The following is a 144,179-nucleotide window of genomic DNA, read 5'->3' on the forward strand; positions in this document are numbered from 1 at the left end:
ATTTACAGTGACACATATGCACACACTTAGAAGGTAATCTGTGTTGTATTTGAATCTCCTACCTATTGAATCACATATTCTAGAAAACAGTGTAAGAAACACACACACCGCCGGAGAAGACTGGATTTTAAAGTGTGAGAGTGCACTTTAGAAAGTATGACCTCATCAGTATGTTGCAGAGAACATGTTGTGATGGGGAGCTCATCTGCCTAACAGTTCCTCATGTGAAAGCGGATTAATTTCAATTGTTGTGGAAATTATACCTGCCTTACTCTACAGCCCCACACAGACAAGTTCAATGCTGTGAAATTCGAATATCCTTCTTATATAGTTACATAATACATAATCTGTAGGTCATTACATTAAGTGCACAATTTATAGTAGATATCTAACTACAAGTGAGAGATACAACATCTTTGAGGGGATGACAGCACCACATAATTGTATAAACACCACTATGGCTAAAAATCAATACATTGTTGTTGGATTATAGCTCTAGGCAAAATATGTCACTTATGTGGAATTTTACAAATTGCAGCTGTAATAGAAAGCATTTCAATGTATTATGAGCTCTGCACAGACATGGGAGAAGTTAAGCTTCCACATTGTTAGAGTGCAATTTGAAAAGTATGACTTCATCAGTGTGCTGTAGAGAGGATGTTGTTATGAAAGGTGGGATGAGGGGGTGGCAGAGTCATGCAGCAGTTTAAATTATTTTTCTAGAATGGAAGTTGAGTGAGCACGTCCATTGGAAGACATGCTCACCTGGCTCTTTATCCTTCCTGTAACACACAAGATTCTCACATAGAGTATTGATCCTCCTATTTAATTACACAAGCTAAAGAACACAGTATTATTCACAAGTGCCACAGGAGAAGTCTGGCTCTTGTTGGGAGAGAGTGCACTGTTGACAGGAAGATCACATCACTATGTTGCAGAGAGGATGTTCCTTTTAAAGTAGGGTAATGTGCAGAGGGAGATGAGTGCAAAGTTAAACTGTATTCTCTGCAGGGGAAGTGGATGCATTACTTTTGACACTGAAGTATTACTTATATGTCAATATCCCCCCCTGCACATACACACAAGTTTTCTCATCAAGACAATTGAACCTTCAACCTGTCTAGGTTACATAATCTAGACAGCACAACATTAGTCACAAGAGCCACAGGAGAATTCTGAATTTAATGAAGTAAAAAAAAAAAAAAAACATTTGTAATTGGTAAAAAATAAACTGTCAGAAACAGATGGTTCTGTGTATCACAGGTTTTGAGACAAATGCATATGTGTGCACAGGGTAATGTAACAGCACTGTGATTTTTCCCAAGTAATTTGATACTTTTCTACTAAGATTTATATACACTTCTTCATGTACATTGAATTACCTTGAGGGACATGTACCCATTTCAAACTATGAGATGACAAAGAAAATCACAGTTCTAAACCAGTGGATTATCGATCAAACATTCCTGCCACTTCATTCCACAATGACTGCACACTTTTCTTGTGTCATGTTTGCACAATGTGCATTGACAAGACAGACACTTCTTACATGTGACAGTGCACTGCAGAATAACAGTGACAGATTACAGTGGATATAAAAAATGTATACACCCCTGTTAAAATGCCAGGTTATTGTAATATAAAAAATGAGGCCACAATAAATCATTTCAAAACTTTTCCCACCTTTTTAAAGTGACCTATAACCTATACAATTCAATTGAAAAACAAACAAATCTGTTAGGGGAAACAATATAAAACATTTAAAAAAGTACAATACGCTGGTTGCATAAGTGTTCACACACTTAAACTAATACTTTGTTGAAGCACCTTTTGATTTAATTACAGCATTCAGTCTTCTTGGGTAGGAGTCTATCAGCATGGCACATCTTGACTTGGCAATATTTGCCCACTTTTCATTGAAAAAGTGCTCCAAATCTGTCAGATTGCGAGGGCATCTCTTGTGCACAGCCCTCTTCAGGTCACTCCACAGATTTTCTATTGGATTTAGGTCTGGGCTCTGGCTGGGCCATTCCAAAACTTTAATTTCTTCTGGTAAAGCCATTCTTTTGTTGATTTGGATGTATGCTTGGGGTCATTGTTATGATGAAAGGTGAAATTCCTCTTCATCTTCGGCTTTCTAACAGTTGCCTGAAGGTTTTGGGCCAAAAGTGACTGGTATTTGGAACTGTTCATAATTCCCTCCACCTTGACTAAAGCCCCAGTTCCAGCTGAAGAAAAGCAACCCAAAGCATAATGCTGCCACCACCATGCTTCACAATGGGGATGGTGGTCTTTTGGTGATAAGAAGTGTTGTTTTTGCACCAAACATAACTTTTGGAAATGTGGCCAAAAAGTTCAACCTTGGTCTCATTAGACCATAACACATATTCCCACATGCTTTTGGGAGACTTGATGTATTGTTTTGCAACTTTTAGCCAGGCCTGGATTTTTTTTTGTGTAAGAAAAGGCTTCCGTCTTGCAAACCTACCCCATAGTCCAGACATGTGGAGAATAAGGGAGATTGTTGTCACATGTAGTACACAACCAGTACATGCCAAAAAATCCTTCACCTCCTTCAGTGATGCTGTAGGTCTCTTGGCAGCCTCCCTGACTAGTTTTCATCTTGTCTTTTCATCAATTTTGGAGGAATGTCCAGTTCTTTGCAACATCACTGTTGTCCCATATTTTCTTCACTTTTTGATGACTGTCTTCACTGTGTTCCATGATATATCCAATGCTGTGGACATTTTTTTGTACCCTTCTCCTGACTGATACCTTTCAACAATGAGATCCCTTTAATGCTTTGTAAGTCTGTACCCACCATGGCTTTTGCTGTATCAGACAACTGAGTAAATGTCAGGAAACTCCTACTAGGACAGCTGAACTTTATTTGGGATTAACCAGAGTATCTTTAATTGATGGCAGGTGTGTACCCAAGAAGACTGAATGCTGTAATTAAATCAAAAGGTGCTTCAACAAAGTATTAGTTTAAGGGTGTGTACACACAACAAAGTATTAGTTTAAGGGTGTGCACCTTTATGAAATCAGTGTATTATATGTGTTTTTTATATATTTTTTTCTCCTAACAGTTTTGCTTTTTTTTCAATTGAATTGTACAGGTTATAAGTCAAATTAAAGGTGGGAATGGTCTCATTGTTTATATTACAAAAACCTGTCATTTTAACAGGGGTGTGTAAACTTTTTATATCCACTGTATGTGTGAAATGGTTACCCATTATACTAACACAGTTTTAAGTTAACTATTGTAGAGGAGACATCCATTAACAGACTGAATTAATCGAGACAACATCACTCTGAAATCAAGAAAATATATTGTCAAAATTTAATACAGACATACAAACTTTGTACAACCTAAACAAAGAATAATTTGTCATACATTTTTTGTACTCTTTCCCTAAACAGCAGCACTGACTAGCTCATTCATGCTGCTAATAGCAAAGTATTAGCTCATGCATAATCTTATATTGAGGTGTTGGACTTAGCATGGGAATTAGTCTATGATGGTCTTGCCGACTTTCATGCCAAAGACACATGTGTACTTGCTGGAATACAGAACAGATATAGTCTGATGACACCGAAGGGAAAGGAAACATAAACAGGAGGAGAGGTAGGAGGGACAAAGTATCTTAGGACAGAAGTAGGGTAGTGTTGGCTCATGTCAATATGTAGACTACAGCTACACTTAAAATAGTGTACTAAATACAGGCAGTAACCCTTAGCATGATGCCTGGATTAGAACCCATGAAAGTAATCGAAAACAGACCTAGTCATGTAAGCATTATCTTATCATGTCACAAAGGAATTGCTACTTTGTATTATTTAAATAACACAACTGAAGGAAAATAACAACTTAACAACTTAAAGTGGAAGGAGTGAAGAGAGAGAGAGATGGTGACAGTTGGACAGAGGAATAGAAACAATACTTTTGTGGGACATGTAGGACCATCTATATGATGTGTTACTCACTTATTATCTCATTGTTAAGTGTCATGGCCTGTACAATAAAAGTGCTTGTTATAGGGAGAAAGAATGGGTAGGAGAGTGCAGCCATTACTATCACATAAGCAGAATAAGGTTGGCTTACTAAGTCTCCTGTTCAGGCTGCAATGTTTTTGCAAATGATGTTTTGCTTCACTGTTCAAATGGTATGCTAATGAAATGTTGTAGAGAAAAATACAGGCGTTTGCAGTTAACTATATGATAGGAATGTGAAATGTCATGAAATCATAGTTTGACCTGCAGCTGTAATTGAAATGATGACACTAAGCAAAAGCATCAGTTTACAAATAGGGAAATTATCTCAGCATGATACATAGGAGTTCTTACTTCATTACATCCAGTAACATAAGAACTGCTACAGTAATTGTTTCACAGTACTGCCTTTCGTCTACCTTTACTCTGTATTCTCATAGTATAGCAGATTTAAACATATTTGTGCAAAAAGAACTGGACTACTGTGGCTGAAATTAAAATCTTCAGTTTTTGCCATGGGAAATTAAACAACACTTACCATCAGTCAGCATTGTTGTGCTATGTCAACTTCTGCTCAAATACGGAGGACAAAAAGATAAGGCTTATCCATGGGCCATTTCTGGCCAATTGTGTTGTGTATGATTCTATTTTTGACCATATTAAACATGTGAAAAAGTGCTTAAGACAGTGGTGAAAATGTGGGCAAGCAGAGAGTACAAAACGGAGAAAACAATACAGGAATTTTCAGGAGGGTGGTAGAAGTGTACCATAGATATCCACTTCATCAGAATATAAATGCAGAATTGCCCAAAGAGTTTTATTCCTTTGAAGAGTCTCCACACAAGGGATGGTTGACAACAACAGAATAATTTTGTATTGCCAACTGGACCAAATCAAGTGTGTCAAGAAGACACATAACTGAATCGGAAAGTTATTAATGGGGCATCATATTTTTGTGGGACATGTCCCGATTGCCTGTATTTTTCTATAGAGACAGGAATGTTGGGAGAGGGGCTTAGGAATGCCAGAGTTAGGTTGATATGGTAGGAGAGGAAGCAGGCACAGATATATAGGACATACAAGACAGACAGGGACGGTAATGGGCATAAAAGTTTCAGGACACTATGACTGGGGATAGTTAAGGGACATCAGAGGCACACCCATGCCCAGCTAGAGAACCGTGAAGATTTATTGCTCACCCTCAGAACTGTCATCACTGTCTGTCATGTCAGCTGCCTGTATCAGTGCCAGACTTGGCATTGTTTTTGCAGTCTGATGCATGACCTTTTCAACCCTGTCAATTCAAGAAGCAAAGACCTTATCCATTATATACTCCACCCGCCCTGTCAGGTCCTGCTGGGTGACAAAAATCACCAATTCCAGTCATACTGGTTTAGAAGGGTACCACTGCACTAGCAGCCAGGGAAGAGCTTCCTAATGCAGGTGGAGCTGGTAGGGCTAGGGTTGTGGAGGCAATACAGATTGGTTACGAGCATGAAGTGCTGGGTCTCTCTACTACAGTCTATGGAGATATGGTGAGCTGAGTTGCAGTGGTCAATCTATGTTTTCATGCTGTTGGTCATTTTGTTTTCAGCAGCAAGGTATGCAAACAGCAGAAAGTTTTGAAATTATAATCAAACAAAAAAACAGAGAGAGAGAGAGAGAGAGATAGGGTGGGGGAGATAAAAATACATTTATATACATGGCATGTCACATTATTTTATTTTTTCAATACATAGATTTCAGTACAAGAATAAATAGGATAAATTACTATTGTACACCTTTGCCAACCTCAAATAGGATAGTATAATATTGATGGGTTATAAGATAAACAGATCTTTCTGCAAAGATATAAGAAACAGCAGCCTTTATTTCCCTATGCCATATAGGACATATGCATTCACATGTATTAACTGCACTTAAAGTAATTGAATTGTTCCTGACATTCATTATTGCTGTTACTATTTTAGAAATACTATCCTGTAATAAAACGTAATTGCTGCTTTTGGATATTGAACCCAGAGAGGGTGTTGGTTGTATGGCAGATGTTAGTTCTGATCTGCCTGAATCCCAGTCAGTGACTTCAGGTTCCATATAGAGGTATTTATGGCTTAAATGCACTAAAAGGGCTTTGGATGATAATTCTAGGTTGGTTAGTGATGGCTGACCTGTCTTTTTTTTTTGTAATATAAATGGTATATTGTCTTTATCTAGGCATTTGACTGTGCATTTGTGGATTTCTTCTCTTTGTTCTGATATTATTTATTTGTTAGATGTGGACCAAATGTCTTCTGCATCATGTTTGCAGTGGGATGTTTTGTGCGGGTTGGTGGTTTGGTCTTTGGGGACTGATCTCCAGTCTGGCATTGTGGTTTTATGTCATAAGTCTGTGGCGGTGGTTAGGGATGTTGTTCATGTTTTACCTGATAGGGCATTGGTGGTGGATTTATTGTGCAGGCATTCTTTTATACATTTTGTTATTGTCGATGCCTTTATTTCTGTAGCTGAAGACCATTTATTGTTTCAGTTCTTACAGCCTTATTTTCTTATTGACTGTCCTATTCTTTTTTGGGTGGACTTTAATTGTGGTGTTATACCACAGAATTATCTAAGCAAGACTCTATAGTGTTCATTGTTGCAAGGACATTTTACGCCTGGTCCCCCTTACTGTGTGTAACCCTGATGCTTGTACTTATTTTCATGGCACTGCACACAGCCATACTGATTATTGTTTTTGTTCTTCTACCTTTGCTGTAGTTTCTTCTTCTTTGCCTTTTCTACCCTTTACTGACCACTGTGCTTCATCATATTCCATTGGTGTTTCCTCTGCTTTATCTATGGGTGAGGGTTTGCCTAGATATATTGCTCCCTGGACTTTTACTCCTGCTTGGCAGGAGGTTGTTTCTGAATTATGTTATGATGATTTCACTCTGTTGCCTTTCCTTCCTTCTCTGTCCTCATGGTGGTTGGCCTTTAAAGAGACATTTGTTGCTCATTATAATTGGTTTACTCAGTCTTATTATTTTTCAGTTTAAGCAGTTTTCTGATGCCCTGTCTGTTGATTTTCAGTCTGCTGTGCATCAGGACCCTACTAGTGCTCTTCAGCCTCTTTGTGAGTTGCATTTACACAATATTGCTCAGGTCACGGTAGTTCTTTGGAACTTGGATCACTCCTTTAAGGGTAGGGGTGCAGAATTTCTTCCTTATGTGTGCTAGCGTGTGCTTAGAACAGAGACCTTTATTGATAGTTTGTTAAATTTTTCTGGTGATTTTACTACTAAGGAAGATATTTTGCATGAAGTTAATTCATACTTGTGCTCTTTATATGATGGTAAGGTTTCTCCTAAGTCATGGCCCATTCCGGTGATGCCAGCTGCTTTTAGGGCTGCTGTTGATGCCCCTATTACCTTGTTTGAGGTTTGTTGGTTAATTCCTTCTTTTAAGGTTAATACTGCCCCAGAGTGGAATGGGCTTTCATATAATTTTTACCTCTCTTTCTGATGTTCTGTTGTCAGTACTAGTTCAGTTGTTTAATGAGCGGTTTTCTAATGTTTTTTCCCATCCTGACATTTTGTGCATTGCCCTTAAGTTTCTCTGGAAGAAGAGTGGCCACAGAATCTTATCAAATTGGCACCCTATTTCCTTGTGCAACACTGATTACAAGTTGTTTTGTAATGTTTTACAGTTGCCTTCATGCTAAGATGCATTTTCTTTTGGATCCCTGGGTCTATTGTATCTCAGGCAGGCCTATGCAGGATGTGTTGCTTTTGCTGAGGTCTGTTACTTCTTATGTTCATACTTCTCCTTCTGCTCTGCTGCTTTCTTGTGACCTTACTAAGGCATTTGATAATGTTAGCCATGGGGCCTTATTTTGAAAGTCTTTGGATTTGGTCTTCGTTTTCTCCAGTGCATTTCTTTTAATTATTCTGCTTCAGTTATGGTTCCTGTGGTGAATGGACGGCTAGGTGCAAAGGTTGCTATGAAGAATGGTGTGCATTAGGACTGCCATTTGAGCAGTTACCTCATCCCCGTGGTGGTCGGTCCAGTGTTTTTTAAGGCGTGGGCCCATTTTTCTTTGACTCCTTTTTCTTTTTCCTGCTCTGGTGTTCTGGTGCCTCATTTTCTGTCCTATCCAGATGACGTGACAATGCTTGCTGAGTCTTCTGCTGTTTTGTTGACTTACATGCACTACTTTTCTTTTTTCATTGGTGGGTCTCTCCCTTAATCTTGCCAAATCAGGTGGTTTTGGTGAAGTCTCTAGTGATGGGGGGAGGTTCTTTTTCTTTTGCCGGCCTCTCCCTTTGTGCCTTTTGGCACTGCTTATGCATTGAAGTCTTGTGAGCATCTTCTTGATAAGGCTTTCCAGTGATTAATTTTTTGGTGCTCCTTTCCATTGTCTTTTCTTAAGAACATTTGTTTGTTAAATTTTGCTTTGTTGGGTACTTTGGGGTATGTTTTTTTCCTGTTTATTTGTTTCCCTATTCTTGGTATATCCATCTTTTGTCTGAAATTTTTCATTTCCTCTGGGGGACTTCTTATACACCTGTGCTGAGGGGTATTTTGTACTCTCCTCCTGCTTCAGGTTGAGTTGGGGTGCTTCCCACTGTTCTTTTCTTGTACGCTTTATTTATTTTTCCTGTTTTGTGGCATTTGCATGCTGCTGACCATTCTTTGCTTGGTCACTTGCTCCCGTCATTCTCTGGTCGGTTTTAGCAGGCTTGCTTGGCTTTGAAGCATGCATGTAGGGTCTCGTCAGGAAGCTGCAGGAAGTCCAGTCTTTGTTGCTTGGGTGGCATGTAACCTTGAGTACCCTTCCTTCCTCCAGGCAAGAGTGGTATTATTATGTTTTGACATATTTCTATGCCGTTAATGGATATCAGGATTACTGCCCTGAGAGGTTGCAGGGGTTGAGTCAGTGTAGGTGGTGTAATGCCTTTTTGTCACATCGGGGTGATTTTGTTCCAGTGTTGCTTCCTTGATAATTTGCCAGTGAGATCTTCCTATGTTTTTTGTTCAGTGGGGGGCCCAGCCATGTCCACATGCTGGTTGTGGGAGTTTGGAAATTGCAGGACATATTTTTCTTCACTGTAATAGGTTGTCTGGATTTTGGAAGGATGTTCAACATAAATATTCAATGCTCCATTTGTTTCCCATTACACTTGATACATGTTTGCATGGGGATTATATCTGTGCCTGGACACCAGTGGTTGCTTGGGCAGATTTCCTCTTAGTGTCTGCTCTGAGACTTCTTTGGGCTGCCAGTTGTCATGAAGTTCTTGCTGGGAAGGTTCTATCTATGGCCTCTTTACTTGTTCAGTTGAGGATGTGATTGTGGCACAAGGGGCAGGGGGTTAACCTTGTCCAGTATGCTCGGTTTGCTTGCCACACCTTTTTTTGTTGTTCTTGCATTACAGGAGGTTTTTCTTTTTGTGAGAGTTTTTTGCACTGGTGTTTTTATATCAGTGCTTTTCTTGTTTTATGTGTTTATATCTCCTGTTTTGATTGACTGGAGTGCATTTTATAGCTACTGCACTCCTTTCTTTTGGACTTACCCAGCATTTATTTAACTCCTGCAACCATTTCCTTTTCTCTGTTTTGCTGTTTAAAGTATTGCAGGACTTTATGCATTTGATGAGGTCTTTTTTTTTCTTGCTTTTGTCCATTTGTTTTCTTTGGGTTTCATGTCTGGATATTAGCAAGAGTTTTTATTTGCTAGTTTTTTTTAGTCCTGTAGTACTGTTTGGGGTTCACTTTCTTTGTTAGATTGTTTCTCCTTTGTTAGGGATTTTCTTCTTAGGGTGTATTTCTGTTTCTTTTCAATTATGTAGGGTTTTGCATGGTTTCATAGTGATTGTCCTTCATCCTTTTTCTTTGGCTGAAGGTTTTGCCTTTTGTGAGGGTGTTTTAGTCCTACAGGGCTGTTGTTTCATTTCACTGTTTGCCCTTTGTTGTCTTGTGCTGTTTTCCTTTTCTTTTTTTGGTTGGTATGACTCCAAGCCCTAGGCCAACCACCATTTGCCAGACAGGTTCCAATCAGCACAATCCTCTCACTAGAGTGCAAAAAGGCCCCTTCCAATCCAAGATGACCTGGAAAACATGCTCAGAACTAACAGCAACTACAAACAGACAAAGATGCAGCAAACCTATCTGGTCTATGCTACAGCTACTAGCTACCTCGTTTTGGTGGGAACCACTAGAAAATAAGGAGACATCAGTTATTAATTTGTCCACTGCAGACCATCCGAGATTAATAATCTTAGTATCATGTTGTTAATTGCATCTTTCACTTTCTAAAACTGCTTATTATTAATTTGTGACTCACTTAATTAACAATGACATACCCAGAAAAAAATCTGAGTGCCATAAAGAAATATGGCTGTTAACTGGAAGAATACAAAAAAGGCACTCTAGGCTTGATTGGACAATAATTTCAGATTGTTTCCCATATTTACCTCAGACAAAGACAAATATTAGCATGGAGAAAAAGTACAACAGAAACAAGTTATGAAAGTTGTCCTTCCTCATTTGCCAGTAAATGTCTGGATGAGTGGGATATTGGCAACAGTACCCAGAACTAAACACTTCTCTTCACTCATCTTATGACTTTTATCCACTGTGTGCCCCTGGAATCTGATGTTTTCTCTTACTTGAGTGACATGCTACTTTTCTACCAGTGCTAAGCAATTCTTCAAAGGTGTTTGTGCATAAATTTCATTGGCAACCATCCATGTGCTGGCACTCATTGTACTATATATCTAATGGGCATAGAGTCTGTTTTTGCTGTACACTTTTGCCTTATGGCAAGCATACTCAGCTCTAATTCAGCTCTTAGCACACAATACATGTTCATCAATGACAAGGTGAGTATGTACTGAAAAGCAGATAATTCTATTAACAAAGTACCTGTGAGTTATGTGGGCAGAATCTAGCTTGCTTCTTTTGCCCAATATCTTCATTATTTATACATTTCACAGTTACTACAATCTACTTTTTTATTATTGCTATTATTTTTTGTGCAGCAGTATCTTGTACTAATCATAACCAAATCGTTAACAGACCAAACACAGGGCATGTTTACAAAAGACAACCTTTACCTAATGTACATATTTCAGCATTATAACACTGTTACAGCATTCCTTCCCAAATGACATCCTTGTTTTGTACAAATACAGTAAATAGATAACAAACATAGCTCATCAAGGGGTTTAAGATCTAAGATATTTACAATAATAAATATCTGATTGCTTAATATGGATAGTGTCATATAAATTATATCAAACATCCGGTTAGTATGCAGGACCAACAGTATGAAGCAGTGTTCCAGTTCATGTATCAGAATTTTCAAAAACTGTCTGGATGAACAATAGAACTGATGTCTTCAAATACATCAATGACATCAACTTTTCATTAAGATTAAAGGATACACTAGATACACAACAGAGGAGCCAATGCTTTCCACGTCAGCCAAAATGGTATTATCAGTAATGGGCAAAGACTTTTCAATGTCTGTCATTCCAAAGTCCATCAGATCAGATAATGTACACATTTAATGGTATCCAGTTTAATATTAGTCATTTATCACAAAAGAGTATGCTGATGTTACTGTATGACATTTCATGGTCAGCACTTATAAATAAAACAAAAATATATCCTAGAAGCAACACATTTGCAACACAGAGAAAGAGTGTGATCTTTACTACACCTAGAGTCTCCAGATCCTGACCAAACTAGATAAACTATTGACACCGTGTGTGTGTGTGTGTGTGTGTGTGTGTGTGTGTGTGTGTGTGTGTGTGTGTGTGTGTGTGTGTGTGTGTGTGTGTGTGTGAGACAGGAATACATAAGGAAGTCAACCACTTCTCCACTGTTTAACCAGCAACCAGAAAAGCACACTATTTTTGTAATCTTACTTTTGATTAATTTGTAATACATTGAGGAGATAAATTTCCATGCACTACAAAAAAGTATGAGTGGACTGACAATTGTGACCTTGTATTATGTGTTCTAAACATGGATGCCAAGATTCACTTCTTGAGCTCTGCTAAATTGCTATCTTCAGATAATAGGAAGCAGCTACCTCATGTGAAATGGTTTAACTATCAAGGGCTCTTGTTCATGAGTGAGAGTTCTGGGGGCAGGAAAACTGACCACCAGCTTTGTACCGGTCCCTGGGATTAAATAGATCACTGAATCATAGGTGGAAGCTCTCAGTTTAATGCACAGTTTATGTCCCATCCTCACCTATGATCAAGAGCTTTGGAAATTCACTGAAACGGTGAGACTATATTCTCAAACAGCAGAAATAAGGTTTTCATCACAGGTTAGCTGGAGTCATTCTCCATCATGGAATAAACAGTCTGAGAAACTGAGAGGATCTCAGAGTACTGACTCTGCTACCTTGTCGTCGGAGGTCCGTGTATAACTAGATGCATTACACAGGAGGTGTATCAAGTGCAGCTCAGTGGGAGGATGCCATGGGGGTGGCTCAAAATGCATCAGTAAGATTATATCTCTTAGGTTCCCTAGGAAGAATGGGGATCTCCTCAGAATAAGATGGAGCTATTGGTTTAGATAGTGTGGTCTTATCTAACCTGCCCAACTTGTTACTACTGCAACCCCCACCAGAAAAGACAATTTAGGAAGTGATGATGGTGACTGATGATAATGATGATGATGGATATGAAAAGGATGATGTTTATGGTAATGGAAGTAATCATTAGGGAAATAAAGGGATGAAGGAAGAGAAACACACTTATACAAGAATATAAACAATTATAGAATGAATGTACCATGCTATATAAATTTTCATGAAGGTATCCTAAATGATAACAGAAAAAAAATTGAGTACAAGTAGGGGTCGAGGCGGAATAGAACCAGATGTTTTGATATAAACTTATCAAAAGAAGAATAATGTTGGTTCTTAGGATCAAGAAATATATTAGGACATAAAACAAGACATAGTTGGAGAAATCAAGGGGCAAACAATGGAGGATGAAATGGAACAATGGAAAGCAGGAATACTATAAGAAGGAAAAGCAGGTGGAAGCAAAAAAGGAATAAGACAATAGAGAAAGGACTAGAAGAGGTATTTTGGAGAGTAGCATATGCAGAATTCTAAATAGGTAAGAAGAAAGGTATACTTTTTTTGGATTCAACAGCAATATTTACAGACACAAATGTAGAATTGCAGTGGGAGCAGCTATAGCCCCTAGCCTAGCTAATATGGTTTTAGCTAAGTGTGAGACTGAAACAGTCAATATCTGAGACTTTTGGTGCCTCATCAAATGTTACCTGAGATTTCTTGACAAAATTTTTATTGCATGGGAAAGGTCTGTAGATGTTCTTAAGAATTACTTTATACATATTGGAGAATTGATTGACCTTTTGAAATGTACTACTCATCATGTTTACCAAAGGTTAGTTTTCTGGCTTTCACTGTTTATAAGTACTCACATTCAGGAGAACTTTACAATGATTTATTTCACAAACCCATCTGGGTACATTTATTGCTTCATGCCAGTGCCACAAATGATTAAGCATAATGCAATAGTCACAGGGTATGCAGATTGCTCGTGTGTCCAGTGAAACACCTCATTTTCTAAAGAGCCTGCAAGACCTCCACAGAGATTTTCTTGAGAAAGGGTATCAAAGTGGGACTATCAGGCATATTTTTGATTCTATTAAGGCCCTCAAAACAAGGGAGGACTCTTCCTTTTATGAGCCACAAAGAAGTTTTGATGTGATTTCAGTAGTCCTTACACTTCCCAAAGGAAAGGGAAACTAAAAAGAAGTATGACCTTAACTTAAAGATACCCATGAGATTAAAAGGCTAATTTGTGACAATGGCCTATTTTGTCTCGTAATAGGCTGATGAACAGGATTCTGTATCCTGGCTCTTCTTTGCTTTCAAAAGAAGGTAGGAACATTGGGTCTTATTTAGAAGGGCTGTTCAAACAGGATGGTATGGAGAGGCCTTGGTACCTTTAAATGCAGGCCCAGTTTCTGTACCCTTTGTAAGTTCATGAGTTGCAGAGATTTTTTCATCTGTCCCAGTATGTGTAATAAATATAATAGTAAGGTGGCTGAGAAATGTAATAGTGACAAGATTGTTTACAGAACACAGTGCTCCAAATGCCATTTGTTTTACATAGGAAAGACTATTTCTGAGTTTAAAAGGAGAATAGCCCAAAACACATCTGAAATTAGAAATAGACTAAGCAAGACTCCTCTTGCAAAGCACAGCATTGAATCACCAGGTCATTCTTTTTCACTTTTCACATTTTGGGCATGATCAGTAATGGTCCACTCGAAAGGATCTGTAATGCCATTCTTGAAAAGAGGGAGCTAAAACAATGAGTGAGAAGGTCACTGAAGAAACAATCAGTAAAAATGAAATGAAAACTCCAGCAAATCTAGAACTTCCACTGCGTGATCTCCCAAACGTCTTGCATCAGAGGCACATGGGATATCTGCAAATGATCCTTATGAACATCAGGTGTTTCAGCTGATTGGACATTGTGAATTCCCATGACTCTGGCCTGAAATTGTCCATTAAAACGATGAAATCCACATCTAGTGGGGTTTGTCTTTATTGGTCTGAAATTGTCCATTAATACGACGAACCTCCCCAACTAGTGGGGTTTGGCTTTATTGGCCTGACATTGTCCATTTAAACGACAAAACAAGTCATGGGCATTCAGAATCGCCAATTAGCTGAAACACCTGATGATCATAAGGATCATTTGCATATATCCCATGTGCCTGGGGATTCAGAATCGCCAATTAGCTGAAACACCTGATGATCATAAGGATCATTTGCATATATCCCATGTGCCTCAGATACAAGAGGTTTGGGAGGTCACTCAGTGGAAATTCTAACTTTGCTTGAGTTTTCATTTTATTTTTACTGAAGAGAAGGAACTGGAATGGCAAATTCTCCTTCATGCCTGTAACCTACCTGGACTCAGTTCTGCTTGTTCAGTTAAATGAATTTTTCAGCTTAGGAAACTGGACCACAAATTATTTTATTAATGGTTTTGATATGACAGGTTTGCTCCTTTCTTAACATTTCTTGGACATTTTCCATACCTCTATTTTTGATGGTTTCTGCTTGTTTTATGTTCTGCTGCAACATATACATAGTCATTTACATTTTTCTACACATTTTATTGACTTTTTTACCTATTTTAAGTGCATGATTGCTTTTATGGTTGCTCAGTTTTAACAGTAATCTGTTGAAGCCTTGTGCATGAAAGTACATCTCTTATTGTTTGGTTTTGATACACTTATGATTACAGATGTTATTTTGCTTGTATTTTTATCTATAATGTTTCTTGATTTTGCTTCTTTTCCTAGGTTACTGTAGTGGTTGATGTTCTTCATAATCCTGTCTTGTGAAACACATGCGCACACACACCCTTCTTCACTTTAGCTGTCTGATTTTTTTTATTTCCTTTATAGTTCTTTTTTTGCATCTCTTTTTTTTAGAAGGATCTTGTTGAGAATTTGATGCTAAAGAGTCTTTAGTGAAGGGAGTTTTATAACATTTTATCCCAGTCTGGAAACAAACTAGGAGATAATTACTAGTTCTGCACTTCATTTTATTTTGCCTTTGTTTCATAAGTATGCCTTCTGTTACTTATTTAGTTTGGATTGTAAAAAATGATGTATTCTTTATTTATTTATTTATTTGCATTTTTTGACTGGGATAGTCCACTGGGTCGAGTTGGCCCATTTTCAGTGGAGGCCCGGGGAGAAAAGCTCCACAAGAACATACATTACATTACATTATATTTACATATATGTACGGTTACATAGGTTCATAGGTTCATAGGTTAGTACTAGGCTATCAGCCCTAGGGCCTATGCAAGCCTAGCCATAACAATTCCCTGGAATTAATGTACAGTATTTAAATCAATGCATTAGGTTAAACCAGGTTGACAGAGACAAAGTTCAATTAGATACTTATGTAAGAGAACAAAGAAGGGGGATAGGAAGGCAGTCGGTTGAGGAAGTAATTTAGGTAGAAGCATAGGAGGAACATTACATCAAGCTAGCTTTTGGTTGCAGGCTAGGATCATCACTGTGTATGAGGTTGTCAGTCATGATTTATGGTCCTTCATGCTTTTTATGTATACATCATTTATTTATTTATTTATTTGCAGCTTGTTACCAGGATGGTCCATTGGGCCACTAGGAGCCCATTTTCAATGGAGCCCTGGGTAGAAAAGCTCCAGTGAAATGAACAAAACAAATGGAAGTTAATTACATAGCAAGTTATAACAATGGATAGTACAGTAATACAAGTAATAAATGGCACTAGTAAACTACAAAAGCAGGCATTCTTTAAGAAGAAAATAAAAGTGTTAAACAATTGCATTTAGGTACAACAGCTATTGATTGCAATAGATGTTTATTAAAGTCTTATACAATTTTATACATATATATATATATATATATATATATATATATATATATATATATATATATATATATATATACACGTGTGTTGATTACAATAGATGCTTATCAGAATTAAGGAGTCATAGTAGGAAGTTTGCAGGTTTACTGAATCTTGGGGAGTAGCTTGAGTTGTGGGACTTTATGTAAGATGGGAACAGGAGCATTCCCATTAGGAAGTTAGATGGGAGTGGAGTAATGTTTTGAAGGAAGAGAGGTTGCTAGTGGTACGGATTAGTGGAGGGAGAGAATTCCATAGGTGAGCTAGGGAGAAGGACAGAAGATGATTACCTGGTGGACGGGAGGGTTTGTGTAGTTCAATAAGATTTTGGGAGTTAGATCTTAGAGATCTATTGGGCTGGTGCATTTTAAAAGTGGTGGCAAGGGAGGGGCAGAGGAAGGGGTTAAAGATCAATTTGTGGGCTTGGGTGAGTTGGATATAGGTGAGGTAGTTGGGTAGATCTAGCCAATTTAGTTAGTGAAGGGCAGTGCAGTAGTGTGTGAAGGATCTGTGTCCAGTTGCAAACTTTGAAATTTTATTGTAGCAGGAGGATAGTTTAGCTTTGAGGGAAGATTATAGGTTAGTAAAGAGTGGGGCTCCATATAGAAGGGATGGGATAAGGTATGTTGTAGAGAGTGTTAGTTTGGTGGGGGAAGAGACATACCAATTATGGCGATAGAGCATGCCAAGTTTCTTATGTGTTTTCTCAATATTTGCTTGTAAGTGTATGTCAAACTTGAGTTAGTCATCGATTTGGACACCTAGTAGTTTTGCATTAAATACTATTTTGAGGGGTGTATTATTCTGGCTGGTGATAATAAAAGTGTTTTTGTCAAGGATGGTAGTTTTTGAAGGAGTAAATAACATAAGTTTAGTTTTTGTGGCATTGAGTGCTAAGTGGTTGTCTTGCATCCATTGTTCAGTTAAGGAGAAGGCATTTTGGGTTAGTTTTGTTAGAATGGGAAGGGAGGTGGCAGAACAGATTATGATGGAGTCATCGACATATTGGATGAGGTGAGTGTTAGGGATGGTCTGGTAGAAGTCGTTTATGAAAATGTTGAATAGTAGGGGTCCAAGAATAGAACCCCGGGGTACTCCTGTGGGAGTATTGAGGAATGGGAAGGTAGCTTTTTTCCATCTGACTGCTTGTTGCCTATTTCATAGATAAGTGGTAAACCATCTGATAGTGGTGGGGGAAAGGTTCAGGTTAGAGAGTTTGGTGAGGGGAAGGTTGTGAGAGATGATGTTGAAGACCTTTGATAGGTCTTATAAGAGGGTGGACACAATAAGGCCGGAGTCACGTGCTTTGTTAACAGTTTCAAGGAAGGTAAGGACAGCGGTGGTGGTGCTGTGGCCAGGCCTGAATCCATTCTGTGTGGGGGTTATGAGTTGGTTGTTTATGAGAGAGGGTAACAGTTGTAGGTGGATGCATCTTTCTAGCAGGTTGGAAATGGAGGATAGGATGGCATTTGGTCAAAAATTTGGGATGTTATTGCTGCTCCCACCTTTGTGAAGTGGAATAATAAAGGCCTTTTTCCAGGGTTGAGGTACCTGACCTTCTGTAATTGACCACTTTATTAGGATACAGATGGGATAAAGGCCTTTTTCCAGGGTTGAGGTACCTGACCTTCTGTAACAGACCACTTTATTAAGATACAGATGGGATAGGCTATGGCCTCTGCGGGTATTTGTAAGAAGTAAGAGGGAATTTGGTCTGGGGCATTCAAACCTGGTTTCAGCTTTTGTAGGAGTTTTTTAATAGTAGAGATTGGGATGGGTTGCATGGAGAAGGGAGGGGGTTTGGAGGTACTTGAGAAAGAAGGGATACTAGAAGAGAAAGAGGTAGGCACCTGTAGGGATGTGGAGGTAGGATGGTTGGTGAAGGAGGTTGTTAGTTTGGCAATGGAATCAATGAAGAAAGAGTTGAACTGGGTGGCTAAGTCAATGTTGGTCGCATTTGGGTCAGGGCATGTTTTTTTTTTACCAGGAGAAAGCAGAGAGGAGATTCCATGCCAGAATTTCTTGGGGTTTGTATTGTGATTAGTTTGTAGTGTAGAAAAATCAGATTTCTGGTCTGAAGCAATACATTTTTTTTATTTTGTTACCTAACAGTTTGTATTCATTAAGGGTGGTGGTTGTTTTTTATTTCTGGTAACATTTCCAAGCTTTGTCTCGGAGTCTCATAATGCTTAAGGTGTCTTTAGTTAACCATGGGACAGATTTACTTTTAATTTGTTTTGTTTTCAGGGGGGCCAGGGAGTCTAGCAAGTGTAGGAAAGTATAATTGAAATAGGTAACAGCTTTATCTAGAGGTAAACTTTTGAGTGGATTACAATCTGTTTGTTTAAGCAAGTTTGTAAATATATTGGGGTTAAAGTTTGCTAGGGACCGGATAGAGATATAGGTATGGGATAGTTGTAAGGGGGAGTACAGACGGTGGGCAAAGGTAGGAAAGTGGTCACTGAGTGGATCAGGAAGAGTACCGCTGTCAGAGATGTAGTGAGGATGAAATACTAGAATCCAGTCAAGGATACTACCAGTAGAGAAGTCCTTGGAAGGTCTAGTTGTGGTGTTGATGAGCTGGGAGAAATTATAGAGGTTTATATTTAGGGGGTTTGAGGGAGAATGAATAGTGTCCCAGTTGATATTTACATCACCCAGGATGATGGTTTTGTACGTTACATTAGTAGAAAACCAAGAGAGAATATGTTCTAGTGTCATGATATTATCTCCTGGAGGGATGTAGAGGGAAACAATACAGTTGAATTTATGTTTGTTTATCTGAAGTAGGGTTGGAATTAGTTCTGCATTATTGGATTCTGGAATGGGTTTGGTGAAGGGAGTAACTAAGAGGAAGGATGAGTAGAGGAGAGCAACTCCCCCACCTTTTTTGTTTGTTCTATCTTTTCAAATTATGTAGTAATTTGGTGGTATTAGTACAGAGTCTTTTATGTGGGGTTTCAACCAGATTTCAGAGATGGACAGTATATCTGGTTGATTGTGAAGAAGCCAGGTATGGAGGTTGGGGATTTTATTGCATATGCTTTGGGCATTTAGAGATGTAAAGTGGAGGGATGTTCTGGTTGTGTGGGGGGAATATGAAGGGGAAGTTGTCTTTTGAGGGGAAGGGGGGGCAGGGTTTGGGTGGATATCGCCAGACAGAAGGTTAGTGATAAAATGACAAATATGTAATAAGAGGATTTGTTTTCCATGAGTTAAAGTTGTTATTGAAAAATTGCTTTGATGAAGTCTAGCTGATGTACAAAAGAGCTTATCATGAATTAAAGCTGAATTGTTATGGTGACTAAGCCTGTTAAAGTTTCTTTTTTCAGTACCTTCATAGAAGAGTAATTAACATTTGAAGTTTTGGACTGTTTATTTCTGTTACTTAATATTGTAATACTTAAGGGTTTTTATTTTTCATTTTTTTCACAAATAATAAGGAGGCAAAGTCAGTCCTCTACCTTTATGCTGGGGACAGTTGTTTCCTCACACCTCTGTTATGATGATATCAGAGAGGCTGAAACATTTCTGCTGAGCACAAGATATAAGGAACAATCAGCAAGGAGCACAACATTTGGATATTATATGAAACACATCAGGAAATAAGGAGGATAAACTATGAAAGCATCAAGAAAAATCATAAAACCTATTGGATAAATGGAGTTACAGAAACACCTTGATGAAGAGATTTAGTAAAGAAGAATGCTACTGCTGTTTAAGTTTTTATACGTTTTTTTTTTTTTTTTTTTTTTCAGAACTGATATATGAAAGGAGACCCAATGAGGCCAGCATGGGGAAAAGCATATGAGGAAAATGTATGTAAAGTGAGGAGTTATAATAGGAATGGAAAGGGGCTGAATGGAGAGGAGGGGATTTGAGGATCATGTGATTTGAAGAGTTATATGATGGACAGTCAGAGTAAAAGGAGAAGAGCAAACAGATTTAGGGAGAAGAGGCACAGAGAAGGAACGGGAAAGGTTTGAAGGAGGAGGAGAAAGAAGTGTCTGAATGAAATACAGGGTTATACAGAATTATGACAAAAGGCTAGAGGAAGACAACTCAGTAACATACATGGTTAAATCCAAAATCTTCACACAAAAGAAAATGAATTGCTGTCGTCAGTATAGTCAATTAGCAGCCAGAGCACTGAAAGACATGACCATGGGGAGTCAATAAATACCCAGTGCTGGTCCTTCCATTCTTCAAGGATGCTGGGTGCATAACTTGTGACATGACTGAAACTTGGTGAAGGCTGGCATTACAGTGCGCAGCAGTACAAAAAGAGACATGTATATCAATGAAGTTACATATTCATGTAGCACCTGCAACTAATTAACCTAGAGAGGCATGTGGTAGCCACTAACAAAGCAATGTCTGAACATATCAGGTTTCTTTATGTGATCCCCTGGACACAGAGGAAAAATCATCCACATCCCACACACATGGCTACCTAAATGATACTTTCTCTTACTCTCAACAGTGGTCACAAAGAGTATAGTCACTAGAAAGCTAATGTCTAGTCAGAATTAATAATTTCTCCCAAGAGGTAAAGAGGGAAGCAATCGTCAGTACATGTGAAATAAATAAATGACAGTTCAGAAGGTGATCGATGGTCAGTAGGCAGGGATGAAAAGCAGCAGCTAAATAAAGAGGCTAGAAAACTCAATTTCAAATGTTGATAGCATTTGTGAAAAGAATATGCTGGAGAGGGGAGTGCTTGGAGATGAGATAAAGTACAACCAGGAGGAGTAAAGTTTAAGAGAGGACGGAAGGGTTTCAGGAAGACTGACAAACTAAAATCAAAATGTGAAGGAGGTAAATTGAACTTCACTCAATAAAACTGGATTGTGACAAAATTGACTCTGTCTAGTATGGGTGGTGAAAATGTCAGCATCTCACAGATGTGGTCAGAAGGCAAGCCAAAAACGAAAAAAGACCAGTGATGGTAAAATGTGTCTAGTCAAACAGACTTACAAGTAGATGAATGTCAAAAAGGTATCATAAGAAATTTTGGATGAATCATGAACGGCATGAAAGAGCTTGCTCAAAACAAGGATAGGTAAGCTGAAGAAAAGTTAAGGATGTATTTATTATTTATTTATTTTACATTTGTTTACCAGGAAAATCTGTCTGGACACAGGTCTTTTTTCAGGTGAGGCCTGGGGAGAAAAGCTTCACTTATTACAAACCATTTGACAAATATTTGATTACAATAAGTACCACAATGAGTTATATTAAGAATCATTGTGAAATTACATAGATGTGTTAGTACAGTGAGACAGATTACATGATAACAGTGTGTATATTATATAGTGATTCAAATATATGATCCATACATGATTTTTTTAATATTAAAAAAATATATATAAACAATTTGTGCTTACATGCCTTATAGGTTAAATATCTTAAGTGCATATAGAGTATGTAGGTCTGAGAAATACTTGAAATAATCATTTTAATCGGAAGCAGTCCATGGGTATATCCATCTGTTAGTTAGGTGAGTTTTTAGCATTTTGTTAAATTGAATCAAGGCTGTGGTGGATGTTAAGTTGGGAGGAATAACATTCCAGAATTTGGCTATGTAGTTTGAGAAGAGAGATTCTCCAGCAAGATTGTTGGCTATGGATGTCTTTATGAGGGGTTTGTTGTTAGAGCGCAGAACTCGAGTGTTAGTGCATGGCTGTAGCAGATTTTGTACTGCTGGTGTTTTATCCGGCTGATGGAAGATTTTCTGGGTTAAGGTTAGTTGATTAAACAGCCAGTTGGGGAAGTTCTAGCCAGTTGAGTTGTTTGAGTATTGACCAATGATGTGTCCTAGAGGGTGAGTTTGTTGCAAACTTGGCAATTTTGTTATAGCAGGTGTCTAGTTTTGCTAATTTGAATGTTCTTAGATTAATGACTATGGGTGATGCATAGAGTAGAGTTGAGAGCAGATGCGATTGGGCAATAGTAATTCTTGTGTTTTTTGTAAGGCATTGCTTGTTCCTATACACAGCATTTATTTTTTTGTGAACTTGTTTATGGTTTGGAATATGTAAATGTCAGATCTCATATTTCTGTCTTTTTCAACTCCGAGAAGTTTAGTGTGAGGTGAGGGAGTGATGCTGGTGTAGTTTTTTGATAAAATGTTGAATGGGGGAGGGGTACCATTATTCTAGTGGGATGGAATAACATAAGTTTGTTTTTTGGGGGGTTCAGGATTAGGTGGACATTTGTTAGCTAAGTTTCTACTGATAGGAAGGACTCTTGTGTTATAGTGTACAGTTTTTGTAGGGTGTTTACAGCGCATACTACCATCGGATTGTCTGCATACTGAATGACTGAGGCATGAGGTGCTGATTTATGAAGCTTGTTTGTAAGTATTGAGAAGATCAGGGGGCTTAATATAGAGCCTTGTGGGACACCTAGGATCACAGGGAGAAGTGGTGATACATTTTGTTGCCAATGCACTGCTTGCTGACATCCAGTTAGGTAATCCTGGAACCAAGCAAGAGTAAACTGGCATAGGTTCAGCTCAGAGAGGAGATTTAAAAGTTTGTGATGTAAGACCATATCGAAGACTTTCGAGAAGTCTAGAAAAATAGAGGAAACATATTTATTATTGTTTCTGTGAAGGTTCACAGTGTTAGTAAAGGACATTAGTGCAATGGTAGTACTGTGGTATGGGAGAAGCAGTGTTGGGTATTTGTTAGTAGATTACTAGCATGCAGGTAATCCATGAATTGCTTGAGTACAATTTTTTCTAGTACCTTTCTAGTACCTTAGACAAAGGGAATAGGATTGGAATTGGTCAGTAGTTAGACAGATCTGTTAAACTGTCTCTTTTTTAAGTGAAATGATGTGGGAAGTATTCCAAATTTGTAGGAATCTGGTGTTCTGATATGGCTTTATTGATAAGAATGGATACACCTGAGATCTGGAGTTACAACAGCCAATCAATAAGTTCAACTAGCTAGTTCTAGTAGCTGATAGCAGCTATAGTAGACCATAGACCTACAACCACACTTTTTTTCTTTTTTTAGTTTTTCTTTCTTGGTTAAAAAAAGAAAAAAAAAAACAGGGCAGGCTCAGTTTTATATAGAATGGATTAGGTTAAGACTGGAGTTATACTGACTTTTGTTTGTTTGTTTGTTTGTTTGTTTGTTTGTTTGTTTGTTTGTTTGTTTGTTTGTTTGTTTGTTTGTTTGTTTGCTTGTTTGTTTGTTTGTTTGTGTAATTGAAGAAGAGACTGCTTAAGTATATAGCCTATATTTTGTTAGAAATACAGCTTTAGGGTATGGGGGTACAAGAGCAGATAGAGGAGCAGTTGCAAGTTCTGGTAATATACGAGCTCTGTATTTTTGTACAGTGGTTAAGCTAATTTAATCCATGCTGGTAGTACAATAATCAATATTGGCCATACTTTAACTTAATTTTCAGGTATGGGACTTGCAAGGATGTCCGTAGTTCAGGCAGCTGTGTCATTTGCTGCAGTTCAGAAGTGGTGGATACCTTTGTTTGGTGGCTGTAGTAAAAGTAACATGACAGACTGCAACAGCAGGTAAAAATCCTTTAACTTAATTTTCAGATATGGGACTTGCAGGGATGTCCATAGTTCAGGCAGCTGTGTTATCTGCCGCAGTTCAGAAGCAGTGGGTAACTCTGTTTGGTGATGGGAATAAAAGTAACATGACAGACTATAAAAACAGGTAGAAATCCCTTGTGTGATGTTTAAATATGGTGAACTCGTATCACCGGAACTGGGCTGCAGGCAGGTAGGGACTGAGAGACAGGAAAAAAAATATATGAAGGAATTTAAATGAAGCAGGATAACTGCTGTCTAATAAATCAAATAAATGAAGGGTAACACACAGATCGTGTATAGACCAGTCCATTAAAAAGAATATGAAAACTAGAATGGGGAGGTTTGGAAATGTGGTGATGAAGATGCAGTCATAATCAATATGTTCTGAGAATGTGCTAATCCCAGAAAATTATGAACAAAGTATTTAGGGGCAAAATAACTTTTGTTTGTTTGCAGTAATGTGAACAAGGGAGTGTGATTCATTAAAGACATGGTAAAACTTCTGAAAGTGGGACTGGGTCAAAAAGTATGCATGTGGATATGTGGAAAGGCAAAGGATAAGAAAAAAGGTTTCACCTGGAATGCAAAGATTTGCAGCTGAATACCAGGGCAAGAAGCATGGAGACTTGAGATTCAGCAGAGCCTTGCGTGACTGGGGAAAACAGATATTCTACTGCATAAATGACCACTGCAATAAAGAAGCAACAGCTAGGACTAACAGACAGAAATGATAGTCAAGTTTGGAAGAATGATTAATAGTATGCTGCATGCCTGTAGTACACTTAGTGTGCCTGTGGAAAGGAACGGAATTGTGTGCCTGCCACTATGTTTCTTTAAAATAAGTTTTTTTAGATGTCCATAGTTACTTAGCTAGGAAAGCACATACCCTTTCTGGAGTACTCTTCTGCAACTCAGGCAATGTTTGTGGCTATCACAATGAATTCTATGACTAGACAGCCACATGATGCAGAGGTAGCAGTATGATGCTAAGCCAGTGTCCTGGATCTCCCCCTAGATGGAGGCTGGGTTGATCTTGCAGGATTCTAAGGTGGGCTCACTTGGCCTAGTAAATGAGGAGATGAGCTGGTGGTCAGCTGATCGGAAGGGGAGCAGCAAAACATCTATGACCTAAAATAACGAGTCAGTTAAGGCCACTAGTACTCACACACTCTTTTTAGGTTGAACTCCTGAACCATCTTCAGGTGACTAAGTGATGTGACAACAAAGACAACAGGGAGCAGATTCAGAGTATTTAGCTAATAGGGTATAATTCATAGCTGTCCTATGAATTCTCTTAGTAAAAAATAATAATAGCTTCTCATCCTGTTAATAATGCATGCAGTACCTTTATGGAATTCAGTGTACTGTGAAATCGCTGTGCAGGAATTGTATAACTATAAGACTTTGATTTCAAGAGTGACAGTGCTAAATAATGGCAAGGATGATTTCTCATGAATTTTATTTTCATAAAACTTTTATGTAGTACATTGTCAGTCTTTCAGGCTGCATTTCTTATTATGCAGCTATTTATTTTTCCTTTCATTCTTTCTTTCTTCTTTCACTAGTTCACTGTCACAGGGGAGCCTCTGCTTACTTTGTTAGCCACTGGAAAGAATGCTGCCAGACTATTTGTGCATGTGCTCCTACATGCATGCACACAGACACACACTTGCAGAAAGTACACATACACACGTGCACACACACACACACACACACACACACACACACACACACACACACACACACACACACACACACACACACACATACTCCCAGTCACGTCTAACTAATCTGTGAGCAGTTTGCAGGGATGTCAGTCCACATTTGTTATTTCTGTAGGAGGTAGGAGTAAGATGGAGCTCCCACCAAATACCCATTCAAACACGTGGATGGTATAAGCTCCACATGAAAGAATACAGCCAAGAAATGAACTATAGAATTAAACACTGTGAAGTAGCAATGCTAATTGCAGTTCTTTGTTCTATTCAGTTGCAAAGTACTAACTCAGAGCTCAGTTCCTCTTATCTCCCAAGAAAAATGGATGTCTCAGGGGTACCAAAAAGTCAAAAAATGAATTAGATAAAGAAATACATTTATCAAAACAAAACAGAGGTGCACACTTGCTGCTTTTTTGCCTTTATGTTAGACAAAATATCTGAAAAAATACAGATATCAGCATACATTTCACAGTAAATTTCAGAAGGTGTTTGCTATTAAAACAGCAGAACAATGTAATTGCCACCATGTTGATTGTTAATGTTTAACAAATTCAAGAATTTTGCATGAGTTGCTAATACCAAGGGCTCAAAATAAAATATATTCCTAAACATTCTGCAAGTGTATTACTATTCACAAGATGAGCAAGTTATACTGAAGTTATATACATCATTCAAGCATATTGCATGAAGTGTAAAAGTTCTCATTGTTAGGGATGAACAGGTCACAAACTTTGCTTCCTCTGCACTTGGAACTAAACATTGTTTTATTTCTGAGAGCATATTCTACTGTAGGAAGAGTATCCAGTACATAAAAGTAGATGTAAGAACAGCACTACAATAAAAAAGAAAATAAGTCTTATAGTCAGCAGTTAGCTGTAGGACTTAGCATTGTCAGATAGATGCAAAAAATAATAATAATAATACTAGTAATGCTATATCATTATCACAATACTGTTATGGTACACACTTATTATTGTATATTATTTTGTCCCCAGTGGAAGACATATATGTGTAAAATGAGGAACAATGATAAACATTAATGCAACAGGCCCTGAAGACAAAAAGGAAATCAGCAGTCAGAGATGAACAGAAATAATTGACCTAACTGTGACAGCTTTGAGTGTGCTGTTTAAAATATGAAACAAAGCTGTGTTACACATCGTTAGTGCATTTTTTAATGTTAACGCCAGAGAAAACCACAAGAAAAGAAAAAGATCAATAGGATAACCTAGAACTCATGTGCGGACGTTACTCTTTTAGTGGGCACCTCAGCATATGCGGTTATTTCATCATGCTGAATTCTAAATTATGATTCACCTGCTGTGTATGCCTTTACTTGCCAGCAGCCAATGAGGCACCAGAAAAGTACAGACTTGCTCAGACATTAAGAAATTGCCTGCAGTATTTAATAAGAAGCCTTGGCTGACTGATGCAACTGGCATGCCTTGTTACACTATGCATTCTGTGAGTACTGAGAAACCTTTGTTGGCAATGAGGGGAGACCTGCTGGATTCTGTCCAGGCGGTGTGTCTCTTCAAAAAGGTTCCCATCCAATTAGAAGCAAGAATAAGCATCATACCCACTGCAGCAAATGTATGATAAGATCACATTTCCAACACCCCCACAACAAAATCATGTGAGTATAGAAAAAAACTGCTGCAGTTTGAAACCAATCAACAAATCAAATTTGTCAGCCTTCCTTTCATTATCTTTAACTACATGAACGAAATGTCTACATGTCCTCATCCCAGCTGCTTCATGTTTCATTTGCTGCATTTATTTCATTAATATGGAATAAGTGTGAGGCATGTAGGTACCAACTCGATAAGCTGATGCAAGTTTCTAATAGTGCAGAAACTACTTTTGAAACTTAAGTTTCATAAGGAAAGGAAACATCTTGTCATAGTGAGAGCTAGTGAAAACTGATATGAGAAACTGAATAAATTGCTTCTTTGTTTCTTTCATGTTTTAAATGTGGTTCTAGCTAATGTTTTTGACCATCTGTAGAGAACTGATCTGTAAATCTTTACAAGCTACCATGTAGCCAAATTATATAATCAATCATTTGTGCTAATGTCATAAGCACTCCTTAAAACATATTTTATAAGATATCATAAATACATTTAATCTACTAAAATAGTACTTTTTTAGTGTTTAGTACCACTATAACAATTTTCACTCAGCCTGAAGCCAGTGAGGCAGAGAGATGAATGGGCAGTGGTTTGCTTATTTATTTTTTCCTGGGGGGGGGGGGGGGGATGACATAAGCAAAATGAAGTCTCCCTTTTTGAAAGCTGCCTGAAAATCAAGAAGTATTGATCATGTGTGTGCACTAGCAAAAAATACAAAATGTTTAGTCTGAATGTTACTAACATAATGAGATTGCCCCAAATGCATTACATGATGGCTGTTCAACTGTGTGCCCTGTTCACCCTACCACACTTATGGTGAGCTATGGATATCCTTTGGCCAGTCCATAAGACAGCTCTAAATCACTCTGAACTGCCCTCCTGCATCCACTGCTGGGCATCAACATTTTGTTGGATAATTTATTTATTCAATTCCACCCTGGAGATGAGCAGCAGGAGCAAGTGACCACACCATGCTGGAGATGTTAGTTGAAACTAATCAGCCAGCACTATAGTATGAAAGAAAATCTCTGTGACCTCAGGCTGAAAAATTCAAGGCAGGCTTTTCGACAAGCTATTTCGCAGAGACAGAAATGTTGCTCTGGAATGCACTGGCAGAAGACTGAGTGATAGAGATCAGTGGAGATATTCAAAGCTGAGATGAGATGAATGACAACAGAGAGGTATCCTATTTAGGCAGGCTTGACAGACAAATGGTCTTCTTCCATCACCTTCTGCATATGTTCATGTATTCAGATCATACTAGCTATATGCAACAGTATATGTGGCAATACATCATAGTTTCTTTTACAGAGACTTTTCAACGGTGTCTCTGGTCAGATGGACCTTACAGCAATACCTGAGAAGGCATTATGATAGTAAGAAGACAAGCAGCTTACTTTCTGAAAAAGGCTTGATTTCTCAGCAATGCGATGAAGTACAAATTATCAAGCAACTATCAGTTGATATTTTAATACATTAACAGTGGAATACTATTTCACAAAAGAGCAAAACCATGGTGCCACTCCAGTGGATTAGAGGGATAAAGCCTCGACTAAAGCCCAGGCAACTTGGGTTCAATTATCAGCCGTGGTGTCTGACAGAGCGGCAGGGAAGGATGGTCATTACCATCAGTGGTGGGTGAGTGGTGCTATGAGTAACTCCTGTGATTATCCTTGGTAGAGGCTGAGAACTTCATATTAGGAGGTGTAAGCCAAAGTAGAAAATATGGTGGAGACAAGTCTGAACTGCTGTGGAGTTGGGATGATACTCCACATGTCCTCATTGCATGCCTGCCCCTTGGTCATACAAAAGGAATCAGGGGGGGGGTAATGAATAAGAGCATAATATAAAAAGCACGTTCCTGTAGGATGTAAATAGCCTGAACCCTATGATGTCCATATGTTCCAATAAAAGACAAGAAGAAACTGTTCCACATACAAAATTCTTTGCACGTGGAACAGCTTCTTCTTGGTTTTTATTGGATGTCCATATGTTCTTCATTGACTCTAGCCCTATCAGAGATACTCAGGGGATTAAAGTAGATGGCTAGCAGATCTGGTGTGATGTTGACATCCTACAGAAAGGCCTCACTGAGACCAATGACTGGTGTCAGAACCATGGCCTTAAGCTCAATGCCAAAAAATGTGTCATCATCCCCTTTGGGAAAAAACAGTTCCCATGAATTACCACATTGATGGTAGTCCACTGAACACAGAAGGCGTTATACGAGATCTGGGAACACAAGTTGACAGCAACCTGTCTTTTGACCACCACATTGCCACGGTGGTCAGAAGGTCCTTCAATGTAGCACATCTCATTACTAAGAGTTTTGAATCCTGGAAGAAAGACATCATTGTCTCCCTCTACTCTTCCCTCATTAGGCCAATCATCGAGTACAATGCCCCATTTGGCATGTACCTCACTAGACACCTGAAACAACTGGAGAGGCTACAAAAGTACCTCACAAAGAGGATCCTAGGTCTTAAACACTTGTCCTATATACTAGTAACCAGAAAAAATACTGCAACTTGTTTGTGAAACAGCAAAATGTAGCCGATGCCAATAAGGAGATGACTCAACATATTTATACTATATCACATGTTGAATATATCAAGAACATTTCATATCATTAAAACATTACCAATTTTAACCTATATACATATGTACTCTATAAAATTTGTATGCATGTGTGTACTATTTTAAAAACTGCTATTTAAATATACATTTAATCGACTATATTTATTCGTAAAATAAATATACTATACTTTTACATTATACATTTATTAAACCCTTTGTTTTATGTAACACATGTAATATATATGTGGTATAATACTATATGAATAATATGTATATCTCACTTATCCAACTATATCATATATATTTAATATTTAATATATGTATGGATTTTTAACAGTATACTAAGGGTATAATAATATGAAATGGTAATATAATTTAAGTATTACCATAAATACAACCAATTTGAACCAACATATTTTAATAACAATGTAGGCAAGTATAATTTTATTTACCATTATGAATGTTATGTAATACAAATATTATATTATATATTCTATGTAAAAACCACACTTTCAAATGTATCATCAATAATAGCTAAATAGTATATCTTTGTTCAATTTATATATATATATATATATATATATATATATATATATATATATTGACAATCTTATAAAAATGATAAAAAATGCAATGAATGTATGTATGTATACATGTATTCATGTGATGTTATAATTAATGTCTTATCTATTTACCATATACTCTATTCAGTTTCAATAATGGCATGATAGTCATGTATTCATTTATCCCTGGTGGAATACATGAATTCAGACTTATCTGCCATTTTAATTCCTCCATATCCAAATGGTACGTAGTTATCTTTCCTTGTGGGTCATGTTTGATTTGATTAACTACCATAAATTTAAATTTGTGGTCATTATTTTCAATAATATGTCTTGCATATGAATACATGACTATCATGCCATTATTGAAACTGAATAGAGTATATGGTAAAATAGGCATTAAATTATAACACACATCACTACATGTAATATACCATTTTTTTGCATTTTTATCATTATATATATATATATATATATATATATATATAATATCAGTATGTATTCTGGATGTATTTCGTAGAAGTGACTAAAACCTAGGTCAATAAAGAATATGTTGCTGAAAGAACGCAGTGGTCGCTTTTTTGTTGCTAGCTGTTTTACAAGAAATAAATTCACAATTTTTGTTTTTGCTTTCATCTCCTTATTGGCATCGGCTACATCTTGCTGTTTCACAAACAACTTGTCCTATATAGACAGACTCAAAAACTCCAACTATTCTCTGACTCATATCGCCTACTTAGAGGCGATCTCTGCTTGACTTACAAAGCCATGTCTGACCCAGCTCTGTTAGAAGTGCTACATCTAAAGAAATCCCAATCCCTCTGCACCACATGCTCCAGAGACCTCAACTTCATTACGGCAGTCAACAGAATAAGCTGAAGGGACAGGTTCATAACCCAGAGACTGCCCATGCTATGGAATAGACTTCCCATACATGTCAAACAGAGCACCTCATTGGCCGTCTTCAAGAGAAATCTTGATGAATGGATGGGAAATAAAAATTCACCCTGGGGATCATGCCAGTGGCTCTACTCGACAGATGCACTGGGAACTAAGGTCAGTTGGCACGATGCCAGGGTAATCCTATGGGCTAGGCTTGTAAAGGTTCCAGGGCCATTAGCCTAGTACACACCTATAAACCTATGAACCTATATTTAAGTAGTGATCCACATCAGGTTAATGATTGTCATGCCAGATACTTTGAGTGCACACTATTTTAAAAATAGTTCATGCCTATAAAAGAAAACAAGGCTGCTTCATGAATGGATAGATGGATGGATGGATGGATGGATGGATGGATGGATGGATGGATGGATGGATGGATGGATGGATGGAACTCAGAAGGTGCTGAACTCTATCCTAGCTTTTTTAAAGAACATGTTTAAAGGTTTTACTTATGTTTCTTTCACAGTTATTTTTCATTATTTCACTGCACAAGGTACTCAAAAGAAGGAATCTGTAGTCTATAGTTTATTTCTATTTTTTTAAATATTTTAAAATAAAGAGGACCACTACAGCATTGTGCAGTGCTACTCAGTTACTTACTTACTAGGATGACATTATGGTGTTCAGCATGCTGAAGGCATCAGCATGAGTCCTGTATTGATCTGAATGGTCCTTTCATTGGTTTGACAACAGTAAAATTTGGCAACACGAGCCTGAAGGTGATTCTTTTTTTGCTTCTGCTTTTAAACAGTATGTACTGTGTACTTAGTGGATTTTTGTTTACATATTCACTAAAGGGGAGGGTAACTTAGTGCTTTACTTTGCATTTCAAGGGCTCTGCATGAGAAATAATGGGACTAGGGTTTGCATTTTTATGTATGCGCCTCTTTTTTTGAAACTTGACAGTATGGTTTATAAGTGAGTTTTTTTATTAATTTAGCATGTTTAAAATAAATAAACAGAAAGGAAGAAATTCAGCATCACAAATTGTTATACATTGGTAGGAATAATTGAGTCATCAAGGTAATCATATACAATTAACACAGTAAGAGTCTTGACATTTAGTAGCAACATTTCAAAGTTATCCCAACCACCTAGTAGATTTATATATTTTATTCTGATCAGTGCTTTTCAGTTTTACACAGTATTGCTGCTAAATTTAAAAATCTTTGAAAGTAGGAACTAAGTCTGATTTTCAAATTTGTAATAATTTTTCTAGCAACTGCCAAGGGAGCCCAAATAATTTTTTGCTGTTTGGCTTTTTCAGATACAAAAAGTGGAACATTCAGTAGCATTACTGGGGTCTATATCAGAATCGCAAAAGACGGAAACTGCAAATACAAAAACGCTGACACATAATGAGCGAACTACCAGAAGAGCGAACCACCAGAACAGCGAAAGGCAAAACATCAAATGGATTTGTTCGGCCAGCAGGGCAATTCTGGGGATAAGGTATATCCCTTTTCCCACACTGTAGTGTGATCTCGGAGTTGTTATATTTAAGTAGGGGGGTGCGGGGGGTGCAGGGGGGCTTGCCTCCCTGCAAAAGTGTGTTTTTTTATTGTTTTTTGTAGTTGGTTTAGGTATATGTACATGGCGCTGTTAGTTAAGGAAATCCATTGTATGTGGTTTTCACTGATTAGGTGGTTCGCTCATCTGGTAGTTCAGTCTTTTTGTGTCGACATTTCCGTATTCGCGGTTTCCGCCTTTCGCTATTACAATATAGACCCCATTACTGATGTAGTTAAAAAAAAATTATCCGTAAACATGCATGACCAATTAGCTTTTACATCTTTACTACATCTCCAACAAACTGAAGAAATAATTTTACTAAACTTAAAGATTTTATAGGGAGTAACAAAGATTCTACGTATATATTTCTACATAAAAACTTTCCAGTATAAACTTGAAGAAATTTCACTTACAGGTTTAAGTAACAGAGCTTTATTCTTACCATTTATTGAGTCACTGAATCCATAACATCTAAAACATTCCAGAATTTTGCATCACTATTATTATTATTATTATTATTATTATTTATAATTAACGTATATAACTTGGACAAGCTTCCTTTGTAGGTTAATCTACCTTTGATGAAAGCGTTCATATATTCATATAATGGGTTGGGAGGGGGCCTAATGGTTAAGGTATTTGCCTTACAAACACAAGGTGCAGGGTTTGAGTCTCACAAGGGATAATTGGCTAAGCTTAAAATGGCGCGCCAGGGCAGTTAGCTTAGTACTAATCTATGAACCTATGAATCTATGGGGGGATAGTAACTCATTTAATTTGTTAATGATGGATAATATTAACTGGCTAGCATATTCATCCAACTTATATTCTTTCATTAAACATTTTGGTGACTTAGCTTTTCATTTTTCAAAGCAATCAGACCATAATACAAATCCATTCCTTTTTAGTAAATTAATTTTAATATTGCTCTGAGTTTCCTTAAATCTAGAGGTATCTGCAATGGGAAACTACAAAAAATCCATTTTATTATTAATGGAGTTTTAAAAACATATGTTTAACTGTTTTAGAAATTAATTTCATATGTATTTCATATATGCATAGTCTAAAGAATGACATAAATTTCCTTATAAGGCAAATTTTGTTAACCAGATGAAAGGATTGTTGCATATTTCTAATTTATCATATTTAATAAACTTATAAGATTTTTTATAATCTGGTCCTGAATGGTTTTCCATTGACTAGTGTGAATTGAATATATCTAGAGTATACTAGAGTTAAAATATGAAGTAATAAGATGCTGGGAAGCTAAACATACTCCCATAATCTTATAATGATTTCTATAAGCAATTCTTGGCCTTTTGGGCTATGATAAGAATGAAGTTAACTTTTACATATTTCCATTTTCTTTAAAAGTTTTATTTTTGTCAGTGTCAGGTGTCAAAGCTATTGAATGCAATATATATATATATATATATATATATATATATATATATATATATATATATATATATATATATATATATATATATATATATATATATATATATGGCTCTACTTTGTTTGATAGAAAAAACATTAAACTGAAACTCTTTTCGTCAAACCCTCATTTCACTGAAAATGAATTGCCTGAGCACAGGTCACTGAAAGCTCACTTCACTGAAAACTCATTTGACTGAAACTCATTTCATCTAAAAAGGTATATGCCCTGTTCCCCACTGTAATGCAATCCTGGAGTTAGTATATATAGTAAGGGGGTGGGGGCACAGCCCCCCACATTGGGGGTGTGAGGGCATAGACCCCCACCTATTTTAAATGTTGTAAACAATAGACATTAATGCTAAAAAGTCGAATGAATAACTCTTTCCAGAAGATAATATATACCCAAACTATGTGGGGGGGCTGTGCCCCCCACACCCTCCTTATTACATATACTAACTCTAGGATTGCACTACAGTGGGGAACAGGACATATACCTTTTTAGATGAAATGTGCTTCAGTCAAATGGGTTTTCAGTGATGTGAGCTTTCAGTGAATAGTGCTCAGGCAATTCATTTTCAGTGAAATGAGACTTTGACAAAATGAGTTTCAGTGAAATGTGTTTTCTATCAAACAAAGTAGACCCATATATATATATATATATATATATATATATATATATATATATATATATATATATATGAGAGATGCAACCATATAGCCAAACTGGAGGCTAAGCTGTCTCAACTCAGTACTGGCGTAACCAGTCAGGAGGAGAAGGAAACCACACTCACTACAATTCCAGTCTCACATAGACCTACCACGACAGCAAACCAAACACATAAACACACAAAAACATACTTGGAGGCTCTAAATAAAAATCTGCCTAAGCAGCAGAGACCTCCAAAGCAGACACCCAAGCAACCACTACCCCAAAACAAAACACGTGCAACACATAGCTCACAAAGCCAGTGTGCCGAACAGTCACAGCACTTAAGGCTAAACAACACACCTGATACACTTGTAATAGGTGACTCTATCATCAGGCACACTGACGTCCCACTCACCAGGCTGAACAAGAAGAAGGTCACCGTGAGCTGCCTGTCGGGTGCTAGGATCCGCCACATAACACAAGCACTCAGGTCACTCCAAGGCAAGTACAAATATGACTCAGTCATTGTCCATGCTGGTGTGAATGACCTGAGACGTACCTCCCTGGACTACATGAAAAGAGACATAGAGGAGCTCTCTGAGCATGTAGCCCAGGCCGGTATGACCCTGACCTTCAGTAGCATCTTACCCTCACCAAGAATGATGCCACAGTATGAAGACAAGATTATCAATTTCAACAATTGGCTTAAGTATTTGTGTCATTCAAAAGGGATCCAATGCCTGTCAGCCTGGGATGACATGCTCGACAAGCCACTATGCTTCGCTAGGGATGGCTTGCACCTGTCACCCCTGGGCTTTCGGACATTGCCAAAGACTCTTGCTACCCCCATAGTGCCTTTTTTAGGCAAGGCTCAAAAGACAAACCCACCTCCATAGGTATCACAAGGGATAAGAAACTAAGAGGATTGCTACTCAATGCCAGAAGTCTAAACCTCAAGATGCACGCACTCGAAACTCTCCTTAGCATGGAGAACATCGATATCTGTGCAGTAACAGAAACCTGGTTCAAGGCTCTCGAGAGCACCCCAGCACTACCAGGTTATACCTCATACCATGCTTTTCGGCCCCAAAACTTGGACCGAACCACAAAAGTAAGGGTAGTATCAATATTCGTCAAAGATACCCACACCTCCAGGTTGGTGGCACAGCACGAAGCATCAGAGACTATCCATGTGCAACTAACAGTGGGTAAAACTGCCTTCCAGTTTATAGCCTGCTACAGACCACCCTCCCAAACCCAGGAACCCCACTCGGCCTTCCTGAGAACACTGGAAAATATGAAGGTCTCTCCAAACACCATTATATTGGGTGACTTCAACTACCCAACCATAGACTGGGAGCATTACTCTAGCTCCAACACCCTAGCCTAAAGGTTCCTAGAATTTATAAACTCAAATGCTATGGAACAACTTGTTACCACTCCCACAAGAGGGAAAAACATACTGGTCCTGATCATCACCAACATGGGGACTCTATGCTCCAGACCAGAAGTGTATCCTTCACTGGTAAGATCAGACCATAAACTAATCTCACTGGATATTCACATCCCGACCCCACCCCATGCCTGCATTCTATGAACACCTTCAGGAATGCATGGATCATGCAATCCCAAATAAAACCAAGACCCAATCCTCCAAAGGCAGACGTCCTGTCTGGTGGACCACAGCCATAAACAAACTACACAATACAAGGAGAAAGAAGCTACTACATGACAGAGCAAAATCACAAAAAGGGAAGGCATCTCTGATCAGTATTAGCAAAAAACTACGGGCACTCATAAAATCGTCTAAGGCCAGCTTCGAGAGAAAAATTGCACAGGACACTTAGGATAATCACAAGGCTTTCTTTAGTTATGTTAGGAGCCTGGGTGGGAATTCCCAGATATGCTCAGAATTAGTCCAAAATGACAAAAAATACACCGAACCCACAGATATTGCCAACATCCTAGCTGACAGGTTCAGCGCAAACCCCCCTCCCCACCAAAAGGTCTAATATCTATCCCAGCAGAGTGCTGCCCCCCTGACATCTCAGTTGCTCAGGTAAGAGCTGCCCTCTCCAAAGCAAGAAACACAGCATCAATGGGACCAGACGGTGTCCCGGGCTGCATCCTACATGAACTCCAAGAAGAGCTAAACCCAAACCTAAAACTTCTGTTCAATCTCAGCCTTACTACAGGATATGTACCCAAAGAGTGGCGTACAGCAACAGTGGTCCCTCTCCACAAAGGTGGTGCCTCAACGGATCCTGGAAACTATTGCCTCATAAGTCTCACTAGCTTGGTCTGCAAAGCTATGCAAAGGATCATCATGGACCTTATAAATAAAGATATTGGGGACCTACAGACACTGGATACTACCCAGTTCGGCTTTGTTAAGGGCAGATCCTGCCTCTTAAACCTGGTCGATTTCTTTGAAACAGTCACCAAGGCCATTGACAAGGGGAAGGTGGTCCACACAGCCTAACTGGACCTTGCAAAAGCCTTCGATACAATACCCCACTTGGGCATTATAGATAAGCTCACCAGCTTAAATATAAACCCCTATGTCACTAGATGGGTTGCAAACTGGCTCAAGGACAGAACCCACATGGTCAGAATAGCTGGAGCCATATCAGACTCCAAACCAGTTACAAGTGGCATCCCACAAGGCTCAGTCTTGGGACCTCTCTTGTTCGGTATATATTTCTTGGAGGTACAGGCCAACATGGAAGGACTGTGGCTGACCAAGTTCGCAGATGACTGCAAACTGGGTGCCATAATAGACTCTCCAGCTGACACAAGCATCCTCCAAAAGGGCCTCATAGAAACAGACAACTGGTGCCAGAGCCATGGCCTCAAGCTAAACGCCAAAAAGTGTATAGTCATCCCTTTGGCAAAAACAAAGTGCCCACAAATTACCACATAGGTGGTAATCCATTAAGTACAGAAGAAGTAATTAGGGACCTGGGGACCCAAGTTGATAGCAATCTCTCATTTGACAACCACATAGCCAAAGTGGTTAGAAAAACATTTTATATAGTCCACCTAATCATGAAGGGATTCACATCTAGATCAGGGGAGGTCATCGTGCCTCTTTACTCATCCCTCATCAGGCCCATAATTGAGTACAATGCCCCTTTTGGGATGTACCTTACCAGACACCTGCAGCAACTGGAAAGACCCCAAAAGTACCTCACCGAGAGGATCAAGGGGCTCAAACAGATGCCGTATGCTGCCCGGTTAAAGAAACTCCAGCTCTACTAAGTGGCATACTGGCTGCTCAGAGGCGAACTGTGCCTGATGTATAAAGCCATGTCCAACCCGGAATTAATGGACATGCTGCACCTCAGAAAATCCAAATCCCATCAAGCTACGTGCTTGAGGGACTTAAACCTCAGCACTGAAATAAATAGGACATGCTGGAGGGACAGATTCATAACCCAGAGGCTCCCTTCACTCTGGAATAAAATCCCAATCTATGTTAGGCAGGGTCCCTCAATGACTCTCTTCAAGAGGAATCTTGATGAGTGCATGGGAGATCGTAGGTTTACCCTGGGTATCACTTCTGTGTCACTGTTAGACAGAGGCACAGTATACTAACCTCAAAAAAAGGCATAGCAAAATTAATTTAAAATGGGTGGCGAAAGCCATACACACTCTGGTAAGGCTTATAAATGCCCTAGGGCAGATAGCCTAGTATGAACCTATGAACCTATGAACCTATATATATGTATAATCAAGGGCAATATAATTATTTTGATAAGTATTAACCTATACCCAAAAGTAAAAAAAAAAACTTCATTCCATTTTTAAAAAGAAGTAACACTTCTTCAATTATTTTTTTCAGAAGTATTACTAATAATTTACTCACATCTTGATAGATTTTATTCCTACATATTATAGTTCTTTTTCTTCCCAATTATATTTATATTTATCTTTAAACTTACAATCTAATAGTCGATTTAACACTAATGTTTCAGTTTTATTATTATTAAATTTCAGTGCAGTACTTCTTGAAACTTTTCAATTTCCTCATTTATTTCTTCAATTGAATAATGTAAATCTTCAAATTGTTAGTAAATATCATCTGCAAAAAGCTGTATTTTGGAATCTCAATGTCTGTTAAATGAAAATCCATCAAGTTTTATTCATTGCTTCTTATGCTATTAGCTAAAGGTTCAATGACTAATGCAAATAATAGACGAGACAGGGGACACTTGCTTTGTGTCTTTGTTTAAAGTTAATCCTTGAAAATCTTAAGATCTAATTTTAACATATGATTTGGCGTCTCTATACAGTTTTTTTAGTATTCTGATAAACTGTTCTGAAAATGCAAACATTTCTAATTTTAAACAAGTAGTTCCAATCTATAGAATAAAAAGTTCTCTTGAGATTTAAGCTAATTGGGACCAATTTCTTGTTCATTCATTTTGTTAAATTTAAAATAATTGTTCCCCTTTCTATATTAGCATATCTTAATCTATTGACTATAAATCCTGTTTGATCTTTCTTATTTAATCTACTATATCTCTTAATCTTGTAGTGAAAATGGAAGTAAATATTTTATATTCCACATTTAATAAAGAAATAGGTCTATTTAAGGAAAGTAACTTATTATCCTTTTCTTGTTTAGGTATAAGTGAGATGACAGAAAATTACCATGAGAGAGAAAGTATTTTTATCACTTTGAATTATCCTGAAAATGTCACTCAGTAATTCTAAAATATTTAATAGATGCAGACTATATAATATCATACTTGAGCTTGCCATTTTTCCTTTTTTAAAAGTTTCTTTAACATTTAGCAGTGCAATAGGCAGAGATATTTTTGGTCCTTAAGATTATTAATAAAATTTTTCTTTAAACATCTGCCAATTATATAATCACCAGGATTATTATTTGTGTCTTTATTAAGATCCTCATGCATTTATTTTAAATAGTAAGCATTTCCTTTATGTCTGAAGCAAGTTTCAGATATTATTGATTTTTGCCTTTTTGTTTAACATTTTACCTCTATTAGCTAATCTATGTAGATTTTTTGAAATCATCTCATAACTTTGCAATTTGATTTTTTCTAAAGCTATTTCCACTTTATGCATTAAACTATTTGATATTTTTTTCATTAATTTTTATTATCTAATTACTTTATTTGCTGTTCAAACCTCACTTTGCATATTTCATCTTGTACTTCTAACAATTCTTTATCCCACTCTTTCATTTTATTACTAGCCCATCATCCTATTCTATCTTTAATATGCATTTTTAAGGAGTCTCATAGTATGACTTTACTAACCTGACCATTGTCATTTAAACATAAGACATTATTAATGTGTTCATTAAGGTAGTTCTTAAATTCTTTTAATGTCATCATATATACTAGAAGTCTATAAATAATCTGAAATTGCCTTGTCCTATCAATTCTAGTTTGCACCCCATGTGCATAAGAATAATGATTGAAGAATGATACTTATCTTCTGTTTTTATTAGTAAATCAACTAAATTATTATTACTAATCCATCTATTTAATGCTTTAGCTGATGCCAGTATTTTAGCTTTATTCTGTTCACTTGTATCTTCTATACTAGTTATGCAGTAAAACACCTCTGCTTAAATTAAACTACTATTCCAATTACTCTTTAGTGAATGTAAATGATCTTTAGTGACTCTTGCACCTATTCCAGGGATCCTGTAAGAAATAGATAGTGTATACAGTTTGCCATTATATTTAATTATTATAAATGTAAACATTCCTTTGGAATCATTAATAAATGTTATGACCTTAGGCATTGCAGTAGATTTTCTCCAAAGTATAACAGTTTTCTCCTCTTTTTTAAGAAGTGGATGATAAATTTTTTTTAACCTAACTTATTAAAAATATTGTATATCTTTATCTATCAGTGAGTCTCATGCAAAAATATGTCTCCTCTATTTAATTTTACATATCTCATTAATGATGTCCTTTTGTTGCCATTGCTTAATCCATTTACATTAATAGATAATAGATTAAAACTATCCATACTATGTATTTAAAAATATTTCTTTTAAAAAAATATGAGACATTTATCCACCATATTAATTTAACTATATAAAACACTGTAATGCATTCCTCCAATACTATCTTAACATTTTTTCCTTTCTACAAACTAAACTACTAAAACTCATAAATAGCAGAAACAAAGAAAAGTTTACAACTATAATTGTACATATTGTTTATAAAACACAACCAACCATGAATACCAAAGTTCCAGGTTTGCCTATTGAATAGGCAAACAACTATACTATCTCCGTACCTAGCAATACCTAAAAATTAATCAAAAGCTACTATGATTTATAAATAATTAATATTATATAAATCAAAAATAATAAGAGGCTATTAATTTAGTTATATATTTTTTCATTTAAAACTACTCCACTGTTAATGCATAAAAGATTAATAATCCTCTTCTATTAATCACAAATATTAAATAATCCAACAAATAATGTACTATATACCTATTTATGTAACAGCAACATAAATTATCCATTAAATATTCTTAAATAATTCGCTCATTCAACATTATAACTAACTCTCTATATAACTAAGTAGAACAGAGTGGGACCCAAAGAGATAAAGACATCTGTAAACTTATAGGAGATCGGTACTCTTATCTTACTAAACTATAATACAAAAGGGAAATCGGTGTACATACATATTTGTAATGCTAAAAGATGCATACATATTGTATAGATCTAACAAAAGCTCTGCATTCATTTTTAAAGTACAAATGTCAGTATTTCCAAATTGTGTAACACTTTTAACACGACAAATATCAAAATAGTTAAAATCCTTTAGCTTATTAAACTGCTTCATATAATTATGTTCAATACAGAAGATGAAGAGAATGTCTTGTTATTTCAATGGAGTAAAAAAATGTTTGCAGTCATTTCTGTATTCAAAAGCTGCAACGTGCTTAATTCAAATCACATTCACCCTTCGCATGTTCAAACATATTAAAAACTCTGCTTTTCTTTCTATCAAAATGGATGTACTGATATAACAATATAACACTTACATTTCTGTATTGACTTATGAAATTAGTTATTTCAGGTAGTCTTAGTGAATCTAACAACAGCACATAACATATAAAGATGACATGATCAAGCTTCAAATTTCACCTTTCAGATTATTTTTTTAATATTTTTATATGATTTGCTATGTAAATGATGTGAGATCTTGTACATTCACATTTTAGCCATATGCAGGTATATGTAATACACATCCTTCTTATAAGCAGTTTGTTGTGTAAATATGTAATTATGACTTATTTTCCAACTAATTCTCTACCTTTGTCTATATATCTTGTATTTCTAAAATCTCTCATCAAAGAGCTATTTAATCATCAGCTCTCTATTAAAGATTATAGTATCGTCTTCTTCTTTCGGCTTTACCCGGTTAGGGGTCACCACAGCGGATCACCTTGTCCGCTCATGATTGGCAGTGGAATTTTTTTACGGTGTTGAGTTGCCAGCCCAGTGCCCAACCTTCCACTGAAGGCACACACATGCACACACTCACACCTAGGGCCAATTTAGAGTGTCCAATCCACCTAAAGATTATAGTATATATATATATATATATATATATATATATATATATATATATATATATATATATATATATATATATACACACACACACACGCACACACACACACACACACATATACATATATATTTTTTTCTTAATTTACTGATACTGGTCTGTTATTAATCACACATATTAGATATTTCATTCCTTGTGCATGCACATATCATTCATAAGATGTTTACTCTTCTTATAAATTCTAGTATTGCAAGCAATCTTCACTATATATAAAATAATCCCTGCTTGTTTACTTTTAATGTGTGCTTTTAGCCATTGTGATCTCTGTTCTAATCTAAGCTTCCTTTCTTGACATCAGAATTTGATTATAGCATGTGAAGATGACACATCACAGCATACAGCAGCTGCTAATTTCCATTGCAAGTTTCTCATTCATTTTAGTTTTTAAGCTGTTCTAATCAGTAACAAACATCTAACTTTACTTCATTCCATTAATGCCTACACTGAAAGTTAATAACAGTACAACATAAGCTATTAACATTCATCAAAATGTAAGTAAATTATTTGTTAGTAACAGCTCAATATAAAACATTACTACTGCTTTTGTTTTTACATATTCTTCACATCTAGGAGAAAAAATACTATTTTGAGTAGATTTCTCACATCAATACTTGAAAAAAAGAAAGAAAAAGAAAGTTCCTTTCTGTCTTCACAGACCTTAGTGACTAACTTTGACCTAGATTTTCTTTAGAACAGCTCAAGGCAGGAAACAAGGCAAACAGGAAGCCAGCATTCTGGCACAAATGGGGCACACTTTTGTTCTCAAACTTTTTTTAAGTGTTACTCACTTCATAAATGACCTATGAAAGGAAGATGCTGGAGAGGATAAAAAAATCTCCAGCACTTTAACACTTCTAATTAGCATATTACCTAGATCTGACATACAGTTAACATAGCAATACACATACTAGGCAAAATTGGACTAATACAATAACATTCTTAACTTATATAGTCTTAAAATTACCAATTATATTGCTTATTTAATGGCATTCTGTTACAGGAAATAGTTGTTTAACATTTAGGAATACACTTGTAAGTTTAGTTAAATGAAATATATTAATTCTTTCAGTGTAAATATAGTAGAACAGTAAAACTAACCATTTATATTACTTATCATGAAAAAAGGAGTTTTAGCTTAAAATATAAATGCATACTTATATAAGTTTTGAAGCTTAAAGTCCAGTACAAACCTTTTACTTAAAGGGCAAATCTGTTGTTTCAGAAAATAAAAGTCCTACAACGAGAGAATAAAAGTCACTTGTTTTTAACCTTTTTACTTTTACAAGCAGTTTTCCAGGAATTCAGCTCACTCAGTCTTTTGAGGGATATACTGTTCCACTCCATTTCTTTAGTATTATTAAAATGTTATTGCTGTTAACAAAAGTGGATGCCTCCTCCATAATGTTAAATATTTCGGTTAATTCAGAAAGGAGTAATTTGATCTTTGAAGGAAACACCAAATTGGCTTTAATATTGTTCTTTTTAAGTTCCTTAATGAGTGGTAAACATTATTTAATTTTATTCATTACTTTACTGGAATAATCATTGTCAAATCTCACTACATGTTCACTTATTTTAATAGGTAGGATGGATCATGCTGTTTTTGATATTTGATCGTTTTCTGAACTAGACATAAACTTAACTATAATTGAGCATGTTTTCTTTCTTCAAAGGTGCTCACATGGATTGTTGTACCCTTTCAATTCCAAATGCTAACATTTAAGGTAGATTTTATTGGATCATAGGATCATAAAAAGTTACTAGGCTAATGGCTGTAGGGCCGTTAAAAGCCTAGTCAAGTTCTACCCTTATTTTCACAATCAGCACCAATTGCTCCTGTCCATGAGGGATACAGGTGGAACCCACAGGCTAAATTTATGGTTGTCCATCCAATCATCCAGCTTGTGTTTGAAGAGGACCAATGAGGTGCTCTGTTTCATAGGAAGTGGGAGCCTGTTCCAGTGGTGTGGTAACTCTGAGAGACAAATCTGTCCCTCCAGCAGGTTCTATTAATGTCACATACCAGGTTAAGGTGTTTAGAGTGAGTAAGCTGTGTACCATTTGACTTGTGAATATGCAACAGCTCCAATAATGCAGGGTCAAAGATTGCTTTATATGCAAGGCATCAATCACCTCTGAGTAGTCTGTATGAAACAGAATAAAGTGTCAGTAATTTCAGATGATCCATATAGGACAGATGCTGAAGACCTTGAATTGTCCTTGTGAGGAACTTCTGTGATCTCTCCAATTGCTCCAGGTGCCAGGAATGGTAAATACCAAAAGGGACAGTGTACTCAATTATTGCCCTCATGAGGGAAGAGTATAAAGAAGTTATAACTTCTTTTTTTCTGGAAGCAATGCCCTTACTTATGAGATGAGGAATATAGAGTGCCCTTCTTCCTAATGTGGAGACATGATGATCAATGGTAAGGTTGCTGTCAGCCTGTAATGTTACCAGTTCCCATAGATGCTGTGTTTTGGCCTTAGAGAGGGCTTTTATGGCCAGCTTTTTAGAGATACAAGGTAGAAGACAGGTGGTAGGGATGTTATGCAGTACATTTGGTGGGGACAGGGGAGTGAAGTTTATACAGAACCTGTTGGCTAACGGGTTAGCTATGTCCACAGGCTCAGTATATGTGGTATCATTAACTACCAGTTTGGCACAAATCTGAGCCTTTCCTTTTAGGTTATGGATGTCACTAAAGAATGTTTTATGGTTGTCCTTAATTGAGTAAGCTAATTTGGATTCATTGTTTGCTTTGGAGGACTTCACAAGAAGTCTTATTTGCTTGTTTAAGCTGAGGAGGGAGTGTTTCCATTTTTGGGCCCACACCCTTAGTCTTACACAACAATATCTTCCTCTTATTGCAGAGCATGTTAATGGCAGTTGTCCACCAGGTAAGTTTGCTGTTCCTTGAGGAGCTTTTTTTGTCCTAGCAAGTAAAGCTGAGTCAATGCAGTTATACAGGTATTTATATAAAGCATTGGTGTAGAATGTGACATAATTGCCAGTTCCATCTGAAGGGGGAGGTGCAATAAAGCTATTTATACCATCTTGTAAGAGGTTATAATCTTCTTTGGAGATGTTTTTTTAGTTTTGTTGCTGCTGGGGAGGGGGTCAGGTGTGATAGTTACTTCAAATGAGACTGTTTTGTGGTCAGATCTCACTAGGGAAGACATCACAGTGGGGGTGCTAGAATGGCCCCCATATTAGTAAGCACCAGATCCAGGATGTTGGCACTCCTTGTGGGGGTGTATACCAGTTGGTCAAGGGTACTGCAGTTAACAAAGTTGAGGATCCTTTGGGCAAGTGAGTTAATGCACGAGTAATTTACCCAGTCTATGGATGGGTAGTTAAAGTTGCCAAAACCATGGTGTTTTAATGTATCTTGATAGACTCAAGTAGATCCAGATAGGCAGAGTGGGTGTCCTGATTCATGGAGGGGGCCATGTGGCTGTCAATGACTTGAATATGTGTCCTACCAAGAGTTAATTGCACCTGAAGTATCTCCAGGGAATCATACTGTTTAACCAGTCTGGAGATGTATTTATCTTTAATGAATATTGATACACTGCTAATGTTTTATGTTGCCAGGCTGTTAAGAACTTTATTATATTGTGTCCTTCATACTTTTCAGGTATGCCATTAATTCAAATGTTATTTTGTCTCAGTATATTTTCTAAATCATCAACTTTTTTTTTTATGATCCAGTTATTTTGTTCTAAAAGAAAGTCAGTCTGAGACTCACCTTTAGTTTTTCTCCCTTCTTGATCATTTAAAGCTTTTTCCATATAGCTGATTTGTGTACTTTGTTGTTTCATAAGAATTTCTAAATATTTCATATTCCTTCTTGTCTCTTCTTTGAAACTCTGTAGTTTGGTATCCAGTTTGCCTATTTTAAGTAATACATCCTGCATACTAGATTTTATTGACTGGATTTTTTTTAACACAAGAATCCTGACTACGATTTCTCGAGTGACTCGTGTTGAAGTCTCTTTTCTCTTAACCCCTCAGTTGAAATTCTGAAAGTAAAATTATAGCTTTTGAAGAACTTGAAGCTATATCTCTTTTCTCTGACTATTAGTGAATACAATTAGCTAACAAGTATATTCATATTTTAATTTATTGATTATATTTTCTGTCAGAGACAAGATTTCAGTCACAAAGCTTTCACCAGTTGCTGCTATCAGATAGCTATATTGGCCATGCCCCCCATAAATGAGCTTTTCACAGCAGTGAACTAATGCAGTGATTAACATATCTGTAGTAATTTTGCATATATCTTTCTTTTCTGTAATGTCTTTATGCATTTAATGTGACATTGGAGTGAACGCAGTTTTCTGCTATATTTTGACAGAATGCTTTTGCCTTGCTGTGCTGACAGACAGCTATTACTTTTTTAATTTATTGAAAGTTTATTTCCTATGTGAAAAATATGATGTTTCTGTTCCCTTCTTTTCTTGTTGTCATGATAAGTGTAATTTTTGAGGGAAAGTGTGACTGAGAGTGCTTGTAATGTGCATGGTGTTTGATAGAAGTGATTGCTGTTCTTGTAAGGGATATTGCATTAAGTAATTATAGTTTTTTGAGCAGTGTTTTTTTCAGCTTGTGCAGTATTGTAATATTGCTTGTGAGTGGTATTGTAGGGAATTCATTAAGGTAAATATTTCAATTCTAAGTGATGCTGTGGTTTATCTGTAATTGTTTCATCCCTGCTTTTATCTCACTGATTATGAAATGTCAGAAAGATTTTTATTCTTTTTACTTATTTATGTGAGGCTTTCTATGGGTTTAGAGGGAAAGTATTGTTTTATTTTTTAATAATTTGATTGGACTAAGAACTTGTTTAATAAAATAAACTATTACAGTACATTATACTGCTTTTCTAACTATACATTTTGAAAGTGATGCTTATTTTAATTTATATAATCCTGGAATTTCTGTTTTGTACTGAGTTTGTGTTTTTGGAAAGAAAGTAGTACATCGGTTCTTTTTTGCTTGTTTATGAAATGTGTTATTCCTGAAAAGTTTGCATTAACTAGTAAACGCAGTAAGTATTTTTGACACATACACTTTTTTTGCAAGATGGCTCTGTAGAAAACACATTCCCTCAGATTTAATAAATTCCATGTAGGCATAGTGTAGAGCCCACATGGAAGTTACTATGTTCGTGTATGCGGTCCCCCCTCAGTAGCGTACCAGGCATATTAATGACGGCACATTGCTGAGGGAGAACTGTGGAGCATGTTTACTGAATCAGTGTAGGGAGTGTGCCACTAACTGTTTTGCAGATGATAAGTAACACACCCTGCACTGTGCAAGTGCATATCAATGTATTTATTTATCTATGTTTAATGTTTGAGCAGCATGGCATGCAGCAATTGAGGCAGATATCTAAAAGTAGAAACCAAATGCATTTAATGTTTAGCAGGTTTGCGCGGCATGGCATGGTGCTTAGCAGTGCTTAAATGTGGGTCCGAGGTATATGTAAAAGTATAGCAGCATTCTACATAGCCACATATCCAAGTGGATAGTTACAACCATACGTGCAGTAGGTGTGAGGTTCGAATATGTGGAAGGGAAATTAAGTGATTGCTTTTGAAATACAATCTATGCCAATTATTTTTAAATCATGATCTGCTGTATTCAGCTAATCTCTGCTAGCCTTGCTAAGCCATTATAAGCACTGCTTAAACTACCTCTGTGTAGGCACTGCTTGGCAGTGCTTGGCACCACTTGGCTGTGATTAGCTGTTTTACACAATGCTAAGCATTGCCAGTTTAAGCACTGCTCAGGTCAGCTGCACTGGCTTGCATGGTGCCAAGCGATGCAATGCATTTTTAAAAATTGCCAAATGGCATGTAAAGGCAGGAAAACAGACTATATTAAGTGCAATGGGGGGAATACAGTTTAACCAGTTGGAATTTGAACTGTGTAGGAGCTATGGAAGGCATTGGAGAGTGTGTGCACTTTTGGGTGCAGCGGTGGAGCATTCTGGATACCAGGGTCATGGTTGCACTCCTGTTGAGAGATGGTAAAGACCAGCTGCTGCAGCACCAGTTCCAGGGCACAGAGTGCAAGGTGGAGGCATGGAACTGGCTTGCACATGATCTCACCAGTGCTACATGTATCGCCCACACAGATGAGCAGGTCTGTCATCATTATGATGACCTGAAGTGCAGGCAGGGAGACCTTCTGGACACCTTTATCTGGGAAGCTTGGGCTGGGAATGCCTCACAAGTTTGTAAGTACTGTTAGCATTGTTTTATCAATATCTAATCTGAATGTTTGATAATCAGGTATGCATAATGGTGTGCTTCTCTCCCTACAGTTGCAGAGGAAAAAGCTTGAAACCTAGAGGTGCATGCAGGGCACTTGGCCAGGTTGCACCATGAGTGTGGTGAGTACAGATTAATTTGCAATCTATAGTTAAATAAGCAAGAAAGAGTAAAGCATTAACTGCCATAGGTACATACAGTAAAGATGTGTGTATTGGAATGAATGTGGATGTAGGCCTGTACTGCAATAACTGACTACTGCCAACTATAGTGCAATCAACAGGGAAGACTAAAGCATTAACCTTGATAATGTAAATGAAATAAAGTTTCTACTGCAATAATTGTGGAATTACAGCTGTATTGCAACACCTGCATTATATCAACTGTTGTGCAATAAAGACTTGAAACTATACCATTAACTGCATGAAGGTACCCCTAACAAAGCTGTGTTATGCAATATGTGTGTAAGTAGGGCTGTTTTTCATGAAATCAATTATGATATCTGCTTTGAAATAAAACACAAAAGAATACCACTACCTGCCTCAAGGAAAAGATAATTAAGAGTGATGTTATGTTGTTCCATCTCGCCTTCATTCTTGCTGGTTGGGTTCAGAACTGAGCATTGGTTCCAACTCAGCCTATTACTAAAGCCCAAGAGCTTCCATTAGCTCGAAGATATACCCTATCCCATCATGCTTAGGGAAGATTACTCAGACCTTGTTTGCTGCTAAACTAGATCGGGTGCTTCTCTCTAGGCTGAGGCTAAGTGAAAATAATTTTTCAATATTATTCTATTTTCAATATTAATCTTTGGATAAATATTGTTCTTGTAGTTAGTTACAGTGTTTTAGGTCTCACCTCATTGTGAATTACTAGATTTTTCACTTGTTTTGGTGGTTTGTAGCTGACTGTCGCTTTCGTTAGGCCTACAGCTCCACCACTATCCCGTTTTCACTAAAAACTTTCTATTATCTTTAATTAATGCATTTAAGTTAGAGGATTCGCCTTTTCTTCCTTGCCCATTTGAGTTAATGGGCTCCCCTTCTTATTACTTCCCCTTCCTAAGGAGGTTACATTGTTTAAATTAGAGACGTCTCCTCTGGCTAGAGGAGATCATCGTTTTAGTTAGATACCTCTCTTTAGCCTTTTTTCTCTTCCCTGTGTGACTGTTCAAAATTGAAGTAGAAATATGTTTACAATTATTCTTTTACTAGTGTACTGTGTTGAATAGTTTTGATAGTTTTTATCATAGTTAACCTTGTTTTGTTTATAATCTAGTTCCCTGGACAGTGTTTGTTGTTATTGTTGCTTAGCATTATGCCCAAGGAAGAAAAAGAAGTGAAGCAGTCAGGCTTCAAAAAATGTAATTCCTGTTCACAAAAAAATGTCATTAACTGATGGGCACACTAGTTGTGTCTACTGTTTGGGTGCAGTACACCTTCAAGACTCATGCTTCATTTGTCACGGTTTTAGTTCCGGGGTCCTGCAGGAACATAAAAACAAGTTTATACTCAGTGGATTGCTTAAAGTCCCATTTTCTGAGGCATACAAAGGGAACCAGACCTCCTCTAAATCCTCTCAATCTCCAAAATTGGAGAAGTCAATAAAAAGATCACCTTTTTTGGCTCCTACTTCTGAGCTGCTAAAGAAGCTAGCAAAGGATATGACTTCTGAACCGAAGGCTTTTGGGCCCAAAAAGACAATTCCTTCAGTTCCACCAGTTTCTTTAGAACCAACTAGGAGCCACAGATGGAGCCGGTCCCCAACCTTAGACCTGGTCTCTTCAGTTCCACAGTCACCTATTTTGCAGTCAGTGGCTGGAAGTGACAAATCCTTGACCCTGTCCTCTCGATTCTCCAGGAGTCTGTCAGATGGTGCCATGGAGCAGGTGGTCAGGAGGTTACTTTGGACTCCGGCACTGGCCAAGATCCTTTTGAGTCCAGCCCAGAAGGAACTGGAACTGACAGCTGCCAGTGACCCTTCTTCTATTCCTCCTCTGACCCGAGTGGTTTCGGAGTCAGAGTGCTTGGATGTGTTTGTGGTGGAATTGTCTGGTCCAAGACTTACCCCAAGTATTTTGGTCCCAACTTCCACTCCGACCTCTTCAATGCCATCTTCTGTTGAGGAGTCTAGGAGCCGATGCTCCCCCAGTGGGTCCAGGGAGGAGAGTAGGATCAGATCTTTGTCAGATCTGAATCTGCCCCTCGGGGCATCAGTGTGGGTGAGCTCGGCACCTACATTGGCTTCGGGTCCCACCTCTTGTTAGGGAAGGAATCTCCTGGCTCTTAGGAGCTGGAGAGCCCCTCGGGCCTGGGTCATGGGACCTTCGAGGTCATGAGGAGTGAGCTGTCACCCCTGATGGCTCCATTCTCAGATCCAAGCACTCTTCCCCCAAAAGTCCCGGTGTCTGCCTCTCTACCATCCCTCCCCCCCCAGATGTAGAAAACTGATGCCCCAGGACAGCCATTGGGTGAGTAACTCTCTTCTGAAACCTCCCCAGAATACCCCTCTGGAGAAGTCCTGCAGAAGATAGCATGTAAGAGGAAACATCTAGACTCCCCTGAGGAATCTGTCACTTCAGATACAGACGTAGATGATTTAAAAGGGTCCCCATGGTCACCTTCAGCAGATGTCTCCTTCTCAGACATCCTAGAGATCCTGAAGCAGAGAGGTGGCTGGAAGACCCTTAACCCTTCTGAGTATGAGTCCATATACCTGGAGGCATTTTGTTCTCGACCCTGCACCTCTTGGGTGTCTCTGCCCTTTCACCAGCTCCTCAATATTGTTAGTCAAAAAGCATGGGGTGCTCCAGAATCCATGGAACCTTTTCTGAGGAGGTGCAACAAATTCATACCCGCACCAGCTGACAAAGATTTCTTAACCAAAGGTGTCCCAGTACATGGTATGGTGGTGGCAGCAGCCACCAAAAAAAGAGTTAGCTGAGACTTCTTCATCTGTCTATCTGCCGAAAAAGGAATTTGGAATGATGGACAGGTATGGGAAGTGCACTTTTTTGTCAGTGACCTTTACAATCAGGTCGCTGAACTATTTGACCCATTTTACCAGACTTCAGAGGGATATCCTGAAGGAGCTAGGTGATACCCTCCAAGGTTCCACAGCTGCAGGGGTTCCAGACAAGCAGACTGCCCAGCTTGCTACCTTAAATTCAGTAGGAAACTCCTCTATGTGGCTCATTTCTTATGCAGCCGAAGGTGCGAGTAAGGAAGCTGGCACAGGAATTCCTCTGAGGAAGCATTCCTGGATGCACCTTTGCAAGTTTTCTGAGCCCTCCAAATCTTCCTTCACTAACACCTCTTTTGACGGATTGTCCTTGTTCAGGCCAAAAGATAAAGAGACTCTGACCAGGTGTGAACAAGAAGGCAAAACTCTGTCTACCATAGGAGTACATTTTTTGCTCCCTACCAGGCCTTATCCCAAAGGCCAGAAGGGCAGGAAAATGTCATTCTCTAAATCCCAAAGAGCTTCACCAGAAACACATGGTGAACCTTCTCCCTGGGGCAGAAGGGAAAATAATAATGAAAGACATTGACCACCTTGGAAGAGGGGGTCCACAAAATCAGGGCAAAAGAGATACATTCTCTGGCAGACTCTTCCTGAAAGGAGCCCCACTTGTCCACCTCTGGAGGCAGTCAGGGGCAGACTCTCACTGCACCCAAAAGCCTGGCTAAACATCACTCAAGATGAATGGGTATAGTCAATAATATCCAGGGGATACAACATACCCTTCTCCACCCCACCCACACAAACAAGATCAGTCCCAGACATTCCAAACTATCAAAGGGATCAAGCAATCCTAGAAATACAAAGGTTGCTAAGAAAAAGAGTCATCCAAGAAGTCCCCACAGACCAAATCAGATCAACGAGTATGGCAATGGGCAGTCTCTTCTCAACGTTTTCTGATTGCAGCACATATATCAGGGAAATCCAACATGACACTGGATAAATTGAGCAGGCAATTCTAATGTCTCACGAGTGGTCCCTAAAACAGGAAATTGCAAACCAGATTTTTTTGCAAGTGGGGCCAGCCTTGCTGTGACATTTTTGCTATGTCCATGAACACCAAATGCAGCAGCTACCTTGCCCTAATCCCCTCTCTGGGGGAGTCACCAAGAGATGCCCTCATTTACGATTGGCCACCGGGACTCCTTTACACCTTTCCTCCGTTTCCACTAATCCCCAAAGTTCTACAGAAAGCCAAATCGTTGAGTTGCAGGTTAATACTCATCGCTCCATACTGGCCTCATCAAATCTGGTTTCCTTTCCTATGGCCCCCATCTCTGAGAAGAGCCGTGGATTCTATACCCGATACCAAATCTTCTGACACATCAGTCAGGAATGCTCCATCCCTCTATCCAAACCTTCAGCTGACATCTTGGCTGCTCCACTTCCAATCTTAGCCAGGCTTCCAGACATATCCCCTGCAGTGAGACACATTCTAGTTTCATCTCATAAGACAACAACTAGAAAGCTTTATGCTAGCAAATGGTAAAGGTTTTCTTTTTGGGCTTCCAAGAATCACATAGACCCCTTCACAGCCCCCATAAGTACAATTTTATATTTCTTAACAGAAATTTTTATTGAAGGCGCAGTAGAGTAGCAGCTACCATACAAGTACAATTAGCTGCCTTATCTAACTACCACATAGGAGACATGGGTTTAAAAATAATGCCTCACAGATTATGCAAAGCTTTCCTGAGAGGTGCATTTTTAGTAAGGTCTCCAATAAGGGAACCTCCACTTCCTTGGGACCTCAATTTGGTACTGACTACTCTGATTCTCCCATCATACGAATCAGCTTCCTCTTGCCAACTAAAATTTCTAACCTGGAAAGCATCCTTTTTGGTAGGCATTACTTCAGCTAGGAGGGTTTCAGAGCTTCAGGCTCTGTTCATATGCCCTCCTTATTTAGTTTATCACAAAGACAGAGTCTCTCTTAGAACAAATCCTTCATTCCTTCCCAAAGTATGTTCTGAGATCAATTTGAATCAGTCCATTGACCTGCCTGTTTTCTTTCCAGACTATGGCAATAAAGCAGAATATAAGCTACACCAATTGGATGTTCACAGGCAGTTACACTTCTACTTGCATAGAACAAAGGAATTTAGAAAAATCTGACCAGTTATTCATCTCCTTCTCAGATAACAGGAAAGGTGCACCAATATCAAAAGTTACCGTGTTAAAATGGCTTACTGACACTATTACCTACACATATGATTCTCAGCATAAACAACTGCCAGTAAAGATTAGAGACCACTCAACAAGAGCTATGTCAACTTTGGCCACTTTCCAGGCCAGATTACCTATGGACTCAACCTGTGCTGCAGCCACATGAGCCAAACCTCATACCTTTGTCACTCATTACAAAGTAGACATGGCTTCCCAGAACAGGGTTTCCTTTGGTTCCACTGTTCTGAAGAGTTTATTCCCTTGAGCCCCCCAAGAAAGAAGGTACTAGGGATGCTGTCCCAACCAGCAAAAATGAAGGTGAGATGGGACAACATAACATTAGCAAGTTATGTAGTCACCATAACATTCCCTGTTTATTGTTCATAATCCTGCCTTCATTCTTGTGTCCCACCCTCCTTCTCCCAACCTTCAATCCTGGAAGATCGAGAGGAATTTTTTATTGGTTGTGAATTGTGTTCTCTGCTTCCCTTCTTGTCTCATGATACATAGGCTAATAACTATTACCATTGGGATTTTGTATATTATTTCAAAATGTGTTAGTAATTTGCAAACAAGATCTGGGTAATCTTCCCTAAGCATGATGGGATGGGGTATAGCTTCTAGCCAGTGGAAGCTCTCTAGCTTTATTAATGGACTGAATTGGAACCAATGCTCAGCTCCAAACCCAACCAGCAAGAAAGAAGGCGAGATTATGGACAACAAACATGGAAGTTATGGTGAGTGCATAACGTCTTATTATTCAATAACTATAGCTTTAGACCTGTAGTACAAGATATGCATTATGACACCTGTTCTGCACTAACATCTGAAACAATAGCATGAACACCCAAGGTATACGGTGTATATCAGGACTGTCTTTTGTTAACCATTGTATTTCAGCTATATGCATTCATGCTCCTAATTATTGTACTGCAGGCAACTATAACAGTGTAATAGATGTAGACTGCAAATATTCTTTCTGCAACTGTATATGGGTGAGGTAGCTAACCTAATAATCTGACATGGTTTGTAGACTTCACAGATACTTCCACCCACTAACAGAATATTGTGAATACCTGCATTCTATATAGTAATGTCTAGTTTAGCTAATAACCCTGTCATGCATGAATCTCATGCATGTGTGTTCAACTGTCACTGCAGTCTAGTATAAAACTGTAATACTATTACCAGGTCATAGTTTGTTTCCAGGTGAGCTCTAGGAAATTTCAGTCGGTTACTAGTCAGCAGTGGCTCAGTAGCTCAGTTTGTTAAATGCTCTGTTTGAAGTACATTTTTCCACACACAGACCATAGTTAGAATCCATTTCCAAATAGTAATAAATATTACTGTATCAGTTATGCATTGCTCACAGATGTTGTCTCCACAGGAAATAGAGGTAAATGGGTGAAGTAGCCCTTATTATGAGTAAATAATTTGTGTGTTCAGATGTAACAGACTGTTAACAGCATTGACCAGGGATGTGATAAGACTGCATAAAATAAAGGCAAAAAGTACAACAGTAATACAATAAAATAAAATGAAATAAACAAAATGTGCAATCTTGGTATGGCTGTATACCTGGAGTGTCTGTGAAAGTTTGCTGAAGGTCTATCCCCATGCCTGCCAAGGACAGCATGATAGTTGTTTACTCTCTGTACTGTACACATACATATCTCTCAAGTGTCATGCTGTCATGGACTGTAATTACTGTTGCATAATCCCTCTGTCACAGATGTATCATCAACATGATTATGTCAATAGTACAGTCACACTACATCAGTCCACAGTACACCTTGGTAGTTATATAGGTCCAGCTGATGTGTAAGTGTTCTCTGTAGTTGTGTACCTGTAGGTGTTACTGCCTGGCCTATGCTCTCCTATGTGGATAGCTTGAGAGGTATGTACGTGCTATAACAGCACTAGGGCACTGTTATACATAACGGAAGGGCAGACCTGTAGAGTATATAACAGTAATGTTATAAACTATGTAGCCTATACCAGTATTAATGGACTCTAGTTCTCTCTCTCCCCACCCCGTATCTTTATCTCAATGTATTATTGTCATACATCGGTTATGGTTTATTATTAACATATGCTATTCTCTAAACTTTATTTTAAGGCATGTGCTTTTACTGTCATGCTGTTAATATATCGACTGTTATCTTATTTATTGTTGTGTTCCATATACTATGCATTGATATGTTAATGGGTTATTTCCAATGTTCTGGCATGCAGTTATAACTAACAAAATGTTTTGTTCCGAACTAATTTATACACTTTGCTATACATCTATCACCACAGCATGACAGAGTAGGCTGGTTCCTGTTGATCCACCATGGCACTGGGCACCAGTATGTCTGGGACCCAGGCTGGTGGTGTCCCCTGTGCTGGCCCTGCACCACCCTTGAGTAGACCCACTTCAGGGGATGGGGCCCATCCCTCCTGGCAGTGGTGGTGGAAGGGCAGTAGTCACCCAGGATCAACTACAGGCCATGGTGCACAGGATTGTGCATAGGAGTTATGAACAATGCCTGTGCCAGATTAAGGGTAGACTTGACAACCTGGTAGGACCTGGTGGCTCTGGTGACCACCCTCCAGCACAGCCACCTTCGGGGCAGCAAAGAAGCAGTGTTGACTGCCCATGGGTGGGAAGCTCAGTCACACTGCTGCCATATTGAGGCACATGTATCTCTGATTCCACAACACCTTCCCTGTCCAACGTTTTTAACCCCTCATGTGTCACACACTGCCCCTGTATGTTGTTGTGTCTGTCTTGTCTGCCTGCAAATAAAACCTCTTCTGCCCAACGTACTTCCCCACATGTACCTACATCCCTTCTCCAACATTTCACTCTTTCCATAAAAAAATAAATAAATAAAAGTGGGCACCTGTCCCACAGAAAACATATCACCCCATACATATCTCTCTATTTCACACATGTGTCTACTGGACATAACTAATTGTATCCAATTGGCTTAACAACACATTTATGTTGTCCTCACTCCTCTGTCTGGGATTTGAAGGTCCAAATTCATGAACAAAGTCTGTAATAACTGCACAGCTGGTACTTACAAGAAATGAACAGCTATGGTCCTTTCCTACACCTTTCCTTCACAACCCTACCTGCCTTTCAGTATGATTTTCCTCTTGCTTTCCCCCATTTCTCCACTGCCCTATCACCCCTTTTTTCAATCCTTTTTTAATTTTTAGCACGGGTTTGTGTGGAGCTAAGCAGCATGCAGTGCAAATCCATGCAAACCCAATTAAATGTGCTTAATAGTGCCTTAATGATCTTACGTGTTTCTCAAAGTGTTAGGCACATCTGCAAAATAATCATCCCTACCATGGCTCAAAGCCAGGTCCCTATCACATACAGCATTGTGCATTAGCCCACTAGGCCACTCAGCTCTAAATGAACACAGGTGTTTCCAGCAACATATACTGATTGCCACTGACACACTGCAAGTACATATAATGGGAAAAATGGGAGTGTACCTGGGACTGAGATGCAAACACTACACCAATTCACAGCCAAATAAATAATAATGGATGTATGTGAGGCCTGGGATAGCAGGCATTCTTGTCAACTGTACAGATTGTTGCAGAATGTCGAGTTTTCACCCCTGTTTTTGGCCAGGTTATCATAAAGTCATAATTTTCTGGAAAAGTAATGTCAAGTCATTAAAAATTGTGGTTAGAAAATCACAGCAGACATTTCAGTTTCACACTTCATACTCTTCAGAAAACACATAAAAATGTAAAACCTGTTAATCTATCAACAGTCTAAGTTTATAAGAACAATATTTATAGCTTGTCCCTATCTATGGGCCTTTGTCCCACTTTTATTTATGGCTTTGTCCAGATTTCTTGCTCTAACAAGGTTGAGAGGTATGATATCAGGTAATTGTTACTTTTATCAACAACATTGCAGCAATGGCAAAGTACATGTGTACAACTGGGACCCTGCTGCACAACTCCCTTTAAAAGCCATGCATATGATAGATGCAATGTGTCACAGACTGTATGTATGCACATATATCTTGCAAGTATAGCTGCTGCAGCAGTAGCTCAGTCTAATGCCTTATATATAGTTTATTTTGGCACCCACAGTTCTGGGTTCAAATCCAGTGTGTTGCACATCAATTACATTCTTGTGAACACAGAAATAATGTCTAAGACATGCAGTTTTAACACACACAGGTTGCTGCTACTGCATTAAGTACTACCCATGTTTGCAAGCCAAAGGCCTGTAGGTAGGGACACACTGCACATATTTGTATAGCCAAACTATATGCCACCTCCTACTCTGTGATTGGCACTGTAACATAACAGATGTACCTTATGCACATGCCTTGATTGGACTGTACAGGGTACCCTTACCCTGGCTCTGCTGTGATGACACAGCTGATATTGCTGCCTCAGTTACATGTACAGCTTGCTAGCCTCCAAAGAGTTTACACTCCCCCTATGTACCCTAGGCTGCAGCAGCAGCTGCGGCATGGAACATATGCAGCTGTATTTTAAGCTAGCTGCTACAGACCTACCATACCTCACAACTCCCTAGAACAAGGGATCCACACACAACCGTACATAAAGGGTGGGGGCAAAGGTCCAGCAACAGGGACATGTTTCACAGTTTGCCCCTACAAATATAGTGACCTGATAGAGTAGCTGCTACTGCATCAGCATGCATAGCCTGATGGGTATGATGTCTGACATTCACATGTCTCTCTCTCTCTCTCCTTACTGACGTCAGCCCACAATGTTTACCACTGAACTGCCACATAATCACAATCTCATGGGACAATGGCCAAACATATCATGCAAAACTGTAGACATACCTCATAAATCTCAACAGTGAACAGTATTTGTACATACCCTCTGTGATGCTGTAGTCTCCCACCTCACTAATGTCCATCTGAAAGACTAAGAAAGAGGCCAAGGCCTAAATGAAGACCTTAAATATTGCACTGTGATGCCATGTCATTGGCTTATGAAAAAGCAACCCAACTGTTTTGGATGCAATTAGCAAGTCTGAACTACAAAATGGAGCACAGGCAATTACCTGTTAATGAGCATTCCCTACAAAAGTTAATCAACTGCTTATGGGGAAACTCTGCATGTTGCTTTACTCAGACACAATATGGTTTAGCAAGCTGTTTGCATAGGATCTGCTCAAAAAAGGATCACTTCACTCTACCATGTATGTAATACACGTGCCCATATAATGGTATGCAGATGGGAGGATGGAGGTATGGGGAAAAGGGATTACAACAGTATGCCAAAATACATCTATGCTGTTGACATGTTGGTGATACTCTGCTGTCCAACAGCTACAGGGATGCCTCTTAACTGTCCCTGCTTTGAATTAAATCACATTTTGCCCCAGTTACTCCCTCTTACAATGGTCGGCTCCTGTAGGAAAGCTAGTGGATTATGAGTTAGACATATTGACAGTAAGTAAGGGTGTACACAGCTGCAATATCACACAATGTACTGTAATTCACCTCCTCTCAGTCATTACTTGAGAGCTATGGCTAACATACATGTCAATCCCTTACAGCAGGAATTCAGGTCATAGCCATTATTAGTGGGGGTACACACGCCCAAACTCAGCTATAGAGTGTACATTTTGGCCATAAAAAGTAAGACTATGAATAGACTAATGGAGATTACTGTAGGGTAAATGTTTTCTGAGGGGGTCTGGGTTGGAACCGCCAGATTCTCTATATTCTGCCAAAAAAAACATCAATGATTGGCCAACTAGTTGTCAGGCATCCACATTTGTGCCAAAAGGACCACATCTATGAGGAACACATTCAAATGCTGCCAACATCTGAGTAGTGGAGAGGTATGATACCTACAGGGAAGATATACTACAGAAAGTATGCATTGCTGACTGTCATTGTGGCACACTGGTGTTGATGGACTGTCCCCATATAGTTGTTGTAATAGCACACAGCTATTTGTCTGATAGTGGCTGTATGACATAGTAGTGGGACTTTGCCCATAGGGGACACACCACAGTAGTCTGCAGTGATGGGTGAGGAGACATACAGCAGAGTCTGTTATGGCACTCAGGGACATAACCATTATTGCTACTATCTTAGTGATAGCCACAGATGTATTGCATTAATAGACTTTGGGATATGACGTGTGAGGGAGCAGTGGGTAGTGCAGCCCATTTTGTTTGTGCAGGGTCTCTACACAGTGGATGTTCATGTTTCTGGTCCTGTGATGTGTTACCATCTTGTTGTCTTTCAGGAATGATGTCTCACAGGAGACACCCAGCATTTACAGCCACAGAAAATAATCTTATCCTGGATGGCCTCAGACTGCATCACCACATTCTGCTGTCCAGGAGTCACCAAAATCATGACCAATGTGCAGCACTGTGGGCTGACCTCATCACGGCAGTGAACCAAATCACCCAACAGGACAGGAACTACGAGCAGGTCTGACACTGGGTCACAAATATGGTCAATGCTGCACAGGAAAGGGCAGCTGCTGTGCTCAGGGGCCGTGCTACCACTGGTAGAGGGCCTGCAAAAGTACAACCACTCTCAACCACAGAGGAATTCTTGTGAACCTGGGATCAGCCAATAGCTCCCAGCCACCCATCACCCCACACATCCTGGAGGTGGGTGCCACAGTGTCCACATCAGAGGAGTGTCCAGGTAAGCTTACTGTGTTCATCAGTGTATCAGTCATTGTGGCAGGCTCTGCATACATGTCAGTTCTATCTGTATTGGGGGGTGGTTTTAATGCACAGTTATGCACACATACTCAGAATGTTAGCAATGTAGGCAGTAATACATTAGCAACTGTACATGTGGATATACACACATATTATCTTGTAACAATGCAACATGTGGTATTGCTGACTATACCTCTCCCTCACATTTTCATAGGTACATCAGGTGTGGCCAGAGTCCAAGGTCCTGTCCATGGTAAGTGCAATACTGTTGTTTGACAGATCGTATATACTCTAAGAATGTTAAGGGCTGCCATGTTGCCCTAGGCACAACTGTTACGCTTAGCCAGAGTAGAATAGTTGTATGTTCCATTTCGGAGCAGTTAACTGAAGCGCATAGAATGGGTAATCATAGCTGTGTATTTGCAGGGACATTAACACATTTGCAATTATTGTTAAGAAGGACTATGCAGCCTGTTATACAAGAGGCAATCACTCCAAGATGGCTGTTCATGCACAATAGGGAGATGGTACATAACTGAGGCACTGATACCACAACTTTCATATTATGCTCAAGAAAGGTTGACTGGGTTTTAGGTGTAGGTCTGTCAGATACACTGTCCTATGGCTTATCTCACAGGTGTATTGTACTGGCAACATTAACTGATGGAGCTGAAGTGCATGTTATAAAGGGCCTGTCTTGTCTGCCTATGTTACTGTTTGTTTGTGTGTTGTGCATGGGATCAGAAATAAGATGTGAGATGTGTATTGTAGTTGTAGCTCCTCATCTGTATGTGTCTGTGTAGATTATCATACAAAATAGTGAAGGTAGTAATGCACTGATTTTGTCTTCCTCCTCACAGGTGAACTTGGGGGTTGGTATCTGTCCGCCTCACAACTTGATGTCAGTGTCTCATTGGATGTGATGATGATGATGGGCCATAGTAAATCACAGGGGGGTTGTTGAGGGCTGAATCTGTCACAGGGGTTGTCATCCCACTTCCTCCCCAATTGTCCCTGTACACAGTTAGTATACCACACATACCCAGTTCCCTGTGGCCACAGATATAGGACAGTAAGAGGGTGGCAACATTGAACAGGACAGTGTAGCAACTATGGCATCAGTGAGTGAAGACACTGGCCATAACCAGAGAGATGGCGAGGTCCCATGCAGGCAGACTGACAGGATTGCTCAAAGGAGGAGTGCTGCCCATCTACCACCTGTCACAGGTGTCACATCAAGGGTCACTCACCGCATGTTTTAGTCCATCATGGAGGAACAGGCATGTTCTGAATGCAACACTAGACAGATGCTCCAGATTATGGATGCAACACTGTCTGACATCCATAACTGCCTCCACCGCATTGGTGACACTATGGATCATTTCACTGATGTAGTGGACAGGTTGGGTCTACACTGAATTATCAAAAGCTGACAATGTTGAATCTGACATTGTCAGCATGAAAATAGCGAAACTACAGAATGTCTAAGAAGTAAATGAAAATCTACATAAGGGGAGATTTCCATTTACTTCAATGTATTGCGGCCTCGGAGTTGGTATATTTAAGTAGTGGAGGGTGTGGGGGGTGCAGTCCCCCATGTGGGGGGTGCAGGGGGCTTACCACCCTGCCTACACCATTTAGTTTTTTTTTTGTTTTAATTTTTTGGAACGTTCGATGTTTTAACAGTTTGATCACCAAGGGTCGACCTTTAGTGATTTGAACTGTTAAACATTCAATGTTCCAATATAGACCTGACAGATCATGAGCTGAGGCAGTGTTAGTCTTTCACCAGACATTGTCTATGCTGGAACATTTGGTTGGAGTAGGGCATTGGACATGTATATGTAGGTCAGCAACACCATCTGCTGAGACTCCACGTGGCAGTGCACACTCACAGTCCTGTAGTGGCAGTACCTCCAGCACTACAGAAAGAAGTGTGCTGTCCACAACACAAGATGGCAGGCCATGGGCATGTGGTCCTGGGTGGTTCCATTGTGGACACAGGCCCAGCAGACAGCAGTCGCCATCAGCTACTACCACCCCATTTGACCCTGGGCTTGGTGGTGACAGTACCCCTCCTGGCAGATACAGCTCCCGTGTTCATGGCCAGAGACAATGAACTGCCCACTTTGCCATGTGCAGTCCATAGCTGTCCAACATACACATGTGTAGGGCTAGCACTGGCCTTGACTGTGTACACCCATACCCTCAGACTTCACTGTCACATGTAGGTCACCCATCTAACCAGCACCCCTTCTGGCTAACACCCATGCTGTCAACTGTTTTGCACAGTGTAGGCCTCTGGCACCCCACACCACACCCTGTGCATGTGATGATACATGAGCCACATGCCTGCCATCCATGCCGGGATATACAAATATGTGTCTGATGCACAGGGTGACTATAGTACTTTACATGTAGTTGTGTAGTGTGGTATTGTTATGCCATGGCAGGTGTTATGGGCCATGACAGCTGCTGTATGCTAGCATGTGTCATTACTACACATCACACTTTGTGTATCTTTGTTGCAGGATGTTAGATTGGTGTAGTGTTACAGACTGACAGATGTCTCACAGACCTGTGTATCTTTCTGTTCCACGGGTCTGAATAGTTAAACTGTGGAGACTTGGTGGCAATAAAGTCATACAGGATGGCATGGCAGCACAGCAGAAATATGACATCACCATGGTACGGCTGTACATGAGCATGGTTACCTAGGTGCATACATGTCAAACAGTGTGTCAGAGACAATGGAGGCAGTCAGCATAATCATGCATTCATACCCGGTGACAAGGTCTGCTACCCTTGATATGTGTCACCTGGGTGTTCCATACATACAAATATAGGTGGTGGTGGATAGCAGTTATGCCTAGGTAGAGGTGGGTTATTTAGTGCCAGCAGCTAGTCATGGGGCAGTAAAATGCATGACCATTGCACATAAATAGCCCATATGTGTACTGCTGCAATGGAATATATTTTCACACACACACACACACAGTTGCTTGTTGAGAGATTAGAACCTCTACCTATCTAGTAGTATACACTATAACACAAAGCTCTTATCACATGTGCTGTTCTGTTAAAAAGACATCAGCAGGCCTTGTAAAGATGACAATGGGGAGGCTAGCAAGTAGTCACAGGACCTTAAAATGTAATTATAGGGCCTTAAAATGTATAACCATTGCACAGAGATAGGCCATACAGGTATATCCTCACTGCTGCAAGGGTATACATTTACACACACACACACACACACACACACACACACACACACACACACACACACACACACACACACACACAGTTGTCCGTTGTGAGATTAGAACCTCTACCTATCTAGTAGTATACACTATAACACAAAGCTCTTATCACATGTGCCATGGAGCCTATTTATTGTTAGATTGTCAGCCAGTGCTGTTCTGTTAAGATGACATCAGCAGGCCTTGTAAAGATGACAAAGGAGAGGCTGGCAAGTAGTCACAGGGCCTTAAAATGTAATTATAGGGCCATAAAATTTATAACCATTGCACAGATACATACAGGTATGTGTGTACAGTTACCAGTATTGCAATGTGTGGCTGGTTGCAGTTTGGTAGGTAGACAATTGGCCACTGACAATATGGCTTGTCCAAGTTTTGCATTGCAAACATTGCACATTACGCCTGTCTACAGGGTGACATTCCACAGGCACAGAGTTCTATGAGTGAGTGTATTCTGTCATTATGTGGACTTGGTCTGTTACCGACAGACAACTGTTGTATGTGTAGGTGCAGATAACACCAGCATTTTGGGTGTAAATGGGGACATTCATACATCCCCGCAAACACATATGCACATTTATATATATATATATATATATATATATATATATATATATATATATATATATATGGGATGTCAACCTAACTGTAGCTGTGTGTGTGCATTATGCAACTGTCTTAGGCAGATATATGTGGAGTGTCTACCTCAATCTGCACATGTATTTAGCTATATATATATATATATATATATATATATATATATATATATATACATATATGTATATCTCATTAACATATATATATATATATATATATATATATATATATATATATATATATATATAGATATATGTGTACCACATACTGACAGATAGAGTAATCATGTGTGAGTGGGATACGGAGAGATATGTATGTATACATAGCTGCCTGTATGCACAGATGTATTTCCACTTAGCAGTTCTTTGGGCAGATGATGCATCAGGCATGGGCTCAAGTTAGCTAAGTGTAGAAGCATGCCTAGTGTGAGTGTCAGTACTTACACGGTGACTTCAGGCTAGACCTATCTGTCCTCCAGTCTGGGATTTTGTGTGGTGCAGCCAAATGGTTGCTGCACCTGATTCAACAGTCCAGCACCTCCCTCATATTTTGTCCAAGGCATTCCCCGACTGTTTGCTGAACATAATATATGACACATACCTATCAACTCTATAGATTGTTACACACCAAAAACCAAAAAACAACGAAGGCACAGAACCACTATGAGCTGGATACAATTTATTTAGCGCTTTCATCAGTTGTGAACTATGACTTCTTCAGAATGATTCTGAAGAAGTTGACAACTGACGAAAGCACTAAATAAATTGTATCCAGCTCGTAGTGGTTATGTGCCTTAACTGTATAGATTGTAATAGAATGTAGAGAGTTATGGATCATATTTTTTGTATGTTTTACATAGCATTGTGATTTTCTGTATAGATTGAACATTAGGAAATGATGTCAGGCATTTGAGTTACTGACTCCATATACATCAAGATATTCATGGTAATGCACAACTTGTTCTTCTCTGAACTTTCCACATTTGTCTGGCCAATACTTAAGCCTTGTCCTCATATTTGGGTGTTTGTCCCACTATTGTTTATGGCTTTCTCCAGATTTCCCGCTCTAAGTGTGAGAGGTATGGTGTGATTGGGGTACATGATGTAACACCACACACATGCTGACAGTCTTCACACCTCTCACTGTACATGTTTTGGAGGATGTCCAGCATTCCACCCCATATGTCTGCTCTGTTCCTCATACAGTTGTGTTTATCCAGTAATATACTACTAAATGCAGTCCACTGAATTGTTGTAAGTACTGACACAGTTAAGTGATGGCCTTTACATCTTGCTGCTAATCTGACCTGTTGCAACCTACTGTTATACTAGCCACCTTCTAGGTTACTAAGAGCATGTATAATGCCTGTAGGTTTGGCCCTCTGTCCCCCCATTTTCTCTGGCTTTGTCCAGCTTTCTTGCAGTAACAGATTGTGGTCTTTTGAGAGTCTGTGGGACTCCTACCATATGGGTAACTCACATGCGAAAGTTGTATGTACAGTCAGTTTTGAACCATCAACACCATCAATAATTCTAATGTCCTTAGCCCAGTGAGCCACACCAGCATCCAGAAAATTAGGTTTAATTCTTCACACTATCAACAGCATACAGGCATACACTGTGACCCCTGCTGTGACCCCTGCATTTTGTGGAAAATAGAACATGTGGCCTTGTGCTTTGTGACAGCTCTGAAATTGTGTGGTCTGCTGCTATATCCTTGCAAACATACTGTTACTGCAATTATATGGGAACATTGATGTGTTGGTGGTAGGAGGCTCTGGTACTGACAGTCGTGCGTCTGTCATATGACCCCACTATTTGGCATTTCCCTTGCATAACGCAGTGGGGTTTTCAGCCATGTGGCCTAATACATATTATGTGGTACTCAGTATTGGACAGGATACCTGTTGTCCCAAGTAGCTGTAGTTCTCTCCAAGTAGCCCAGTAGCCCACTCTATTCCCTTGAATACATGCAGCAGGTTAATATATATGCTACCATAGTCTAGTACTCCGTACATTTGTTGTATAGTAGAGTGACTTACCTTGTGAATGCAGCGGGTGAGAAACCTGTGTTTTAGGGCTAACTCTGTCTGTTGCATGCAGTACACAGCCAGTGCATTGTTAGGTATAGGTTGTGTGGTGTGGCTGACATATTTTTTACTAGGTATATAAGTTGGAGTAAGGTGTCAGTCCCTAGGACCCTAGGGTCTCAGTGCATTTACTATACATTGCCTCTTGGCCAAGGCCAGGGCATATTTGGCATGCCTATGTCTGCCTACAGGGACAACCTCAGGGGGTTCCTCCTCCAAGTCCCCCTGTGGGTGTGGGTGTGGGTACCTAGGAACTGGTGAGGGGCTGGGTCCCCCTTCCCTGTGATGATCCTGCCGTAACTGTTTCCACAGGGTCGTATTGTATACCACAGCACATACTGTGAATATCTGTGCACATGTGGCTGAAGACTACTACAGGGCTCCACCAGATATATTGTGGCACTGGACCTGTGACTTGAAAAGCCCAAACACATGCTCTATGATGTTCCTAGTTTGTGCATGTGCCTCATTATGGCATTCTTTGGTAGGTGTGTGTGCATTTCTGATGGGTGACATCATCCACAGTTCCAGTCCATAGCCAGGATCCCCCAGTAGATGGCCATGTGGGATGTCCCCCCTGGCAAACATCTGGTACAGCTGTGATGCGTGCCAGATATGGGAGTTGTGATAACTACCAGGGCTGTCAGCACACACATTCATGATAATGCCCTGGGCATTGCACATGACCTGGCAATTGGAGTGATAGCCCTTGCGGTTGATGGAGACTCTACCCTCCTCACTGAGTGGTGCTTTGATGTGGACATGAGTGCAGTCTATGCCACTCAGTACCTCAGGGTAGTGCGCTACATTGTAGAAGAGATGCATACTACTGGCCCTCTCCTCAGGGGTGTGAGATAAATAAATGTGCTCACTGGCATGTGTTTGCATGGCATCCAGGAACTGGTGGAGTACCCTGGATGCTGATGCCTGTGAGACCCCCATTATGTCCCTAGTTTTCTCTGAAAAGTACCTGTAGCTAGTATCCTAAAGGCTACACATACCTTTGTTTCCACAGGGATGGGTTCCCCTCTGTTGGCTCTGGGTCTGAGTTTAGGGTGGCAGTGCTGGGTGAGTTCTTGTAGTATGTCCCTGTCCACCCTGTAGCACTCTATAATCTCCAGCTCTTGTAGCTCCTGGAAGGTTACACTAGGCCTAAACACTCTTCTCTTTCTCAGTCTGGGCCTATTGTCAGCAGCAGCATCAACACTGGCCTCAGCCTCTAGCACATACAGATGTGGCAGAGCAGCAGCAGCCCTATAATTCTCCCAGTTAAAATTGCAAAGTCTGTACTCCAATGGTGCTGAGTATGTGGAGAAAATCAGATTGTAGGGGATACGCATACTTTATAGTGCTCTGCTGCAAATGCAACCTGTGTGATTGGCTAACTATGATGGATTTCACATGCCAAGTACATCACTGAGAGATGGAATGGCCCATTTTAGGTGGAACAGGGGTCATCAGTAATTTATATAAGATTAGTTTCCTTAGCCAATTTGTTTTTTTTTGTCTTTTTTTGACAGACTTCCTTGCTAAGCACTGTGGTGCAGCATGCAAACCTACATTGCAGGTATACTGTTCATCAGTCTGTAGATACACCCCCATAAAGGGGCATGCTCAGTGCAGTGCACACCATGTAAACATGCTCAAATTAGCTTAAACACATGCCCTGAAGCTAAACAAAGCTAGCAGCAATGGACAAACCCTTCCCTGCTCAGCTCAGTAGCATGGAGCGCAAACAGGCCCTTCTGAGCTCCAATGTGCTTAAAGAAATAGAGACACGCCCCGTTTTGATGTCAGATACCTCTTCTGTGGACACCTACAAGGTTATGGGGCTACATGGGTTTGATCTGCGGGCACGGATACCCATTTTTGCTATTCAGTAACCCCTGCTCATTTGCATACAGATTCATTCACACAACCTGGAAACTACACTATTCCAGGACCTGCTTCCTTAGCAACCACAGACATCTACCACTGTTCATACTCCATGTAAGGCCCTATAATGCATTATTTTCACATTTTTCTTTTGTTTTTACACTTTTAAATATTTTCTTTTTGCATCACTGCATGTTTGTGCACTGCTGCTCACCATGCAAACATAATATGGGTATTAAAAAATTATTTTAAATTGTTTTTCATTAGTTTTTGAATACACAATGCATAATTTTGCATATATCTGTGTCTGGTTTGCTATTTCTGACCTTCTAACTGGTATTTTAAAGCTCCTGTTCACTTTTTAATTACACAGAATTTTTCCTTGTACCCTTCAGACACCAACATGGAATCTGCACAACTGCCTATCTGCTTGCTGCATCGCTCTACACCCTCATTTGCATGCAGTTCACCTACTTATGAGGTGATTTGCATGCCATGAAAACTTCCGTGTTGGCATGCTCATGCATGCCCCTCAGCTCTGTTTACTGGATCACACGGCTGTTTACTTCCATGTAAGCTAAGTGCCACTATGCCTACATGGAAAATTACTACATATAGCTTTATTGAATTCCCCCCATTGTCTTGTATCACATGTTGCATGGTATTGTTGTTGTCAGGGGATTTGTGGAAAGGATGAAACTACTCATTTTTTTACATTTGTTACTGGTTGATTAGGAACTGTCCTTTTTGTATTGAAGTTTTAATATGGTTTTTGTGCTATTTTGCAGTTCTTCCCATGTTGCTATGATGACATTGTAGGCAATGAATGTTTAGTATTATATGTGCAATAATGTACTTTTCTTGTATTATTTTATGAGTTATAAGTTCATGATACATGAAGCACTTCATGTGATATGGTAGTGAACATCCTCTCCCTTTCTGTTGTTAATTGTTTTGGAGGGAAAACACATGTTTAGAAATGTTTGTGTTCTATTTTTTGCTTGTAGAGTTTGTTTTTGAAGATTAAAAATTTCTAATTATGTCATGTGATATAGTAATTTTTTTTTTTAAAGTAAAGAAACATATTTGAATTTGCCTGAAGACTTTCTCCTATGTTGTTTTTGGTTGGTAGATTTTATAGGGAAAATGGTATTTGCCTCATTTCAGTAATGTACTGCTGGTTGCTTTTTCTTTTTGTGCTAGTTTGGTGTTTGGGGGGAAGGTAACTTACCTGAACAGTTTATCCTTTCTTGAATGGGATTTGGGGTTGTTCTGTTTTTTGAGGGAAATGTTTATTTATGTTAGTTCTTTGTTGTTTTGGATGAGTTTTGGAGAGAAATGACATCTGCTTCTGTCATGCAATGTCAGGCTTTAGAGGGAAAATGATATGTACTTATGCCAGGTAATGTTTGGTGGGGGGTTTGTGGGAAAAATTACATCCACTTATTTCCTGTAATGTTTATATATATATATATATATATATATATATATATATATATATATATATATATGTGTGTGTGTGTGTGTGTGTGTGTGTGTGTACAGATAGAGAGATATAGCTAGATATATAGATTGAAGAAAACTTTTGAACTGAGTTCCTGTTATTCCTGTCTCATACGGTAGTGTTTTGTGTTTTGCAATGGAAATTATTTATTTTATAACAGGTAATTCAGTATTTGATTTTTTTTCTTTTGTTGTTGTGAGGTCTTTGTAGGTGAAGATACTTCTTTGTAGGTTTTTCCCTTTTTGTGACAGAGATTGGCTATGGAGGGAAGGTCATATGTGACTATGACATGGAATGTATTACTGCATTACCTTCTCTTTTGTGGATGTTTCACTTTTAGAGGAAACTATTTGCTTTGCAGTGAATGTCATATTTTCTGTAAGGGATTGCTAGTGTTTGTATGGGAAATGATGGTTCCTTATTTTTTGTAATGTATTAATGCATATTGTCTTCTTATGTGGTTCATGAAGGTAAAAATAGCTACTTTTTAATGTTATTGTCATTTCTTGGTGGGATTGTGTTGTTTTGGAGTGAATATACTATATGCTTGCAACATGTGTATAGTAGTGGACACACACACACACACACACACACACACACACACATTCACTAGCATAGAGTCATACATATATACATAGACATACACAAATACATTCATCAGCACATACAGATAAACTCATGCACGTACACCCAGAAACATGCACACATTCAGAAACACAAACAGATTGATGCACATAAAAACACGCACACACTTTATTGTGATAACATGTTCTCAGATATATCCTTGTGAGCAAGTCATAAAAAAAAATATATGCACTGCAAAGCATTGCAACCCCTCCCCTTTACTGTATTTGGTTTTGCTATTTAGTCATGTCTATTGATTTTTTGTATAAGTTATTCAAACAACAATGCCCAATAGTGTGGAAGTGATCAGGGAATTAATGCATGCTCAGGGGTGTTTTGAGGCCCAAAGGCACTGTCAAAGGGCATTTCTACCAAAGGGTATTAACTTCCAGGTAACACTCACCCTGTCAGGCCTTATTGCACTTAGAGAATGGAGTATCTGTTAACTTGTTTTGTAAATTTTTTTTTTATTACTATTTTTTTAATGTATTTTGGATGTAAAGTAGTTCCTTTCTCTAACGTTTTAACTTGCTGTAGCATATGTAATCATTGTTGGAGGAGATATTTTACATCCAAAATATAGGTTTTACAAGAATTTAATGTCTACACAAAAATACACTCACATATACATACATATTCAGAAACACAGACTCATAAACATATATTCATTAAAAACAGATAATAGCCAACCAGCAGTTTGTTGCAACTAACCCCCACCTCTTAAACATCTCTGATTATGCTACCTTGTTCTGCTCTGCCTCCTGGTGCAATAGGTCAACAAATAATGCCACATTAGAATTTCACGCTATCAGTATTCACTATTTCACTCCATGTTTTCTTTGTCTTCTCCCTCACTCTCACACACATGCACATACCCACAGACACACCCATCACACGCCTGGATATTTCATCTCTTTTATATACATTTTCTTTCATTAATTTAACATCATTAAACATCAAAGACACATTTAGTGAGCATGAAAAAATGGCTGTAGGGTTTTTATTTTTCTTTCCAAGTTTCACAGCACCTTAATATGATGCTGAGAGGTAATGCACTTGTTTTTCAGAGGGTGTTACATTTTTTTCTCTAATCAGAGTGATGATGTACCAGTCACCCATTTTATAATGAGCAGTAAAGTCAATCAATAGTAGGAGTACTTATCGTTCATGAAATCCATGCTGATAGTGTTATACTAGACTAACAACCACGAGGGCCTTTATAAGCCTAGTCATGGAACCCACGAATCCCATGAGTTATTGTGTTTTGGTCTTTATTATAAAGGGTCTATATTAGTCAGGGGATGATGTACTGACTCCCTCTCTCTATCAGAGACATAGGTGTCTGACTCGGGGTGAATTTCAGATTTCCCATTTCCCATCAACTGGTCCAGGTTATGTTTGAAAAGGGTTTGGGATGTGTTCTGCTTTACAGTGACAGGGAGCCTTTTCCAGTGAATATGAAACATAGATTGGAGAATGAGAATAGAGATAGAGCTTTGAGGCTGCACACATAGGAGATTGCATTAATGTCCCCCTATTCTTTTTTGTGAGTAACCTTTGTGGATGTTCTATTTATTGCATGTACCAATCAGGTACATATGGAAGGGGACATTATACTAAGTGATGGGACTGATGAGGACTGAGTGCAGTGACAGTATGACTTTTCTAGACCTAGATGTCATGCCTTTAATTATAAGTTTATATGATAAGTGATAGATGATTTATATATACGACAGGACAGTGGTGCAGCGGTAGCATTGTCTCATCACAGCAAGAGGTTCTCCAGTTCGATGCTGGGCTGCCTTCTGTGTGGAGTCTGCATGTCCTCGCTGTGTTCGTGTGGGTTTCATGCGCCTGCAGCATTTCTTCACAGGCCTCCACTGAAAATTGGCTTTGTTCCAAGTCGGACTTTCCTGGTTAACAAATGTTAAATAAAAATAAGTTTAGCAACATAGATTGCTTTCCTTACCACCTTGGACATGTGTTGGTGGAAGGCCAGGTTAATATCTACATGTGCTCCAAATTCCCTGAATACAGGGTCTACTCTAAGGGTTTTTTTATCAATGACTTAGTTTCCCAGAGTGGCCAACTTCACAAAGGGAACTACTAAGCATTTTTTGGTATTGAGTTAATTTGCTAATTCTGCATTTGTTCTAATGGACAATGTTAGGTATTACAGTTTTGTTTATATTTTGAGTTATGATTTTTTTGAATTGCAGGATCTCTAGTGTAAGTATTGCATGTGACCTGTCTTTGTCAACAGCTGAATTCTGCAATTGAGTTATGTACCAGGCTTTATGTGAATCATCTGTTAAATCATTGGCTTCATTTAGTGCAACAATTTAGTACGATTACACACAGTATTTTATAGTCCAAAATATACTGAGTTTAGTTCTTAAAAAAAAAAAAACATCCTTGTCTGCCCCAAGTAATGGTATGTAATTCAAGTTTCTTAGTCTGCATTCTCGTGTGTTTTATGATGCCATTTCTCTGACAAGCACGGTTCCTTGATGATTAAATATGAAAGAAAAAGATTATTTAGGGGTCTACATTTGAATGTTGTGAGGTCTGTTCTTCTTTGACCTTTCCAATGTGCCATGGGTGCATTCTTATTTCTCTCTTGTAGGGATGCTTAATTCAAGCAATTTTTTTTACATTACTTTAATATTACTGTTAAAAAAATAAAAGTTGAAATACCACCTCTAGAAGCACATAATTCCCCTATGTGTAAGGCTAGCCCTGTCTTGAAAGGCAGTAGTGAATTACATCATAATGTGTTGAGATGCTCTTTTGTTGAGGGTTATCTTACAAAGGAGCATTCACGTTTTACATATGATGTAGGTATCTTATCTTTTGCAGACATTTTTTTACAAATATGTTGTTGAGTCAAGAAATCTAAAGGGAAATACTAATTTTACTTGGTTGTTTCTGCAGAAAATGAAACATTGTTCAGTAATGGTATGCTCAAACAGAAAGCATTTTAGAAGCAGTTGGCATGCCTTCCCAAAGAACCCTGAACATTGAAAACTGTCGATCCAAGCAGTGAGATGAGCCAGACGGTTACCCGTTAAACATAATGTTTTCTGTGAAGGGCACTTTACCAAGGAGCAGTTCATAACTTCATCAAGCGTAATGGAGTCAATTGATTTCAACTTGATGTCGGATGCCATACCAACAATAATCTCTTTCCGACCTACTCCTTTGAAAAGCGCAAGAAGTGCTATGCAGAAGTATGTAAGGCCACAGGTAAGAGTTATGATGTGTTAATTCCTAAATTTTACATAGCTATATACAGTATTGAATGGATACACTTTGCATTTTGTACATGTTTTACTCATACCTGCCATGAATGTGTTCCAAATCGTTTTTGTTTCGACCTTCATCATCTTGCTGACAATTTTAACAGTGAAATATAACTGTATAAATGTTAGCAATTTTAATTCATTATTTTTTGTGTTGTAATTCTCAGTTTTTCCCCTATTATTATTTAATGTGATATAATAAATGTTGGATTGTGCATGACATTGAGTTATTAGCTACAACAAAGGTGGCAGACAGTATTCTTACAACATGAAATGCCTTTAAAGAATATGTGGCAACATTCCAGGAAGTGGATTGGATGAGGGAGAACTTGATGATTCAGTGTGTGTTTCTTCATTTGATATAACTAGCTTTGATCCGCTATGGCTCATTTAGCCTGTTGGTCTGTAGATAATTTGTCCTGCTATTTATCTTTGTTGGATTACAGACCTTTACTACCTACCACTTTTTGGGTTTTACTTGTGTTGATCACCACTATACACAGTTACCTTAGTTTTTGATAAATAAATCAGTATGCAATGGTGGAATTCAACCAGTTGAGCAGGTATACAAGAATGCTTGTATATTTCATCAGTGTTTCAGTGCTGAATCTGATAATGTTTAATGGCATGCTTTAATTTCTTTCAGGTTTTCATGTATTTGTATTTAAGACTAAGTGATGCCTATTAATAATGTTCTTTGCTTTGCAAGTGAGGTTTTGGGGTACTCAATTTTTAATGTTATTTTTAAATATGGAAAATCTAATTATTTATCCATTCCAGTTAGGTGAGGAAATTACACATTGTCAAACTTATCCAAAATGCAGCAAAACTCTTTGTCATTGTCATAGAGCAATGCCGGCATCAATTATGCATGTTGATCATAACATACAAGTTCAAATTTCTTCTTCAGCAGAGTCAAAATGCATTTCCACACAGACTACATACAGTGAATTGTTAAGTGGAGAAACTTGCAATACAAATGATGTCACAGACTGTTCTTCTGATAGCATAAGTTCAGATGAAAAAATTGATTCAGATAATGGGCCAGAGTGGACTGCAGGAGATCAGATATCCAGAAAGAAACCTGCATCTGAATTTGATAATTCAAAGCATACTTTCATGTATTTTTTGCATATGATATCGTTATGTGTTCACATGTTTAAATTATTTATCATGGGCCATATTCAATAACAGCTATACATGCTGCTATTGTGTACACAGCATGGCACACCGCTCACATGATAGAGCACTATTTGGTATTCATTAAACAGCTCTACATGTAATGTAGAACCTCATAACAAAGGGAGATGGCAGGATATGCTAATGAAAGCATAAACAGCTATATTACATGCTAATTAACCAATCCAATATGGTGGAGCTATTCAGGAAGCTATAAAGCAATCGTTTACACTCAGTGCTCACTTTTGCCTTGAACTCCAAAAACCTTTGGTATACAGACACAATTACACTTATAAAACAATTTAGTGGTTGCTGTTGTTATCGTTATCATGTATATGCAGCAGGCATGAAATCAAGGTGCTACTGCTGCTGACAGACCTCAGGCAACAAGAAGTACAAGAGGGTGTAGACTCCATTTGACTTATCATGGACTGCTTTACACAGATATTTCTGAGCAATACAGGGTGCACAAGGTAGCACCAAAGTAACTATGCAATCTATGCTGCCCCCATCTCAGGCCCCAGGCAAATAAATCATGGAGATCCCATCCCAGCAGAGACAAAAGTATGTTTAGCATTATGTATACTAACTACTGGTACATTCGAGAGACCCACTTGGATATATTAGGAGTATCAAAGTCATCAGCCTCTAGAATACCATATCAGTTTTTTAAATGCAATGCTACAACATGCAAGGGATCACATCAGTTTCCCACACATCCCAGAGCAGACAGCAAGAATCATGCAGGAGTTTTATACAATAGTACACTTCCCAGACATTTTGGAGGCCACAGATTGCACACACGTAGAAATAAAAGCATCATCTGGTGCCCTGGAAAAACAGTACTTAACCAGCTCAGGGTACCACTCTAGAAACTGACAGGTTGTCTGTAATGCCCAATGGATCATCTAAAATGGTCATGCAGGTTACACAGGCAATTTTCTTTACTCACACATATGGCACACCTGCGAGCTGTACACAAAGTTTACTATGGGTGACTTTCCACAAGGGCATCCAGTGAGGGATGCATTGTTACACATTAGAGCCCTAGCTGAGGACACCCATGAGAAGCACACACAGGCCCATGCTCAAACTGGGAACACCATAGAACATCTGTTTGGATTGCTCAAATCAAGGTACTGGTGTCTAGACACATAAAGAGATGCCCTGCAGTATTATCCAGCCACATATGCCGAAATGCTCGCAATCTGTGTCATGTTACATAATATAATTTGCAGGAAACAGCTTCAACAAAGAAAACAAGGGGCACAACCACAATTTCGAGGACCACAGGTAGGGCCAGCAGCAGCAGAAGATACATTTGAGGAGTCTGAGGGAGAACCATCTACAGTATATGGTGCAAACAGATGAAAGCATGCACAATATGCCCTGGTTCTGGATAAGAGACAAAGGATATCACACACACCCTTACTACCGAGATCAAAGTCTAAGATCCCATCCACATACAAATATGAAAACTGATGCCTATCAAACTCCACAACCTTTACTTAATTATGTAATGACTTTGTTCTGATAGCATCAGACAGAGACAACCCCTAAGGACACAGCTTGTACCTACAGTAATGACAAAGTAACTGTCAATATGTAAGGAAAAAAAATATATAAACAAGTACTCTCATAGGAAAATATGAATCTGCCATAAGCAGAATATTTGTCTGAGGTTAACAGTTATGTCAGTATTAGCTTATATGACTGATGTTAGCAATACACAGCTATGTGTTCTACCCAGTACTGTAAATTAAGTATTGCAGCTGACCATTGTATATTAACCATGGAACAGGTCAGTGATTGATACCATCATTTGCACAAGTATAGCAACAAGCAAGATTGAAATCATACTGCATTACTTACAATACTAACTGAAATACAATGAGATTCAACAATTATATAACCGATCATTCACAACTGAGTAGGAAGAATAAATCAAAACCTTTTTTTCTGCAATATATATTTATAAAAGCAAACTTGTGAGTAAGCAAGCATCAGCTGTCCACTCTGTGCGTCAGACATATATGAAACACTAAGTCACAAAGACATGTGCAAAGGGGAGGGCACAGTCATCATCAATTCCACGGGGTAATTTGGGGATGGCAGGAGGGTAAGACTGACACCAAAAAAGTGAATGTGTTTGAGTAAGAAACACATGTATTTATTGAAGTATACAGTTTTCCGGGTCAGTGAACTGTCAACACATCTATAGCACTCAACAGTACTGTTTAGACAGTCTGCATGTGTGTGAGGTGGTATGGACATTTTTTTTCAATGTATGTGTCTGTGTGTCTATTTGTTTGTATGTGTATGAGCATAGTAAAGCATTGCACAAGCACTATGACCTGGTATCTCGAACAGCTGTGAGCTATGTATGGTATTTCAGTGCTGATGCCCCTAACCATGAGAACTACCTTTGACAGGAGCTGCACTGAAAATAACTGATGTCTGCTAGATGAGCTGTCATCATGACTACACCCAGGACCATGACCCTGTGGCCTGTCTTGTCTGGGTATGGACATAGCAATCACTGATGGAGCACTCAAAGTATTGCCAGAACAGGAGCAGTATCTGGCATGGCAATGTCAGCTAACAACAGATGATGAAGCAGCACGCTGGCCACATGGATGCCTACCCTCTCTCAGCAGACATTCCATCACAGGCACTGCCCGATCCAGTGTGTCATTCATCCTGTCCAAGCAGTCACCACCACACAGTTCAGGTAGTCACACAAATCAGAATGCACACCATTTATTTGTAACACTATCTCTTCCAAGGCACTGGTGGAATGTGCATGTGCTTCCATTACAGCCATACTATTACATCTGGCGACATATAATAACCCACCATCATCAGCAGGGGGATGGACAACAGGCCTCCTCTGTCAACCTCTACAAACCCTTCTGCATTGAACCTCACCCTCATAATGGTTATGAGGAGAATCAATCAGCTCTGTAACCAGAACAACCACAGTGCCATGATCAACTGTGTCACCCTCAACCTGTTTTGTATCAGAGGGCTCCGTAGCAATGGGTATGCATAGGCATATTGACTGTGTCTGAAATATGGGCAGGGAATGTTGAAGCCACAACCTCAGTATCAGACTGACCCCCTATTCCACTAGACAGTACCTCTTCATTACTACTATCATCATCCGACGCTACCGATACTATCACGTCCGGTAGTAGGATTTCCACACTGCCAATGTTAGGATCACCTATGATAACAAGCAATAAACACAACAAAGACAGAAATAGGGAATGCAACTGATCAATCTGTAATACAAAAGGTATGTTAAACTCTAATAAATACTAAAAGAATACAAACATTAATTTCAGTTAAACCTAAATCTACTTTATATACACTAATAACAATAAAAAGGTGTGATCATGTGCAGGTGATCGTGCAGACTGCAATCCAGATGTGCCTGTATGTAAAGAAGGAAGAGGAAACAAGGCTAAATATCATAATGTGAATGACACAAGAAACAGAGAACAATCTCCTTTACATCTGCAGGTTAAGAAACTCCCATAAAAAAATCTACTGATTGTTTGAATTCTTCCCCCACAAATATCCTTCTCTATCTCTTACCGTAGCTGACACTAGATATAGTGCACATATAAAATATAAGCATATAAAGATATCAAGAATGGCAGTGAAATTATTTTTATTTTGGGGTCTATATTAGAAGATCGAATGTTTAGGTGATCGAAAACCTAAACATCGATCTTCTAATATCGAAAGCAAAAAACATCGAAAGGCCGATTTAACGCAGGGAAAGATTTCCCTTGGCCGTTTGCCGGATTTTGACATTTCCCATACTGTAGAGCGATCTCGGAGTTGGTATATTTAGTTAGGGGGTGTGGGGACACAGCCCACCAAGTTGGGGGTGTGGGGGGTGAAGCCCCCCACTTACTTTAGATGTAAAGTTTTTTTGTTTTTTTTTGTGGCCAAAGGACGTGCTTCCCTGGGATGTACAATGTTCTGAGGTTTGATATTAGAAGGTTGATGTTTAGGTGTTTTATCACCTAAACATTCAATCTTCTAATATAGACCCTTTATTCTGTATAGCTGGAAGTTCTGCATGAGACTCTCAAGGTCTGTCATCCACATCAGTGCCAATGTCAGTGGTTCTGTGCAAACCCTCTACTGAACTGTCTGGATGTCTGAATGGACAAGAACTCCTCTGTTTCAGTCAGTGTTGATTTGGTAACAGGACCACCCCAATATCCATCTGTTCCTGGGAAACTGCAGAAGCTCTCTGGTAGGCAGAGGTGATCATATCACTTGCCCTCTTTTGTATCTGTGAGTAAGTTCTATCATGCCTTCAAACAGTATTGATGACATCAATCAACTACTGCCATGACCTGTCTCAGCAGATTTGTCACCTCTACCTCTCCCTAAGAGAAAACCTCCATTGTGTTGGTAGTCCTGGATAATGTCTTAATTTTCTGCATCAGTGAATGGCAGCTTGTGAGGGTATCGATGTCTTGGGTGCCATAGCACTGTATGAGATTAAACAGAAGATAGACATAAAAAGAAATGTATAATACACAAACAGAATGGCTGTGAATTTAATTATGTGTGAATGTAAGAAACCAACATGCACACAACAATTGAAAAGATAATGCTTCCTATGACTGCACACACTAAGTCAACCCCCCTACAAAATTAATAAAATTAACAATTATAACAGTTCTGTGAGGCAGACAACAGCTGTGCAACTGTGTAATACATGGAAACATTAACAATACTAATTCACAATGTAGGAGTAAAACTGGAGAAGACATTTATAGTGACATCTGCACAGGCATGGAGGCAAGCAAGTAGATAACACATCCTTAATACATTTTTGGCCTATATGTGCAAAAGACATATTACACTCTTTTGCAATAATTGTTCAAGTTACAGAAGAAGAAAATGTACACAATTATGTCAGGTAGCTTTCTTTACAAATAGGTTCATAGGTTCATAGGTTCATACTAAGCTATCTGCCCTAGGGCATTTATAAGCCTAGCCAGAATGTGTTTGGCTTTCGCCACCCATTTTAAATTTATTTTGCTATGCCCTTTTTCGAGGTTAGTATACTGTGCCTCTGTCTAACAGTGACACAGAAGTGATACCCGAGGTAAACCTACGATCTCCCATCCACTCATCAAGATTCCTCTTGAAGAGAGTCAATGAGGGACTATGCCTAACCTGGACTGGGATTTTATTCCAGAGTGAAGGGAGCCTCTGGGTTATGAATCTGTCCCTCCAGCATGTCCTATTTATTTCAGTGCTGAGGTTCAAGACTCTCGTGCGCCTAGCTCGATGGGATTTGAATTTTCTGAGGTGCAGCATGTCCATTAATTCCGGGTTGGACATGGCTTTATACGTCAGGCACAGATCGCCTCTGAACAGGCGGTATGCCACTGAGTAGAGCTGGAGTTTCTTTAACCGGGCAGCATATGGCATCTGTTTGAGCCCTTTGATCCTCTTGGTGAGGTACTTTTGGGGTCTTTCCAGTTGCTGCAGGTGTCTGGTAAGGTACATCCCAAAAGGGGCATTGTACTCAATTATGGGCCTGATGAGGGATGAGTAAAGAGGCACGATGACCTCCCTGATCTAGATGTGAATCCCTTCATGATTAGGTGGGCTATATAAAATGTTTTCCTAACCACTTTGGCCACGTGGTTGTCAAATGAGAGATTGCTATCAACTTGGGTCCCCAGGTCCCTAATTACTTCTTCTGTACTTAATGGATTACCACCTATGTGGTAATTTGTGGGCACTTTGTTTTTGCCAAAGGGGATGACTATACACTTTTGGCATTTAGCTTGAGGCCATGGCTCTGGCACCAGTTGTCTGTTTCTATGAGGCCCTTTTGGAAGATGCTTGTGTCGGCTGGAGAGTCGATTATGGCACCCAGTTTGCAGTCATCTGCGAACTTGGTCAGCCACAGTCCTTCCGTGTTGGCCTGTACCTCCGAGAAATATATACCGAACAAGAGAGGTCCCAAGACTGAGCCTTGTGGGACACCACTTGTAACTGGTTTGGAGTCTGACATGGCTCCAGCAATTCTAACCATGTGGGTTCTGTCCTTGAGCCAGTTTGCAATCCATCTAGTGACAAAGGGGTTTATATTTAAGCTGGTGAGCTTATCTATAATGCCCGAGTGGGGTATTGTATTGAAGGCTTTTGCGAGGTCCAGGTAGGTTGTGTGGACCACCTTCCCCTCGTCAATGGCCTTGGTGACTGTTTCAAAGAAATCAACCAGGTTTAAGAGGCAGGATCTGCCCTTAACAAAGCTGAACTGGGTAGGATCCAGTGTCTGTAGGTCCCCAATATCTTTATTTATGAGGTCCATAATGATCTTTTCCATAGATTTGCAGACCAAGCTATTCAGGCTTATGGGGCGATAGTTTCCAGGATCCGTTGAGGCACCACCTTTATGGAGAGGGACCACTGTTGCTGTACGCCACTCTTTGGGCACATAGCCTGTAGTAAGGCTGAGATTGAACAGTAGTTTTATGTTTGGGTTTAGCTCTTCTTGGAGTTCATGTAGGACGCAGCCCGGGACACTGTCTGGTCCCATTGATGCTGTGTTTTTTGCTTTGAAGAGGGTGGCTCTTACCTGAGCATCTGAGATGTCAGGGGGGCAGCACTCTGCTGGGATAGATATTTGCCCTTTTGGTGAGGAGGGGGGGGAGAAGTTTGCGCTGAACATGTCAACTAGGATGTTGGCAATGTCTGTGGGTTCAGTGTATTTTTTGTCATTTTGGACTAATTCTGAACATATCTGGGAATTACCACCCAGGTTCCTAACATAACTAAAGAAAGCCTTGTGATTATCCTTAGTGTCCTGTGCAATTTTTCTCTCGAATCTGGCCTTAGACAATTTTATGAGTGCCCATAGTTTTTTGCTAATACTGATCAGTGATGCCTTCCCTTTTTGGGATTTTGCTCTATCATTTAGTAGCTTCCTCCTTCTATTGTATAGTTTGTTTATGGCTGGGGTCCAACAGACAGGACGTCTGCCTTTGGAGGATTGGGTCTTGGTTTTATTTGGGATCGTATGATCCATGCATTCCTGAAGGTGTTCATAGAATGCGTTTATAAAGGATTCTGCGGTCTGGGCTGTATTTTCCACAGGCCCGGGGGCTTTGAAGGATTCCACCTCGGTTTTGAGGAGTGTGAAATTTGCTTTAGAGAAGTTTTTCACTGTGGTTTTCCTGGCAGGGGGTGGGGTCGGGATGTGAATATCCAGTGAGATTAGTTTATGGTCTGATATTACCAGTGAGGGATACACTTCTGGTCTGGAGCATAGAGTCCCCATGTTGGTGATGATCAGGTCCAGTATGTTTTCCCCTCTTGTGGGAGTGGTAACAAGTTGTTCCATAGCATTTGAGTTTATAAATTCAAGGAACCTTTGGGCTAGGGTGTTGGAGCTAGAGTAATGCTCCCAGTCTATGTTTGGGTAGTTGAAGTTGCCCAATATAATGGTGTTTGGAGAGACCTTCATATTTTCCAGTGTTCTCAGGAAGGCCGAGTGTGGTTCCTGGGTTTGGGAGGGTGGTCTGTAGCAGGCTATAAACTGGAAGGCAGTTTTACCCACTGTTAGTTGCACATGGATAGTCTCTGATGCTTCGTGCTTTGCCACCAACATGGAGGTGTGGGTATCTTTGATGAATATCGATACTCACCCTCCTTTTGTGGTTCGGTCCAAGTTTTGGGGCCGAAAAGCATGGTATGAGGTATAACCTGGTAGTGCTGGGGTGCTCTCGGGAGCCCTGAACCAGGTTTCTGTTACTGCACATATATCGATGTTCTCCATGCTAAGGATAGTTTCGAGTGTGTGCATCTTGAGGTTTAGACTTCTGGCATTACTCTTAGTTTCTTATCCCTTGTGATACCTATGGAGGTGGGTTTGTCTTTTTATCCTTGCCTAAAAAAGGCACTATGGGGGTAGCAAGAGCCTTTGCCAATATCCGAAAGCCCAGGGGGGACAGGTGCAAGCCATCCCTAGTGAAGCATCGTGACTTGTCGAGCATATCATCCCAAGCTGACAGGCATTGGATCCCCTTTGAATGACACCAATACTTAAGCCAATTGTTGAAATTGATCATCTTGTCTTCATATTGTGGCATCATTCTTGGTGAGGGTAAGATGCTACTCAAGGTCAGGGTCATACTGGCCTGGGCTACATACTTAGAGAGCTCCTTTATGTCTCTTTTAATGTAGTCCAGGGAGGTACATCTCAGGTCATTCACACCAGCATGGACAATGACTGAGTCATATTTGTACTTGCCTTGGAGTGACCTGAGTGCTTGTGTTATGTGGCGGATCCTAGCACCCAACAGGCTGCTCACCGTGACCCTCTCCTTGTTCAGCCAGGTGAGCCTGATGATAGAGTCACCTATTACAAGTGTATCAGGTGTGTTGTTTAGTCTTAAGGGCTGTGACTGTTCAGCACACTGGCTTTGTGAGATATGTGTTGCACATGTTTTGTTTTGGGGTAGCGGTTGCTTGGGTGTCTGCTTTGGAGGTCTCTGCTGCTTAGGCAGATCTTTATTTAGAGCCTCCGAGTATGTTTTTGTGTGATTATGTGTTTGGTTTGCTGTCGTGGTAGGTCTATGTGAGACTGGAATTGTAGTGAGTGTGGTTTCCTTCTCCTCCTGACTGGTTATGCCAGTACTGAGTTGATAGAGCTTAGCCTCCAGTTTGGCTATATGGTTGCATCTCTAACATGTGTTGGAATTTGTTGGGAGGAGGAGATGGCTGTCTGTGTACATGAGGCAGTTGTAACATTGCCTCAAGATTCCCAGATTCACCAGCTGGACCGGAGAGGAGATTGACAACTGACCTTTGGACATGCTAGAATAATATTGGGAATTCCTTAATAATTGAAAACAAGGGCAAGTGGGGAGTGAGGGTGTAGTGCTTTTAATTTTTAGTGCTGACTTATATAATTGCTTTAGTGAGCAAATGCCAGGTAACAAGTGCAATGTGTTACAGGTAACTTAAATGCAAAAACGACAAACAGTAACTTTCTTTCAAGTGAAACAAGGAAATAAGTACAGTAAGCAATGCAGATATCACTAGTGATCCACAGAAGCACTGACAAGCCGTGTATTAGGTGGAATTAGTGTTCCAGGGAAATAACAAGCAAACAAACAACAAGCATATAAATAAAGCTAGATTCAGCAGGCCTGGATCTTGTCTATGCTACAGCAAACAAGGTGTACTAATTTCAGTAAGATACAGTTCAAATATTCAGGCACTATAAACCTTTAACCAGAAATTCCCAGCTCAGAAGGGCAGAGTCCATCCTCGTCTCCCACAAGAGTGCAGACCACGAACCTTGTTAATGTAAAATAACTGGCCTGAAGCCCAAGTGCTTAAACCAGAACTAATACACTTTAAGAATAACAGACACTGGGCTCTCAATCAGCAGTTCCCAACTTAGAAGGATGAAAGCTACCTGTCCTGCCACCACAGTGCATGCCACAAACCTTCCTAATGTAAAACAACTGGTCTGAAGACCAAGTGCTTAATCCAAAAGACTTAGAATGATAGCTACACTTTAATCAAGTTACTACCAAGCAGTAATAAATACAATTGAATACTTTAGAGAATGCCTGGATTAGTGCTCAAGTTACACAAACAAAGCTAGATCCAGCAGGCCCAAATCCAGTCTATGCCACAGCAAACAAGGTGCACCAACTTCAGTAAGAAGCAGTTCAGATATGCATGTACTATAAGCCTTTAACCAGAAATTCCCAGCTCAGAAGGGCAGAGTCCAGCCTCTCCTCCCACAAGAGTGCAGACCACGAACAATCTTAATGTAAAATAACTGGCCTGAAAGCCCAAGTGCTTAAACCAGAATTAATACACTTTTAGAATAACAGACACTGAGCCCTCACTCAGCAGTTCCCAACCTAGAAGGATGTAAGCTACCTGTTCTGCCACTACAGTGCAAACCACAAACCCTCTCAGTGCAAAACAACTGGTCCGAAGCCCAAGTGTTTAAACCAAAAGGCTTAGAATGAGTTACACCAAGCAGTAATAAATACAATTGAGTACTTTTAAGATGATGCAAAAGTAAAATAAAGTAGGTAGAAACACAGGTACAGTAAAAGCAGATGACAATTTTTTTTTCTGAACAAGTGCTGAGATCAAAGAAACAGATTTGAGTGCTGAAACTAGAAAACTGGCTAGTTATAAGAAAAAAAAACTAAGCTGGAAGGCTTCCCTCCAACACAGAAGGGCTTGGGGGCTCAGAAGCCTACAAATAGTCTGTACCACTTAACAGGAAAGGCAGGAAACAAGCTTCAATTTTTTTTTCTGTTTCCCAGATGCTCTCTTTGTACACAGTAGGACTGCCTGAAATCAGAATATGATCTCACTGCACTCAGCTGAGTGAGCAAATGAGATGGGCCCAGAAGGAGTATCCAAACACAAATTTACAAGAGGGGTGGGCAGTTTCAAGGCCACTAAGATTAACACCAAAACAAAAACAGGGAGGGTGGGTGGGACTAACTGAAGAGCAGAGTCAAAACTTCCAGTTCTTTGTAATGCAGACAAATGATTGATATACATGGGCAATGCCAACAGTAAGTGATAAAGAAAATTCAGTCAGCTAAACCAGTAGCTGTATTAGGCATTACAAGCCTTCATTAATGTTACAATTAAAAGAATTCTTTAAAAAAATAGCAGTATGCCTTGTCAAGAAAGCAGTTAAGAAAGTAGATAAATCTCCTCAAAATACATACAACAATATCAAGCTTTCTGTGTGCAAACAGTCTCCTTACTATGATACAAATTCCTTATCTACATGATTACCTTCATATAGTGCAGATTCAGCCCTCTGAGCACTGTGAGTATGCAAATGAGGTATTAAAATCATTAGTATTCTACAATTCCACAATCTACACTAAGTGCAGGGAAGGTAAACACTGTGTATTGACCTACATGATTGCATGCAAATACCCTAACACTTTAAGGACAAGCACTGAGAAGTGTTACCTGCTAATGGCTTGTAAGTGTCAGTGATTAGTCTGATTGAAGGAGCAATCAATGTTTCACAATCTTACCTCTTTGCTTTACACTTATTGAGGATGTGTCAGGGTGAACACACTTGCCAAGATGTCTGAAAGTACATTGATTGAGTTCGGAGAGCATCACTATTAACATTAAGATATTGTTTTTATAGAAACAGTCCATGCCTCTTACTAAGAAATGTTGTGGATATTCAAGAGAATACATTACTCATTGATACAGATATGAAATGCAATAAAATTAGATAGCATGCTCTTAGGAAAGCATAGATTAGAAAATGAGGTACCTTAAATAAAGAGAAGAATAAATCTGTAATGCTTGCATTCTTTAATATTATGTGAGTACATGGGTTTCCCTAATGGTTGCCAATATCCCACTCATCCAGACATATACTGGCAAATGATTAAGAAAAATTTTCAGAACTTGTTTCTGTTGTACTTTCAATGTGACTTTATAAAATGTCACATTTAGAGTACAACTAATCTGTTTTTTCTTCTTGCTAACATATGTCTGTGTCTGTGACAAAAATGGGAAATAATCACAAATAAGTGCTCTTAGTACCATGGTTTCATGTTTCAAATTGATACAGGTTATTGTTGCAAGATAACAACCTTGAAGCAACATCAGAAATATACATTTAAATTACTTGTTTAGAAATGTGATCTTTTTTTCCAGTATCCTTTGCATGCCATTTGGCAGTGTCCTTAATCAATTGGCAGTGGTCAGTAGCAATGAACATCAGCTCACTTCCTAAGGTTAAAACTGAAAAACGTATCTCTTTAGTATTAGGTGTAAATGAAATGAGCTTAGAGAAGCAGTACAGGTGATACTGGGTTTGAATCCTGTTTATTGCTCATTTTACTGAGGGAAGTCATAATAAATATTGACACACATTTTGGCATATAAATCTGTTTTGGTGAAGAGCTCAAGTAATCTCAGTATTACAAAGGACATGTGATACTGAGCAGGGGAAATCTGAAACTCTGTAAGTTGTGATAATGCAAAAGACGTAACATGACATGTGAAGAACCACCTTACCTATGATGGCTTACATCAATATATCTCCCAGGTGGTAATCCTTACAGACATATATGTCATTTGAAAAGATGTAACTATTAATTGTGTGTGCTGTGTCAAACATTACACCTGTTCCCTGTCCCCTTTGCCAGTACCATGGCATTACCTAAAATCCTAGTACTGTGAGAGAGAAATGATAGCTATGATATGAGAAGGAGATGTGAGAAGGCTGAATGTGCCTATGTAATGCATTACTTGCTATGCTCATTGTTGGCTATACACTTTGAGTCATTTCATGTTCCTTTCAATTAGTATCAATTAGTATCAAAAACAATTTCTGTAATTTTTTATTATTGTCTTCTGCATTTTCTTGCCACTTGGTTGCATGCAATCAAGTTTCATGGTTTAAGGAAAAAAGTGAAAAAATGAATTTGGCTTGCCTTCAGTAGCACAAATAATCCTTGTGTCGGTGCATGGTCGTCAGCACCCTGGATAGTAATGAATGCAGAGAATACACCTGATATATGTACAACCCTGTGGCATGAGGTGTAAATGAAGAGAGTTTAAAGTAAAAGAACAGGTGATGCAGGTTTCAAATCCTGATTGCAGATCATTTTACTGAGGGGAGGTCATAATAAATGTTGACACACATTTTGGTCTATGAATGCACTGCTGTTGGAAAATCAAAGATTGACAGTTGTAAGAAAAGGTGGTATGCATGGTTTTAAATATGAAATTTAAAGCCCTAATATTCTGTCATAGAAATGAATTTATTGGTGGGGCAAGGTCATGTGAAGAGGAAGGATGTGTCATTGTAAGGCACTTGTCATTGTAAGGCACTTGCTACAAATACTGTTTTATTTTTTAAACTTTCTTTTCAATTATTCTCAATACATATTCCTTTTTACTTTATTTTTTTATATTTTTTTACTTTGCTTGCCATCTGCATTTCAATTGGGGATCTTTACCTAAGGAAAAAAATTGAAAATTTTAATTTAGATTGCTGACATTATCGCAAATGAGCCTGGTGTCGGTGCATGGCTGTCAGTACTCCATATCATAATCACTGCATTAAATGCACCTGCTGTCTACCTGTCACTGTAGTACAAGCTGTAAATGCAGTGACTTTGGATAAAACACAGAGTTGCCAGATGGCTCAAGTTGGTAGTAAGAATAATTTTAATAATGGTGTCAGCTGCAAGGATAAGCACACATTTTGGAATAGAGATTATACACCCTAAGTTGTTGCGTCTTTCGGCTTTTCCCGGTTAGGGGTTGCCACAGCGGAACTCTGGTCCGCTAATGATTGGCAGTAGATTTTTACGTGCTGAGTTGCCGGCCCTGATGCACAACCTTCAACGAAGGTACGCCCATTCACACATGTCTCCACACAGAAGACGCTCTAGCTGAGAATCGAACAGGCAATGTCTTACTGTGAGCTGACAACGCTATTGCAGCACCACCACCAGATTATACACCCTAAATGCAGAGGATAAATGCTGAATGTGTTGCCTATAGGCTTTGTGACTTGTTACCATTGTGCTGCAGCAGTAAACTCATCTATACTTCTTGCTAATAACATTTGCTTTTAATGATGTCAGAAATAGTTTCAAAAGTGTGAGAACAGATGAATACTAAGATATGTATAATACATTACAGATTACTTGTCAACATAGCCAAAGTATCATTCATTACAGTAAGGCAGTCCTCTTTCAAAGTATGTCAGTATGACTTTGTAGCTGGTGCATCACAAATTAGATTATGTTAATTTCTGTGTGACTATATCCCATTACATGAACCAGTAATGAGGTGTAACACAAGTTATAAGATCACAAGCCAATGCTGAAAGTATTATTCCTGTTTCGTTTTTACTTTCATTTAAATTTCATATAATTTGTTCCTTTGTTGAGTATTGCACTTGAGCTCTGCTGAGTGGCATGCAAATATATTTCACTGCTGAACGAAAAATGTGAAGAATTTAGTTTGGTTTGATCTGTACTGTAAACAAGCCTAGCAAAAGTGCATGGACGTCAGCGCTCTGGCTAGTACATAGTGAATAAATTCCACCTCACAGATAACTATCTTTGTGGTACAAGGTATAAGTGAAGAGCACTGAGTGAAGTAAGAGAGGTAATGCATGATTCAAATCCAGTTAATTATTAATTTGACAGAGGGGCGTCTGAATGCATATTTGCACACATTTATTAGATCACTGTGTTGTGTAAAACTTTAATATTTTCAGTATTGCTAACAGCATAGGAGCTGCAGTCTGCCCACTTTTGCAATAAAATAAATAAATAAATTTGTCATTAACTACAAGTTCGATAATGAGTTCTACAGAGTGCATTTTTGGTATTTGTAAAGAGATATGAAAAGGATTAATGTGTCACTTGAATGAACTTCTTGCTGTAGTCATTGCTAGATATAGCCACTGAGTGACTTCATTTTACTGTCAGCTTTTTTCTCACTCATATTTATTTAATATCCTTTGCATTCGCATCACACTCAGAAATGTGGAAAAATGGTTCATGCCTAAGGAATAAATGTGAAAATTTTAATTTAGGCTGTCTCTGTAGTGCAAACACACCTAGCAACAATGTGCTTTCATCCCAATTCTGGGCAGCACTGAGTGGAGAAATTTCACCTCTCACATAACTATTTCTATGGAACAAGGTATAAGCGCAGTGAGTTTAAATAAATGATTCAGATGATCAAGGGTTCCAGTCCAGCTGACTAATACTTTTACAAAGAGTGTCAAAATCTCACTTCTCACAAGATTTTGCTTAGGAATGTAATCCTTAATATAAATGAGAATGATAAATATGTTTGTTGCAATCAATGTATTGGTAATGCTTGCATAACTAAACTTTTCTATTTAGCATATCTCATTAATGCAGTCCATATAACCCGAACATAATGTGTGTAAAAGTTGTTAAACTTGATAATGGGAATATTTAATTTAAAATACACTTGCTTTTGTATGATTGGTACAATAGTTTTGTTTTAATCATCATGACTGATCACATGTCCTAACTATGTGTTTAAGACAGTATGTCTTGTGAAGTATGTATGTAACATATACCCCAACCTCTATTACTCAGATCATGCAGTTCCACATCACAACATTGTCCTACCTCTGTATTAAAGTGCCTGCTCCCTATTGTGAAGCCTATTTTGTACAGAGCTGCCCTGAATAAATACGCTGATAAAGCAAACAGTAACACAACACAAATACATGTAGAAATGAAATACCTATTGTGTATTCCTGTCACCAGATGTCCACCTCTTCCCACCACTTTATGTCACATGGTAAACCTGTTTGATTCCAAAATATTTCTACAAGCCATGTTTCCACCAGCAATAACGTGTTTGATCCCTCGTGTGTTTCATAATGCACCTGTAGCATTCATGTAATGATTGACTAACTGCAACTGTCATGACAAATGTGTAAATCATGAAACATAAAGCATGACCATAACACATACCTGCTCTGTATTCCAGAAGATTCACATATAGTTGTATGTGTATAATGCTTCTTTGCATGAAAGTTGCAAATAGCACATTTAACTACTGCTAAATTCATTGTAAGCAGAACACCTCAATATATGATTACCTGTGGACTAGTACTCTGCTCTCAGCAGTGCAATTGAGCTTGGTAACACTGTACTTTAGGCAGAGAGTCAAAACAGTTTAACAACAAATAATTATATGTTTAGGATGCATAGTGTTTGTATGCCTATTTTGAATTTTGACAAGTTATTTTGATTTCAAAGTGACGCTGACTCAATTAATTCAGCCTGTTAATGTATGTATGCACACCAGTGGTTATACTTGTAATGGTGTCACAGTATCGGTTAACCTATTTACTCATAATTCATCACTGTTATTATACAGTGCACTGACCTATGTAGGAAGTGTCTGTTGGTCTTGTCAATCCACATTGTGCAAGCATTAGACAAGAGAAGAGTGCAATCATTGTGGAATGTTTAGCTGTGATTGTCATTGGCATCCCATACCATGAAATAGATATCTATCCCTCACAGTAACACAATGTACATGAAGGGCAGTATATAATTTTTAGGAGAGAAGTTTGTCATTACATGGGACAATCACAGTGCTGGCATGTTGCCTGTGCACACATATGCAGTTGCCTCAAAAACTCTGATGAAAGTACCATCTGTTCCAGAGAATTTTTACTAATTGCAAATGTGTTTTTTCACATTATTAAATTCCGTCTTCTCCTGTAGTGCATGTGATGGGTACTGTGTTTTTTGGAGTATGTAACTAAATAGGTAGGATGTTTGATTCTTGCTGTGTGAATATTTTGTGTGTGTTTTTTTTCAGGGGATGTATACTGACAGGCAAATAACATGTCAGTATAAAGGTACTGTGGCCAGTTCTACTGAGAAGATATTTAACTCTGCACTTTATCCCACTTTTTACAAAAACACAATGGTGAGATCATTCTGCCAAAAGTGTACTCTCTTGCCTCTTAAGAATATAACTTTTCTGTTGGTGTTTGTAACTAATAGTATGCTGTCTAGAATGTCTAATTAGATAGGTAAGAGGTTCAATTCTCACCATGGGAACTTCCAATGAGAATACATTTAACTTAGCACTCATCTCCCTCTGCACTTCATCCCATGTTTAACAGAAACATCCTTTCTGCAACACAGTGATGAGGTCGTCCTGTAAAAAGTGCACTCTCTCCCCTTAGGAATCTGACTTCTTGTGTTGCAATTATAGCTAATGTGCTCTCTAGACTGTATAACTTAATAGGTAAGATGTTTGATCTTTACTATAGGAAATGTGTGTGTGTGTGTGTGTGTGTGTGTGTGTGTGTGTGTGTGTGTGTGTGTGTGTGTGTGTGTGTGTGTGTGTGTGTGTGTGTGTAATGGGTGTATTGAATCAAGTAAGCACATGGTCAGTCAACTTCCACTGTGGAGAAACATTTTAAAATGCCTGATGACTCCATCATTCACTTATACCACCTTCACAACATTTTCTCTGTAACACACTGATGAGGTCCTTCTTTCAAAAGTGCACTCTTACAGAGGTGCTTCTGGTTCATATAATGACTTCTAGAATGTGTAATGAGAACATCAAGGATACCCACACCTCCAGGTTAGTGGTGCAGCACAATGCATCAGAGATCATCCATGTACAACTAACAACGGGCAAAACTGCAATCCAAATTGTAGCTTGTTACAGATGACCCACCATGACCCAGGACCCCCATTCTGCATTTCTGGAGACACTGAGAAATATGAAGGTCCTATCAAGCACCCTAATACTGAGTGATTTCAATTACCCAAACATAAACTGGGAGAACTGCTCAAGTACTAACTCCCTTGCCCAACGATTCCTAGAATTTATAAATTCGAATGCCCTAGATCAACTTGTCAAAACTCCACCAGAGGGAACAACATATTGGACCTGGTCATCACCAACATGGGCGACCGGTGTTCCACACCATAGGTCAACCCCTCGCTGGTTAGATCAGACCATAGACTAATCACTCTGGATACCCACATTCCGCCCCCAACCCCAATCAAGGAAACCACCATGAAAAACTTTTCAAAAGCAAACTTCATGTTACTTAAGACCGAGGTGGAAAGGATCACAGCCCCCATGCTAAAGGACAATGCTGTCCAAGCTGCTGAAACCTTTACAAAGGCACTCTATGAGCATCTGCAGGAATGCATGGATAATGCTATCCCAAGTAAAACCAAGAAACACTCCTCCAAGAAAAGGAAACCAGTCTGGTGGACCCCTGTCATAAACAAGCTATACATCAAAAGGAGGAAACTAGTACAGAAAAGTGTAAAATTCCAAGAAGCAAAGACATCCCTGATCAGTATCAGCAAGAAACTACAATCCCTCATTAAATCATCCAAGGCTAGTTTTGAAAGAAAAATTGCCAATGACTCCAAAGATAACCACAAAGCATTCTTTAGCTATGTCAAGAACCTAATTGTAAACTCTCAAATCTGCTCTGGGTTAGTGCAGAATGGCACAAAATACACTGAACTGACTGATATTGCCAACATTCTGGCAGACAGGTTTAGTGCAAACTTCACCCCCCTCTCACCCCCTAAAGGGCCGATAACCATACCAGAAGAATGTAGGGCCCCATTAATCACTGACTCACAGGTTAAAACAGCCCTTTCCAAAGCCAAAAACACAGCTTCAATGGGGCCAGATGGTGTCCCAGGCTGTGTCTTACAAGAGCTCCAAAATGAACTAACCCCTCACCTAAACACACTGTTTAAACTCAGCCTCTCTACAGGCTACATACCCACAGAATGGAACACAGCAACAGTTATTCCACTTCACAAAGGTGGAACCACAATGGACCCTGGGAACTATCACTCTATAAGCCTGACTTGCCTGGTCTGCAAGGCTATAGAGCACATCATCATGGAACTCATTAACAGAGACATTGGGAACCTCCAAACCTTGGAACCTACCCAATTTGGCTTTGTTAAGGGCAGATCATGCCTACTAAACCTGGTGGACTTCTTTGAGACAGTTACCAAGGCATTAGACAAGGGAAAGAAGGTCCACACAGCCTACCAAGACCTCGCAAAGGCTTTCAACACCATTCCCCATTCTAGTATTATAGACAAGCTCACCAGCTTGAATATAAACCCTTATGTCATGAGATGGGTTGCCAATTGGCTCATGGATAGAATCCACATGGTGAAAGTTGCAGGCTCTATGTCTGACTCTAAACCGGTTACAAGTGGCGTCCCTCAGGGCTCAGTCCTAGGACCCCTCCTGTTCGGTATATACTTCTCAGATGTACAGGCAATCATAGGAGGACTATGGCTGACCAAGTTTGCAGACGACTGCAAACTAGGGGCCATTATTGATTCCCCAGCTGACACAGACACCCACAAGAAGGGTCTCACTGAGATGGATAACTGGTGTCAAAATCATGGCCTCAAACTAAATGCCAAAAAGTGCATAGTCATCCCGTTTGGAAAAAACAAAGTACCCACGAACTACCACATAGGTGGTAGTCCCCTAAATACAGAAAATGTAATAAGGGATCTGGGGACCCAAGTAGATAGTAATCTCTCCTTTGATAATCATATTGCCAAGCTGGTTAGAAAATCTTTCTATGTGGCCTACCTAATCACAAAAGGGTTCGCATCTAGAACAAAAGAGGTTATCGTGCCTCTCTACTCATCACTCATTAGACCCCATCATAGAATACAAAGCCCTGTTTGGGATGTACCTTACAAGACACCTGCAACAGCTGGAAAGACCACAAAAGTACCTCACCAAGAGGATTTCTGGCCTCAAACAGATGCCCTATGCAGCCCGACTCAAGAAACTCCAGCTGTACTCAGTTGCATACCGCTTACTCAGAGGTGATCTCTGCCTGACATACAAGGCTATGTCCAACCCAGAATTCATGGACATGCTCCACCTAAAAAAACAAATCCTGGAGAGCCACACGCTCTAGAGCTATAAACCTCACCACAATGATAAATAGGACATGCTGGAGGGATAGATTCCTGTCCCAGCCACTCTCCATGCTTTGGAACAGGATTCCAATATATATCAGGCAGAGCCCCTCACTAACACTCTTTAAGAGAAACATTGACGGGTGGATGGGAAACAGAATATTTACCCCGGGGATCACTGCAGTGGCTCTGCTGAACAGTGGTGCAGGGAACTAATGGCTCTGCCGGACAGGGGCACAGGGAACTAATCTAAGGGGTGACAAAAGCCAACACATTCTGGCTAGGCTTATAAATGCACTTGGGCAGATAGCCTGGTACTTACCTATGAACCTATGAACCTATAGACAGGTGGTTCAAATACAGCACTGACTCATGATAATGTACAGCTCATACATAATACATTGGAATACTTTCACTCACACTTGCAATGTATGCCATTCCACTCAAATGACACATTTTGCAAACAGCTATCATCTAACTGCAATGCACTGAGGTTTAACCATAGCAGTGTTTCTACAATGAAGTGGTGATATCATCCCCTTAAAGATGATTTACGTCTCACTTATAGTCAGACTTTTATTCTGGCACATGCATTTAATGCAACAACCCTTAGATTATGTAACTTAGGTAAGACGTAACCTGTGGGGCTGTAGAGTCAGGTAGATATAACATTCACAACAGCTGAAATCAGTCCACTTACGCATTGGGAAACCTTTTCACGGGTGGACGAGTCCCACATCCCCTTATCCCACTTTTCATATTAACATGTTCTCTGCAGCATGCTGATGAAGTTATTCTTTCTGGAGTGCACTCTCACACTTTAAAAGTCAGGCTTCTTCTGTTGCACCTGTGGTTCTTACACTGTTCTTTAGAATGAGTAACTAGATATGTAGAAGGTTCGAATGCAGCAGTGATTGTCTTCTAAGAGTGTGTGTGCATGAATATAAATGGATTCAGGCTCGATTTAAACACATTTGCAATGACAACAATTTGCAACCATAGACAACTGTAAAAGTCATTTTAACACACATCTCCTTGGCAGCACACTGCTGATGTCATCCATTCATAGACACTGCATGTCTCAGATGTACTCAGATTTCTCCTGAAGCACTGGCACAAATATCCCCAATGGGGCACTTTTCGGGTGTTGCAAATTACAGTACAACAATAAAAACTCAAAACCAACTGGCAAGAATGACATTCAAACTGGCAGCAAAAGAAGTTCTGGGTAGTTTTGTTCCTATGTCCCTTTTATACCCTACATTCTGTGTGGGGGGGATAAATATGAAGTGCAGTGCAAACAAGATCTTTTTTCTAATGTACACTGGCCAAGCATTGGCCTGCCCAGGTTGAGACATCCCTTATATTTAGGAAAACTGCAACACTGATATAGAAGGACATATTGATAAGTACAGCATTGACCATGCTAAGAGCCATACCTTGATAAAGCATTGCAATGCAGCATAAGGCTCAACTGCATAAGTCTCCAGTTGTATCATCAAAGATCACATGTGCCAAATTAAGAAGCAGATTCAATAAAAAAATGACAGTCATTGTACTGAGGAAGTGTTCATTGCAGCAAATGCTGAAATCTATTTGTTATATTTCTTCCCTATTCAATTCCAAATACTAATCTAAATTTAGGTAACACTTCTTAACATTTCATGAGTTAGTACCGTATAACTGAGCATCACTCCCTCGCAGGTATGCAGTGCAATGGCTCAAATCTGCTCAAATGATCCAAAAAACAAAGCCAGCACAGTGCTGGCTTTGTTTTTTGGATCATTAGTACAGTATAAGAAAGCTTATTCCCTGTTTTCTTGAATATTGACATTTAACACTGATTTCATTGCAATTATTAGATGACAGTCTTGGAAGTTATACACAGACATATAATGACTTCAGTTCAGAAAAAAATAATTACTGAAAATGTAATTAATATGCTATTAATTTATGGATATTACTATTTACTTCTTATTGATGACATTGAAATTAATTTTAGTTGTTAGCTGTTAACCTTTTTATCTGCAGTAATTATCAGTTTTGTTAGTCTTCACACTTGTGTAAATGATTTTGTGCAACATTAACTGTTTACATCTCACTATTTCACATATAGATGCTGTAGTCAGTAATGCTTTCCATGGTGTGTAGATGAATTACCAATGTTACATTTGCAATGGTGACACAAACATTACAATTATGGGAATATGATTACACAAGATCCATAATACAATGTAATGAAGAATATGAAAAATGTCTTTCCTGTGTTTTCATTTCATAGATTTTGTATATGAAGCAGACATGTCAATACATGGAACACAAGTGACATGGCAGCACTGTCTTGCTGAACCAGAAGACTGATGGGACCTTGTAGTTTTGAACCCTGTACATCATCACTGAGAGCCTTGCATGCTGCAAATGAGGATAAAAGATTGGTGAACACACAAAAAATGGATAATGGCCCTTTTGTGGATGTTGATGCATGGTACATATCATAAGTTACACACATTATGACAATTTACGTCGCTTCAATGTCCTTTACAGAAGATCAAATGAAATTAAATTTTCATAACACAATAATCTCATTTGTTGTGTCTAAAGTTTCATTTACATAATCCGTGCCAAATTTCTTTCTTAATATTATCAGTTCACTGCATACTTTTGTGTAGTAGATACTTCTACTGAAATGAAGTATTGCTTTACATAACTTTTGTAATATGTCAACCTGGTCATTGTGTATCGATGGCTACTTTGCAAGAAAATCGTTGCTGCTTGTCATATAGCACAGTGGGAGACAAAATATCACACATGGAATCGATAACTTTGTCACCAGTCATTCTAATTTCCATGTACAGAGGGAGTCCTGTAATCTTGCCTGCATGAATTTATAGAACAAGATGGGCCACTTTGTGACAACAAAGACATGAATCCATGAGTATGCTGTATGTTAATTTCCAAACTAAATGCTGATAAATATGTGTTGCTTTTATTCCTGACAAACCATTTTTTTTCTTTACAAAACTTAATATAGTACTTATACTCCTGTTTTACACAATGTTCAATATTGCTTTCATATAGATTACTAAGATACATTGCCTACCGAAGGTTTGTGTAGTGGATGTGTCACAGACTTAGAAGGAATAACCAATGTATTCTCTCATCCTGTATCATAACACATATTTATGCTGCATTTCCTTCAGAAAAGTATGGTGGATTTTTTATATATGTCTGAATGATACATGCAGTTTCTGCTATGCAGAAATAATTACATCCTTAGTACATTTTAATATATATTTTTTTAAAATACTTATAGTACATAACAACTCATGGGTTACCTAACTTATTGTATATACATAACTCTTTATGTTGTGTTTTCTGCAGATTTCTCACTCAATAGCAATGCGATGTCTACTCTAAACGAGAATTATTACTTTAACTTAATCATTTGCAAACCTTTTTTCCCAGTTTAGCAACCTGATTACTTATTTTACAACATGACATAATAAGGTATAATACATACTTGAAAAAGTATGAAATATTATGCGATGAAGTAAAACTTAAAAAAACAAAAGGCATGTTTCCATATCACTATGCATGTGTCAGACACCTAGGGTAGTATATGTTTATATATACAACTGCTAAAACAATAAAATATCATGTAAAAAAAACTAAGGTAGGAGAATGTCCTACCATATAATGTATTGAAGGCATGCTTGCATGAAATACATAATGTGAGAAAGTATTACTTAAGAATACTACACAAAAGACAAATTTTAACAAATTTTTAACCAATTATTTTTTCATTTCACAGATATGTGAGTACTGCTTCACAGAAGTATTCATGCTGTAATAAAACACAGACATTTCAACTATCAACAAGTTCTTAAATGCACATGTTGCAATGTTGCCTGATGTTCTCAAAATACGCCGCTCTTATTAGAAAAACAAAAACATTGTGTACTTTCACTTTTTCCCTTGATGCTAATCATTGCTGTTTTTTTTTCATAAATCTCTTTTTAATAGTTTCAAAGGATTCACAAATTATAGTTTAGTATGCATTGTGCTATCATTACATTTCTGTTTCATATGGTACAGTCTTGGAGCTTATTTACTTTTGAGACCATGGATATTAATCTTACCCGCGGTGGTGGTGCTGCGGTAGCATTGTCGCCTCGCAGTAAGACGCTGTCCAGTTCGATTCTCAGCTAGAGCGTCTTCTGCATGGAGACATGCGTGAATGGGAGTACCTTCGTTGAAGGTTGTGCATCAGGGCTAGTAACTCGGCATGTAAAACTCAACTACCAATCATTGGCGGACCGGAGTTCCGCTATGGCGACCCCTAACTGGGAAAAGCCGAAAAGACACAACAACAACAACAGCATTGTACAGGCAATAATATTCTATAAATGTTAAATCTGTAAACGTCTATAATGTGCATCAGTCAGTAGATAAGGCACAATAATAACAACATTACATGCAATAAACTTTAATGATTACATCACCAATCTGTTATGTCATTCATTAGGTACATATATATAACAGTAACACAATAAATACATTCATTTTCAAATTGTTAGATATATATTCACATGACTCAGTAAATTACTTTGCTGGAAAACACAACTTTTCAATTATTGCTATCAAAAGCACTAGTTCAATCCAATGTATTCATGCATAATTATCTTACATACCTCGTGGAAGGTATCATCATCAGCGCATCTTTTTCCCCATTTTCAACATACAGTCTCTTGGATTAATGCCTCTCTATTTTTCAGCAGTCCTACCTGACTGTCCTAGGTTTTTCATCACACAATCCATCCATTTCTTTGCTGCACACTCACTGTTTCCTCTTGCCTTTTTCCTGTCTGTCACAAATCTTCTTCACCAGATTGTTCTTCTCATTTCCTGCTCATTAGGCCAAATCACTAAACTCTTTTATGTTTGACATTATTGATGGCCTTCACAGATCCTTACATAGAGCGTGTTTATTTACACATCATCCATGTCAGCCTCTATCCAATTGCTTGTGAGAATGTACCAGACAGACATGGCTAACAGCTGTGCAGAGTAAGCTACTGGCATTGCTATTAGAACTGGCGATGAGTAAAAGTGATTTATTTTGAAAGTTTAGTTCCTGAATGGAGAATAATATTTTATGGGGTTTTACAATGCTGGATAGCTTTCTGCTTTATGTATCAGATTATGGGAAATAATTAGCTGCATGTAAGATATCGTGTGAGCTGTACTGAGAGTAGTTGTTTTAAGGTTAGGCAGTAATGACTTTGTATTGAGAGATTGGTGGTGGCACAGCTAGCAGTTTTGTTTCAACAGCTGGCTAGTTACATTTCTGGTGCTAATAAATATATTAACTATGAGTTAACCAAGGTAAAAGAAATAGCTTTGTTGTGAAAAAAAAAGAAAAAAATTAAATAAGCCCTCACTTTCCTTTGATGAACTACAATCTGAAGAGTTACTGTATGGTGCAAGTAGGTTTGCCAGGGCACATGATTAAATAGATTGTTTTACTTTTTACCTTTTCAAATGTTGCAGCCTAGTGCTTCTTTAGTTATACTATCTGTTTAGCTTACTTTATACTTAATTATATCAGCCTAAATATAACAAAGTCCTCCACTGTCCTTACTTTCTAAAAGTTTATTTCTCTTTCATCTTCTCTAATGGATACAGAGCTTTGAAATATAACGTTATTATTAATCGTTTATTGTTACTCTTCAGCTGTATATTTTCTTTTTATTGAATTAGAATTCAAACTTAGAATGGGGGTACCCGAGTTCTTATGGGGGTGGGATGGGGACATGCACTGATACACAACACTCCCTAAATCTGACAATGACACATCAAGAGGGGTCAGACAGACTACTTGATCCTCTCTCTCCATGGTCAGCTTTCAAGTGCCTTAGTTGCTGGACTCAAGAGTAGTGGAGTGTGATGTCCTGCCTGTCTATCAGAAACTGGTGCTAGGTGGTCATCACTTATATAGCATTACCCTTGTCGTCTGATAGGTCAGCAAAACTCAGTTGTCCAGTGGCAGATTCTAAGCCATCAGGCAGGTTAGTATTTTTCATTTGATATGCATGTGATCTCCGTGTTCTAAAGCCAGCATCAGTGTTATATGTCAACAGCACTGTTAGGTGATACAGCTTAGCCTCATAGCCATTTACCAGTTTTCTAGTCTTAGTAACGTATCCTGGCTGGAGATAAAACTTCATGATGACCACACATTCATGAGATGAAGGTGGCATTCACTCATCTGATGTCATACCACTGCAACTCCAGTCTTTTTTCTTTTCTTTTAATGCCTTTTATCTCAGACTTGTCTTGACTGTCTAAACTTTGCCCTATTGCCTATCACCCTGTTGATAACCCCACTCTTTCTCAAGTGAAATATCCTATTTTTAAGTCACACATATGGCCAAGCAGTGAAGGTGAAAGCTGAGTGCTGGTGGGTTGTCATCAGTGAAGGGTTCTGCATTTTATGTATAGCAAATTAATCATTTGGTGTGCAACTTGTCCAACCCACACTGGATTGAGGGCCTATTTTACTTTCTGTGCACAAGCATCACTCCACCCTTATGCTCCATCTTCTACATAGAAACATCCTGCTAGAGCTACGTGCATGTCTGTGTTCCATCATCTGCATGCTACATACATCCATCTTCAGTAAGTGCTGGCAGAGAATTGCATTTTTTTCCATCTGAATTTCTTGCTTTTAACCATCGAGATGGCCCTCTTATGCACACATAGGCTAGTCTGTTGCCAGAATGCTTTTGGCTGTTAGCACAGTAGATTATGGCTACACGATGCTAGTGAGCAGCCTTCTGTAGTTTAGGATTTGATCTCCTCAGCTTTCATTTGCCTACTGTGCAACATTATGCAAATCACTTAACCAAACAATGGTCTGGGAAGATTAGGAAACTGGGCTATCGGATCAGCAGTGGTAAACACAGCCATGTATGTAACAGAATAATGCACTGAGGCAACACTGCTGGAAACATGTTTAATTAAGTCTGAACATTATGGAAAGGCTTGTGCCAGAAGAACACATGCTCACACAATCATCAAAACTACATGTCATACAAGAAATGTCTTTGACATAGGATTATGTGAGATGCCGCTGTTGCTGCAGGAGTAGCATATTTACATCTGTGGTAAGGAGAGGAAGTCAGTCTAGGACAGACCATAATGAACATCGATGTTGTACAAGCTGCCAGAAAAATAACATAAACTGCAATTCATAGTTTCACAGGTTCACAGGTTCATATGTATAGACTAGGTTAATGACCACCACGACCGTTATAAGCCTAGCCATGCAATCCAACTAAATTGTGTCCCTATGTATTGTGGGCATTTTTTAAGAGTGGGTATGTTAGCTAGGAAATTTCTAGAGGTTATATGTGGAGGCATGTTAGTTAGGGCATTACTGTCTGCTTCTGTCTCTCAGAGACACGGGGGTCACACCCGGGGTGAATTTCTAATTTCTCATCTGCTGGTCAAGGTTATGCTTAAATAGGGTTAAGGATGTACTCTGCTTCACATAGATGGGGAGCCTGTTCCAGAACATGAGGACCCTCTGAGACACATATCTGTCTCACCAACATGTCTTATTTATGCCACAAGCAAAATTTAAATCCTTGGATTTAATACTCGGGATTCTCCTAACAAGGAACCTTTGTGGGTATCCCAGCTATTACATATGTCTGGTCAGGTACATGCAGACGGGGACAGTATACTCAATGATGGGTCTGATGAGGGCCGAATAAAGTGGCACTGTGACTTCCTTGAGCATGGATGCCATGCCCCACCTTATAAGTTGGGTATCACGGAATGAATTTTTTACTTCTATGGCTACACATTGGTCAAAGGCCAGTTTAGTGTCTACATATGTTCCCTGATCCCAGATTACTGGGTCAGTTCTTAAGGGTGTCTTCTCAATGGAGTAATTAGTCTAGGTGGCAGTTTTTCCAAAAGGTACTATAACGCATTTCTTGGCATTGAGTTTTAGTCTGTGATATAGGCACCAGTCATTTGTCTGTGTTAGACCCTTGTAAGATGTCAGTGTTATGTGATGAAATCTATGACAGCTCCAGTTTGCAGTCATGAACTTAGTCAGCCAAAGGTTCTTCACATTAGCCTTTACCTCTGAAAAGAAGATGCCAAACAGGAGCAGTCCCAGCAAAGAGCCCTTAGGTACTCCACTGATGATGTGTCTCTTAGTAAAGGTGATATCACAAATCCTGACATCCTGGGTCCTGTCCATGAGCCAGCTGGCAATGTAGGGAGTTATGCCCTGTTCGGTGAGTCTGTCAGCTATATCCAAGTGAGGTATTGCACTGAATGCCTTAGCCAGGTCCAGGTAAGTGGCATGCACCCTTTTCTCCTCTTCCTTTATCTTGCTGACCTTCTCAAAGAAGTCCACCAAGTTTTGTAAGCATGGCCTTCACTTGACAAAGCCAAACTGAGTCGGGTCCAGTGTCTGAAGGTTGGCTATGCCTTTGTTGATCATTTCCATGATAATTGATTCCACTGCTTTGCCACCCTTGTGAAGCACGATAACCATCCTCTGTTCTCATGGTACAAAGCCTATTTTGAGGCTATAGCTGAAAAGTGACTCAAGTGGTCCTGATAGGTCAAGTCTCAAGCTATTTTGGAGACATCCTGGGATATTGTCAAGGCACATTGAGGCTATGTTTTTGGCTTTAAGGGGCACTGCCAGATCCTGTTTTACACTAATAAGTATTTCACTGGGGAGGCAGGGAGAGTGTGGGATGATGTTTGAGCAGAACTTGTCAACCAGATTCACTATCTCGGTCGGCTCAGTGAAGGTGGCATCGCTGACAACCAGTTCAGCACACTGCTATGTGCTGTCTTTGAGATTACAGACATAGCTGTAAAAGACCTTTGTAGTTGTCTTTATCTTCTGAGGCTATCCTGACATCTTAATTGGCCTTCTTGGACTTAATTAGTCCTCTTAGCTTCCTGTTTAGTTAAATTAGAGAGCTCTTATCATTATGGGAGTTGGTCTTCCTGAGTTTAGTAATGATTTTTTTTTCCTTTTCTTATATACTTTATTTAGGTTTGGATTACACCAGTGTGATTTGCTTTTATAGTTTGTTTTGGGCTTACTTTTAGTAAGTACAGCAGCCATTATACAGTCATTTAAATGGCTGTACAGGGCCTCTGTTAACAATTCTGCATAGGTTTCTGTGAACTCAAATTCAGGTGGTGCAATGAATTTTGACAAATGATCACCTTATAGGATGCAGTTTGCTTTGGAAAGTTGCTAACTGTTGCAGGATTCGCTAGGGTTAGCAAGTTGATTTTTATGTGGTTCAACCTCACCAGTAAAGACGTCACACTGGGGTGGGTGTAGCACTCTGCCACATTGATGAGTGCCAGGCCCATAATATTTTAACCTTTGGAGAATGTGCACACTGTCTGTCTAAGGGTATTTATGTTGATAAGGTCAAGGAATCATTGTGTCTGTGAGTATGAGGCAGTACATGTTTCCCAGTCTATAGAGGGGTAGTTAAAGTTTCCCATGAATACGGTATTTGGTTTAATGGTGAATTTCTACAGTAGGTTTAGGTACAAGCTATGGGATTCTAGAGACATAGAGGGTGACCTATAGTTTTCTAGGATATGGTATGCGACTTTGTCTATGGTGATTTACACATGGAGAAACCCTAGGGCATCATCCTGTTTAACCAATGCAGCGTTATGCTTGTTGCTAATATAATTTGAGACACCTCTACCTTTCATCCCTGTCTGTACAGCTGATGGTTTAAATGTGTAGAAGGCACTGAAGCCTTGATCTGCAGGAGTACTTACTGTGGATTTCAACCATGTCTCAGTAACAGCACGGATGTCTATTTTCTCCAGAGGATGGAGAATTTATAGGGTGCAGAGTTTCTTGCTCAAGTTCATAGCATTGAGCAGTAACATCTTTAGGTTTGTCTGGGTTTAATTTGGTTTGTTGCTAGGTTTGTCAATTTGGCATTGCCTAAAAATGCTCTTAGCTCTTAGGGGGTGATTAAGTTTTAGTCAATATTCAGAAGGCTACAGGAGTTATGTGCAGACCATCTTTTGAAGAGCAACATGGTCTGTTAACCATGCCCTTCTGTACTGACAAATATTGAATCCCCCTGGAAAGATACGAGAAATTGTGCCAATTATTGAAGTCAGTCATCTTTTGTTTGTACTGCACCATCATCCTTGGTGAATGCTCTTCAATGCAAGACATATACCTGCCTGAGACACATATTCAGGAAGCTCAATAATGTCTCTTTTCATATGGCCCAGGGAGGCATGTTTTAGGTCATCATCATTCACATGGGAAATGACAGAATCATACTGGTTCCGGTGGAGTAATGACTTGACTGCATGCATAACTTGGCAGATCCTGGCTCCAGATAAGCAAATAACTGCTATCTTTTCCTTGTTAAGTCTGGTGAGTGGGGCATCTGTGTGACATACAATGGAGTCAACATGACAAAAGTCCTTGGTAATGGGTTTGCTTGCCTTATGGGCTTTGCTCATGGGGCTCCACTGAGTGTAGGTGTATGTACGGTGTTTGCTGTTGCTTTTGGTGAGTTCTTTAAAGATTGCCAAGGATAGCCATTGCTGTTTATAGGCTTAGGAGGTCTCTGAGTTTGGGAAGATTGCTTTTTAGTGCCTCAGCATATGTTGGCCTGTGTGTGGTGGACACTATGTATGGTGGATGTAGTGTATGTGTTACCGACAATCTTTTTGCATGCAAGATTTTTGACTTCAGTGAAAGTGTATATGTGCATCTCACACATACTGTGTACGTTTGTTAAGGATTGAATGGTTATCTGTGAACATGAGACAATTACTACTATCCAAATCAACAATAAAGCAAAAGCTATTCTCGCTGTACCTCGTGTACCAACTTGTTGCAAGTTATTACAGTGCATTCTAACATCAGCCATCTCATACATAGCTTATACCTTGATTAATCTCCTGTGTACATTACTTGTCTAATTTTACTGCCTAAATTTAGGATCAAGCATATTCATTTTCTAGCCATATTACTTTCTTTAGTTGGAAGTAGCATCCTGCTCACTTCCTTATGTAGCTGATTCCATTATGCTAAGAATTCTGTTCCTGATCTCCCCCTCAGCCATGGCCATCCCTAACTTCTCTTCTTGCTTATTTTTACTTTCCTAAGAGTGGAGACCCTAGTATGAAGCTGATTGCTTTGTTTTTGTTGTCCCATCCCACCTACTCCTAGTTCTATTTCTGTGAATGTTGCAGCACTGTTATGGTCTCTGCTATCACACCACTGAAATGCCTCTGATTTTGCCTACTATTTTTGTCATATTTCTTGTAAGATTATTGACCTTCTGTTAACCACTGAGGACACAGTCTGTCAGCAATTTATGCAGTTCTTTTGTTCAGAAAATGCATTCTAACGCAAATTCTGTTGTTCTATAAACTTTTAACTGAATTTGAATAATACATAGAAATTGTCCCTTATTTTGGTCCTTTATCCCCCACTACCTTTGGCTATGTGTAGAATTTGTGACAAATGAAGTTGACAGGCATGTCTGCTAGTGTCTATTTGACAGAGGGAACAGTCAGTACTATTTGAGAAGTATATACAAATTATGAAGCAGCACACTGGAATAGGTACAAATATGGAGCAGCACACTGGGGTAGGTACAAATATAAGCAGCACACTGGGGTAGGTACAAATATGGAGCAGCACACTGGGATAGGTACAAATATGGAGCAGCACACTGGGGTAGGTACTAAAATGGAGCAGCACACTGAGGTACAAATATGAGCAGCACACTGGGATAGGTACAAATATGGAGCAGCACACTGGGATAGGTACAAATATGGAGCAGCACACTGGGGTAGGTACAAATATGAGCAGCACACTGGGATAGGTACAAATATGAGAGCGCACGGTGATAGGTGCAAATATGGAGCAGCACACTGGGGTAGGTACAAATATGGAGCAGCACACTGGGATAGGTACAATGTAGCAGCACACTGGGGTAGGTACAAATATGGAGCAGCACACTGGGATAGGTACGAATATGAGCCACACACTAGGATAGGTACAAATATGAGCAGCACACTGGTGTAGGTACAAATATGAATGGCACACTGGGATAGGTACAAATATGAGCAGCACACTGGTGTAGGTACAAATATGAACCGCACATTAGGATAGGTACAAATATGAGCAGCACACTGGGATAGGTACAAATATGAATGGCACACTGGGATAGGTACAAATATGGAGCAGCACACTGGTGTAGGTACAAATATGAGCGGCACACTGGGGTAGGTACAAATATGGAGCAGCACACTGGTGTAGGTACAAATATGAGCAGCACACTGGGGTAGGTACGAATATGAAGCAGCACACTGGTGTAGGTACAAATATGAGCAGCACACTGGGATAGGTACAAATATGGAGCAGCACACTGGTGTAGGTACAAATATGAGCAGCACACTGGGAAAGGTATAAATAAGGAGCTGCACACTGGGGTAGGTACAAATATGGAGCAGCACACTGGGATAGGTACAAATATGGAGCAGCACACTGGGGTAGGTACAAATATGAGAGCGCACGGGGATAGGTGCAAATATGGAGCAGCACACTGGGGTAGGTACAAATATGGAGCAGCACACTGGGATAGGTACAAATATGGAGCAGCACACTGGGATAGGTATGAATATGAGCCACACACTAGGATAGGTACAAATATGAGCAGCACACTGGTGTAGGTACAAATATGAATGGCACACTGGGATAGGTACAAATATGAGCAGCACACTGGTGTAGGTACAAATATGAACCGCACATTAGGATAGGTACAAATATGAGCAGCACACTGGGATAGGTACAAATATGAGCAGCACACTGGTGTAGGTACAAATATGAATGGCACACTGGGATAGGTACAAATATGGAGCAGCACACTGGTGTAGGTACAAATATGAGCGGCACACTGGGGTAGGTAAGAATATGAAGCAGCACACTGGGATAGGTACAAATATGAGCAGCACACTGGGATAGGTACAAATATGGAGCAGCACACTGGTGTAGGTACAAATATGGAGCAGCACACTGGTGTAGGTACAAATATGAGCAGCACACTGGGATAGGTACAAATATGGAGCAGCACACTGGTGTAGGTACAAATATGGAGCAGCACACTGGTGTAGGTACAAATATGAGCAGCACATTAGGATAGGTACAAATATGGAGCAGCACACTGGTGTAGGTACAAATATGAGCAGCACACTGGGATAGGTACAAATATGGAGCAGCACACTGGTGTAGGTACGAATATGAAGCAGCACACTGGGATAGGTACAGTATTTTTCTGTCATACTCATTATCTTGAAATCATCTGTTATCTACCTTCACTTGTACTTTTTTCATTTTTTTTTTTTTGTCTCATGCCTGATAATCATCAGCTTCTATCTCCTGCTGAATGAGTTTTTGGCAAGGAGATGACAAATGACTAGAGCAGATCATCTTCCAGACAGCCATGAAAGTGTTTCTTTCCTTGCTCATGTCAAACAATTTGGGCAATAAGGGCTGTTTGCTTTTTAGACCCTAACCCTAACCACTGCTGACTGACATGAGCACCTCCATCTTCCTGCATGTTAGTGTTCTCATTCACATGCTAATGAGGGCTACACTGGTATATTGGTAGGCTTAGCCCGCATGTCCAATTAATGGATGCAACTTCGTCTGCAAACCTCTGCTTCCATGTGGTGAAATTTGAAACGTGACCATATGGGTTATCATCAGGGCTTAATTACTCTATGCCACAGAACCAGATGGTTTACTATCATATTTTCAAATGTCATTTAGATGAACGCAACAATTTCCGACAAATATTGTCAAAATCAAAACACCGAGCAACCGAAATATCGAACGGAGCATTTCAGCAATGTCAAATATCGACTTTGCTGAAATGCTCACATCTGCCCACAACTGACAATAACGTTTGCAGGAGGGCAAGCCCCCTGCACCCCCACACCCCCTACTTATATATAAAAACTCCAAGATTGCACTACAGTGAGGGTAAGGGTACATTTCCCAATCCTCACTATAGTGCGATCTGCACCACAATGTTGAAGCTGACATTAGCGGCTGTTCGATCATGTCAGCTTCGACATTGTGGTGATCGAACTCTCAGTTCAAGAAAATGATTTTCACACATATTCAATCGTCTAAATGACAATCGAATATGTGATAGTAAACCGGTTTACTATAATATTTGCGAACATCATTTAGACGAACACAATTATTTCCGACAAATATTGTCGGAAATCAAAGTGACAAGCAACTGAAATATCGAATGGAGCATTTCAGCAATGTCGAATATCGACTTTGCTGAAATGCCTACAACTGCCCACAACTAACAATAAAGTTTGCAGGGGGGCAAACCCCCCTGCACCCCCCGTGTAGGGGGCTGTCCCCTCCCACCCCCCACTTATATATACAAACTCCGAGATTGCACTACAGTGAGGGTAAGGGTACATTTCCCGATCCTCACTATAGTGCGATCTGCACCGCAATGTTGAAGCTGACATTAGCGGCTGTTCGCTCATGTCAGCTTCGACATTGTGGTGTTCGAACTCTCAGCTCGAGAAAAGGATTTTTGTACATATTCGATCGTCTAAATGACAATCGAATATGTGATAGTAAACCAACCAGATTCTTAATTTTTGTAACAGTGGAGTAGTGAACTTTCTGATTTTGGTATTGAAGAAGTTGTTCCTCCAGATCTTGACTAGATTTGCCAGCTGTACCTTGTCAAAATGAAACTTACAGAAGAGAACTTTAGTATAGTGTTTAAGGAGAAGAAATAAAAAGAGGCTGAAAGTGGAAGAATAACCTGTATTTTTTTTTTTAATTAGCAGAATACAGGCTGAAGTCATGAGTACAAAAGCATAGAACAACTGGCTTTTACAGGGATACACGTTTAACTCATCTAGTCATTTGCGTCATTAAGGGATGCTCTTACCACAATCATAAGGATGAAGGGTGCCATTCGGAAGTTGCACTTGGAAATCATTAAGAGACCTGGTTATTCCTCAACTGAAAAGAAAACATGATCATCTCTTGGTGTTCAGGACACGTGGTGAATAAAGTTGAATGATCTGAGACCTGAGTTGCTGAAAGAATAAGAAGACTCCAGGGGCTCTATAATTTTGTGTGGGTTCCAGTCCAACATCTCTAAGATGATGTAGGTATTACTCACAGATCTGGAATGGTGGTGTTATAAAATTTAAGCCACCACCTGTTACCAACTGTCACTGACTGTGTCAGAGCCCCATGTGGTAGCAGAAGCTCATAGCAATGCATACACAAGACTTAGAGCTTTCACCAGTAAAAACATTGTACTATACATTTCTGAGGCTGCAGGTCTTTCTAAATCTTCACCAGCTTTTTGTGTAGCCGAGTGTTTCATCAACAGATTTTGTTACCTGAAAAGTTTAATAATAGTGTCTGGTGATCAGTATGTAGAATCATAATAGCAAAAGTAGTTTTAATGGAGACAAGTTTTGCACAATCTGTAAAGAGTGAATGACTAATCACAATATTTCTGAAGAAGTACTCAGTAAACACTGGTAACAAAATACAGTTATATAATCTCTATAGTTTGAGCAGTTAATGAAAGATACATGGAATATATTGCAATCAGAAACCTTCTGGGCAATTGCTTAGTGACTGAAAATGTAGGTAGAGTCAGGTATTCATGTAAGTTGTCTAAGGCATAAATAGAAATTAGGAACTAACAGTGGGTAGATATACAATTATTTTCAAATAAACAGCAATCATCAAAATGTACAATGCCAGAAACTAGGCAGCTCAAAGCACAGTTACCATTAAAATAGTGGAGAAAACATGAAAATCAATGTGTACAACAAGAAGCCTCATGTATTACTACACTGTTTCAGTCCTAGTTTAGTACATATAATTCTACTCAAAGACCAACAACACACAGAAGAAATGGGCTTTGAGATGGAAGCTGCACGATGTGACTTTAAAGAAGTAGCAGTTAAGCAATTTGGGCCATCCTACAAAAGTATGACAGTATATATTATACAAATTGTGAGAGATCCAAAAGAATGGATAAAGGAGAAAAGGGAAATCTATAACAAATAATTAAATGGGTTCTCTGAGAGAAAGAGGTAGAGAGGAAAATGGCAAATGGCTATAAGTTGGATCTACAGGCACCTATGAAGAAGGAAAGGGACCAATGAGAAACAGTTGCTTTTTCTGAGTCAGCTGACTAATATTGTAGTTATCCTACTGGTCATCGGGTAAACTTATGTACAGGAAATGGGAAGCGTCTTACAGCCCTATTTCGGGAACAAACAGAAACCATAGGGCCAAGGATACCCGTATGCAGTTCACTGACTCAGGGACAAACTTCAAACGAAATTGTGACAGCATCAACTCATTTATAAACACAATGCAGCACGACCAGCATCATGATTCACCCTATCAGTGTAATGGGGAATTTTTAACTACAGAGGTAATAGAGAAAGAAAGCACTGAAGGAGGAAGGAAGAAAATATATTTGCTGGTCCGCAAAAGCTGAGATGAAAAAAACGAAATAAAATGAGAGTTGAACTGATAGAGGCCAAACAGAAGGGGAAAGATGGAGACTGTGTGTGAATGCTTCTCAGTATTACTTCCTACTGAGCAAATGTTTCAGTGTGCTTCTTCAAAGACAAGAGCTTGTTCTATAATGGCATCTGTCTGTGTGGAACTTGTCTCACCAATACTTGCAAAAGCATTATCCTCACAGGTCTGTCATCTTGGCTCTCAGCATTCAAAACTATCAGAAAAAGGATGTGCAGATGTAAGGACTGCATCTGATATTCAGAAGGGGTTTGATTACCATTGAATGCTCATAATACTACTGCTGGACAGAAGGCATAATACAATGCTCATATTCTCAATTTAGTGAGGCTGCATGCTTCTACCTGCCTATTTCTCCTGGCTAGAGTGGCATGCATTGTTTTGGTGGATACATACCCCTTAGTTCTGGTGCAGAAGCTACGGTTAAAGGCCTTCTCACAGATGATGCACCTTTGCTGGAGTGAGGAAATATCAGTCACTCACTCCTTGTCTTTCTGACAGACTCTTCTTATGCCAGGGCTACTGATGGAAGGGCATCTGTGGTCATAGTCAAGACCAAAGTCTCTATATGATAGACCAGTCTTTGTCCTGCAATGACAGGGAGTGCACACATTCATTACTGAGATTTATAAAACCCTTGAAAAATAATACATTATATTATTATATTAAACATTTATGCATACACCGCAGTCTATTTTAACTCTGTGATACGTTTTATGACTTAGTTTCACGTGAACTACTCACTTGTTGTGTATTTATTCCACATTTTCAAAGGCACTACTCCACATTTGGGGGAGTAAAAATTGACAATTTTACCTGTAAGCACAAAAGAATTTAGGAAGTATCTATATATCAGAGAGAAATCATACAAAGTGTATGACAAAAGCTGTGTTTTTCTCATTCCAAGAAAAATGTCCATTTGTTTCTAAAAAGCATTTTTAGTCAGTCTATAGAGATCACTGTGCCACTTTATGCTTCATTTGTCTGACCTTTTATCGAATACAATGCTGTTTTCTATGATTCAAACTAGTCCAGCGAAACAACTTGAAAAGGTGAAATGACATCTCATAGGGCAAGGAAACTAGGTTTGCGTAGAAGGGCTTCAAGAGTTTGTGTAATAATTTGTTTCTTATACTAAGGGAATTTGAATGTTGGGAACAGAAGGACACCTGCTAAGTCTTGCTACTTACACACAATGTACAAAGGAAGGCTGCTCTGAACCATAGATTACTACTTTGAGATCAGTATGCTCAATGATCAAAATATATGCATTAGAAGATTAAAGATTAGAATCAAACACTATAAAATCACTCACATGTTTGGTAATTTTGTTTTACTCAACAGCAGTGTTGTTTTTATTTCAGCAGCAGTTTTACAAGATACTAGAATATTAGGGCTTAACATGCTTTATTTTCAGTAGTGGTAATAAATAATAAAAGAGTTACTTGAGTTCCCTTAAAAATTGCCAACTTAATGCTTTCTTGATTATTTGCAAATATTTATTAGAAGTTTGAAATCAGCAGATAGATTTTGTGGTACATCATGTGTTAATGTGGTAAGTAATGTATATATAATCAGAATTTTGACAATGCATACAGTTATACTGTTGCTGTGACCGTATGGCTTACACTACAGTTAAAATAACTATACCTCCATTTCTTAGGCAATTGTGAACAGTGTTTGTATCACTTATATAGTTATCATGCCATATTCTGAAACAGAACTCCAAAAATGAGTACCTTCTGCCACCTACTGGACAAAGATATATCAATAAAGCCTCATGGGTCCTGCTCGCACTCTATGTTGGATGAGCTTAAGTTGTCGCATTTCTTGCCCTGCTTTGTCCCATTTCGTGAAGTCAAAGTGGTGCATAAAATTACAGATGGGCATAGTATATTGGTGTTATTTTGTCTTAAAAATTCACATGTAAACATATATGTAAAGCAAAATAAATAATTTATCCAGCAATGTAATCATTCTCCCTGACTATATATATAATCATAATGTAAAACCATGAAGTAAAAGCATTTATACTACCTGCATATAAATATATTTGCCAAACAACCAAGATACGCATTTCAACACAGAAGTCTCATATTTTGTGGTTTGATTCATAGGTAATAGCAATTGTTATTATATTTTCATTCTAAGCTCATACAGTAATAGAAAAAGATTTAAATCCAGTATGTACAATACTATACATTTTAAACATGTTCATATTTCTATCTTAAATAGAAATAGAAATGATGCCAATACTCTGTAAATATTATTTATCACTTATATAATTGAAGAGAATGTATAATTTTAGAAACTGAAATAATATATAATTTTCAAAATACAGGATATATAAATGACTTTACGTTTGTAAGCAACTAACTAAACAAATAATGTCTGTATTCTCAAAATATATTGCAACATCTGCTGCTGAGGCACAGCTGAAAATAAAATCCACCTAGAAGCATAATGTCTGCTTATGTGATACAATTACATTATGAAAAAGAGAAGCTCTTTTCAAAATAAGAACTGGTCCCAATACCACTCTGTATAATACAGCATCTAAAGCCTTGAGTCTCTTTTTAACTATGAAAGTTAGCAAGTGCACATCTTACAGAGGGGATTTATGTTTATTTCTTTCTAGTCTCAAGAAAAAAAAAAACAGTCGTAACTGAGAAAACATCCAATCGCATCTCAATCACTTCTTATTTGACTAACCTGGCATAAGATACAGAATGAATACAATCAAATCTTTTGATAAATGTTCAGTTCACTCCAAGTACTAATTCTTTTTAATGATGGAATATTTTGTTTTGCTTTATGTATTCAAGCAATGCATTATTTCTACTTTAAATTTTAGAGTACCTACTGTTTTTTTTAAGAAAAGTAACTTTTCTAAGAGAATGAGAGGAAAGGCAGTTTAAGTGTAAGGCTAAGTAAAAGCTCTCACTCATGCTGAAAGACATCTAAGAAGTAAACAATGACATGGAAAGGAATATGGCCTTTACACCTTGCTTAATGAGTTTCTTCTGTTTTATGTTATTTTACCAAGCAAGTCCCCATATTTCTTTGAAGAACCACCATGGTGTAGATTCCTGCTATCACTCAAAGACTAATCCAGATGCAACTATTTCCAGCTCGACTTAAAAAGGAAAGATGCATCCATCTTGTGATCATTTCCTATTAGTTGCGCACCTGTACTTTTGATAGTACCACAAGATAGTAACTTAGTTTTTTTAAATGTTCCTATCTGCTTTCTTTGTGTGCATAATGTGACTGCTCCATGCAGACCACATATTTAAGCAAGCTCTTTAATTAGTATAAGACAATGAAATGTTCCTACACAATGAAATAAAGTTACTGACTCATTCCTATCAGTTTGACTTTATTGTTGTACCTGGTGAATCCCTCAGCCATGCAAATGAGCATGAGATTGAATTACTCACTCTGCAGATGAAAATGATCCATTCTGGGCCTTTTGCTACATTTGTTTCTTTGTTTTCACCATGGGCTGCTTCTGCCTTCATTGTGTCAGTTTCAAACCAACATTCACTCACTCCCAGTCCCACTTTATTTTTCCATTAGGACCTTTACCATACCTTTCTCTAGGGATCTCTTCCTACAGCATACTTTTTAACCATAATTTGGAAATCTCTATAACTAGCGACATTTCCATTTTCTTCCTCCACCTTTTCCCATTTAATATGAGGTATAATCAACAATGTCATTCCTTTACAGTAAACTCAACATGTACCACTCATTCATACACAAATGAATGCACTTGTTTGTCTATTTATAACTAATTATACATTACTCATGCAGCAGATATACTAAAATCTCTCAGCTAATGACAAAACAATCATGAATTACTTTGGACATATACATACCTTAGTATTTCACTTGAAGTTTTGGATTCAGGTATCTTAAGTTGATAAGGTATTAAGCACTTCTGAGATGGAAAAAATAACTTTCAAAACTGAATTTGCAGAATATATTAGACTACATATTGGGAGCAGCTCAATAACGACTTAAACCTTGCCTTTTCATTACTCATGTAGAGTTTATCAGCTCCTTTATACTACCTGACTCTTCTAAAATACCGATGCTACCTCTTTGCGTCTTTACTTTGGGGATGCTACTTGCATTGCACGTGTTTAGAATTGAATTCCTTCAGTGTTTGAATTTATTGTGAATTATGTTCTGCAGGTTGAAAGCATTACAGTGAGACATTTAATGGGAACCAGCTATTCTAATTTCTGCACCACTTCATTCATTTTCTGTACTATTCAGGTCAGAGTCTCTAGAAAAGGAACACTGTGGCCTCAACATATTATTATAGGTTAGCCACAGTTAATAATCAAACAATTAAGTAAGTGAGCCATTTTAATGTGCATAAAATAAATAAATCATGCTGTCATTGCTTTAAGTTCCTTCATTGCCAAGCTGCTCTAGGTCATAGAAATGGAACACCAGTTTCTCACACTCTTTAAACCCCATCCACGGACATCTGTTTGACTTTTCATTTGATCCATATGTATTTTTCTGTAGAGTAATCACTTCCAACTTTTATATAACTTTTTGCAATTACAGAGCTGCCACAGTTCCATATGAATATTACAGGTATAATGCTATTATTGATAACCAATACAACAGAAGGTTTTACAATAAAATGTGTGGGTAATTTTGTAAGACAGAAAGGCAAGAAGTTTGTCTTTAAAGACAAGTAATTACACAATACCCCACATTGACTGCCTATCTTCCCATGGTGGGTAAAACACTGATCTAGTAATTAGCATCAGCATTGTTCTGCCACAGATACAAAAAAGACTTACTTGGGTTGAATACACTGTAAGTAATTGCTGTATTTTTTCCAGTTAAAGTCCCTTCATGTTGAACAACCATATAGATGAGCACAGGTTTGCCTGACTACAGGAGGCAGTCCACAATGTAATATGGAAAATGTAGAAAAGTGGTAGCAGCTTTCACATCGGGGAAAAATGTGTAGTCTTGTGCTACACAATGATCAGGTGATAAGAGAGATATAGGAATAAAACAAGGTTATAACCACGCTATTTTAATACATTAAATACTTTGCTCTAACCAATTCTAGCTGATTTGCTTTTCCTATTTCTTTACATGGTATCTCAAGGAGCTACTATAAATAGATTGAATCGTATTATGATGAAGCAAATTATGCAAATCACAGAATATCAAAACTGTTGAAAGTCCAGATATCAAAATGTAAGGCAATATCTGACTACAAACAAAAATAATGGGGTATATAACTTTTATAAAAAATGAAATTAAATTAGACATCAGTTTGCAAAACTTAAATGTCATTCAACCTCCAAACTTGTACCTGTTCCATCTTCATGACAGACATGTCAGACCTGTAACTACAAGTCTTGTAACTTCAAACAGAAACATGAGAAACATGGAGTTAGTGCAAACATTCAAACCGTCTGTAATAATACTAATGAAGATTCTTCACTTATGTCAAAGTTTCAGCAGCCTAACTTCTAATCAAATAAGGTTACCTATAACAGCATAATGATGAACACACATATACATAATATATCTATATATATATATATATATATATATATATATATATATATATATATATATATATATATATATATATATATATATATATATATATATATATATATATATATATATATATATATATATATCATTGCCATTTCACTGATGTATCCCATAAGGCATTGAGTCTAGTCAGCAGGGAATACATTCATGATGTGTGAACTTCTAACATCTTGTCTTGCCATGCTACCATTTTGTACCTCATTAAGGTTGATGTTCTCTTTCAAATGCTGGTGTATCCTGATGTTATTAATACTGCCTTTCTCCGCAACCATTTAATGAGAGGTAAACATTGTGACATAGCATTAGAACCATGATGTTCTTCAGAAAATAAAACAGGGAACTTCATTATTTTCAAAGAAACCACACCAGTGAGCTGGATACAGTCAAAAAGCTCATTGTAAGTCATTTTTATTAAAATGAATAACTTACATAACTTTACCTCACATAGTGTCTGTTTTACTGATTTCATCCCATTTAGTCCTAGAAAACCAAATTCACTTTAAAAATGACAATCTTTAACCCACCAGAACTATATGACTTTGCAAAGCTATTTGCTTGGCAAGCAAAGAGGCAAAGGATCACATATTTTAGAGAGGCAAATAAGTTAATGAAGCTGAAAAGGAAGTGATGGCAGTATATATTTCATTTTCCTTTTCAGACGGCCAAATATAACGAGTCAATAATTAGCAAGCTCAATCAATATTTTATGTCAAGAACAAATATTGTACATGAAAGGACCTGCTTCCACAGATGCGTACATGATATTTTATAAGGAGCTTATAAGAACTAGCTGAAAATTGTTGAATTAATGAAATTAAAAATGGACAGATTAGAGACAGGATTCTTACAAGGTGGTCTGATACTGAATTGTCCCAAAAGATACAGTGACAAGTGAAACTAACTATGGAAAAATAAAAACAAATCACCAGTGCTGAATTTATTAAAGAAATGTTAGCTTAAATATGACAAATGGTGTGTGTGAAATAAAATGCAAGAACATGGCAAGGTTTTAAAAACATATATATAATACTAGCTAGCATCAAGGTCAAAGTAAGAGTGAATTCAAGTTTGATAAATGAACAAGGTCTAACCATTATCATGCTGAGTCAGAGCAACATGCAGCATAAAGCAGAAGGTGTAAGAGCTATAAAAAACTGGGGCATTTTACAAGACAATTTAAAAAGTTGTGTCAGCGAATAAAAGTGGAAATAATGTTCAGAAAGCATTTTCCTTTGTTTAATAACTATTTTCCCTAATACTGAATCAGACTGGTAAGTACAACTCCTTACTCACAAAATGCAAGGGAGTTTCAATACTGATACAAGGGCTGATGTCACCATGACATCACCTGCTACCTATGATGTCACTGTGATATCAGCCTCTATTTATCCAAATATCTTGGAGCAGCTGCAGTTACATGAAACAGAAACAAAAATATCTAGCATTGTGGAAAGCTCAAGCAGATTGGTAGATTTCTAGATTTATCTGAGTGGGAAAGATAGATGTTTGTGTTTTGGATTTCAGTGCCGGATACTCTGTACATAACAAATCTTCTCAGCAGAGAGGTGGCATGTGAAATGGAGATGATTGCCATGCTCATCAGCAGTATGAATGTATTTGGTAAAGATGGTGTACAGATTGTTAACCAGTAAAGACAAATTAACTCCGAATGCTGTTCAATATTCCTTGACCACTCCCAGAAGACCATCATTCATAATGATTTCTAAAGAAGAGAAAGAACTCAAAAGAATGCAAGAACCTGGCATGATTTAAATTGTAACCGAGCTAACCAAATGGTATTTGCCAGTAGTCTCATTTATTAAAATGAATGGCAGAATATATGTTCAATTAAAAAGCTTTATGATGCAGTCATATAAAAAAGTTTGTTCCACCTACAATAAAAGACATAGCACCTAAACTGGTAAATGCCTAAGTGTTTTCCTCATTAAATGCTTCTACTGGATTTTGGCAAATACACCAGAGAAAGACAGCCAAAACTGATGACCTTCATTACCTTAGTGAGTAACTTCTCCTCAGATGGGCTGGTATTTGGTATACCCTCAACAACAGAAATATTTCAGTATATAAAATGAGCGATTTGATAAATGTGCATGAAGGCATTGCTATTGCTGTGGACGACATACTGGTGTTTGGTCCAGAAAGAACAACAAATAATTTGAGATTAGAAGCAGTGCTCTGAACTGTTAAACATGCAGGGTTAAACTTTAACCAAGAGAAACTCTGTTTTGCAAAGACGGAGCTACTGTGTTTTGATATACCATGATGCACTGAGTCTGGTTTGACAGTGCTTGTGATGTAATGATGAAGTTGCTAACATTGTTTTTGCTGTGTTGCCATTTTGTACAGTATTAAAGTAGCTGTTTTACTGTAAATGCTGCTATATCCTGACATTATTAACACTATCTGGGTAACCAGAGGCAGCCTTATAACATGTAGATTCTCAGATTCCAGCAAAATGAGTCACCCTCAAGCCAAAAAATCCCTTAAGCCTAAGAAATATAAGCTGCACCATACAGAAATAGACAACTCTATCCCTAATTCCTCACCAGCCTGAACTTGCACACACATACACTCACATACACAAGCACACACAAGCAAGCACACACACACACATGCACAGACACAGATACTCACACACACACACACACACACACACACACACACACACACACACACACACACACACACACACACACATACACAAGCAAGCACACAAACACACATGCACACACGCACATGCACACAGACACACTTGCACACACACACATACTCACACACACACACACACACACACACACACACACACACACACACACACACACACACACACACACACACACGCACACATGCACAGGGACATGTCATAACTAAGATTTTTCTTAATGCATTGAAGATTTAGTCATGCTCCAAAATATGTACAGTGTAGGGCAGCTGTCTCCTTTGCCCCACCTTAACTATGTTGTTTTTGGTCATTTTAAAGAGTAGGCCTTTGTCTCTCTGTAACCAGTGTGTTGTCAAAATACTTCACAACCCAGCAGGTTTGCATCCTTCCAGCTTTAAGTTTGAGATTTCACTAGAAAGAGGCAAAAAGTAAGAAATATGTCTCTCACCTTTGTTTAGTCAACAGCTTTGTCCACTGTAGCAGTACATTCTTCTTCTTCGTTTCTTCATCCATCACAACAGTCTTTCTGAGTCTTCCCCATGAATAAGTCCAGTTAGTTTCTCCAGCTTATCTTGCAAGTCACTTTCACCAAAACCATATGAATCCTCAGAAAATATGTCAGTCTTTTAACTTCCTTCCATTCTGGATAGGTTTTTATTCCTGTTCCTGGTATGTTTTCTGTCAGTCTCCTGATTCAGGTAGCATCTTACTGCAGGCACCTTGACCTCCTAAGGGCTACTTTTTTGCGACATGTTTTCCTTCTTCTTAGACTTCTTCCACTGCATATTTTACTTTCTAAACTCAGAAAAATTCCTCCCTCAGGTTTGCATAATCCAGTCCACATTCCATATTGTGAATACTTTCATAAAAGGAATTGGGTATTTTATTGGTCTCTCCTCTTATTTACAGAATAGTTTATCAACTCCTCTGATTTAGAAGTCCTGCTTCTGGACCAGTTTAGTAGTTTTAGCTGTTGTGACTCAACAGCTTCTTTCACAAAACAGTCTGATCCCTTTCCCTTTCCACAAAACTACAAGTATGGCTATGTAGGTCACCAAGGATGGAGCCACTTACATTGTAGTTGTTTTTAACTTCATTGTAACGTATTATTTTCCAATACAAAACCAGAGAATAATTGTCCACAAACTTTCTAGTTTGTGTAGCACAAGTTTCATTGTTCCAGCAGATCTTAGCAAACCATCTTTTGCTTGAAACAAATGAATGACGCGCATGTTTTGGAGGGGAAATGTTAGGATATGTTTCACCACTCTCACTAGTATCTCATTTATAATGAAAAAAGCAACTGAAATCTGAATTTCCTTTGTCACAGTTTCTTTCAGGAGAGGTCTGAAATCTTGACCTGGTATGAAAGCAGGAATTCTAATATTTCTCATCTTTTGGCACTCAGAATAGTTCTATGTATCCAGTGTTAGTGTTATATATTAAAACAGCTGATATGCCATAAAACGTAGGTTTTATTTGGTTACCTCTAATCGCTTGACTCAGTCACATCTGTAGCTATCTGTAGCTTTATCTATGCTTCTGTTTAACAATACAGGTTCTTTATAGGTGACATTTTGGGGGTCTCTATTCCTTATCTAAGTGACTTATCAATTAATAATTATCAGCATATGAAAGGCAAAGTGTAAGATATAAAATGGCATTAATATTGTTAATTTAGAAGGCTCTTCAGAGTAGACTAAGCATTGTTTATCACGTATTGTCCATAGTTAGATATTTATAGGTTCATAGGTTTGTAGGTAAGTACAACTAGGCTAGCTGCCCTTGTGGGCCATTGTAAGCCTATCCAGTATCCAGTTTCCCTTTTTTGTGCTTAACTTAATCTATCCCAACCCATTAGAGATTGACCTTACTCACCCCATGGTCAATAAATTATATAGTATCCCTAATAATAATGGCATGTTATTCAGAGTGCTAGCTGATTATATGAGTGATACATCTGTATCATTACTGCAAATGAATATTGCTGAGAACAACTTTCATTAATTATTAAGGTTGCCCTTTTATCCATTGCTCTGTGACAATGGAGTTAGGGTCTATAGGTTGGGAATGTGTATAGGTTGTTTCTCCTCACATAGGAGGGGTACAAGGTATCTTGAACCCCTGCAAAAAAATGTTTGTTGATCACTGAAAGTGGTTTTATGTGATATGAATTCCAAGTAATGGTTCTCTTTGAAATTAAAGTTGATCAGTAAACATGGATCTATTTTTTGAGTGGCATAGTGTAATAGTATAAAATGTTTTGGTTAGAGCAATAAAATACACTGCAACTACCCATGTATAATGCACTATGCCAGATTTCTCCTTGTTTGTCAGTAATTATGAAGATATATTATAATTTCTTATGCACATTAATATTTTCAAAACACCAAATTAAATGGTATCATAACATCTGCTAAAACTTTAGATGATCTGGGAGATTATCATTGTTACATGCAGTGTATGTTGTACAACTTGAGAGATATTGACTGTTGTTTGTACTGTTAATTATACAGATAAGCTAGTGTTTCACATTTCAGTAAATATTCCAGTAAGCAAGAACTTAGAAACAGTTTTTATCTTAATGCAAAAGCTCCATTTTCCTGAATAAAAGTTCTGCCGACTCTGTTATATTTAGGTTGTACATTTTCCAAAATGAGAAATGCTGGTTGAAAAAAGTTAGGGAAAATGATAATTTGGATATTTGTGCATTTTAAAACATGCAGTACTCATACAAAGACCATGAATGCATTGACTTCTATCATTGTGAATTATTTTTATTGAATGCATTACTATTTTCATCTTTTTAATAGTATTTATTGTTCCTAAGTTATTTGTGTTTGCTTAGCTGACATTCACAACATGTGAATAAGTTAAAACATGATGTGTTTTCACATTCTAGCATTAACACTTGTAACTGAACTTCTCAGAAGGACTACTGTTTCTTCTCCAGAGTTATGTTAACTAAGGGCATATTGTCTGCCATTCCTGGTACATTCTAAAGCATTCACTGTACCTTACTCTCTATTTTAAAGTAGTGTAACTGATTTGTGACATGTTTTTTTCCTGTAGTATGCATCATTTTCATATAAAAATAAACAGTCATTTGGGAAATAACTATTTTCTGTTCAACCATGAGGAATTACTTGAGGATCAATCTGACATTTTTTAGACTGCAAGCTCCTTCACTTATAATTATAATTGAATTTGATTATGCTGTGCTTCCAGTTAAAAAATTCATTTTTTTGAAGAAATACAGTGATGTAATGACAATTCAATGAAGATATTTTTGGGACATGTGCTGCTTTTGTCACCCAAAGGAAAATCATATATCTCTAGTAACAATAGATTTGGTAAGTAATTATACATTCTGGTATCACTGATTATGTCCCTAGTCTCATAGGGCAAAACTTAAATGTTAATAAAAAAATGATATAATATATATATGGCTCATGGTGTATTCCTCCCTGATAGCAGAGTGTTTATTTGAAGTTTAGATAAGCACATACATGCATACACACAAATATTTCCAGCACAGACATTAATGCCCTCTAGCCTGTCAATATACCAACACAGTTGTTCCCATAATAAGTGCCCAGGCTGTTCTTAAAAATATGTAAATTAGTGCTTGCTTTAATGTAATTTAGTAGTCTATTCCATGCTTCAGCTGATCTCCCAGAGAACCAATTAGTACACTTCTCATTCCAATAGAGTCTTCTATATAGGTTGTCTGATGAGTCGCTACTATTTTTTGATAACTCCAAACATTTCCAGAGGTAGTTGTTTCTAAATGCCTTATATACATGGATTACGCCTTCTTTTAAATATCTGTATGAGACACCATACAGATATTTTAATCTTTCATAAACTTACATTTTCACATTTATGTATGACTTAAGGTACTTCTGCTGTATTGTTTCTGGTTTACTTATACTTCTTTTTTATAAGGTTTCGATATTGTTATTCCATACTCAGGTGTGGGTCTAATGTAACTAACAAACAATGACTTCATCATTTCTGATTTCCTAGGCTTTATAAAGTTTTTTATACAACCTATAGTTCTATAGCTATCATTAACCAATTGGTTGATTTGGTTAGAAAAAACTCAAAGCTGGATCTACTCATATAGCCAGGCTCTTAAGTGAATCTACAGTTCAAACACTGTGTGCTATATTAAATATTCACCTTTCAATTTATGTCTCCCAAAGTTCATATGCTTACTTTTTGATATATTTATCAGCATGTTATTCTCCTGTGCCCAAATGGTCAATTTAGTCAAGTTCTTTTGCAGACATGCCTTATCTGTAACACCTGTAATCAATTTACCCAATTTCAAGGCATCTGCATACAGATGTAGAACACCTAGAATGTAAAAGATAGATCGGAAAGATACAATCTAAGCAAGTGTGGCCCTAAGATAGAGCCCTGTGAGACATATAGGTTCAGTAGTAAGATAAAATTAAAGAAGCATTTACCATAGTGCTTTATAATAAGATAAAATAAAACAGAATGTTATCTGTTTTGCACTATTAATTATTCACATGTTGAGTATTTAATATGTATATTAATCCAATTATTCATAAATAAATAGCATTCTATACAGTTAAAAGAAGCCTTATTTGCATGTGTATTAAGGGGCACACACTTAAAGAATTTTAAACCATGTTCTGGTACACTTTAAAGTTGTAGGGTGGAAACAACAAAGAAATCTCTTTCTTTGTTCCTTGAATTTACAGCAGTTAAAATAGTATTTTGAGGCTGATGTCCACTACCTTCGATAGAACTCTGCAAAAAAAAAAAAAAAAAAAAAAAAAAATAGTAATAATGCCATTCTTTGCAGTTGTTGGGGGGGGGGGGGTAACCTATGCGTGGATGAAGACTGAATTATTGAGTGGCATTTACCCAAAATCCAACCCAGTGAGGATTAGAGACCTTCCAGAGGAAATCATTATTGGCAAGTTGTTCTGGCAGTAATACCTTTTTCTGTGATAATGTTTCCCTTCTTCATTTGTGTTAGTGTATATAAGTTTGAGGGTGATGTGTATGGGTGCAGGTGGGCTTATTCCCTCAGCTCCAAAACATTCACAAAGTGTTATTGGACTGGTTTTCTCATGGAGTGCAATTTTAGGGATTTATATCCTTACCACGTTGAACTTCATCCACTCAGAAAGTAAGCTGACTAGGATCTTTTTTTTTCTGAAAGTAAATCCACTTTATGGCAGGCAGAATTTGGTTGACTTATCTGAAATAAACTTTATTTCTTTCTCAACTGATGGACCTCTTTCTCTCTCTCTCTGTCTCTTTCTTATTCTTGGTTTTGTCAGTAAAAACTATAGCAGCCTGGACAATTAGATTTTGAAGTCCATTTTTTTCAGAGAGGCTTGACTGTTTTCAGGGTATGTACCCTGTAGTTCATCTCCAATTAGCTGTTGCTGCTAGCAACACTCAGCATGAAATTTCTGTGCTGTTATATCATGTGATGAAGTTCTGAACTATATGTTGCAAAGGTTTGCTGGTTTTCTCCTAATAATTTATTCCTTTAGGACATGGCAATAAACTTGCAGGCATTCTTAGGAGACAGCATTAGCTCTTGTCAGAAGACTTACTGATATATGTTACTAATAGTTTATTACTGTGGGAGTAAAAGCATTTTCTTGGCTCAAATATCCTTTCCTTCCTGTACCAGTTCAACAATTTCTGCAAAGCTGTCATTTTAATGGCTAAAGAAGAATGCCTCTATACGTGTTTTATTTATTTGTTTGTTAGTTTATTTATTTTTGCCTCCCATGCTGTGATGGGACTTAGTTTTATGTCAAAGAATGTGTTGTTGTTCAGTGTTTATTCTCATTCCTGAACTATTCCAGACTCCTTGTAGTCCCCCTCTGAGGTGAAGCTTAGGGCACTGAAAAGTCAAAAGGTAACCAAGAGAGCCACTAAGCCCTATAACTTCTATTGTATTTTGAGTAGGCACAGACCCACATATGTAATACATTTAAGTAAGTAATAGGAATTATTGATACTGTTAGTGTTACATATTGCAAAAAGGGCTGTGTGATGAGGATTTGTATGGTTAATGAATAACAATGCACAGCAAAAAGTATAGTCAGTATATGACTAGTAACAATAATAATTATACATATAGTTATTAGTCACATCCGGGAAAACTCTACAAATATGAGCAGTATAAAACAAGAACCATAAGAGACAGATAACCGACACAAAACAGAGTGAGGCTTGTAACTGGCTATGCATGTCAGTGTGTGTATGCCATCTGCATCATTAGCTTACAGCTTTACTAACATAAAGCGCTGGTGGTGTGATACTGTCATTAGATCAATAACTTTTACTTTGCAAGGGAACGTGGATCATTTAAACAGCTAACATGTCCAGTATAAAATCAACACTAGGAAGAATTATTCATATTTAAAGTGAAACTGTGGTCCCAAGTACCCAACATGATAGCTGAGGTGTTCTTGTATAAAAAGCACAAAGGATTGCTACTATACGTGAGAGATTCATTAAACCACGTGGTAATCCCATCTGCCTATATTGGCCACTCAGGTTGTATTTTCTCCGCATCATCATCATTCATTATGGCTAAACACTGTAGAGGACATAACATTTTGACAAAATTTGTTAATAGAGTTATTTTTGTAATGCAGTGTAATGATGACATTATGGCACATGCTCATAGGTAACTACTAGGCTAACTGCACTTGTGGGTCATCTTAAACCTAGCCAATTTTCCTTTCAAAGATGACAATTAAACATTGTATCTTTTGACTGTGAAGTAAGCACCTTAACCATTATACAAACACCCAACCCTAATAATAATAATAATACCCATTTGTTAATCAGGTAGGCCCACTGGACAAGCAGTCCTTTTTCAGTTTGCCCTGGAGGAATGTCTGGTCAAGTGACTTGCTCAAGATCATACAGCGGGTTGAGGGCATCAAACGTTTCATGACAGGAACTATAGCTCGTAACCTTGACCTCTATGCCAACTGCCAAAAACATTATTGTAATGCTTTATAATTAAATGGAGAAGCATACTGTTAACAATGACTGATTGATTGAGTAACTGATTAATACAAACAGGTTCAAGATTAAACAGCTCACTATAGTTGCAAGCAGACCAGTCAAAAGAAATCAACCTTTTAATTATTGTCCTCAATCTCCAAATCTAAGGCTATTTAAAATCTGCCATCTTTGGACTGAAATATTTCTTTCTTTTTTCCTGTTTTGTTTTTTATCATTCTATCAGCATTGCCATGTGGTTTACTTCTGTGCCCTTAAGCAGGTAACAACATTTCCAAATCTGTCTTCTTGTCACAAACAAATATCCATAATTATAAACACAGAATTGATTGTGTAAAAATATTTTTCTTTCACCTGCTTCCAGTCCCTTGTCACATTGCCATTTCGCATCTCAGCATCTCCCTCCAGGAATGAGCATGACTACCGAATCTTTTATCTTCCCTACCAGGAGTTTTCTGTCAGCTGCATCTCCATCTTCTGGACCCAGTCCATGGTTCTTTCAATCTCTTTAAACCTTCATTTATTGTTCACATGGTTATCACCAATCAAAAACCTTTTTCTTGAGTTCAGAATTTTGCTCTTACTGCCTTTTATGAAATTTTCTTCAGTCTTTATTTTTCCTTATTGTTATTCAGTACCTTACAATGGTAAAAAAAAAAAAAAAAAAAAAAAAAAAAAAAACTGAACTAAACCTTTTGCCTTGCATTTCTGTTCTTTCCATCTATCATATCCTTCTATGTAATGCCATAGATGGTCAAGGAGATTTTCTTTCATAATTGCTATACTCTATATCTTCTTGCATTTTTTTTTTATTTAAAAACATAATCATACCTTTTAAGTTGTCTACCTCATTTTAGGAACATCACTCATTTTAATTTGTTTAAATTCTATGTGCCATACTCACATAGAAATGGTCTTCACACTTTCACTGTTAAGAAATTTTCTAACAAATATACCTGAAAATATTGAAACATAGAACTTGAACAAAGTAACTTTTTTAAGTATAAAGTAGCACATTTTAACCATGCTGTGACCTTCCTAGCTAAAGTGTTAGATGTTACAGTTTCACAGGCTAGCAGTTTGTTTACTGGTCTATTGTAGTTTAATACAAGGGGGGGGGGGGTGAGAAATCTTCCCATGAAAAAAATTAGTTCACTCAAGATAAAGGTAACTATTACAGGAGTATATGGATGAATTGTCAGCCAACCAAACTTAAGCTGGGTGTGGGAGGTGAATTGATACAAACGGAATGAGAGAGAGAAAGGCATAGAGAGCAAAACTGTACTAATGCGCTGTAGAACCATGTGCTTTTCTGACCGAGAAAGGCCAATTGCACTGTTATTGTTCGTCACATTCTAGCAATGCACAATACAGGTGACCTAGTGATTTATGTTGGTATTTATGCACTTGTCCATCTTTTTTCCATCATCACTGACAGCAAACGAGTCCTGAAAACCAAACTGCTTTTCTTGATCCAAAAGGCTATTTTATGTAACCTTCTGAATTTAGCAAAAAACAAATGTAATGGTGTAGGTAAACTGTTCCTTCAATAAATCAAGCATATGAAGAACAAAAGCAAAGGAGGCAATGGAACACAGCACTAAAATTCAAAAGTATTTATTCCAAAACAAGTTGGTAAGCGCTTTCGTAGCCAAAGCCGCTTCATCATGTCTAAATACTTTTGAATTTTAGTGCTGTGTTCTGTTGCCTCCTTTGCTTTTGTTCTTCGTAACCTTCTGAATTTACTTCAATGACTGACCAGGCCATACCTCAGTGACTCTGTTTACAACTTAGGTATTACTTATATCACTGAACTTAGACTGCTCACTATACACATTTGTCATATTTATTTTCAGCTGCTATAACAAAGTTAAGGTAAACATCGTACCATAACTTGAAAGGCATGTCTATTTTGAAATACAGTTGCAATACGTTATTTGCAACCACAACTAGAAAGCCAGTTGGCTGATATGGACCCTCCAAGCATTTTGTATAGTGACAGGATTTATTCTGCCATTAGACCCTACGCGCAGCAGCAACCTAGTGTGACCCCATATTGAATGTATATATCCTGTGGTAGCTACATGCACATGATTTCTGAGTAGTCAGTACTACCTACCTGTGCCAAAGAAAAAGGGAATAAGGCATTGCCTCTTAACAAATACTCTGGAACTCTGCCATACAAACCAAGGCTTTATGTCAGACTTTCATTTCTTTAATGTATGCTACTAGCATATTCTGTGAAAATAGATTTTGTTATTCTGTTTCTGTGTTTGTAAGTGAGGATATCCCATAATCCTATTGAAAGTGGTGGAGATTATCTTATTAATTGTGCAAATTCCATGCTATTAATTATCAAGGTCTTTTTCTAGATGTACTTCATTTTCAATTGCTTTTTCCTTATTTTTAAAGTCTGCAGGTTAAGAGGCATACCTATCGGGGAAGCGCTGACGTTCTAGTCATCGCCATGTGAAAGCAAAGATTAAACTATCTCCAGAAATAGATTAATTTGAAAATGTTTAAACTGCCTAGTATTAAATTGCAACATCTAGAAATCCCATGCATGTTAAACTGTAATGAGTGCTGGTAGAGTTGTCAGATTACAGCAATAACAGCAGCCTGGCAGCAGTAGTATGAGATAGATGACTTCTCATGGCTGTCGCTCATTTTTGCTGAACATTAATTGTATTGTTGCCTTGTGTTTTCTTTTTTCTGGTTAATTACCGAGGATTACAGTAGGTCAATAATACAAGACATTAGAGTTTTGCACTGCTTATAGTTCTGGTAATGTGTTCCTCCTGGTAAATTGCAGAGGATTATAGTCATTTAATAATGATCTCCATTAGGTTTTATACTGCTTATTGTTCAGAAAATGTATGTTAGCAGAAAGCCTGTTAATATGTTCACACCTCTTGACTGTACCTTATTATGAATAACATTCCTCATTTTGAGTTTTAAAATGTCTTTATGCTATTCTACTTTTAAAAGGCTGGGCACATTTTTTGACTAATATCCATGGTAAATAGTATTAAATTATATTAATTAATCACCTGAACTTTCTATAAGTAATAAAATAGCATATTCTAACCATACTGTGAATTTCATGGTTGAAGTTATTAGTAAGTGTTCCAAATTTTGCCCATTTTTCCACATTATAAGAGCCAGTGTTCCACATTTTGGATATGAAAGATCAAAAGATGTGGTTCTGCTAATCTTAAATGACTTGTAGTCAACCAGTAATGTCAGATATATATACTTTTCTACTTCTTATTGGTGAGAAAATGTATGTTGATGCAAAACTTTAGTTATATTAACTTTTTACTGAATTGGAATAATAATGAAATATTATCTTCAGTTCTAGGCCCTTCTTCAACCGCCCCCACCCCCCATCCCCACCCGCAATATTTTATTTTTGTCTTTGATTTTTAAGCAAGTAAGATGACAGCTATGAATGCCCCTGACATTGTCTTGATCTTTGGTTTGCCCATTATAAAACGTGTCTTGTTTTTGATAAGTTGTAGAGGGCTACAGTTATTATGACATAAATATATAATGACAGGAATTTTAGTTTGTGATGTCCTATACTTCAAACATGAAAGACATGTAAGCCTATTATTATACTCAGAGGCTGATTTTTGATTTGTTTTGAAAGAGTAGGGAACCAGGTATTATTTTTAAATGTGAATTTATGCATATTCATACACATTTGCTGTCTTTATAGTTTATTGGGTACTGCTATTTTGTTAGCCATAGTTGAAAAAAAAGAAGACTGAATGTCTTTCCTCACTGATATTTATGTTCAGACCATCACTGGATCAAAAATAAAACATACTCCTGGATGTACCGGTGCAGACAACTTACTCCCTTGGTTTATATCATTCTACAAGGATTTCCTTAGCACAAGTCTTCTCCATATTTATAACCTGTGCTTAACTCAAAGCACAATGCCAGACATACGTAAAACTACTCATGTTAAACCCTTCTCAAGCAAACTCAGCCAGAAAATGCCTCCCATTTCTGCTCTATCTCCATCCTCCCTACAACTGGGAAAATACTTTGAAAAAAAATGATCAACAAATAGCTGCCAATTTACACCCAACAATGCCTCCTCCTCACTCTTAAGTGGCTCGAATTCTCATTTGGCTGGAGCACAATGACAGCACTAACATCCTTCTCATCATGGATAACAGATACATTTCAGGAGCATTCTTTACTGATCTTATCAGTCAACCGGTTCCAATATTTCATAACAAACAGGCATTTCAGTGTCAAAATAAGCTCCTTCCTATCATCTCCACTGCCCCCTACCAGATGAGTGTTCAGGGATCCATACTAGCCCCACTGTTGTTTTCAATGTTTATTAACAAACTGCCCTTTGGCCTCCCTAACCTTCCTATTACTCTTCACACCTGTGACAAGGGTATCCTTTGATCCAGTCCCTCATATTTTACTATTCAAGCTTCAATCTGACTTCTACTCCCATAGGTCTTGGCTAAACAACCATAAGCTACTCCCAAACTCCTCCACAACAAAACGTATTATATTTGGAAGCTCACAAATGCTGAAAAATCTCATAACAAACTCAACAACACAGATATTAATGGTTACCCCAAAGAAGCAACCACATCCTTTAAATACCTAAATGTATGTCTAGGCCAATCACTTAACTTCCAAAGCAATATTGAAAACACCAGGATAAAAGATTAATTCTGTTTTATTCTGGTGCTGGGAAATATCTCACTTTCTCTCTAGGTCAGGTGGAACTGCAATATGCAAAGGAGTACTCCTTGTTCAGCTTGAGTATGGGCACTTGATCATAGCCTCTAAAAAACTAATTCAGTCTATAGTTCATTGAAAATAAAATCTGTTCAACCATTTCCAATCCCCCACCCCTCAAGAAAACCATTACTCCACCCTCTCCAAAGCCAAATGGTTACCAGTCTCCTACAGTGTTAAGCAACTCTTAGGATCTCTTCTTCGCAAACTATTTCATCCAGGTTCCTTCAATCCTCATGCTACCAAACTCCATAATAAAACTACACCCTGCAACCTCTGAAACCTCTCCAAATCAACCTCCTCATTACACACCCCTCAAAATGAAACTGAACTGTATCGACCATGCCTTCTTCTTTCCTACACCCAAACTCTGGCAATCCCCCCACACCTAAAAGAAGTGATCTCTTTCACAATTTTCAAAGCACAAGCCAAAATTCTCCTCCATCAAAAATCTTACTGTAGGTGCTTTTCTGCTGGGCACATCACCTAACTCCCTTCTCACCTACATCACTTCAATTTAATCACTCTGTTCTCACCTGCCTCCTTCTCATATTTACTAGAGTAATTAATCCACACTTGTTTTTTCTACTCTATTAAAACTATTTCCCTATTATTTCAATTGTCTATGGCATTCTCTTCCTTCTGTGTTTACTTCATGTTTGTAAATTTTGTTCTGTTTATTTTTCCAAATTATAGAGTGTTACCATGGCCATGGATGAGGGTAATTTGGTGAATACCACCTACCTTGAACTGGCTAAGGCATTTCATACAATACCTCACTCATGTACTGTTGACAGACTCTCAGAAATATGCATGAATCCCTATATAACTTGCTGGATTGCCACTTGGCTCACAGATAGGGTCCAAGAAGTTAGGATCAGTGAGACCACCTCATCCAAGAGACCCATCACCAGCAGAGTAACCCAGAGTTCTGTGTTGGGCCTGCTCCTGTTTCACATCTACTTCTCGGGAGTCAAAGTTAATATCAAAGACCTCTGGCTCACCAAATTTGCAATGACTGCAAATTGAGAGATATCATAGATACTCCCCATGACACCAACATTCTTTAAGAGGGTCTAACACAAACAAATGTCAGTTGTGAAAGCCACAGATCAAAACTCAATGCAAAGAAATGCATTATATTATCCTTTAGCAAAGCGCCAACCCAAACTAATTACTTTATTGATGAAACACTCCTAAGAATTCATCCAATAGTTTGGGATCTGGCAACATATGTAGACAGTAACCTAGTGTTCAGCCAACACGTAGCCAGGATAGTAAGAAAATCATTCTACGTTGTCCAACTCATAAGCTAGGCCATGGCATCCAGGTCCAAGGAAGTAATAGTATCACTCTATTCAGCTCTTAGCAGATCCATCACTGAGTGCAATGCCCCCTTTGGCATGTCCTAGCCAAACATTTGGAACAGTTGTAACACACTCAAGTGTTCCTCACAGGAGAATCCAGGTTATGAATACACTATTCAAAACAGATCACTTTAAGATCCTATTTCCATACTCAGTCTACTAACAGATTACTGACAGGCAATCATAGGTTCATAGGTTCATAGGTATGTACTAGTCTAAAGGCCCTGGAGCCTATGCAAGCCTAGCCCAGGAAATTCCCTGGCATCATGCTGCCTGCAGTTGGTTCCCAGTGCCCTTGTCAAGCAAGGCCACTGAGGTGATCCTCGGGGTGGCTGCCACCTGCTGTTAGTTTCCCGTGCCCCTGTCAAGTAGGGCCATTGAAGTGATCCCCGGGGTGAACTTCCTATTGCCCATCCACTCATCAAGATTTCTCTTGAAAAGGGTCAGTGAAGTGCTCTGCTTGACGTGAATGGGGAGTTTGTTTCAGAGTATGGGAAGTCGCTGGGTTAGGAACCTGTCCCTCCAGCATGCTCTGTTTATGGTGGTAATGAGGATTAGGTTCCTGGTGCATGTGGCATGGAGGGACTGGGATTTCATTAGATGTAGCATGTCTAGCAGCTTCAGGTCAGACATAGATTTGTATGTCAAGCAGAGATCGCCTCTAAGTAGCCGACATGAGACCGAGTATAGATGGAATTTTTTGAGTCTCTCAGTATAGAGCATATGTCTAAGGCCTAAGATCCTCTCAGTTTGGTATTTCTGTGGCCTTTCCAGTTGTTGCAGGTGTCTACCAAGATACATACCAAATGGGGCATTATATTCGATAATAGGTCTAATGAGGGACGAGTAAAGAGGGACTATGACCTCCTTCTTTTTTCTGGATGAGAAACCTTTTGTGATAAGATATGCTACATAGAAGGACTTTCTGACTGCAGTGGCAATGTCGTTATCAAAGGAGAGGCTGCTGCCAACCTATGTCCTCAGGTCCCTTATCACTCCTTCAGTGTTTAGCGGAACACCACCTTTGTGGTAGTTCATGGGCGCTGAATTTTTCCCAAAAGGAATGACAATGCACATTTTGGCATTGAGCTTGAGTCCATGGTTTTTTCACCAGTCATTGGTTTCAGTGAAGCCTTGTTGTAGGATGTCTACATCCACAGGAGAATCTATAATTGCTCCCAATTTGCAGTCACCTGTGAACTTGTTCAACCAGAATCCCTTTGTGTTGGCTTGGACTTCAGAGAAGTAGATGCCAAATAGGAGAGGACTCAGGACCGATCCCTGTGGAACGCTGCTTGTAACTGGTCTGTAGTCAGATTTAGATTCCACTACTTTTACAGTGTGGGTTCTATCAGTGAGCTAGTTGGCCATCCATCTTATGCAATAAGGGTTTATGCTCAGTTTAGTGTGTCAATCTATAATTCTTGAGTGAGGTATGGTATCAAAGGCCGTGGCAAGATCTAGGCAGGCTGTGTGTACTACCTTGCCCTCATCCACAGCTCTGGTGACAAACTCAAAGAAGACTATCAGGTTAAGCAGGCATGATCCGCCTTTCACAAACCCAAACTGCGTGGGGTCCAGAGTTTAGAGATTCCCTATGTCCCTGCTGATAAGGTCCATGGTGATGTGCTCCATAGCCTTACATATCAGACTCATCAGGATAATGGGCCGGTAGTTTCCAGGATCTGTATTCGCTCCCTCTTTGTGGAGTGGGATGACCATAGCAGTGCACCACTCTGCAGGAACAAAGCCTGAAATAAGGCTGGGATTGAACATGGTACTCAGGCGTGGTGCCAGTTCATTTTGTAGTTCATGTAGGACACAACCCAGGATATTGTCAGGTCCCATGGAAGCTGTATTCTTGGCTTTGGGCAGTGTGGTTTTTACTTGTGTAACCATGATGATAGGGACTTGGCATTCCTCAGGTATTGAGATGGGCTATTTGGGAGGTGAAAGAGGGGTAATGTTCACACTGAACCTGTCAGCCAATATGTTGGCAATATCAGTTGATTCTGTATATGTATTGCCATTATGCTGTAACTCAGAGCAGATCTGAGACTTGCCATGTAGATTCTTGACATAGCTATAGAATGCCTTGTGGCTGTCTTTAGAATCTGCAGCAAATTTGTTTTCGTAACAGGCTTTAGATGATTTGATAAGGGATCTCAGTTTTTTGCTGAGGCTAACAAGGGAGTTTTTCCAGTCTTGGGATTTCACTCTTTTCTGCAACAGTTTTTTCTTCTGTTGTAGAGTTTGTTTATGGTAGGGGTCCACCAGATTGGCTTCCTTTTTTTGGAGGAGACCGTCTTGGTTCTGTTTGGTATGGCCCATTCCATGCACATGTGTATGTGCTCATACAGTGCATTGGTGTATGATTCAGCAGTCATACACCTATTTTCCATTTGCGTGGGCATCATAAAGTTTGCCATCTCAGTTTTTAGAAGTTCAAAGTTGGCTTTGGAGAATTTCTTTACGATGGTTTCCTTTAATGGAGGTGCGGGTGGAATGTGGATGTCCATGGTGATAAACTTGTGGTCAGATCCGACCAGGGAGGAATTGATTTCAGGTGTAGAGCAATGGTCACCCATGTTGGTAATGACCAGGTCAAGGATGTTTCTACCCCTGGTGGGGGGGGGGATGAGTTGGTCTAGGGCATTGGAATTAATGAATTCCAGAAAAAGCTGAGCTAGTGTGTCAGTACATAAGTAATTTTCCCAATTAATGAAGGGGTAGTTAAACTCTCCTAGTGTAAGGGTACTGGGTTGTACCCTATTATTTTCCAGTGTGTTTAGGAATGTGGAGTGGACTCTTGGGACATGGTGGGGGATCTATAGCAAGCTACAACCTGGATAGCAGTCTTACCCAGTGTTAGCTGCACCTGGAGTATCTCATGCATTATGTTGGGCTATTTGTCTGGAGGTGTGCATATCTTTCATGAATATGGAGAAACCTCTGTCTTTAGTGCTTTGGTTTGGATTTGGGGGCCAAAAGGTGTGGTAAGAATTATAGCATGGTAATGCAGGGGTGCTCTCCTGAGCCTTGAACCAGGTCTCAGTTACTACACAGATGTCGATGTTCTCCATTTTTTGGAGTGCTTTGAGCGAGTGCATTTTGAGATTTAGGCTTCTAGCATTGAGTAGCGTAACCCTCAGGTTTTGTTTGCTTGTGACTGTTATGGAGGTAGTTTTGTTTTCAGGACATTGCCTAAAAAGGCACTATAGGGGCAGCAAGAACTTTGGCCACTATTCAGAATCCCAGGGGTTACAGGTGCAGGCCATCTCTGGTGAAGCATCGAGGTCTGTCGATCATGTCATCCCAGGCAAACAGATACTGGATCGTCTTAGAATGACACCAGAGACTTAGCCAATTGTTAGAGTCAATCATTTTCTGTTTATACTGTGGTACTAAGGTATCCTCAGATCCAGTTATGATGAATCTCCTTCACATCTACAAAATAAACAACACCAGAAACACTAGACCCCAGGACATAAACTTTGTCTGTAACATAAGCAGAACCTGCTGGAGAAACCAATATGTGTCTCAAAGGATTCCCGCCTTATGGAATAAGCTCCCCATCTACATGAAGCAGAGTTAATCTCTGCCCTTTTTCAAAAGAAACCTTAATCATTGGATGGGAAATCACAAATTCATCTCTGGCCTCCATGTCTCTGACAGACAGAGGTCAAGAATAAGTAAATTAATCCCCAACTAAAATGTCACACACACACACACACACACACACACACACACACACACACACACACACACACACACACACACACACACACACACATATAACCCATAGCTATGTCCTTACTAACATATCCCACTATATAGGCATTCAAGGAGCTCTGGAACCAAAATGGGTTGGGTTGCATGGCTGGGCTTGTAAAAACCTGGTGCTCAGTAACCTTTTATAAACCTATAAACCTATGAACTACAGTGTAAAGAAGCTAGGTTTGGGTACTTATTTTTCAAAATAACTTTTGTTACTATTAGTTGACCATGATTTTTATATAATGCACATGGATCCATTATCTGAATAGTATTTTGTAGTTCTTGACTTATTTTTGTAAGGTTTGTTCAAGAGACATTAAGTTTCTATTTTTATCAGTGTAATCCTTCACCTTATTACCAGAGAAGTTTGGAAGCTTATGTGCAGGATTCTGTTTTCTTTAAATGCATGTTTCAATGCCTTTTCTGCACGAGATAAGCTATCTCAAAATAATTTTCAAGTATTCATTCTGCGTAATTCCCAACATGTTTACTTTTCTTAAGGCTTTGCCTAGAATGTCACTAGCTTTCATTACCAGCCCACTTACTTTTCTTACTAAGGAGGCATGTTCATAAGCTTGAGTTCAGTGTATTTGGTAAAAGTCATGGAACTTGAAGACTGCTAAAACCATTATGATTGTCTGTTCTCGGTTAATTTGAAATTCTGGAAAGTGAGAGAATGCTATCCTTTACTAGAATCACAATCACATGTGGAGCTAACAGCTTCTGTTACAGGACACTTGTTACTATAGTCACTGACAATGAATAAATTATCTCTCTTACTACAGAGGATCATAAAAATATATGCTCAATTTAGACCATGCCTTGAGTTGAAAATGATGCATTTGTTTGTTGTGATAATATAATATAATATAATATAATATAATATAATATAATATAATATAATATAATATAGTATAATATAATTATGCAGGATATCTTCTGTGCATTACTTAGTAATGGGTCTGCAAATACATTTCAGGAATACAAATCAGCTAAACATATTACTAGATCTACAAAACAGAGTATCCTCAGATTCTACATAATATCAAGGTTTGTTTGAATAACAGCAGCATCAATTCTTAATATCATCAGATCATCTTTAGAATACAGAGGAAGAAAAAGATGTGCAATCATCCAATGTTCAAAGTCCAGATGTTTCACTTCCTGAAAATGGCAAAAAAAGCTCATGTTAATACAAATGCAATTTACCATCATCATCATCATCATCTTCTTTAGGCTGTTCCCGTTAGGGGTCCCCACAGCAGATCATCTGTTTCTATTTCTTCCTGTCCTCTGCATCTGGCTCTGTCACACCAACCACCTGCGTGTTCTCTCTCACCACATCCATAAACCTTATCTTAGGCCTTCCTCTTTTCTTGTTACCTGGTAGCTTCATCCTTAGCATCTTTTCCCAATATACTCAGCATCCCTCCTCAGCATATGTCCAAACCAAAGTAATCTTGCCTCTCTGGCTTTGTCTCCAATCCTTCCAACCTGGGCTGACTCTCTAATATACTTATTCCTAATCCTGTCCACCCTCGTCACACCCAGTGCAAATCTTAACATCTTTAACTCTGCTACATCCAGCTCTGACTCCTGCCTTTTTGTCAATACCACTGTCTCCAACCCATATAACATAGCTGGTCTCACTACCCTTTTGTAGACCTTCCCTTTCACTCTTACTGGTACTCGTCTGTCACAAATCACTCCTGACACTATTCTCCACCCATTCCACCCTGCCTGTACTCTCTTCCTCACCTCCCTTCCACACTTACCATTACTCTGAACTGTTCATCCCAAGTATTTAAACTCATCCACCTTTGCCAACTCTACTCCTTGCATCCTCACCATTCCTCCATTCCTCCATCCTCCACACACATATATTCTGTCTTAGTCCTGCTGACCTTCCTTCCTCTTCTCTCTAGAGCATATCTCCACCTCTCCAAGATTTCCTCCACCTGTTCCCTACTCTCACTACAGATCACAATGTCATCTGCAAACATCATAGTCCACGGGGACTCCTGTCTGATCTCATCTGTCAACCTGTCCATCACCAATGCAAATAAAAAAGGGCTCAGAGCTGATCCTTGATGTAATCCCACCTCCACCGTAAACACATCCGTCATTCTCACCGCAGACCTCACCGCTGTCACACTACCCTCGTACATATCCTGTATTACTCTTATATACTTCTCTGACACTCCCGACTTCCTCATACAGTACCACAACTCCTCTCTAGGCACCCTGTCATATGCTTTCTCTAAGTCTACAAAAACACAATGCAACTCCTTCTGACCTTCTCTGTACTTCTCCATCAACACTCTCAGAGCAAACATCGCATCTGTAGTGCTCTTTCCCAGCATGAAACCATACTGCTGATCACTAATCATCACGTCCCTTCTTAACCTAGCTTCCACTACTCTTTCCCATAACTTCATGCTGTGACTGATCAAGTTTAATCCCTCTGTAGTTACTAGAGCTCTGCACATCACCCTTATTCTTAAAAATCGGTACCAAAACACTTTTTCTACATTCCTCAGGCATCCTCTCACTTTCCAAGATTCCATTAAACAATTTGGTTAAAAACTCCACTGCCATTTCACCTAAACACCTCCATGTTTCCACAGGTATGTCATCTGGACCAACAGCCTTTCCATTCTTCATCCTTTTCATAGCTATCCTTACTTCCTCCTTGCTAATCCATTGTACTTCATGATTCACTATCCCCACATCATCCAACCTTCTCTCCCTCTCATTCTCTTCATTCATCAACCCCTCAAAGTACTCTTTCCATCTCCTCAACACACTCTCCTCGCTTGTGAGTATGTTTCCCTCATTATTCTTTATCACCTTTACCTGCTGCACATCTTTCCTAGCTTGGTCCCAAATGCATTTTATCACAATGAACATTTAGGTCTACAATACTCTGTCTGGTAAAGAAACCATTTAGATATTTGAATGGTTTGTAGTACAAAAGACTAAACAATTATCTAAATTATCTAAATCAAAGACTTAAAAGTTTAAAATTTTATGTGCGATAAATCTAATTTTGAAATTGATTGTTATTGTGATGGGACATAACATGATAGTACAAGTAACTGTTTAATTTGTTTGTAAATAAATTCAATATTCGTTTGTTTTACAAAAGGAGTGCAGTGTATGTTTCCTTAATCAAAAGTATGTCTCTTAAAGAATGCAGCAGTAATAAAATGCATTTTGTGATTAAGGGCCACCTGCCACATTCTTTCATAACTCTCAAACCCTTAGCTCAGAAATCAGGGACAAACCACAAAAGTAAGGAAGGGCATATCAAATGTTCTAAATTATGGACATATTTTAAATATTACTCTTATATACTTAGCAAGTTGGTAGTATAAACAAGTTATTCATCAGTATATATTTCGGAATTATATGAATTCAGCAGTGCAAAAGTCAGCCATAATTGAATAACTTGAAATCCTAAATGATTTAAAAGAAAGTCACAGATTGCATAAGAACAGAAAGAAATATGAGGAAAAATCAAGGGCATTCTGCAAAATCAGGGACAGATGAGACATATGCTGTTTTGCACTAAAGGCTTGAGCATGACTGCACCTTGCTGAGTAAGCATCCTTCTAAGTGCTGTGATGATTAGGTCTTATATTAGGGGCTAACAGCATACAGTGCTGCTTGACAAAGAATACAGGCAGATGGCAAAATAACTTATTTTCTGTTTGCGGTCCACATCTCTCAACTGCATCTGAGTTAGTCTCATATCCTTGCTCTGTTTCTCATAATTTGGGGTGGATTTCCTGGTAAACAAATGAGGATTACTGTCAATAATGCCAAACATTGGAGTCTCGTACTTTGTATTGCTCAGCAAATGCATATTGATATAAAACATTTTGTTATATTAACATATTTAAGTAAGAGCAATACTTCAAAAATTTCCCTGATTTAAGTCTTTTCCCCCATTATTTTTGGATTTGCTCTGAATTTTTAAGGAAAGAAGCTGAGAGAAGTACTGATGTCTGACAGTGTTAAGCACTTTATTAGCTTTCAAAGCCAGTAAAATGCTTTCCACTCCTAAACTTTATTTTTCTGTAAGTGGTAACACATGGAGCAGCTGAATTTAAATTCACTACAAAGAATTATGATTGGGTCACCAATCATAACCTTTTATTATGTGTTCACAACATAGATGTCAAGATTCACCACACGAGCTTCAGTCTAGAGGTGAATTTCATTGCATCCATCTCTCAAGAACAGAATAAGCATGCTATGATTGGAGACATGATCATAAACCTTTATGTTTTGCACTTCATTCAAATGGAGCCAGTCAGCAAAACAGACACAATGCCTTGTGAGAAGATCAGAACAGTAGTTTAAGGCAGTGTAAGAGCCAAGTGTCATTTATATATCTATTTTTCACAGAACTAGGCATTCTGTTCCATAATTAAGGTTAGGGCAACAGCTGGTTTGTCCAGTTTTGTTTGCAAAAAGAAAAAGAATGTTGAAGACTGCGCGTCACTTTATTTGTAGTTCTAAGCATGTGACATGTGCATGCCAGAGCAGTTGGTTTGCAGAGTCTAAGGATTTTACTAGCAGGTAGTCTTTTTGGTGAGTAAACCAAGAATTGATTTGATGTAGTGAATTAAATCTGTCATTGTGTTCACAGAGCATTGGCTGCAGCACTCATTTGCAGTGCACCTATTGCCTGGCTAGCTCTTAATAGATTTGTAATGGCAGACATTAAGTGATGTCTGATGACTCCTCATTCTAATGTTTCTAAAGCATCTTGCTGTACATTTTCTCCAGTTCATGTCAGTGTTAATATAGACCTGACATTCAAAGCATTGACTGTGATGGGAGAATTAAAAACAATGTTGCATTGGTGTTTTTCAGAATTCTGTGCTGCTGTTTACCAAGGATGGCTCTAAGTGTAAGAGGAAAAAAAAATAGAAATTAAATGACAGTCCTGGAGAGGGAAAAAAAAAACATGAAAGGAATGCGGCTCTGCAAAACAAAATGTACTAAGTTCAGGAAATATGGTACATAGTGTAACAGCCTGTTACAGTTCAATTCCAAAATGGAATCTGGTGCACTTACTCTGACAAATACCAGCATTTTCAGTTTTGATAAAGGTATGCTCTATGCCATATAAATCAGCTTACTCTGTTGCAAAAGAAAATCTGGCATTTGCTTTTTGATTACAATAGTCACCTAGTGGCACTGCTGGTATTTTAGTTCATGTCAAGTATAAAAACAAAGTTGATGATTTTCTTTGTTGATTGGTTTCAGCACAGATATACAAGTAAAAATGAAGGGCCGTGACTATCATTGATCAAATCTGTCTGATTATATTAGCTATAAAAGATATAAAATAGGCAAGAATAAAGTGCAAATGTAGAAATGATGTAGGATGTAGAAAGCAGTGCATTATGCAGAAATCTAAGTGATGATAAGATACTGAGCAGTATTCATTGTCATTATATGAATGTGCTACAGTTATCTGCTATATCCACTAATGAACATAGCTAAGCCGCAATTCAGACACCAGTTACATTCATTTGGGATGACTGCAAATAAGTATAAGCAAATGAAGTTATAATGAGACGTAAATGAGAAATGATGTAAAGCAGGGTATGGTAATTGTTCTTTCACCCACTTGCGATGCACAGTCAAATATTCACGCTTTTTCACTCTGTCTGCGGATTTGCTGTAAAAAGCGGAGTCATGCATATCTACTTTAAGTAACAGAGATCTCCAATGGCTCTGGCAAATATACCTCACATCCAGGAAACCTGTGTATCACAAAAAGTGAGTCACAGGATGAACAAGTACAGTGGATATAAAAAGTTTACACATCCCTGTTAAAATGCCAGGTTTTTGTGATATAAAAAAAATGAGACCACAATAAATCGTTTCAAAACTTTTCCCACCTTTAATGTGACTTATAACCTGTACAATTCAATTGAAAAACAAATATATTATGGAAAAAAATATAAAAAATAAAGAAAGTACAATACACTGGTTGCATAAGTGAGCACGCCCTTAAACTAATACTTTGTTGTGTGTGCACACCCTTAAACTAATACTTTGTTGTGTGTGCACACTCTTAAACTAATACTTTGTTGTGTGTGCACACTCTTAAACTAATACTTAGTTGTGTGTGCACACTCTTAAACTAATACTTTGTTGACGCACCTTTCGATTTAATTGCAGCATTCAGTCTTCTTGGGTAGGAGTCTATCAGCATGACACATCTTGACGTGGCAATATTTGCCCACTCTTCCTTGCAGTAGCACTCCAAATCTGTCATATTGCGAGGGCATCTCTAGTGCACAGACCTCTTCAGGTCACTCCACAGATTTTCTATTGGATTTAGGTCTGGGCTCTAGCTGGGCCATTCCAAAACTTTAATTTTCTTCTGGTGAAGCCATTCTTTTGTTGATTTGGATGTATGCTTTCGGTCACTGTCATGCTGAAAGTTGAAATTCCTCTTCATCTTCAGCTTTCTATCAGACGCCTGAAGGTTTTGGGCCAAAAGTGACTGGTATTTGGAACTGTTTATAATTCCCTCCACCTTGACTAAAGCCCCAGTTGTAGCTGAAGAAAATCAACCCCAAAGCATGATACTGCCACCACCATGCTTCACCATGGGGATAGTGTTCTTTTAGTGATGCAAAGTGTTGTTTTTGCACCAAACATACCTTTTGGAATTGTGGCCAAAATGTTCAACCTTGGTCTCATCAGACCATAACACATTTTCCCACATGCTTTTGGGAGACTTGATGTATAGTTTTTGCAAATTTTAGCCAGGCCTGGATGTTTTTCTGTGTAAGAAAAGGCTTCCAGCTTGCAACTCTACCCCATAGTCCAGACATATGGAGAATATGGGAGACTGTTGTCACATGTTGGACCCTACCCAGTTTGGCTTTGTTAAGTGCAGATCATGCCTACTAAACCTGGTGGACTTCTTTGAGACAGTTACCAAGGGTTTAGATGAGGGAAAGGAGGTCCACACAGCCTACCTAGACCTCACAAAGGCTTTTGACACCATTCCCCATTCTGGTATTATAGACAAACTCACCAGCCTGAACATAAACCCCTACGTCATGAGATGGGTTGCCAATTGGCTCATGGATAGAACCCACACGGTGAGAGCTGCAGGCTCTAAGTCCGACTCTAAACCAGTTACAAGTGGCGTCCCCCAGGGCTCAGTCCTGGCACCCCTCCTGTTTGGTATATACTTCTCAGTGGTACAGGCAAGCACAGGAGGACTATGGCTGACCAATTTCACAGACGACTGCAAACTGGGGGCCATAAGTGACTCTCCAACTGATACAGACATCCTCCAGAAGGGTCTCACTAAGATGGATACCTGGTGTCAAAATCATGGCCTCAAGCTAAATGCCAAAAATGCATAGTCATCCCTCTGGAAAAAACAAAGTACCAGCGAA

Source organism: Protopterus annectens, chromosome 1.part0 (genome assembly GCF_019279795.1).
Source record: "Protopterus annectens isolate FY-2018-M chromosome 1.part0, PAN1.0, whole genome shotgun sequence".
Classification (NCBI taxonomy): Eukaryota; Metazoa; Chordata; order Ceratodontiformes; family Protopteridae; genus Protopterus; species Protopterus annectens.